The sequence below is a fragment of the Ostrea edulis genome, chromosome 9 (assembly GCF_947568905.1).
Source record: "Ostrea edulis chromosome 9, xbOstEdul1.1, whole genome shotgun sequence".
NCBI classification, from domain to species: Eukaryota; Metazoa; Mollusca; class Bivalvia; order Ostreida; family Ostreidae; genus Ostrea; species Ostrea edulis.
In genome coordinates, this window is record NC_079172.1 from 50,973,453 (window position 1) to 51,100,055 (window position 126,603).

Genomic DNA, 126,603 nt, shown 5'->3' on the forward strand with positions numbered 1-126,603 from the left:
TCAATTGTCACATCCATAACTTGACTTCCATTTAATTCATTTAATAAAGCATTCTATATGAACAAGAATGATTAGTATATATTCACTATATACTTGAATTTATCGATAACTATGTTTGCCACAATCTTGAATAAGATTAATTTGATCCAGCGGAAAATTGTCAATGGACGTGATGAGCGTAAGTTTTGACAGAGTTAAATAGTAATTCCAAATGCCACTGCATTGTCAAAAGTGTGATGTCCAAACGTAGAACTGTGTACGAGTCGCTTTTCTGGTGAAATTATCAAGATAATTTATTAAAAGTGCGTGACATCATCCACTTACCCTGTAGATAACAATACCATAACAAGAAATAATGGAAATATGGTTGTATTTAAAAAAAAATATTTCCCGTTGTGGACGTTATTATGCCCTACAATATTGACCGAACTTGACCTACCTCCATTGAACGCCAGAGGGCCTGAGTCCAATGAAAACAGCACCCCTTGATGTTAGCATCGGGAAAGGTGCTGTGGATGGCTTCCCAGGCTCCTAAAATGATGTTCCAGATATCAGATGATATGAACACAAAAGTAAATTTGAAATATAAATGATAAATTTTGTGCAAATTGTACTCCATTCTCTGGCAAGATAATATATCGTCTTACAATTTTAAGTTCTTTAATTATGTCAGTATAGAAAAAAAAAACTACAAGTGTACATTGTATATGTATATGGTATATGTAATTTGTAATGCTTGAAAATTTTACTCACCCTGCTCGAAATCAACCATAAACATCTCTACGGATGGTGGAGTGGGCAAAGCAGACAATATGCCTTGAAAGACCTGAAAAGAAAATTGTGAAATTGCAGCATTTTATATATTACATGTGTATGAATATGTATGCATATACGATGTATAGAATTACATGGCTAAAAAAGGGATATACATTGAAAAATGACGACACTAGTACTTTGTATAACATTACTTTGAAAGAAAGAAGGGAAGTGATACCTTAACATAGTCTCCCTCTTGTCTGGATGACATGAGCACAAATACCAGAGGGAATTGCTGCTCCTGACCATCTCTGCGCACAAATCCATGGATAGACAGCAATTGTCCTCTGGGTTTGAGGAAGTCGGGTACAACCTGTATAAAATGGAAGTTTTAGTTTCATTTCATAATGGGTTTTTTATTTCATGATATTTATATGTTTGTATTTTTTTCAAAATTAGATTTGTTCCCGTTATTTTTTATATTTCACGTTAATTAAAGTTTTCAGTAATTATTTAAATTGAATAAAATTTTATGTAACCTTAAATGTCCCATCCATATACCAGCAACGGGTCTGAGCAAGTAGCTGCAGCTGGTATTTCGTGGCAAAGATGATGTGTCTACATCCGTCCTCGTTGATGTCCTTAACTAAGAACTCTTCCGAGTTGATATACCCAAGATTCAACTAAAATTAAATATTTTAACTGAAATCGCAAATACTATATACAATAAATTTAATTTAAAGAAACTTAATTTTTTTATATGAAATAATGTATATAATAAATATATAGGAAAATATGCAGTTCCAAAATAATATATTCAAATCACTAGCGCTTCCTGGATATATATTACCTCGAAGTTGAGGTATCCGGGTTCCTTTGGACGAATCTTGCTACGATGAAGATTCGATGATCTCTTCAGAAGGTCCATTTTGGGAGCAAGGAACATCTCCTCGTCAGGTACCACCCTCATTACAACATCCTCCACGATGGCCCTCGCAGGTATAAAAACATCAGCTGCAGCAAGAGCCTTTGCCTGTTGATGAAAATATAATATATCGTATTTATAACAAATATGTCTTTTAATACTAAAAATTTACAAGTAATTATCAATGATGAATAAAGTTTACCTCAGCTGACACCTTCACTCGGAACGGTAGCTTTAAGTCTGCTGGGTGCAGGTGGCCGGCTGGTCCCATTTGAAAATCACCCTTCGCCTGTAGCACGGTGGCAGGACAACGAAGTTTCTTGGAGCGAACGCTGCAGGTCCACATCGTCGAAGACTTGTTCTCCCTCTAAAATACGAAGACAGTATTAGTCATAATAATTAATGGCAACATAACATAATATAAAGGCAACATAACATAACATTAGTCATAATAGTTGTAAAAATTAATGATGTGAATCGTATACCTTAACCCCATATGTAAATCCATCACTCCCCACAAGAAGTCGGCCTCCCCTCTTGCTCCCTTTCTCCATCACTTCGTAAACAACATCATCAGTAGGGATGTCATTCCGGGGATCTGGCTCTTGCAGAGACCTGGGGGAGGGTTGAAAAAGATTTGAAATGTATTAGCATAATAATAAATAAATTAGTTCTTATTGTAACGGGGACTGTTACATATGTTCCCCAAACCTCCCCCAATTAAAAAGTGATGTCATTGTAAACCTATAGCAAAAATCATTTTATTTTAGCCTTTAATTACATGTAGTACGTTCAATATGGTCATTTCAGTCATGATTCCGGACTTTTGTTGATGTCATTCAACAGGCATTTGTATCATATACCGGTACCCACCGTATGAATTTCATGACTATCGTTCTGCACATCTACAAACGCTATACTTTGTTTGGGGAACATAATAATACTTTTTCAATACTTTATATATGTAAGTTATTACAATTACATATAGATATCGTAGATAATGAATATAAATTTACCTATATATTGAACGTCTTGATGGAGGGTACAATATTCAATCATACCTTTCAACTGGGGCATCAGTGTCATCGGCCATAACTCGCCTTGTGATGTCGAAAGATGCATCAAGGGCTGGACCAACTGTGATGTCGAAAGATGCATCAAGGGCTGGATCGACTGGGTCAAGCTGTGAAATTTTTTTTAAATTGTTATTTAATTGGGGTTTTTTTTTTTTATGTAAGTATAATTCTTCTTTAGAACATATTCTATAATAATAATAATAGTATTCCAAATTATATATTATCAAATTTTCCAGTAATATTGTCTAATTAAAACACACTCCATACCTCATCATCTATAAGGGTGTCTTGATCATATACATCTACTTCAACTGGCTCAGGCGCTGGCTCTTCGGTTTCCGCCATAGGAGTATCCTGGAGCTACAGTTTACATGCAAGGTGAAGATAACGAACAGTGATCAATCTCATAACTCCTACAAGCAATACAAAATAGATAGTTGGGCAAACACGGACCCCTAGACACACCAGAGGTGGGATCAGGTGCATAGGAGGAGTAAGCATCCCCTGTTGACCGGTTACACCCGCCGTGAGCCCCATATCCCGACCAGGCAAACGGAGTTATCCGCAGTCAAAATCAGTGTGCCAAGAACGGCTTAACAATCGGTATGAAACACGTCAGACAGCATTTGACCCAATGCGAGGTTGTATTGACGAACTAGATCGTTATAACGACCATAGAATTTGCGAAATGCTGACTTCAATCGAGACTGTTGAAATCCCTGTACCATCAACATGTTTGTCAGTAGCTTACCTCGATTTAAAAACTGACTATACCCAGAACAAGCTCTTGCATATCGAATCAGTTGAGATATATAAACACCATATGCAGGTGATAATGGAATATTGCTACATAAATGTGGGAAGTTGACGATGGAGAAGCTGAAATCATCCCGTTTGTCATACAGTTGAGTTGTTAGTTTGCCGTTAATGTCTACTTTCAATAAAATATCTAAGTATGAAGCAGAAGTGGACGACTCTGTGGTGTCCTTTATTTCGAGCTCATAGGGATATATCAAATCGACATATGAATGAAAGCTATCATTGTTAATATACAAAACGTCATCGATATATCTAAAAGTCGAATTGAAGGTCACAGCGAGAGATTTTTTCTTCTCACGTAGAAGTTTTTGAATAAATTCTGCTTCATATGAATATAAAAACAGGTCAGCTAACAAAGGAGCACAATTCGTGCCCATGGGAATTCCAAGAGACTGTTGGAAGACCTGATCACCAAAGACCACGAAGATATTGTCAATGAGGAACTCTAGCATATTTTTTATTTCAACTTCAGAGTACTTGTGCGTGGAATCAGAGTGGTGTTTAACAAAGTAAGTTTTTGAATGACTGATCACTAGATATGAATATTTCCGTTTTTGTTGAAGAAGCAACTGTCTATGATGTCAAAAAATCTAGTCTTTAATTTATCGTGAGGAATGGTCGTGTATAGTGTTGAAAAGTCATAGGTTTTAATGCTATTGATTTGGGGAAAATTCTGTGATTTCAAGTTTACTAAAAGTTCTTTAGAATTTTTTAGAATCCTCATTTGATTAACACCACTTCTGGCATATGTAGTCGCACAGTAAGTTTGAAGTTTCTCCTTCACAGCTGTTAACATTTTCGTGAGGAGCAAAGATAGGGGCTTGGTAGAGCACTTACTGGATCCAGCAATGTGTCTTTCTTTGTAAGGGTTTTTATGTAGTTTAGGAATCCAGTATAGGTACGGTAACTCATATTCATTCGACCCATTGACTGGAATATTAAATGTGTCTAAAACTGAAGCATGGTTTTGAAGAATTTCGTCTTTTGAAAGGGCAGTTGGAGTATAAGTATGATTACCAAAAGTGGAATTAATGCCAAGTTCGTTTAAAATACAGTTGTAATAATGAGCCTTACAAACAAAGACAATGTTGTTACTAGCTTTGTCAGCTGGAACCAAAACATATTCCTCCTGTAACCTATCTAATTCTTTTATCACTTCTGGTTTACTAAACACAGAAGGATAGATGGTACGTACTTTTGTTTTCATGTGTCTAATGCGGGATTTTAATATCCCTCTTATGCTTTTAACCCATTCTGACAATGTATCAAGTTCTTCTTTTTCATATTTAGCCCATCGTCTGGCATAATCTTCGACAGAACTCATAATAGAGATGAAGTTCTGTCGCCAATTAAAAGACCGAGGTTCTCTGTATTTAGGACCTTTAAGAATAAGTGATTTGAGGTCCTCATTTTCAACTATATCAACATCACCAGTAATGACATGTCCAGCTGGACTGTAGTTGAAAGAAGATGAAGAACAAGAACATGTTGGTGGATTACGTATAAGATGGTCTATATCTAAGCACTGCAAAGTTTGTTTATAATTAAAAAGTTTGGATGCAATAGTAGAAGTATAACTGTAGGAAATACAAGGTGTAGACTTGAACTTGAAATAAGTTGGAATACACGACTGAACCCTTTTATGACGAAGAATGTTGCTTATGTTGACGGCATCTATTCCTTTGTTTGTAAATTTGAGCTTAAGGAACTGACGGCATGATTTGGTAGGAATATCATCCATGGTCCGTGCTGGTTTATAGAGCCTGTGGTAGGCAACATCCATAATCATAGAGTTAAGTCTATATTCAGGTGTTGAAAAATCCAAGTATAGACTAGCCATAGCTTCTTCAAATAACGTATGTAAAACCCTCAATGGAATAGAGTAAAGTTTTGTACGAATATGATGTGGACCCAATTGTCTGTTGACGTGAGGCAAAAGTGAATCAAACGCGACATCATTTATACTTGGTCTTTTATATGAACGATGTCCGTGACTGTGTTTTCGTCTTTGGGTATTGGGAAAGAGTCCCATCACATTAACGTTATTCCCTTGTGGACTAGTCAAATTTCCCACATCATATACATTATCATTGCATCCATATGGAAATGCAGTGCCTAGGGTCCTGATCCAGTGATCTTCTCGTTGTCTTCGAAAAGGGGTGCTTAATGTAGGATTGTTTGTGTGATGGTAATTTTTTTCTAAAATCCTTACCCTCATGGACAAGATGGAGTGGTCATATAAAGAATGTAATAAGTTTTAAAAACTAAAAATAAGAAATGCATAGACATAAAAAGCCTTACATTGATATATATATATATATTTATATATATATATATATATATATATATTTATATATATATATTCTGTGTTGTAAATACGTTTGTAGATTAGTGTAGTTGTAGTGCTAGATGTATTTACATGTAGTTTTTGTTATTATTCTCTGTTGATATTGGCCACATTATGTAATTATTTTCGTTTGTCCTGAAGAAGGGACGGGTCGTCCCGAAAATTTGACAATATATATATATATATATATATATATATATAAAATGAAACACGAAGACGTTTAGTAAAGCTTTAGCGCTTTCTGAAGATTTGAAATGAAAGCGCTAAAGCTTTACTAAACGTCTTCGTGTTTCATTTTTATTTTTTACCTATACTTTTACTGATCATTGCGAAAAGTAACTATTATATATATATATTACGTTATATTCTACTAAATGACATATATATTACATCAATTCTTGTAGATTCCAGAATAGGGAGAGCTATGGATTGTTCCATGGAACTCTCTTCGACTACGGAGGTTGGCTGGGTGCAGTCCCTACAGTACCATTGCACGATCCCCTCTCCTCGCATAGTGGCCATGTACAATGACCGTGAGATACTGGTCTCGCACAGTCGATGCTGCCAGCGGTTGCATGCATCGCAGCAAAGGGCATGCTGTTTGGGTCGCACCTAAATGAAATTGCATATAATTACAACTAGGGCTAAGTACTACCAGCTGTGTAGGAAATGGTTAAAAATTTTGTACTTCTTATTGTGGGAAACATCTCGTTCGCACGACTTATTTTCTAAGGAAATTATGTCGTTCGCACTAGATATTAAGTACTGAAGTCAACTTCTGAATATCATAGACTTTGGTCAGTCAAGTATATAGAAGGTGCAAAGGAAAAAAAAGAAAATAAATAAATAACTACATGGGACAGGGTGCGTCCAGAGGTCCGTGTTTGCCCAACTATCTATTTTGTATTGCTTGTAGGAGTTATGAGATTGATCACTGTCCGTTATCTTCGCCTTTCATGTACACATTTCAATATCTATCAAAAATACGTTCCTTGATTTCTTTACAGTAATAGACTGATTGGTATTTAAAACTTACTGGGGGTTTTTCTTTTGGTTTTTTTTTTTTAAAATACGGAAATTATGTCGTTCGCACGACTTATTATCTCGTGCGAACGACATAATTTCCTTACATAATAATATTTCCCAAAATAAGAAGTAAAAAAATATATGCATGTCCTAAATATACCACCGTATAAATATACCATCATAGATAAACAAACGTTTGGGAAAAAATAAAACGCCTTAGATAAAAAGACGGACGACGACGGACGCAGATCAATTACAATATGAATGCTGGACAACTCGCCCCCTCTTAGGACAACTCGCCCTCTCTCAGGACAAGTCGCCCCCTTCTCTTGAGACAACTCGCCCCCAATATGATATATACATATATTATCACATTTTATTTTTATTTTATGTGTGTGTGTTATTTACACTTTTAACCCTATAAATTAAAGATACGTCTTTTTATTTCATACTTTAACACGAATGGTAAATTCTAATAGAATTATACACAGATTTGATTATTGCATTTCAGAAAAAGTTATATTTTTCATAAATCAATTGGCAAGGAAAATTATATTTACTGATCTTCAGGTAATTGATTAAATGTCTCCAAATGCTGAAAAAATTTTGGGTTTTTTTTTGGGGGGGGGGGTGAGTGGGTTTTTTTGTTTGTTTGGTTTTTTTTCCTGGTTTTTTTTTTTTTTTAATAGATATAGTATACATAAGTGTAAAGGTGAAGCATGAATATTCTGATATATGTAATTATATTTTAATGCGTTTCTCACCTAATTCCCGTTGAAAAATAATAAAATTCCCATTTTAGAAATTTTATAACGCCTTTGCTTTACGGATTCTTTTTACCCGGGGTGATTCTTTTTACGCGGCGATTTCAAAGTGTAAAGAACTCTGATGATGAGTACCTCATAACGTTTGAAGTAAATTTATAACAGCTTGGGTGAAATCAAACAATTAGATTTAACAACAGACGCAGATTATTGATAATTATACTACGTCAGCTGTAGACCAAGCCAATACTCTCCCTATACGAAACGCTAACTTGTTTCCTCTGAAATTATATATTTTACATGTACATAAAAGTGATGATGAATTTACTGAACCCAAACACTTGATTTTCACTAAAATCTTTCGTCTTGCATACAAAGACACGAAGTTCAGTGTTTATGTGAACACGTCTTATTGTCTGTGATGTATATACTATCTATAAGAAATTCATTAATTTTTGCTAAAACACTTCTTGGACTTAGACCAAAAATAATAATTGTAAACATGTATGATATGAAGGGGGCGAGTTGTCCCGAAGAGGGGGCGAGTTGTCCCGATGAGGGGGCGAGTTGTCTTGGGGGCGAGTTGTCCTGATACCGCAATATAGGTCATAATGAAGTTCGATAGCATGAATGAGACAAAAAATAATAGGTTTTGTTGTGTATTTTTCAAGTTTGGTAAAGAAATGCATGATCTTCTAAAGTAGTGTCGCCAATCTATAGGATTCAACATCTAAGATAATATAACCTTTAACTTTGTGCCTGAATATTAGAATGGTATCTTTACAACTTTAAAATGTAATCAAGATAGTGTCTTTGTATATTAATATATATATATATATATATATATATATATATATACTTTTTGTTGACATTAACATTAATTTCATTTTGCCCCGTGTGATCTTTATGAAAGTATGTTAAATGACTGTATGAACTTCTAATCCTGATTAAGCTGGTTATTGTAGACGTCTTTATGATTTCTTACACGAAATTTTAATGTTACAATATGAAGTGGTTAAAAAGCAATGAAACATTTAATTATGTCATTTCTGCTATCGCTTCCAACATTATCTTTATAGAATCCCTTTTCAGAGAGCTTACATTCATAAAATAATATAACAATTTAACATATCTTAAAATTATAACAATTTAACATATCTCAAAATTCACTTTCTTAAAATGATCAACTACTTTCAGTACATTGCTGCTTTACGTTTATGCTATAAATTGAATTCTTCAATCTGAGATTTATATAAATATACCTAAGATTAATAAAATCACATAATAGACACACTAATTTTATCTACATAATGCTAATTCTGTTTTATATGATAATTTTTACTTACTGATTTTCCACAATGAATGCAACTTGCCATGGCAAAAATTCTTGGTATAATGATAGAAATGGACATAGTTTGGACGTCGGTAAATTAATATACTGTATACTAGTATTCATTAATTTTAATTCAATTGCTCATCATTTAAAGAGAGTATGCTCTGACCAATCGTCCCGACCACTGTACTTTGCATGTAATGCTGCTTTACTCTCATTACACGGAAGGAGAACTGGTGGCGTGTCGTCGCGTGCTCGCGGGGCAGCAGGCAATGGCAACCCAAACTGGTCAGCGTATCTCTTGATGAACAAGACTGCTGCTTCAATTGCACAAAATGGATGGCCATGGTTTGACTTCTTACCGGTCAATCCGTAAACTCGCGGAGTAACGCATTTTCTTTCAACTGTTTCTTTAAGCTTTTAAATTCCGAACGTCCTATTTCGGAAATAGAGCGCCAGGCACTCTCGCATATTTTCATTCCTTGAAAGGTGTAACGGAACCGTTGACGTTCTCGCTTGTTCCCTTTAGTGGTGACCTCTCCTGCTATGGTTACCTGGGTTACCTGATCTTCTAACTTGGACAATATATAAATGTCTCTCTCACTTTTGGTAAACTCACGGAGCCTTAAAAGATAGCTGGTATGCATGTTCTTTGTATGACGAAATGTCAACAAAACAGTTCGTACTGCAGCCACACTCACTTGCAAATAGATTGTTAACGTACACCCGTTCATGATCCACATATCGTAACTTGGTTGTGATTGTACGGATGGCTCGACATAAAATTCTGTCACTCTGTGTCTGATGTTCTCATCATCTACCCCATATCAAGATCTTGGTCGCTACCTGTGTCGTCATCTGGCGTCCACTTTGCTAGTGGGGGTGTTGGAGATCTGGGAATGTATTCTTGAAAAAATCATCAGCCTCTTCTTCAAAGTGATCTCCCCCACAACCAATGTCCATGATGAAAACTGAAACATTAATACAAAATCATTATTTACAGTCATCGACTTAGCTCTGAAACATCCCCCTCCCCAAATAAATATCAATGATAATGCGCCTTAAAATTTAACTAATGACGTATATACATTAGAGCATAAAATAATACGGTTTAAACCCTTTCTTGAAAATGAATGATTTAAATGATACGTGTAAATGATATGATATGCACATCTTATATGCAATAAAAATGTAATTAAATATAGTGGCGGATCCAGGATTTGTTAAAGAGGGATATGCTGGGGACTTCAGGATTTTGAGGAGTTTTAGGTTACTTTTATGGGTAATCTATCTATATTTCATACATACTACAATCAATAAATAGCAACAAATAATTTACTTGTTTATCTTTATGCACTTCTTTGTATGTTTAATGGCATATCTTATGCTTTTGTTGTTATCTTACTATTTTTTTTTATTTGTGGTCACAAAATGGGGGGGTGGGGGGGGGGGGCGCCTACCTACACATAAAAATCCACCACTGCAATAATATTTAAATGAATATCTTATCAGATGGTTTTTTAAATTTTCTATTTATTTCTTAAATGGTTTATCATATTTTAAAGAGACACTACAGCTCATTTTCCACATTTTAATAAAGTGTTTTTTAAAACATGTATTGATAAAATGATAAAATTCATATCGATACTGACAATTTTGAACAATTGGGATGCATCAATTTACTCTCAACTGCGCTTTGAAGATCGTTCGGAATTCAAAGGTTTCTTCATTCTGACTCGGACTTTTGAATGCTTATTTACATCACGTGGTTTTGAATGACAGCAAAGGTGTTGTGTAGGAAATTATTTAAACTCCCCTTCAAGGAGGTCCACACTCACCTTTCAAGTATAAGAGTATTCCCTGCTCCTTAAAATAAGTAATTATTTCAACAGAAACCCTTCCATGTTCCCATTGACCGATGTTTTTACAACTAACACGTGTCGTGTTCAGATAAAAATAGCACTTACTTTTAAAAGTAGTGTCTTCGCAGCTAATCTCAATGGCAGATTTAGGGGGGGCAGGATCCCCCCTCCCTTTTTACGCCACAGATTTTGAATGAAAATCCAAATTTTGCACCAGAATGGCCGATTACTGTGACTAATCTTTGACTTTCACACCCCCTTCGGAAATCCTAGATCCGCCACTGAGTTACATGGGTTTCTCCGAACTCTTTGTTTTCCAACGTTCAAACCGATACCATGGTAAATTTTATTTCACGTATGAGTTTTATCTCATTCTATTTTTACCTCTTTTCTCACAGAATCTGTCAAAATTCTAGGCATAATCATGTTATTTGATTCGCAGATCTTTAATATACAGTTTATTCCGTCTCCCCCACCATCACCCTACAAGGTTGTTTTAATTTATACTTATTTCACCTGTGCCATATGCAAATGTTTGAAAATTTGCATATTCCTATAGTAATTTAACGGAATAAACCAAATTTAAAGAGCAATTAACTCTTACACTTTATCGCGAATCAAATAACATGATAATGCCAAATTCTAGATCTATCAACTACACTTTCTCTCACTGGACGACATGCTGCACTGTTTACTGTCTATGCGCATGCGTCTGAAGACTGAAAGGAGGAGACTCGATATTTTTTGTATAGGCCATCAAAAAGTATAATTTTTACGTTAAAACGATAATTTTTAACTTTAGATAAGTGTTATTTTCGCAAAGTTCATACTTTCAACAATGCAACAAAAATTGAGAAAGCGCTAGGAAAATTGTCATTTCATGATTTCTGCGCAAAATGAGCTGTAGTGTCTCTTTAAGTGGAAAGAGGAACATACTATTAATACAATGTATCCGTAGCATATTTCCGCTTTGCAGTACTTATTTAAATGTGATGTGAAATACTTATGACTCGGTGATACATAGTAAATACTGAAAATAAGAATTTAGTTCAATATACAATTATGAAACATTTTATTTCTTTGAGATTTGTTATATATCTGTTAGAGAAGTAGGCCTAATATTTATCAATCAGTATAAATATGTCATAGGCGCCTGGGTCAAGGATATTGCACTATAACCTATATGTAAACAATGGAGGAAATTCGAACCACGAATAAATATTTCTCTCTGATCTATGGTGTCTCTTTATACATTTTTTCATGTTCCAGGAAGCTTAAATACACGTGTCATATTCACAGAACACTAATTTACCCACGTTTTAAAAAATGTCTTATCCCACTTATTCATAATATATAACAAGGCTTGCAACTCAATCTACCCCTTTCCGTATGGGGTTTACATAGCCATAGCATCTTTCGGAACTCGAGATTAATTCGGATATATCTTATTCCGTTTCGAGTTTTGTACTGTTTACGCACTTCCGTGATTAAAGATTTGAATGAGATGACTCTGGACAGAATTTTTTTTATCAAAAATATACAACGGATAGACAGCTGTTATTAGAGGATTTTAATTATTAAAGAAGAATTACTGGGAGTGAATGGGGCCCAGAAACTGGCTGGTAAGCAGTGTAAATAACTTTTAATCGACAAATATCTGTCATGGGGTACGGAAAGGGGTAGATTGAGTTGCAAGCCTTGTTATTTATTATGAATCAGTGGGATAAGACATTTTTTAAAACGTGGATAAATTAGTGTTCTGTGATAATGACACGTGTAATTAAGCTTCCTGCAACATGAAAAAATGTATAAAGAGACACCATAGATCAGAGAGAAATATTTATTCGTGATTCGAATTTCCTCCATTGTTTACATATAGGTTATAGTGCAATATCCTTGACCCAGGCGCCTATGATTTATTGGGGCGTTGGGACCGGTGCAAAATGCAATAGGACACACATTTATTTTGACTTGCATACTGATAGAACTTTTTTAGCTCTTCTGAGCCGAAGGCTCAAAGAGCTAATCGGATGGCCATGTGTCTGACGTGCGGTGTGCGTCAACTTTTTGGAAAAGGGGCTATATCTCAAAAAACCCTTGGCCAATTTTTGTCAAATTTGTCACAGGATATCTTTGGCCCAAGGGCTTTCATTTGTACTCAAACTAGAGTTGTGACCCTTTAACAAGGGGAAATATTTAGGAAAATGCAAACAAAAGTAGTGGTTGCTAAAAAATCTTCTCAATAACCACTGGGCAAATTATCACCAAACTTATGCATAAGGATGAGAATAGGTTGTAGATAAACAATTGTTCAAGGCATCATCCTGGGGCAAAGGGTGTGGCCTCAAGGTCACTTCAAAGTTGACCTTAAATTTTGTTTTGTTAAAACTATGATATTTTGCTTAGTATAAGGACTAGGGTCATCAAATTTTGTCAGTTGATGCATCTTAGGACCTAATACCATGTTGTCTCAAAAGTAGGTCATGGTGACCTACTTTTTGAATTTCGCAAGTAATTATTATTAAATGGATTTTGATGCATATCTTAGACACTTTTGAGTCTATGATCATCAAAAGTTGTCAGTTGATGGATCATGGGACCTTAAAGTGCGTCATGTGAAAAGTATGTCACCATGACCTACTTTCTGAATTTTATGCCCAATCATTTATGAATACATTTTAGGTTGTTATTTCAGATACCGAGAGGTTTAGAATCATCAAACCTTGTAAGTTGATACGTCTAGAGTCCTCGAAACATATTTATTTTAAAAAATCAGGTCATTGTGGCCTACTTTTGGAATTTGACGTTTATAACTGAATATTTCAGATACTATATGACTTCAATTATCAAACTTTGTCAGTTGATGCATCTTGTGTCTTTGAAGTGTGTCGACCAAAAAGTAGGTCACTGTGGCCTTCTTTTGGAATTTGACGGCTATATTTGAATACTATTTGACTTGTCAGTTGATGCATCTTGAGTCTTCAGTGTGTCGACCAAAAGTAGGTCACCGTGACCTACTTTTGGACAGTTACATTCAAATTTTCAGGTACTCTTTGACTTAACATCATCAAACTTTGTTAATTGATGAATCTTGCCAAGTGAGAATTTTTGCCTGTTCTACAATGTATCAGAAGAGCGATTCTAGGCCCATGGGCCTCTTGTTATTTTCAACACTGATAGGACTGCTATATATTTTTGCCAATGTATCAAAATGCAAAAAGTATTTCAAACTTTTAATTCAACTATCTTACAAATAATAATACTGAATTGTATACATGCTTTATTTCTTGTCCAAGTTGAATTTACTAGAGATGATTTGCAACAAGAGGCCCAAGGGCCTAGAATCGCTCTTCTGATAAATTGTACAACCCCACCATTTCTATTCTTAGCCTCTTAAAATTCTAAATCTTTAGTTAAATCCTAAGAATTCAAAAAAAGTAGGTCAATGTGACCTACTTTTTGGTTTACACATTTTGAGAACCCAAGAAATATCAACTGACAAAGTTTGATGATTTTAAGCCAATTAGTATCTGAATATTGAAATATAGCTGTCAAATTCCAATCGTAGGTCATGGTGACCTACTTTTTGGTCAGCGAACTCCGAACATGCAAGACCCATCAACTGACAAAGTTTGATGACTGTAGGTCAAATAGTATCTGAAATATATAAATATAGCCGTCCAATTCCAAAAGTAGGTCAAGGTGACCTACTTTTTCGTCAACACCCTTCAAACATGCAAGACCCAACAACTGACAAAGTTTGATGACTGTAGGTCAAATAGTATCTGAAATATATAAATATAGCCGTCCAATTCCAAAAGTAGGTCAAGGTGACCTACTTTTTGGTCGACACCCTTTGAACATGCAAGACGCATCAACTGACAAAGTTTGATGACTGTAGGTCAAATAGTATCTGAAATATATAAATATAGCCGTCCAATTCCAAAAGTAGGTCAAGTTGACCTACTTTTTGGTCGAAACCTTTCGAACATGTAAGACCCAACAACTGACAAAGTTTGATGACTGTAGGTCAAATAGTATCTGAAATATATAAATATAACTGTCAAATGCCAAAAGTAGGTCACAGTGACCTACTTTTTGGTCGATACACTCCGAAGACTCAAGATGCATCAACTGACAAAGTTTGATGATTGTAGGTCAAATAGTGTCTGAAATATAGTAATTTAGCTGTCAAATACCAAAAGTAGGTCACGGTGACCTACTTTTTGGTCGACACAAACCGAAGACTGAAGACGCATCAACTGACAAAGTTTGATGATCCTAGGTTTTACAGTGCCCAAAATATGCATCTAAAATTGAAAATGTGAAATTTGAATATCTGCAAAATTCAAAAAGTAGGTCACTGTGACCTACTTTTTTTTATAAATATGTTTCAAGGCCTCAAGATGCATCAACTTACAAGATTTGATGATTCTAAACCTCTCGGTATTTGAAATAACAACTTAAAATATATCTATAAATGATAAGCCATAAAATTCAGAAAGTAGGTCACGGTGACCTATTTTTCAGTTGACGCATTTCAAGGTCCCATGATCCACCACCTGACAAGTTTTAATGATCATAGGCTTCAAAGTGTCCAGGATATGCATCAAAATTAATTTTAAAATAAATACCTGCAAAATTCAAAAAGTAGGTCACCGTGACCTACTTTTGAGACAACTTGACACAAGGTCCTAAGATGCATCAACTGTCAAAATTTGATGATCCTAGTCCTTATAATGACTAAAATATCAAAGATTTAAGGAAATATAAATTTAGGTAAACTTTGAAGTGACCTTGAGACCACGTCCTTTGCCCCAGGGTAATGCCTTGAACAATTTTTAATCTACAACATATCCTCATCCTTATGTGTAAGTTTGGTGATAATCTGCCCAGTGGTTCTTGAGGAGAAGATTTTTTAGCAACCACTACTTTTGTTTGTATTTTCCTGATTATCTCCCCTTGTTAAAGGGTCACATTCCTCTATTTAGTATGTATGAAAGCCCTTGGGCCAATGATACCCTGTAACAAATTTGAAAAAAATTGGCCAGGGGGTTCTTGAGTTATAGCCCTTTTTCTAAAAAGTTTACGCACACCGCACAAATGGCCATAGCATTAGCTCTTTGAGCCTTCGGCTCAGAAGAGCTAATAAAATACTGAAACTTTGAAAAAATTTGATATTAAAACATGTAATTAAAGATCACAAAATATCCAGCTTTGAATAAAATTGCAAAAATTACATGTAAGTTTTGCATGGAGTATGGATTTCATTCATAGAAAATAAAAATGGTTTATCATGTTCGTCATAACTTGAAGGATACAGACCAGAATTTAACTAAAGTCTAAACACATCTTAACTTTAATCAGTTGGGTGTAATCGGTCGATAGGGGATGCTTACTCCTCCTGGGCACCTAATTCCACCTCTGGTATATCCAGGGGTCCGTGTTTGCCCAACTATCAATTTTGTATTGCTTATAGGAGTTATCAGATTGATCACTGTTTGTTATCTTAACCTTTCATAGAGAATACTGAGATGTGAAAAATACTTGTAAGTACATGAGACAACAATTCAGTAAAACAGTAATTAAAAAGTATGCAAAATGTAGCACTTTAAACAACAATTCAACAAACAAAAAATGAGATGAAAATAATGATGAGATTTGTAACTTCACTAGATAAATTACCGAACAAACATGACAAAGTAAACAAGTTACTCATGAACTTGAATCCCTCAGCTGAAATATTAATGGAGAGACAAATTTTAAGTGATAATTATGAAGAACTCCCGGGATTTTTAAAGTGAAGTAAAAATGTTGTTTAATCATACATATATATTTATTTATTAAATAGGACACACTTTTTTATTACACATCTGATATAGGACAGCAACTTTTTTTTGTATTCTTAGAGATAGGACATAGGTTTGTTTTTTTAAATGGAAATGTGGAATGCACCAGTCCTAACCCCCAATAAATATTGACCGGTCCCTTACACAATGAAAATAGAAGAGGGTGCAACGCTATACCTTAATCCTCGCTAGTAAAAGGGGTAGAAAAAAAGAGGTGAACTGGGGGAGAGATCGTGTGAACTTTTATCTATATGGTCCATTTGAATACTTAATTCAATGAAGTGAACTTCTGTCAGTGTAAAGAATTGTGTATGGAAAATTCCAACATATTCCGTTAAATGTTAAAAGTTATACTAGCTCTCATTTTTGCTGTCGAAATTTGGGTGGGGGTGCAAAATTGTGATTTCCTATTTCAATGGCAGAAAAAAATAAAGTTTATAAACTTGTTTTTTGTCAACACAGTGTGTTCTAGTTTGGTGGGTCTGAATGACAAAATCTTGTTGATGTGAAAAGTGTCATTTATTAATGTAAATGACAGATAATATGAAATGGTAAAACTTGTTTTATTAATATTTGTGTTAGAAAACCTATGCTCTGAATGAAACAAAATTACATTATTGTCTTCTTGATTTTATATACATGTAAAACTTATACGGTACCAATTTTGATGCACCAGATACGCATTTCGACAAATACATGTAATGCTATATATTCAATAGAACCGAAATCTTTATTTTGATAAAACCATGACTCTGGTTAAAGGTGTATACAAACTATCATAATAGCACATTTTGATAGCAAAATAAAATTTTCAGATTGAGTGGTATTATAACTTTAACACGATTCGTAATAATATCACATATACGGCTGGACGACCGCCGTGGTGGTTTAGGGGTATAGAGCGTTTGTTCCGCATACGGAAGGTCGGGGTTCGAATCCCCGCCGCGTTAAGCCGGAAGGACTTCAAATTTAGGCCTTTGCTCCGCGCATACGGCCATTGAGCAGTGAGGGTTCTTTAACGTGCCACACCTACTGTGGCACGGGTCATCTCCAAGGACCCGTGGCATTCACACCTGATGCCGAGCGGTTGGCGATGGGATTGTCACTACCTATTTTAACGACTTTGGTTTGTCGCGGTCTGGATTCGGCGTTAATCAAGGAACTCTAGCATATATTTTTATTTCAACTTCAGAGTACTTGATCGTAGAATCAGAGGGGTGTTTGACAAAATAGTTTTTTAGATGTCTGATCTTGTTATGATGTTGTTTATTTGAGAAAAGAATTGCAATTTCAAATTTACTAAAAGTTCTTTAGAATTTTTTAGAATCCACATTTGATTTACAGCACTTCTGGCATATGTGGTCGTACAGTACGTTTGAATTTACTCCTTCACAGCGGTTAATATTTTCGTGAGGGGCAAAGATAGGGCTTGGTAGAACATTTACTGATTCCGGCAATGTGTCTTTGTAAGGGTTTTTATGAAGTTTAGGAATCCAGTATAGGTATAATAACTTATATTGGGATATTAAATGTGTCTAAAACTGAAGCATGGTTTTGAAGAATTTCGATATTCAGATGATTAACACTCGAGATTCGGATGACGAGGATCTTGTAAGTTATAGAGGTGATAATGATCCAGTCTTAAACTATGCAACGTCTGACGATATTGAAGTCCATGATGAGGACAATCAATTGGCCAATTGCTGTTTTCCCACAGATTTTGGGGGAATTATTATGAGCACTATTTGTTGAGTTTGGGATAACATAATGCTAGGGAATTAAAATAACGATATATTTTAATTTGTACATTGTAGGTGATTGCTGATGGTTCAAGTTTTCCAAGTTGAAGAATTTACAGTCGATAGTCAAGGAAAATATTGAAAAGTTTTGATATGGAAAACAAAAATAACCCATATTCACCTTCGCCACGTGACCCAGATGCCCGTTTACTGCAAGAAAAATCCAAACAGTCGATTTTCAATAAGGAGAAGCAAAATAAGTCTGAAAAAGAGAAGACGGCAAAGGTTAGACTCAACGACTTAAGAGCCCCTAATCACCAGCAGGTAATGAAACTCAACAGCAACGATATATACAATTCGAGTTTCAACCAACAACATCCCGAGACGGTAAGAAGGCGTAAGATTCGTTGCACGGCTATGGCTGTATCGACCATCCCAAATGTAGAGCCAAGATCTTGTTTGAACAGGGAAGGGATGAAATCATCAAAAGCTATATTCATGCCGCCTATCGTCCCCAAGAAGAATAGTGAACAAATATACGAGAACCAGGGTGACAAATCAGTGCAGGAAAAGGTGATTCGTCCAAGAAAACCGGCACTGGACAAACTCCCACTAATTAATGAGCACACCCTACCAAAGAGATATAGTATACAAATTCACCAACAAGCTAAGGCGAAATCAAAAGGTAGTGGTATAGGGGTTCCAACTCTAGATCGTGGCAACCAAAGATCCGATAGTACGAATCTGAATGGAATCACCAAGCATCAGTGCATAAGAGTTAAAAATACATTTTCAGCTCTTTGGCCAAGTTTTCAGGTAGACAATGGGTATGTAACAAATCCCAACATACTTGAAGATCGGGCCCAGAAACCGACTTTCGACAAAAAGGTTGATAACTTAAAGCCAGTGAGAAGATTTTTCAATGATGAAATAATGAAATAGCTTTTTTTTTCTATGCAATATTACCCAAAATGTTACACATTGTAATATAAAATTTTAAGATATGGGAGTTTAACTTAATTTTTTTTTCGTTTGTGCAAATTTGTAGATAAATTCCATTTATGTTCATAATGATTTACTAAATACACATCACATCTGTATTTTTGTTAATCTGACCTTAGGATAATTACCCATATCCCACTCGTATATTTGTAATTCATAATTACCAATTGCATAGCCCATTTGTGTATTAGTAAATAATGGTTATCCAATGCATAGCCCATTTGTATATTTGTGAAGCATGGCAATATACACAGCGAGTTGCTGTGATTTACATTATAAATCGTATGGTAGCGTACCAATCACACATTGTATAACGAATCATCATGCCAAACAAACTTCCATTGTCCATTACTTTGTATTTCTTGGGTAACCAAATGCACATATTGATTAAGGCTTACCAATTGCATAGCCAAATTGCATAACTGTAAATCAAGAATTTTCAAACGTGTAATTGTTATAATTAATGATATATTTTAAACAAAAAATACAAGTTACATTGACTTTCACCTTAACTGATTTATATGTAGCAGGTCATCAAAGGACCACGTTATATTGTTTTGTTTTGCTGTTTTCCGCCACACTCAACAATTTTTCAGTTATCTTGTGGTACCCAGTTTTATTGGTGGAAGAGAGAACCCAAATACAATGTACCTGGGAAGAGACCACCGACCTTCCGAAAGTAAACGGGGAAACTTTCTTGTTTACCGGCGCGAGCGGGATTCGAACCCGCGCCGACCAGATGTGAGAGGCTGTGTGATTTTGAGCGCGATGCTCTAAACACTCGGCCACGTTATATTGAAAGTAAGTGGTTTATTCTAAAGAAAACTACAGATACTGCGTGTGTAGTCATTTTGGCGGTGAAGCAAGAGTTGCGCTAAGATGTGAAATCCTTTATTATTGGGAGTTGATTTTATCCACTCTTCTATGCAGTCGCTCGACACAAAGTGGTGTGAACTTTAGCACTTCTTTACAAACAGATGCAATGTTCAACGCTAGCAGCAAATATAGTTTGTAAACTGTTTACGTATTACATGTTTAGAGTATAACTCCACCCTCCTGTGATGTCATCAGATTTTGCAAAGTCAATGATTTATTTAGATTTATGCATGATAGGAACATACATTTTGTTGGAGTCTTTTCCGATAGGTATTGTAAAAAATCTTGTTAAAAATAAACTATTTCAAAAGTCTTTAATAAGTTATAGATGAATAATCAATTATTTGTTTTAAAATATTGAATCCAAGGGCAATAACTCTGTTTCTATTGATTTCTTTATCAAGTCTATTATGCGATAGATTTCCTTTATTTATTTTTTTACATACATTTTGTATATTTTTGTGAAGATACAATTTCATGAAATTGTTATGAATTCTATTATATCGTTATAACCAGTTTGTATGAAATTTTGATAACGCTGTTTAATGAAAATTGCAATTTTCTGACAGTGATATATGATTATGTACGTCTTGCATTTTAGAAAGTGTGATGACCTACAATGTATGTATTTTATTTGATAATTTGTTAGTTTGAACTCTGATGAATGGAAATAAAGACACTTTTAAAACTTGTATCAGATAATACTGCTAGTATGGAGTTACCTTAAATGCATAATTTCTATAAAATGAACTTTTCTACCGCGTCGGTCAATTGAGCATGTTAATTGAAAAAGGACCAAAATATCACTAGAAATACAATCTAGTGTCAACAACGATCACCATTCACCGATCATAATAATTATACAGTACAGGTCAAAAATTAACATGGACCCCGCGGACTGCGTGGGCCTAGAAAAAAAGTTGGTGTCTTTGAAATTGCTTTTATTTTAATCATTTTAGTATGGAAACAACCAGTCATGCAGGTTAAACCTTTTCAATTGTAAAGTTAATCAAATATCGATGAAAAAATCCACAAATATTTTGTTGTTTTCAAGACAATTTGTTATATCTTTGAAAATCAAACCACACGACATAGAATTTCAGGGTTTCTAAATACGCACTTTAATGCACATTTTCCCGTGGGCCGCGACCAAGTTCTTCAACAGCATGCGTCAGATGATTAGCAGATGGAGTACGTAAAAATCGGTACATGTAGTGAATAAAATATTTAAAATAATTCTAGAGTCAACACCTTTTGAAAAACGAATGCTTTGTAGAGCATAGCCAATAGTGCTTTCATGGTTCTTTCATATTTCAATGAAAAACTTGACTACCAAATATTTAAAATATCAATTTAGTTTTTCTTTGCTAAATAAATAGATTTAATGAATTTATTGCTTTTTGGATTTATAATGGATAAATAATTTTCCATCTAATTAGATTTTTACATTACTCATTGTGCAGCATTAAGTACACTCGCATTTTATATGCACTTCTCTGTGATTCACGTAATCATCATTATCTATACACAAGTTGAACCCATTATTTTTTTTAGTTAAAATTGCTAAATATTGTTAAAAAAGATGGGATTTAAAAAATGAGTTTCATGATATTCTGTTCATCATGTTGGAACATTATACTGAAAGTTTAGTTTTACTATAAAGTCATTAATTTATTATCTTGAAATACAAATTGAACTCTTCCTACGAATTAAATACATGTAGATGAAAATATATTTCACTATTTATCCTGAGACAAAGTCTTTCATGCAAATACCATCAACAATTATCTTCATGAAAAAAGGTAAGAGAATATCGTTAAATCATTAACATGGACGAAGACCAATTAAAGGCGTTGAACCTGGCCAAAGAGACCATGATTTCATTACAACTGACCAGGCCGGTTGTGGAAAGACTTACATATCCACAAATATGATTAAAACTTCCAGAGCATTTCGCGGTTTGGTAGGTAAGTTTTTCATTGAAATATGAAAGAACCATGAAAGCACTATTGGCTATGCTCTACAAAGCATTCGTTTTTCAAAAGGTGTTGACTCAAGAATTATAAACAAAATATTTCATCAAGCCCCTTCCAAATCGATCATAAAAATGAAATACAATGTAGTAGTATTTCTTTGGGTAATTGATAAAAAGAATCAAACCTTTATGTTATAAGATTAAACAAATATCATGCCATCAATTAGCACTTGTGCATGCATTGCACACATACATGTTTCTTGTGTATAGTGCACATAATAATGATAATAATTAAAAACATCTACCCTCTTCCAATCCCCAAATCATATTAGATCATAATCAAACATTGTTCTGTTTTTATCTAACCTTCAAGTATAATTTTGTCAACACCATTATGCTCCAAATCATAATTAAGAGTCTACAATGATAAGCTATTTGGATATGTTTCCAATTATTTTTCCAGACATTTTAAATTTTATTTTTTCTTTTATATCCAAATCTAAATGATCATTTTAACTTCTATTTTCTGACACTCAGGACAACAAAGACCCCCCCCCCCCTATTTTCCATGCTATAAGCCTAACCTTATCTGGCCGTTAGTACACAATGAACTAGCGTCTTTTTACTATTACCGGTATTCTCTTAACTTTTTGAGCAGAAAATGGAATTCGGAAACCTCGTCTCGATTTTTTCGTTCTGAAAATAGTGGACCGCGACAGAAATATATAACACCACATGCACTTCCGTTCGTTGTTTGTGGCAATTGATTGAGTGAATATTGTTTAACGTCCCTCTCGAGAATATTTCACTCGTATGGAGACGTCATCAATACCGGTGAAGGGCTGCAAAGTTTAGGCCTATGCTCGGCGCTTGTGGCCATTGAGCAGGGATGAATCTTTATCGTGCCACAACTGCTTTGACACGGGACTTCGGTTTTTACGGTCTCATCCGTAGATGGTGAGGTTAAAACGATGCAATTGAATGGCGTGAAGAAATTATTGCGCACCAGCGACACATTTAATCCAAGAATCATCAGTAGATTCAGAATGACCGTTCTATTCAGTTGGTAGTTGCTTTTTCGATAGGATTTCTCAGCAAAGTGTAGATTTTTTTCAAAATGTCGCCGGCTGATTTGCACACCTTATTCAGATCTTATGATCGGTGATATGACATTTCAAACCGTACGGTTTCTATGGGATATTTGTGTATTCCATTTAATCCGAAATATCATTTTAAAAAATGGGACCTGGAGTCATGTACACAATCACCAATGCGTTTAATTGATCAAGATATAAGGCTCACGGCGGGTGTGACTGGTCGACAGGGGTTGCTTACTTCTCCTAGGCGCAGGATCCAACCTCTGATATGTTACAGTACAGGACTCCGTGTTTGCCAAACTCTTAATCTTGTATTCCTTTTAAGAGTTATGAAATTTATCACTGTTCGTTATCTTCACCTTTTCTCATATGCATAATTAAGATCACATACCTACAACATGTATTTTTGTAGATTGAGTAAATTATAGCTATTTTACTGTCATTTGTTAATGTTTACGAAGTTATCTACGTCGATATTTTCCTAGATGATTTGCATAGAGCTCTAGGAATCGAATTTCAAATTTTAGGTAATATCATACACATTTTTAAAGATAAAGGATAAGTAAATGTCTAAGTATTAAGTACAAGATCTTGCACTTTAAGCAATGAGGAATTGTTTAGTTGTGTAAGTAATGTCAATTAACAAAAATGCAAGAATTCAACACGCACAGGCTTACAGCCAATACAATATAAAGCTCCTCCCCTTGTACCGTGGAGACTGCAATTGTGAATTAAATACATGTATTAGGATACACTATTACCGCATAGTGTAGTGTGTCCTATTTCTCCACATGCCATTGATGGAATATATCTAACAGCTGTGACTCCTCCCGCCTTTTCCCCATATATGGAAGAAAGAAGAAATCTTTTTAAAAAGTTAAAATTCATTATACACTTACAACGACTCGGAATGGTAGAAATGACCTTATTCAGTTCTCAAGCGGGCTACCAAAACGGAAATCAAATTTGTGCGAGAACAAAGGTTTTCCTTAAAATTCTTTCAGGTTTAGAATTCTTATGTTATTGCTTTGACTAATGATGCGAAAAAGCATACATCTAAAGTGTTGTATCTGTCTATACAGCACTTTCAAATACCCTGATTATGAACCAAAACTTCTCTTTGTTACATGAGCGCAATTTTTTTTTTCTTCTTAAAAACCAAACAACTGATGCTATAGATAATGCTACAAATGCGAAAATATGATTTTTATTTAGCTTATTTTTATTTATCTATTTTATAATTATTTTCTACCCAAAGTTGTCGTTCGTACGAACGAACCCGACTGAGTCAATCTCTCATACAGAGTTGTCGATCCTTACAGTGCTCACAATTGTGAGCACTGTAAGGATCGACAACTCTGTATGAGAGATTGCGACTGAGTATGTTACTATGACGTAACAATATTATGACGTCACAGCTGACACCGTGGTATTTCGGGATTGATATACTGGTAGTCTCCATTGCTATAGGCCTAGTGACTGCATATTTTATTTGCTTATCGAGAGCCATTAACCCAACTGTTGGTGAGTATCGTAGTCACAGTCTTTTATAAATACTTGCTTCCTATGTACAGTGTAGAATCTGATGATGTTCCTTTAGTATTTTTGAGTTCAATCATAACTTTGAACATGAAAGATTGCTACAAAATGGTAAAGAGGAGTCATACTGTATTTCGATTTGTTTAGCAATTTTGATTGGGCCAAATAAAATATATCTCTGTTTCCTGTTACATGTCAGAAAAAAATTGGGTAGGTACATGTATGTAGGCTTTTTTTTTTTTTAATCAAGGAGCGTGTTGTACGAATTGTAGACGCACAGTCCGCTAAAATAATTAATACTGGTTTTGTTTTCTTTTAATAAACAATCATTACAGTTTGTAATGCATTTATAAACATTAAAGGTCACTTTAGATCAACAACATCTAAAAGTCTTACATAGAGACAGGACGGTCTTGTACAGTTTTTTAAGTTCTGTTTTTGGGTCTGCCCCAGTGCAGCCACAATGAGCACAGACATCAACTGGTCCTAAGGCAGCGGTGTAGTAGGGTAGTTCAATAGGACCCTGACAGGTAATGTTCATCCGTGTAGTTAGCATGTTATACATGTGATGCTCATCTGGCAGCATAATTGTCCCACATGTATAGTCGAATTCCGTGATGGCAACAGCCAAACTGCATCTCTGTTGTTAGCTGAAAAAGTCAACAAACAAGTTTCGTTTTACATTAAAGTACTTAAAAAGTAACATTAGACCATAATGAAGAAAAAAACCTAAATTCACATCTAATTTTTCTGAAAATTTGAAACAGGTATGCATTTCATTAAGGGGAGTTAAAATTAGGGTGGGTGGGGATGAGAATCTAAGAATTATTTTATTAAGACCTTTGTAAACTTTACTATTGAAATCAAATGAGACACATTTTACTACAGGCTAGTATCAATCATTTACAAACTAGAACAGGCCTCATGCTTTGAAATTTTAACTGTCTCAAATGCAGAAATTTTTGTTTTGGCTATTTTCGCAAATTAATTTATTTAGACTCTTATTCTTAAGTTACAATTACCTTTTTCCTGCTGTAGACCACACGAGGGTTTCTACATTCTACGCAGTTAATTACTGCTCGTGCAATCTGAGCTGACATTGGTATCTTGTCTTGCAGTGACTTGTCAGGTTCACCAGCATCAACTGTCATTACAGGAACTGATGCAACACTTTCATTTTGAAGTCCCGGTTAATATCGGCAATTGTCAGGTTTGGGTTAACATCGAAAATATTATGGTCATCTGCCGATGTTTTGACAAGTAGACTGCAATTTTGGGGCAACACCCCATGTTCAGATTGAAATACTTCAAGTGTCGTTCTATCCTCAACCGTCTTAAGCACGGACTTTTCATCTTTATGCTGACACTTCTTAAACCTAAGAGCAAACAGGCTGCTCACCGACAACATGTGGGCAGCCATGATGAGCTCCCTTGAAATGTACCGGAAGTTGAGTACAAGCAAGTTCGGAACCGTGATTGCCGATTTCCCGGTCGGTCGGGGACATTTTTTTTTTAACAACATTTTCGCCCAGTCGGGGGGGGGGGGGGGGGGGTCAAGGCATCAGTCGGTCGGGTAACAGCAAACAGAGGTATGATTTTATTTGGCCTTAGCATTCTTGCGCACCCCCCCCCCTCCCTATTTACAAAACACGGACAAGTCACGGATGCACGGAAATAGAAGAAATAGTACAAATCACGGATTCATTTTGCACGGATGATAAAAATTTCCGTTCATTTTATTTTTATAAAATCTATTATTTGTAACTTCGAACATACTTTGAATATTTTTTGTTCATACCCCAGAGGAGATGGTCGTAGAATCTACCAGTCACGGAAATTTCCCGTGCATTGTGACGTCAGTGTAATTGTTTCCTCACAAAAATCTGTCAGTTATTTGTATACAATATTGACTTAATTACATAATAAACATGAAAAAATTTACAGACGGAAGACTATATTTCTTTCATAACACAAGTATTTTATCGTTATTTTATATAAATTCTTCAATTTACAGAATTTCCGTAAACTTTGGTATCTGTGAATCCGTGACTGAAAAAAAAACTCTCTGTGATTTGTGATGTACGGAAATAAATAAATGATATGAATTATGGATTCATTTTGCACGAATGATAAACATTTCCATGAATTTACAAATCAAATGTGTATATACATGTATGTGTAATGACTTGGTATACCCGGAACAATAACAAACAAAACAAGAGGCCCATGGGCCACATCGCTCACCTAAGTCACCTTGGTCCATATCAGAAGATTTTCCATATCTATTTGCATGTAAAACCGTAGTCCCTATTATGGCCCCAAACCTACCCCTGGAGGCCATGGTTTTTGCAAACTTGAATCTACACATGTCAGAAAGCTTTCATGTAAATGTGAACTTCTTTGGCCCAATGGTTCTTGAGAAGAAGATTTTTAAAGATTTTCCCTATATATTTGTATGTAAAACTTTGATCCCCAATTGTGGCCCCATCCTACCCCAGGGGGCCATGATTTTAACAAACCTGAATCTGCACTATATCAGAAAGCTTTCATATAAATCTCAGCTTTTCTGGCTTAGTGGTTCTGGGAAGAAGACTTTTCCTATATATTTGTATGTAAAACTTTGACCCCCTATTGTGGCCCCATCCGACCCCCGGGGGCCATGATCTTAACAATTTATAATCTGCACTATATCAGGAAGCTTTCATATAAATCTCAGCTTTTCTGGCTCAGTGGTTCTTGAGAAGAAGATTTTTCCTATAAATTTGTATGTAAAACTTTGATGCCCCCCTTGAGGCCCCATCCAATCCCCGGGGTCCATGATTTTAACAAACTTGAATCTGCACTATATCAACAACAACAAAAAATCCGGAAAAAAAACAAAAAAACTTTGACCCCCTATTGTGGCCCCATCCGATCCCCGGGGGCCATGATTTTAACAATTTAGAATCTGTACTATACCAGGAAGCTTTCATATAAATCTCAGCTTTTCTGGCTCAGTGGTTCTTGGGAAGAAGATTTTTCCTATATATTTGTATGTAAAACTTTGATCCCCTATTGTGGCCCCATCCGATCCCCGGGGGCCATGATTTTAACAATTTAGAATCTGCATTATATAAGGAAGCTTTCATATAAATCTCAGCTTTTCTGGCTCAGTGGTTCTTGAGAAGAAGATTTTTAAAGATTTTCCCTATATATTTGTATGTAAAACTTTGATCCCCTATTGTGGCCCCATCCGACCCCCGGGGGCCATGATTTTAACAATTTAGAATCTGCATTATATAAGGAAGCTTTCATATAAATCTCAGCTTTTCTGGCTCAGTGGTTCTTGAGAAGAAGATTTTTAAAGATTTTCCCTATATATTTGTATGTAAAACTTTGATCCCCTATTGTGGCCCCATCCGACCCCCGGGGGCCATGATTTTAACAATTTAGAATCTGCACTATATCAGGAAACTTTCATATAAATCTCAGCTTTTCTGGCTCAGTGGTTCTTGAGAAGAAGATTTTTAAAGATTTTCCCTATATATTTGTATCTAAAACTTTGATCCCCTATTGTGGCCCCATCCGACCCCCGGGGGCCATGATTTTAACAATTTAGAATCTGCACTACCTAATAAAGCTTATCTATATATTTCATCTTTTCTGGCCCAGTGGTTCTTGAGAAGAAGATTTTTTAATGACCCTACCCTATTTTTACCTTTTCTTGATTATCTCCCCTTGGAAGGTGGCCTGGCCCTTTATTTTAACAATTTAGAATTCCCTTTACCTAAGGATGTTTTGTGCCAACTTTGGTTGAAATTGGCCCAGTGGTTGTTGAGAAGAAGTTGAAAATGTGAAAATTTTACAGACGGACGGATGCCGGAATACGGGTGATCAGAAAAGCTCACTTGAGCTTTCAGCTCAGGTGAGCTAAAAATGAATGTAAAGAATTGCAAGAAATTTAACAGTTGAATAACATCATATATCATTTACGAACTCTTACAATCCATACATTTAATTGTTTTTGACTCCCTAATTTGTTTACTACTAAGTGTTGAATTTTGACACGTGGATGTTCAACCACTGGCGACACTTTTTACAATTCAACATGAATCCATATTCAGGCATTCTACAAGTACAAAACACTTGCACGGACCTCAACGCACAGAATGTTTTTTTAGCCACGGACAGATCATGTTTTTTAAGCCACGGATTCACGAATACCAAAGTTACGAAAATTCTGTAAATAGCCTTTTATATGAAATAACGATTAAAATAAAATATCATTCTTGTATTATGAAAGAAATATAGTCTTCCATCTGTTAATTTCGTATGTTTATAATATGATGAAACAGTTACATGTACAGTGACGTCACAGAGTACGGAATATTTCCGTGACTGATAGATTCTACCTACATATCCCCTACCAAAAAAAATCAAAGTATGTTCGATGTCACAAATCAGTAGTATATTCTATATTTTAAAAATGCACGGACATTTTTATCCTCCGTGCGAAATGAATCCGTGATTTGTACTTTTAAAAAATCTATTTCCGTACGCGTGCACCCGTGACTGTCCGTGTTTTGTCAATCCCCCAATGTAATTTTCATGAATTTACACAATGAATATGCGATAGTTTGTCATTGCCATTAAACATTAGACATACAACGTAGCAAGGAATATATACAGCTGATGGGTTTCAAACTTTCAAAGATTGTATACCCCATGATTCTGTATGTGATCAATTGATATCAACATTTCACATTCAAAAGTGGACCCCCTAACCCAGCCGAATGTGTGAAATTATCATGAATCGTGTAAAAGTGGACCCCCTAACCCAGCCGAATGTGTGGTATTATCATGAATCGTGTTAAGATTGTAAAAGAACACAAGGAATTCGTTAAAATTCCAGCCGGAAAATGCTGCAAAGTTTCTATACATAATTTCAATAAGTGTTGAGGTTCATGCTGTATTAAGGGGTTTTGTAATAAAAGGGCAACACTATACTGCTTGAATCATTCATGGCGAATCAAATCGATAATGTAATATTTTATTCACGCATATTACGGTGGTTTCTTTCCGTTAAAAACTGCCACAGATTTGGGCAAAAATTGTCAGAGCCAGAATAATGAAACATGTATTATAATGTAATGATTATCACAAGCTGTCAATGAAATAAAAATATTTCAAATTATTCTTCTCAACACGAGAGTTTCAGCTTTTCATGCGGCAGACTTCAGACTCAAAAAGAAATTTTCATGACGAATTTTGAACTTGTCTGTAATCTACCTAACATTGGGTTTGTGCAATCACACAGCTACAGACGTACATATGTTGCTAAATCTACCACTTGTCCTCTTCCAGTGTAAGATTTCAGAACTGAACCTTCCTCATTATATCTTCAAAACTTGTATTTAGAATAACTCTGTGTAATCATTGTACGGTGCCTTTATACTATTTATTATAACACTCGGAACTCCTAATTTGCAAATTATAACTACTAAATACATGTATGCTTTCTGTTTATTTTCCGGTCGCTGTACCTCAGTGGTAGAGCGTTTGCTTCGTAGCCGAAAATTCGTGATTTAGAGGCCGGCTCTTGCTATGGCCGCGTCAAATCCAAGACGTAAACATAAGTAGTGATTGTTCCTTCACCAAACGCTCGGTATTTAGAGGTGAAAATCACGGGTTTTTCGGATATGACCTTACGGAGGTCGCGAAAGGAGTTAGCACGTTAAAGAGCCCACATTGATACGGCCATGCACGCTATGCATACATGTAGGTCTAAAGAGCTAGGTACGTTTGTTATCATAACTAGGCCCTGTAAAATACTTCAAAAATGAAGAACAATTATCAATACAAATCATTGATATATGAAGTTGATGATCCCTAGTATTTATATATACAAACATATCGGCGGATCTAGGTCTCTTGTAATGTTGAGTATTATTCAAACCTATCCGGAATTCGGAAAATGGACGATTTTCTTAACTTTTTCTACCTTTAAGGAGAAAATTCCATGTGGCCAAATTCACCGGCCACAAAAAGCAGTAAACTAGAGATATACTATCTTCAAAAGAAGTAATTGTGCATGTTTCGTTCTGGCCGTTGGCTGTGGCCAATTTCTTTATATGATGGTAAATCTTCTACGTGCTGACGGAGATGTAAATCAATTAATTCAGAGATTCAGAGACATCCCACGGAGAAAATCTCTGAATTCATTGATTTACATCTCCGTCAGCACGTAGAAGATTTGCCATCATACTTGAAGGACACCACTGATTACCTTAATAAAACACCCTCATCGGGCCTGCCAGACCATACCCTCCTTGTGACCATGGATGTTACTTCACTTTACACTAACATTCCACATGACGAAGGTATCGAGGCGTGTAGAGAGGTTTGGAACAATAGGGTAATTAAATGTCCTTCAACTGAATCATTCATTCAGCTTCTTGAACATGTCCTCAAGTTCAATAACTTCATGTTTAATGGTGAACACTACCTGCAAATAAGTGGCACAGCTATGGGAACAAAAATGGCACCATCGTATGCCAACATCTGTATGGGGAGACTGGAACGTAGACTTCTACATTATTCACCAGTTAAACCCCTCAGTTGGCTACGTTTTATTGATGACATTGAGATGAAGTGGGTTAACGATTGTGAAAGCCTGGACGATTTTATCGATATGGCAAACTCTTTCCATAATTCCATAAAATTTACTGTGGAAATTTCCACCTCAAATAACACTTTTCTGGATACCACAGCCACATTTAGAAACGGGGAAATTGAGTTTAATCTCCACACAAAACCCACTGACTCTCATTTATACCTTGTGCCATCTAGTTGTCATCCACCCCACACTTTCAAAGGTGTACCTAAGGGTTTGGCTACGCGAATCCGCCACATCTGCTCCACTCCTACTATTTTCCAAGAACAAGGAACAATCCTCAAAACTCATCTCACTAACAGAGGATATGATCCTTGCAAGGTACAATCCGCGATTGATGAGATGTCACTACAGGACCGACAGTCCCTCCTCCAGTATAAAGAAAAACCTCAGAATGACAGGGTTCCATTGGTCACTACGTATCATCCCTCCCTCAAGAACACCAACGGTATTCTGAAGAAACACCTGCCCATTCTTCATGCCAACAAACGAATGGCTGGTGTTTTTAAGGAACCACCGATGGCATCCTTCAGACGTCCCAGAAACCTGAAGGACATGATAGTAAGAACCAAACTGGATAACCCTTTACCCAATGGAGGTTTCAAAATATGCTCAGACCTCATATGTCAATTATGCAAATATAGCTCAGACACTGAGGGTTTTAGCAGTCCTGTCACGGGTCGCAGTTATAAAATATTGGGAAACTTTTCCTGCAAAACCAATAACTGCATCTATCTCATCAGTTGCGATGTCTGCCAGAAGCAGTACATAGGAGAAACAACAGACCTTCGCAGACGGGTCAACAACCACCGGTCCTTCATCAGAACCAAAAAAGATTTGCCAGTAGCGACACATTTCAATGGCAATAACCACCGATGGGAGGATATGACAGTAGTGGTTATTGATCATGACCCTAGTTGGTCAGATACCGCAAGAAAGCAGAAGGAAAAATTCTGGATGCACAGGTTGAAGTCATTTGAACCGCATGGTATCAACAAACCTACTGACTTCATCTAGACCTACTCGTCTGATCATGTCCCTAACAGTGGTACTATGACCATTTTTGAACACATTTTTTTTTCTTTTCAATTCTGTTTACAATCCCTTTTAATTACTTTGAACTTCATAACCGATTGCTTACATGTAAAACCCATTTATCAGTTTCCGTGATTCTATGTTTTTTGCACATCTACCCTAGACATGATCAGCACGGGAATGTCTGATGTTGATTCAATTTCCTGGGCTGCTTATTCTTTGTTTTTGTTTGGAGTTGGTCCATTTTGTTAACTTATTCAAACTTGTTGTTTACATTATCTTTCTCTCAAACTTTGTTCATTTCTTACTTCGTTTACATAGCTTATTTTCATTTATTTATTTATTTATTTTTGGAATTTGTTACTTATTATTATCTTTTATAAATTATGCATGGTTAAAATAGAATCTCTCTGGGTACGAGTTAGCTTTACTATTTGTCAACGTAATTGGGTTAACTCGTTCCACTTGAGATTAATTAAGTTTATTGTTTTTCTTTTCGGACATTTTGGATCAGCTCTTTGGACGAATAAGGCATGTCCTAATTCGCTCCACTTTTAACACTGATTGGCAAGCCTAAAGACCAAAAACATGTAGTCTGCGTTGTAAATACGTTTATATAGATATAGATATATATATAAGCACTGAAAAGGCCACGACACTGTTGGTTATTTAAAACTCGAATTTTCGACGCAACCCGCGTCTTTATCAAGAGACATATATTACATAAACAAATAACACGCAAAAACGACAAGTATCGATAAACTTCATTGGTGACAAGACTGATACACTGTTGTACTGAGTGATAAAAATTGTGGTGGTTTCGTTGTATAGCGTGTTTACTGACTATGGTTTAGAGAGTTTGTACCATGGTCGGGTCGGGGTGAAAATAGAATTATTCTTGAAAATTACAGAAATCAGATAAATTTAGAGGGAAAACTTACAAAACAATGTGATTATGGAATAAAATGGTGGGAAGATAATGATATGGACTGATTAAGTTCAAAACAATATTAGGTAGGCCGTACTATTGATGATTCGGATATGGTGAACAGCGAAAATAATGATTGCCAGAAGAACACGATCAAACAACAAACGAGGTCAATCAAAAGACACAGATCTAGCATTAAAATCAAAATCAACAATCAAATAGGTGAATGGGAGAGAAGTCTAAGGAAAAAGATACGGTATTATTTTTCAAGGTAATACACCTTTCAAGGTCAGACAAATTAAAGCCGCATTCTAGAAACCCCGACATCGCAACACAAAGAGCCATGCGAATCCGAACCTATGTGGATTTAGAATAATGTTTTACCATAGTTTAGAGGTCTTAAGGTAACTTCATACTCGCAGTTTTATCTGATACAAGTTTAAAATGTGTATTTATTTCCATTCATTAGAGTTAAAACTAACAAATTATCAAATAAAATACATAGGTCATCACACTTTTTAAGATGTGAGACGTGCATAATCAGAATTATATATCACCGTCAGAAAATTGCAATTTTCATTAAACAACGTCATCAAAAATCTCATAAAAACTGGTTATGACGATATAGTAGCATTCATAACAATTTCATGAAACTATCTTCACAAAAATATACAAAATGTATGTAAAAAATAAAGGAAATCACCGCATAATAGACTTGATAAAGAAATCAATAGAAACAGAGTTATTGCCCTTGGATTCAATATTTTGAAACGTATTATTAATTATTCATCTATAACTTAAACTTTTGAAATATTTCATTTTTAACAAGATTTTTTTCAATAACTATAGGAAAAGACTCCAACAAAATTTATGTTCCTATCATGCATAAATCTAAATAAATCATTGATTTTGCAAAATCTGATGACATCACAGGAGGGTGGAATTACTTTAAGATGATATATTAATAAAATACTCGTCTTCAAGGTCAATTCATTTTATTTAAAAAGCTGCAATGTCGAGACTAGAATATGAAAGGGAGAGAGAGAGAGAAAGAGCTATATAAATGCATAATTGTAATGATTTCTTATGATGTTCTAACATAATTGGGAAGTATTGAAGGTCAAACAATAATCGCGATTTTGGAAATCCTCGTTATGGCTAAATAAAGGAACTCAAGGTTAAATAAAGGAACTCAAGGTCAGAGCCTTGAAACCGGGGAAACGAATTGTATTTATATTAATCAAACAAAATAAGATATCTTTGAAGACGAGTATTTTATGATTGCTCCTTTGCTAAACGTTCGGCATTTAGAAGTGAGAATTACGGGTCTTTCGGGGATGACCTTATAAATGTAGTCCCGTGTCGCGGCGGGCTTTGACACTTTATTAAAGAACCTTTACCGCCAAGGTTACTTCTCCATACAAGTTTAAAATTCTCGGCTGTGACGTTTAAACAATGTACAATTAACATCACTGCTACGGCCGTAATCGCTAAGCTTAAAACATTTCTGTTACGCAATCCTGTCTTTTTAGGCTTTTATATAGAAGAAAGTCCACTTGTAGTGAAAAGGTTACCCGTAGGTGTCCAATAAGTTGACAATTACTGTCCATTATTTTTAAGAATGGACAGATACTGTCCGTTCTTAAAAATAATGAACAGTAATTGTCAACTTATTGGACAGTTCCAGGTAAACCCAATAACTTAGTAGACGTCTACAGGTAGGCTGAAAATAAGAGAAAGACAATACGTTTGTCAAAGAGATACAAATTTAATTTTAAATTCCCTACAAGTAAGAATCAACACAGATATCGGAAAAATCACTGAAACACTTAGAAACGATATTTCCCTTTAGTAGAATTCTCTGCTTCAACTCGTAAGATTCATAAATTTTTAATTCCATTGACCATTACTATATCGCATCAAAACTTAAATTTGAAAGACATATTTCCATACTGTATTTGAATTTCGCTGGATTTAGAGGCATATTCCGAAACTTCTTCACAACGCTTTTTTATGTTTTCTTTATTAGCATATCCTAATTCTGAATTATTATTTTCGCTTTCATGAATAATTTCATTTCACGAGATAGGCGTATTGGGTTCTTTTGGCTGGCGTTAATTATTTCCTCATCCAAATATTCGAAAACACAATGTTTTTCAGATCAAAATTTGGCTCCATAACTTCTCATCCTCCATATCCAAAATATAACACATATTTGCAGTACTTTCACTAAAATCCTTAAATTTTGATTGTGCAATGAAAATGCTCTCCCCATCAGAGGAAGACATGTTGATATGGCTCAGTACTATAGAAAGAGTGAATATAAAACCTGCAGTAGAAGACTACTTACCTGACACTGTCCAATAAGTGAACAAAAGTAACACGACTTCTACGCAAGACTGGTTATATTGTCAGACTATTCAAAATGTACATTCTAAGAACAAAAGATAGCCTCGGTCAGTTCTTTATCTCACAGAATGGACAGTTTTTGGCTTATATCCTTTACATACATATACATTTAGGTCTAAATTTATGGTACTTCATCTACAATTGGTGACGTTTTAATATGAATGAAAATTTCTCGAAGAGACGTTAAACAAACAAACCCAATTACTGCTTTTCCACAGATTTAGGGGAAAATATCATGAGCAGGTTAGTGATTTTGGGATAAAATGTAATGTAGGGATTTAAAATAACGATATATTTTAATTTGTACATTGTAGGTGATTCCTGATGGTTCAAGTTTTCCAAGTTGAAAAATTTACAGTCAATAGTCAAGGAAAATATTGAAAAGTTTTGATATGGAAAACAAAAATAACCCATATTCACCTTCGCCACGTGACCCAGACGTCCGTTTACTGCAAGAAAAATCCAAACAGTCGATTTTCAAGAAGGAGAAGCAAAATAAGTCTGAAAAGGTAGAGGAGGCAAAGGTTAGACTCAACGACTTAAGATTCCCTAATAACCAGCAGACAATGAAACTCAACAGCAACGATATGTGCAATTCGAGTTTCATTATAATCAACCAACAACATCCCGAGACGGTAAGCAGGCGTAAGATTCGTTGCACGGCTACGGCTGTATCAGCCATTCCAAATGTAGAGCCAAGAGCTTGTTTGAACAGAGAAGAGATGAAATCATCAAAAGCTATATTCCTGCCGCGTATCGATAGTGAACAAATATACGAGAACCAGGGTGACAAATCAGTGCAGGAAAAGGTGATTCGTCCAAGAAAACCGGCACTGGACAAACTCCCACTGATCAATGAGCACACCCTACCAAAGATATATAGTATACAAATTCACCAACAAGCTAAGGCGAAATCAAAAGGCAGTGGTATAGGGGTTCCAACTCTAGATCGTGGCAACCAAAAATCCGATAGTACGAATCTGAATGGAATCACCAAGCATCAGTGCATAAGAGTTAAAAAGAGATCGTCAGCACTTTGGTCACGATTTCAGGTAGACAATGGGTATGTAACAAATCCCAACATACTTGAAGATCGGGCTCAGAAACCGCCTTTCGATACAAAGGTAAACAACAAAGAGCTAAAGAAAAGATTTTTCCGACAATGAAATGCATGTACTAAAATAGCTCGGTTTCTGTGCAATGTTTCTCACAGCGTTACACATCGTAATATAAATTTTAAAACATGGACGTTGAAGTTAATTATTTATTGTCATTTCTTGTTGTTGTTTTTTTTCATTTCTTTGTGCAAATTTGTAGATAAATTCCACTTATGTTCATGATGATTTATTGAATATAGAGCGTATCTATATTTTTGTTAATCTGAACTTACGATAATTACTCAGCCCATCTTTGTATTTGTATCTCATGACTTAGCAAATGCATAGTTCATTTGTATATTCTTTAATGATAGTCTACCGAATACATAGCCCATTTGTGTATTAGTAAATAATGGCTTACCAAATGTATAACCCATTAGTATATTTGTGAAGCATGGCAATATATACAGGGAGTTGCTGTGATTTACATTATAAATCGTATGGTAGCGTACCAATAACAATTGTATAGCCAATCATCATGACATAGCAAACTTCAATTGTCTGGTACTTTGTGTTTCTTAGGTAACCAATTGCACATATTGTATAAAGCTTACCAATTGTGTAGCCAATTTGTATTATTGTGAACCAAGAATTTTTTAATGTGTAATTCTTTAATAAAAATGCAAGTTACAGTAACTTTCACCTTAGTTGTTCTATAAGTAGTAAGTCATAAAACGACAACGTTGTGTTGAAAATAAGTGATTTATTCTAAAAACCTACAGACAGTGGTGTGTGTGTATATATATATATATATATATATCGTATATATATATATAAGTGTGTGTGTGGAATACTCTCTGACTTCTGACGTGTTTCTTACCAATATTAGGCCGCTCTTTACATACCGATTACTACTCCGTTCACGTGGTGAAGGTGTGGGGCTCACTTATCTGATTCTATGCACAAGCCTCTGAAGTTCATATTAAAAAGATGGTGGTGTTCCTCATTGACAAAAAAGACGTAGTCTTTGGTCAGCAGCTCTTCCAACAGTCGGTTGGAATTTCCATGGACACGATTTGTGCTCCTTTATTAGCTGACCTGTTTTTGTATACTCTTACGAGGTATAATTTATTCAAAAGGTTTTGGATAAGAAGTAAAAAAAAAAAAAAAAAAAATCAATATATGCACCCAGGGGTGCATGAGCCGAGTTGCATGGGATACATTTTAAAGTCAGGAATTATATGCCATATTTATAATTGTGAAAAACTAATTTCAGTTTTAAACTTTTCGAGTTACTGTCCAGAAACCATATTTGTCTAAAGTTTTCAATCTATTTTCGGTCACTGTGACCTTGACCTTTGACCTTTTCTCTCCAAAATCAATAGGGGTCTTCCTTACCTAGTACATAACAATATGTTTAAGTATCATTTGATTCGGATTTAAACTTTCTGAGTTATCAACCGGAAACCAAATATTTCTTAAATTTTCATTCTATATTCGGTCACTGTGACCTTGACCTTTGACCTTTTTCTCCAAAATCAATAGCAGTCTTCCTGACCTGGTACCCAACAATATATCAAAGTTTCATTTCATTCGGATTTAAATTTTCTGAGATATCATCCGGGAACCAAATTTTTCTGAAATTTTCATTCTATATTCGGTCAGTGACCTTGACCTTTTTCTCTCCAAAACCAATAGGGGTCTTCCTTACCTGGTATCCAACAATATATCAAAGTTTCATTTGATTCAAATTTTTAAGTTATCAACCGGAAACTAAATATTTCTTAAATTTTCATTCTATATTCGGTCACTGTGACCTTGACCTTTGACATATTTTCTCCAAAATCAATAGGGGTCTTTCCTTACCTAGTACATAACAATATGTTTAAGTATCATTTGATTCGGATTTAAACTTTCTGAGTTATCAACCGGAAACCAAATTTTTCTGAAATTTTCATTCTATATTCGGTCACTGTGACCTTGACCTTTGACATATTTTCTCCAAAATCAATAGGGGTCTTTCCTTACCTAGTACATAACAATATCTTTAAGTATCATTTGATTCGGATTTAAACTTTCTGAGTTATCAACCGGAAACCAAATATTTCTTAAATTTTCATTCTATATTCGGTCACTGTGACCTTGACCTTTGACCTTTTTCTCCAAAATCAATAGCGGTCTTCCTGACCTGGTACCCAACAATATATCAAAGTTTCATTTGATTCGGATTTAAATTTTCTGAGATATCATCCGGAAACCAAATTTTTCTGAAATTTTCATTCTATATTCGGTCACTGTGACTTTGACCTTTAACCATTTTTCTTCAAAATCAATAGGGGTCTCCCTTACCTGGTACCCATCAATATATCAAAGTTTCATTTGATTCCGATATAAACTTTCTGAGTTATCATCCGGAAACCAAATTTTTCAGAAATTTTCATTCTATTTTCGGTCACTGTGACCTTGACCTTTGACCTTTTTTCTTCAAAATTAATAGGGATCTTCCGTACCTGGTACCCATCAATATCTTAAAGTTTCATTTGATTAGATTGTAAACTTTTTGAGTTATCATCCGGAAACCAGTTGTTAACGCCAACCGTCCGCCCGCATCACCAAACCAACAGCCGAGTTCGACTTCGTTGCAACTCGGCTAAAAATCTCTCGTTGTGATCTTTAACTCCACATTGAGATATATCAATCTATCAACATATATATTTATTTTCATTTATGCATTTGTCCCCCCCCCCCTCTCTCTCTCTCTCTCTCGCTCGCTCTGTCTCTCCTCGTCTTCACGTTTCTTTAGGTTTGCTCTCCTGTGAATATTTCGTTAACGGCACACAAACAACTCCACTTTAAGACAAATGGGGATGATTTTAGCCTCTCCAATTGCAATATATTGCAATATTCCATTATTGCTTATGACGTTTCTGTCCCTCAACTGATTCGATACGCAACAGCTTGTTCTAAGTATGACCAGTTTTTTTTAAATCAAGGCAGACTACTAGAAACCAAGTTGATGTTACAGGAGTTTCAAGAGTCTCGTTCAATGTCAGCATTTCGCAAATTCTATGGTCATTATAACGATCGTGTTTGCCAATACAACCTATCACTGGGTCAAATGCTGTCTGACATATTTCATACCGATTGTTAGGCAGTTCTTGGCACGCTGACTTGACTACGCATTACTCCGTTTACCTGATCAAGATATAGGGCTCACGGCGGGTGTGACCGCTTGACAGGGAATGCGTAATCATCCTAGGTACCTGATCCCACCTTTGGTATATCTTTAATCCAGGGGTCCGTGTTTGCCAAACTCTGTATTTTGTATTGCTTATAGGAGTTCTGATTTATCACTGTCCGATATTTCATCTTTTCATGATGATAAGGTCAGTCTGGATAACGCTTAGTTTTACAAGAGTTATTTGACCACTTTTGGTCAAATTTGATAGCGAGGCGAGGACTGTAAAGTCCGGTGGTGAATGTGCTGGCCACATGCAGTCCGTCCTAAACGAGGTAAGTTTTTGTCCGAATGTTTTTCGCAGCCATTCAAGAACGTGTCCAGATGTATGTGGGATTGCTCCAACCTGTTGAAACCAAATATTGGAAGAATCAATACGCAGTGCTGGGATGAAATTAGAAGCCTCAAAGGGTGCACATTCTAGTCACTGTTTACAGTTCTCGGTGATGAATCGCACTTTCACTGATCTTCACCAATAAACAAACAAAACTGCCTTGTTTGGGAAAATAAGACATTACAGTTCTGCAGTGAGAAGCAATTGTGTGATGATAAGGTCAGTCTGGACATCGTTTAGTTCTGCTGGTATTGACGACATCCACTACTTATTACATCATTTAAATAGGATGGTCTCGCTTGTTTTACATGAGGGGGCATATGCTCCTTTGTAAGATTTTCCGTCATTGCTACTGGAGTTGAGAGATGACCGAGGTTAGTAAGCCATTTAATATGTTGTCCACGTTTTGGTGTGTATGTCCTTTTTCTGTTCTGTAGACGCTATGACAACTATGTATGCCCTCTTCTCCTTCAATAATTTGATTTTTTTTTTCTGGTGACCTTCACACGAACCACAGCATGCCCTTTGAAAATCAGGATACTTTTGTCTACCTCTGCAGATCGAATGCATCCGAGGAGTATTTGTAGATAAAACATTTAGAAGAGCTCTCAAAGAAAACATTTCTATCTTGAATGAAAGAATTTAAAAGCCTTTGTTATAATACTTTAAAAACGTTTATGGGATTGTTAACACATTGTTGAAACTAAGAGGGCATAAATATCTTTCACCATAGATACCTCTGAATTAGGATATGGATAGATATACATTTATTCATATGAATTTTTCCCTATGCAGTTTTTGAATACTCAAAATTTTTACCCAATACTTAAGTATTTACGTAATGTTTTAGGTTTAATTAAAACCATAATATTTGAATTAGAATTAATAACTTTGAATATTTCGAAAACATGGAAACCCCATACCTCTCCTACGAAATTTAGAACAATCATGGATGTCAAAGACTAGCTAATTTGTCTTTATATTCAGAAAGGTATCTTTACATGTTTTAGTATGCACATCGAACAAAAGTATTGCAACACCCAAGTTACTCCTTCATATCTATTTTAGAAAACGGAGCAATAATGTTGATTTCCGTAACCACAAAATTGCGAGTTTTGTACACAGTACTTTAGCTCTTTATTTTTAAACCTGTACAGTTTGACAAATTAGGTTTACATTTCCTACACATCAAATTATGGGTCCTCCGCAAAGCTCAAACATATGCAATCCGATGTCAGATCATTCGAATGAGGGAAGCAGGTATGTCATTGAGACAAAATGGCCATCAAGTGGGTCATCATCGTTCAACCATCTGTGGAATTGTCAGAGAGTACCAGTTAACAGATGATGTCAAAGATTGTGCGAGATTTGGAAGACCCCGTAAAACATCTATTTGGAAGGACAGTGCACACAAAAGGATGGTTAGACGAAACATTTTTGTCAATAGCTCAGTTTTAAAATGGGAATGGTTGCCACATTGTTTGCTTTCAACGAGAACTGTGGATTCGTCTGAAGTCATTTTGCTATCGGGCAGGAAGACCCAATGAAACAGGGTTGGTTAGTACTGATTGTCACAAGCAAAACACCAAACTCCTGGCTTAGGTTCATCCATTTATTTATCGATGCAATCTGATGTTGATATATACACGTAAAATGTATCTTTTCGACCCTCTCTATGGGACAGAGCCCAGTGCATATACTAGTTAACTGGTTTAATATCAACTGGATGTTTCAGAAATTAATTGTTCAGTCCGTATAAGGTCTAAAATATCTTTAATATGTCTTGTCAGCAAACTAGAACTTTTTGTCAACTTGCTACTTCAAAATCTCAAAATCTATGCTTACACCCAACCACAAAGCAGCATGTATGCAATGGTGTCGAGCTCGCCATTGTTGGAACCTAGCCTATTGGGGGAAAGTCTATTGGTCGGACGAGAGTAGCGTTTTGCTACCTGTCACAGATATACGAATAGTTTTATGGTGGCAACGTAGAACTGCATATGCTGAACGAAATATTGTATAGATGATTCCGTTTGATGGTGTTTCGGATATAGTGTGGGTGTATTTCTTACGATTGTAAGCTGGATCTTATCACAGTTAGGGGACAACCACTGTAATTTAATACACAAAATTACCGAAGGGACATTTTTGCTGCAAGTGTGACAATTCCCCTCTTTTATCAGTGTTCGTGGTTAACAAGGCCAGTGTTCGTGGTTGACAAGGCCAGTGTTCGTGGTTGACAAGGCCAATGTTCGTGGTTGACAAGGCCAGTGTTCGTGGGTGTGACTTGTTTAAAACTCTTGTCAAGCAATGCAAAATAATTATAATAATTTGTGCCCGAACTTGTAAATGCTAAATCGTGAACACAGGGGAAGAGGTTTTCATTACCTGAAACTGTCTTATTTTTTGTACTTGGGTTAAATTCATAATGACAAGCTCTTATATTCGTCTCTCATTTAGATTTTTTTTTAACAAAAGCTCATATGAACCGTTTGGCATTCACAGTGCATAATCCTGACATTTTGTACTTCAAAATAAAATTTCTGATATAGTAAGAAAGTCTCCTTCCACTCTTACGCACATGTTCAAATTTCATTTTCGCCTTGCTATCAAGATTGGTCCTTTCACTCTGGTGTTCCGAATGACAATGAAAAGACTGAACGATGAACGAACGGTGAGCGCACGCAGAACGTAAAACTGTGAACGGAGAGCGCACGGTGAGCGAACGGAAAAATGGTAAAGTAGAACGTTTCAGGGACTGTATTTACTGTAAATTTCCCCCAAAATATCACATATTCTTATCTTTGAAAAACAATGACAATGATTGCATTTACTGATGGGTTAATGGTTTTAGAGATCAAGCGATCCTATTAAGAAAATAACGTCAAACATGAAATATATTTGATGAAGCATGTAGATGTCATTGAGACAAACGGTCATCAAGTGGGAAAAAAGGCTGGTGTCGCAATATTTTTTTCCATGTGTATACACCAAACATTTTGCTTCTTTGTTGAGCTAACATTTTAATTTTTTTGTGATCTCTTATCTATCATTGAAACTAGGAGTCATACCGAAATAGTTCAGTTGATTCCATATTATAAAAACGTTTGTCATTGCGAGGTAACTTCATATCTTTTTGAAATGCAACACCCCCTACATTAACCACAGTAATCCATCGCAGTAAGTATGTAATGTATCTGGTATACACTGAAGGTCATCAGGATACATAAAGGAAACAATGCTAAATCTCTTAATCGAGTCGGTTCCTATAAGCTTGAAAGATGATTGATTGATTGATTGTATCTTGTTTAACGTCCCTCTCGAGAATTTTTCACCCATATGGAGACGTCACCTAGACCGGTGAAGGGCTTCAAATTTAGGTCTGTACTAATTAGGGCTAGACGGATCGTTGATATCGGTCAGGGTAGCTCAGTGGTTAGAGCAACTGACTAGTAATGTAGGGGGTTCGATTCCCGGTCCAGCCACATAATTTCTCCTCTCTCCTATATTCTATGGTGCCGTGACCAGACTAATTAAGGAGGGAGGAATGAAGTATTTAGGGCTATACGGAACGTGGATATCGGCCTGGATAGCTGGAAAAAAGATATTGCGACACCAGCTTTTTTCCCACTTGGTTAGAGCAACTGATTAGTAATGCAGGGGTCCCGCGTTCGATTCCCGGTCCAGCCAAAGACACCCCCCCCACCTCTCATATATACTACAGGTCTATGCTCGGCGCTTACGGCAGTGAGGGTTATTTAGCGTGCCACATCTACTGTGACATGGAACATCCGATTTTAAGGTTATCTCCGAGAACCCGTGACATTCACACCTGATGCCGAGCGTTTGGCGATGGAACTGTCAACTGGCACTACCTGTTTTGACGACCCAGGTCTGTCGCGGCCAGTATTCGAATCCCGACCTTCCGCATGCGGGGCCTCTAGACCACCACAGAACCGAATTTTGAAAGAGATTCACCTTTAATATAATTGATGTAGAGAGGAAATGGAAAAGGAAACATTACTTCGCCTTGCAAATTCGTAAAGAATCGGACTTAAACCTAACACATGACTTCATTGTAGAGTTGTCGAATAACACTAATAAGTTCTCCGACGACAACATACATTCGGCTATTTTGTTAAACAACTTGTTTCTATCAAGACTATCAAATGCCTTTTTGTAATTTTAATCTACAAAGTAAGAAATTACATGTAGTTCACGCACAGCAGCCGCAGTTAAACCCAAATGCGCGACTACTCCATTAATCTAAAACCGTAGTTAGAGTTATCTCCCGTGGTTATGTGTACCGTTCACATTGGTACAAACTTGAAACCTATTTAAAATAAACTAAAACCAATCTTACTAAAGTGCATACCTATATTATAAGTTTATGATATAGGTCTGTATTTTAGTCAGATTGAATTTAAACTATCTGTGTAGTAAATATCTGCATTTCAAGTTGATTTTTTTTTTTTTAATTAAATGTGAAAAGCTTGCTGATGAAAGAAAATATTTTTGCGATGTTATAGAAAAAACAATATTTTTTTTTTTTTTTTTTTTTTTTTTAACAACACTTTATGATTCAACAAACATTCATTTCCATATTGTGTTCTTAAGAGCCATCTGTTCTAAATATAACTGGGAAGTTTATTTTGAACAATATATGCAACGACACTGCATTTTAAAACTATGTGTCATGTAATCACTTCTCTTCCTTTACTGATCATTTAATATGTATATACAGTATCTGTACGTATATCCATGCTGCCCCGTGAGGGCCCTAGCTGATTGGAAGAATAAAATATGCTCAATGTTCATTCCCCTTATTGTGAAGCGGAATAATAATTTCAGAGGACCAAACTCTAGGAAATATACCTGATTCTAAAAATTAAATAAAAATTTTATAAGAAGTGTCTGTAAAATGTCTTTGGATTTCATAAGATGTTCATTCAATAGATTATCAGGACCTGTAGCTTTTCTACTTTTTGAACTTAAAGCACGTGAGACCTCGTCCTCAGAGATATGTCTATCAAGTTCAGGTTGAAAACTTTCGCATTTACATCCGTACCAAAATTATCAACGAATGAATCAGATTACCTAATTTTACCCAAAACTCACTGGCTGAGCCAGACCTCTCAATTACACAGCAAGTTGCATATACCTCTCTCAATGGCTGCCCTTTTATTACGGACAGTACCGGGGTACATATCATTAAGTGCGACTAATAAATTCCCATAATAAATAGCAACGAAATTATTACATTATAAACTCCATTACTTTTGCATGCACAGTTATATAAATTTATTGAATGACATTCCCCACTCAGTAGCATCTACCCCGAATTATTCATAGAAGGGGGCAGTGGTAGATAAAATATTAACCCATATATACTGTACTGTAAAATTAACTTTTGTCCTCCTCCTCCGCGATTTAGAATTTCTAGGTGTAGGAAAAGGATATACCATTCTCTAGATACATGGATACATTTATGATTGGGTTGTTTATCGCAATCTAATTAAAATTAAATGTTAGATCCGCTCGCGTACTCGCATACATATGCGAGTACGCGAGCGGATCTAACATCTAATTTTAATTAGATTGTGTATCGCAAATAAAAATTAAATTCTATTAATGTGAAAAATTCAACTCGGCTAAAAGTTAAACATGGTTTGTTTTGAGAAACCTAATGAACGGTATATTAAATATTATCAGTGGTTTATTTTGAGATTTGAGTGAAACCAGTGACGGGATTAAGCATGGGTGGTTGGCGCAGTAAAGCCTAAAGGTGTAGGGTAAAGGGGGGGGGGGGGGGGGGGTCTTGGGGTCTTGAAAATCAAGTTCCCAGTGGACCCTGAAACTACCGAGTCCTTACAAAATAAGACGTATAGATTATATTTTAGTGTTTTTGACATAATTCTATAAAAAAAAATGTAATTAAAAGCAAAAGAGAACACCTTACTATCCACCCCCAAAATACGGGAGGGAGTGGGGTGATCCGCCATTGAATACTCTCCTCATTAAATCCTTTGATAATTTTGTTGGCATATGAAGCGTCTCCAAATCAGAATATACAACTTATAAATGCAATACTATTGAACCTTAATTGTACTATTTTCTAAGCTTTAAATTGCTAATATGTTATATTTGTTTATCATGGGTTTTCAGTATATCCCATTGGGATCCTCACTTCTTTATCGAAGAAAGCACCTAGCGCCGAAAATAGAAATAATGACGTCACAATCAATGTTAAAAAAGAAAAACCAAGATGGCCTACGCAGCTGAAGGGTGTTTGTGCAGGGATTAAGAATTGTTGATATTCTGGATGTTCTTTACCTTTGATTGAAAGTCTGTGACATATCAGAAAGAAAACAAACATAGGAATTTATCCTCTTTAAACGATTTTCAGATTTATAACTCAGGTGTTATATGTTTGGTGTTTTAATCCAAAGATGAAAAACAACACTCGTTAGTCGATGCAGCAAAAAGCTAGAGGCTGTGTCTGATGATATTTTGTGCGGAATGCCTCCGCTGGAGAGATAAGCTTTGTAGCTTGTGATTTGTGTACGTAATGTTAGCATCCTTACTGGAGATTTATCAGTCATAATGAAATATACATACAGTTAAAAACAAATCGAGTTTCAATGTCTGGAAGACACGTGCATGGATAAAATTTTCTGCTCCCTTTGCATTAGGCCTACTACATGGAACGTCTTGTTATGGTGATGATTCGAGTGTGATTACGTTGGGGAATGAAATTGAGCCAGAAGAATGTGGCATGGTGCTAAACAACCATTGTGGATTAATCGCCTGGCTGGAGTCCTATTACTGTGTCTTCTGTCATCAGCTTTCCTCATTGAGGCCTGCCCCCCTGGATGCACTTGTACAACAAGAAAACCCAGGGATGGGGCCAAAGGAAGTAAAATTGTTTCCCCAGACTCCAGAGGTCGGTCCAAAAGTGACAGCCCTCAGGTTGCAGGCAGGGGGAGGAAAGTAGTGTGTGCAGGAAGTTTGTCCGTCATCACGTCTGTGGCCATGATCAGCAGTTTACCCCTAGACACAGTCATTCTGTAAGTTCGATATGAAATGGTTGGTCCTTTTAAATTTTTTATGAATGATTTAAGAGAGCAAACAAACCACCCTGAAGAAATTCTGTGCTAAAATGCAAGATTTTAAATGTCAGATATTGTATATTTACCCTCGTCAATATTTGGCTTTTATAAAAGTGAACATTTATACTTTCCCTTCTGCTGTTCAATCGAACCCAAGAAGGGACTTTGAGATATTCCCTATGATTAATGGTTTTGTGCACCACCCAAGAAGATAAAAAACAAGACACCATGTAGAGACATTTATTGTTTCTTGGCTTTAAATAAAGCCCACAAAGAATGGAATCTTGCTATCAGATGTGTGACAATTATAAGGTTGTTTATAGCCAGGCGAAGTATACACTACATATACATGCACATTTTAAGTAATGATGCAGGGAAAAAAACAGGCTTAGAAACTCGATAAAATTATGAGCCAGTCAGACCTGGCTACAGTCATAAGTTGCCAGCCTTGTTCAAAATCTGCCACTCCTGATTTCCAGTTTTTTGATGTTTATTATTTTACACGAAATTTACTAAAGAATTAAGTTAAAGCTTTTTGTGACATTTGTTGTTAGACTTCAGCTGTTCAAATTGGCCCAACTACTGGGCTAATGTATGAAATTTCGTCCCAGCCCGCATGAGAAATAGACCTTGGGTGATCAGACAGGCTGTAATTTTCAACCCTTGAAAATGTGTCAAAATTCTTTTCAGTAAAATTGGTTGTATTCAAATATCAATTGGTATGAAAATCTTCAGATGTTATTAACAATGAAATTTGTACACTTATTATGAGTTACTTTATATGGTAATTTGTTTCTAATATAGTGATATCAAGTATTGATTGAAAAGGGCCGAACCTTGCCCCCCCCCCCCCCCCCCCCCCCCCAGTTAAAAAAATCCTCTTTATTGCTTTTCTGACCTAAAGGTAGTGCATATGATCTTGATGATATTGCAGTATATGCGTGTCTATCCTTACAGACAGAATTTGATGAATCTTGGAACACTTACAACACTCCAGCGCTTGATGGTACTAGCCATTCCAGGATGTGAAAAAAAAAAAATTAATGGAGTAGAGGTGTTATGAATCTATTAACATAATCTTGTAAAAATTTACATCAAGATCACATTTCTTCCATTTGGCCACACACAAGAAAAACTACAGTTCATAGTGCCTATGTACATGTATATGCTCATTTTTGTACGTCATGTTAAACTAAGCCCAGGATGCCTTTAAACTCTTGTATTCATTTTGAAAATAAATTGCAGCTAGCAAATAGCAAAAATTTAATTTTGTTGAAAGATTGATGTTGCTAATATTGATTGTAGCAACACCGGAATGAGGATTTAAGTTTATGGTACACAATGCATTGATTTTTTTTCACCTGAAAACAGGTGGGACAATAGTATTTCAGCTCTGGAAGGTCATTGTGGATCGCATAATCAAATTCCCCAGATGATTTGCTAAAACTGGTGAATGAAGTTTTGTTTGCTAGTGAACTCTATTACATCCAGTTGCTTGTGTTTATAATGAGTTATTGATGTGCCCTATGATTATAGTACCAATATTGGAAACAGATGGTACTGGTAAATTAAAGTTAATGAATATACATATATATGCATAAACATATATCTATTAAAGTAATCAAAAAGCTATCTTTAACTTGTTTTATAATATTTATAAATTTCCAATATTTTTGCCTTTGATATCTCTACAAATTGCAGTGATAGTCATTTTTTTCATGGATGCGTTGCAGTGTAAACAATTTGTGTAATAATCTTGATAAATATAGTATACATCTATTTTAACAACTAGGAATTTTGACAGAAATGAAAGTAGAATGTATATATAAACACGAAAACACGACTGAAGAAGACCGGTAACACGGTCGAAATATTTCTACAAAGTGTTTAGAGTTTTTTCTGTGTGTATATATATATATATATATATATATATATATATATATATATATAAATGAATTTCATCTTTGAAAATACATGAGGGTATATATATATGTCAAAACTGCAGCACATTTCTTGAAGAGTATGCCAGCATGTCGCATCACAGAAAATGTTTTTTTTTTTTAATTTCTTAAAATAACTGATCACTTTTATATATTAAGCCACTTAGCTCATACTGCTGCACATTTCATCATTGAATATCTGAATAAAGGCTTTTAGGGAATTTTTATCTAATAGTTTTGATTACTTATCGTTCAAACACAGGAATTCAAGATGCTTTCATACTTTGCCTTTCAACTCCGCCCCATTTTTGTCAAGAGATCTGGGACTGAAGCAGATTGTCATGCCAAGGTGTACAGAGATTTATTCAAGCTCGTTTTATGGGTTATTAAATGGTATTGCTACTTAAGTACCTTTCCTTTTTGAGAAAAAAAAATTGGATAGAAATCCCCTTCAAATGTAAGGAATCTTCTTGTAGAACTGATGCTCATTTCTAACCCTTAGATTCGATGTTCATCTCTAGCCCTTTGGAATCAATGCTCATATGTAACCATTAATAGAATCGATGCTCATGTTTAATCCCTTTGAATGCATGCTTATATGTATCTCTAACCCCTTAGAATCTATGCTCATTTTTGTATCATGACGGAGCTATACTTTCATTTATGAAAGCATGGATAATTCCTGTTGTACTTAGTTCTAGCACTGTTGAATTTTTTTTTAGTATATAAGTCAAACTTGTCCATGGAGTCCTTATGCATGAATGTGGGATGTTATTCACATTCGATATTATACAATTAAGCATATTTATTAAAAACCAGTCAATCCATGATTTTATTGCTTCAATTTAACCAGAGTACAATATTGAATTTTTAGGTGACATTTTGGGAATTCAGTATTGGAAAAGGGAACAAATTTTGGGAAGAAGCACCCGTTTTTCACTAATTTTCAGTATTGGAAAAGGGGACAAATTTCGGGAAGAAGCACTCATTTTTCAGTATTGGAAATGGGGACAAATTTTGGTCCTCAGACCTCTACAGGCCATAAAAAATGCCTGACTATGCTATATATTGTAATTCCCCTGCAAACAATAGGTATGGGGGGGGGGGGGGGGGGGGGGGCTTATGTTAGTACACTCTCTCTAGTTGTCCAGGCTCCAGCAGCATATTTAATATCTGTAGACACATTTTGCCTAGGGATTTTTCTCAGAGAGTGTTCATATTATGCCTTATTTTGTTGAAATGTTTTATACTAAAATGATATGTAAACTTGTGCACCTGCTATTTTCTGAGGATAATCCTCAATTGTGAGAAATAATGATAACCATTTATAGTTCTCATTTCATGATAATTTCTGTACATTCTGTCAGTATCCTTCCCTACAACAACTTTTGGGAGTGTATTGGTTTCACAATATTTACATTTCCAATGCTTTCATCTGTGATATCAATGATAGCCATTTCCTGATAATGTAAACAATTCGCGTATGAATCTTTATAAGTATACGTGTACGACTGTTTGAACAACTGGGAATATTCCAATTTTGAAAATACTTGAGGGTATGAACAGCAACGCTTCACGCCAGCATACTTTTAATGATGCACTACTGCTCTTCATGATTTATGCAGGTATATGGTTAAGCATCAGCAGTTCATGCCCTCATGTATTTTCAAAAAAGAAATTTATTTCATAATTGTCTGTCTATTTTTTTTATCCATCCATCTGTTATTGGGACAATTAACTGGTTTCAAGTAGTTCAGTGTATAGATTCAAATTGGTGACCAAAGAGCTCAACTGCATTACTGAGATTTGCATTTTTAAGGTTTAATACCATGAATATTGAAGCAAATGAATGTCAAAGGAATTTAGAGGAGGTTGTTTTAAGGTGAAACATGAATAATGTTGAAATTCGTGTTTTTGTGGTCTTCAACTTTACAATGTATTTGAAATGGATGAGCCCTGCTTATTAGGACAGGCCTATAGTATGATTAATCACATGGAATCATTTCATGAGCAACCAATCTAGATTTTTCTGAATTAATGTATATATACGTAAAAAATAATCATCATTGAATATCAAAAAAAAAAAAATTCACCTCCAGGTAAAACTTCCGACCCATTGCATTTAGTATATATATTTTACACAAGAGCATTATACATGTGTGTATGACTGCAGACATCAACAATCATGTAAATGTTTCACAGTTATATTCCACTTATATTGAGTTCATTTATATTGAGCTATCTGTTATATTGAAGTAAAAATAGATCCCCATTAACATTGGTTAAATTGAACTTCGGATGTAATCATCAATATCTGTAGTAAACTGTACGTGTATTTACTAACTTCACACAATGTTTATGATGAAATAGATCCCCATTAACATTGGTTAAATTGAACTTTGGATGTAATCATCAATATCTGTAGTAAACTGTACGTGTATTTACTAACTTCACACAATGTTTATGATGAAATAGATCCCCATTAACATTGGTTAAATTGAACTTCGGATGTAATCATCAATATCTGTAGTAAACTGTACGTGTATTTACTAACTTCACACAATGTTTATGATGAAATATTACGTAGTTTTCATATGTTGATTATATATACAAATTTAATAGTTCACTAACCAAAATGGTATTCAGATATTAAAGTACCGTACGTGCCTGCACTAAGGGCTGCAATGGGTACCCGAAATAACCGAAAACCGCGGGTCATGTTGTTCGGGTCAGGTTCAGTTCCATTTTTCCATATTTCGGTTCGGGTTTAGTTTTAATAATAGAATCATTATTAGAAATCTGTTTAAACGAAATGTCGAAATCCTCAAAGGTGGCAGTATTTTGATCAATTGTTAAATGATGGCATTGTGGACAAAACTGTAAATAATGACAGTATATTTAAGATATGTCGGACGCATTGAAAATACGCTACAGGATCAACATCGTCAATGACAAAACATTGAAATCATGGATGGAAACGAGTAGAAGTGACAATGCTAGCTGTTTCTACAGTGTAGTACCATGGATGTCAAGTCTAAACCTCAGTCCACGTACCCGAGTAATTATTGTGACAAAATACAATAAAGGTTTTCGATTTTAACTGTACATTAGATTTATAAAATAGTTATATAGACCCGAACCGAAATACCCGAACCCGAAGTAAAAAATTTAAAACTGACCCGACCCAAAAATTTTCGGAACCGTGACAGCCCTAGTCTGCACAGAGCTCAAAAATTCCAATTAGCTTAGGGTTGTTGTCCTTGATTGTGTCGGGGATATTCTCAGAGTAGTACAGGTGCAGCTGCACTACTGACATATTGTGGACATTTTTAATATATATTTATGTTGAATGCACAGAGCAGAATTTGCATGCCCCATGTATTGCAGATGATAATCACAATGATTTAGAATTTGACATCCACTAATTGATCTGTCTTTGTACCTTTGTAGGGACTTGAGCAGAAATGACATCACCATTCTGGAGGAGGGCGGCTTCAACAGAGTGTCATCTCTTCAAAAATTGTAAGTACCCCCAGTAAGAAAATGTAGTCAAACCTGCATCATCGCAAGCCACGGTTACTGAGTCCTGTAGTACCTACCCTACCATGTGATGTAGTGTAAACGGAGACAATAGGCATGGCTTGTGACGGTGTCAAACCTGGTACTGTGAGGAATATATATGATCTGATGTTAGTCCCTTTTTTGTGGCCTTGGAATGCATGCCAGGCAGACACTCGGGAATGACTTTGTCCGATGTCTGTCCGCCTAGATCTGTTTGGTACAATACTTGCACACCTGCATGACCTATGGAACTCTCTGTTATAGGATCACTGTTTTATATGAACATGGATTGTGTTTGGTAATTCAATCATTGTAATAGATCGTTATGTAATTAAAGTCAACATTACTGAGGGAGTAGAAAATTCTTCCTCAACTTTCTTGCAGTGCATGATTACACAACAAACAAACAAACAACTGGAGATGCATCACATTTTGTGATTTGACAGTATCATTTGATATAGATCTAGATTGTAGAAAAATTCTATGTGATATACGATTCTGTGGTATACATGTGCTATTACTCACATGATATGGCACTTGGTCCTGTTATATAGTCAGCAGGTGATGGGGACAGCTAGGCACTTTGACAGTGTGTGAAATTAACAGTATAGACTGATAGACAAAATCTAGAAAATTTGTTTGTTCTACCCTGTGATGAATATTTTAAGATCAAGAGTCAAGATAATTACATGTTTTTTGACATTCTGTAGTTCAATTATTATTTTATGAATTAAGTTTTGGAAATTATCTTCAAGAAATAAACAGGTAGTTTTTAAATGATTAATTATTCATTATCAAAATTGAGTGATAATTAGAAAGAAATGAAATACAAAAACAGAGTACCATTAAAATTAAGGGTATTTGTCACTTTGTTAATTGTTAGACCTATTATAATAAATCAGGGTTCAAAATTAACTTTTTCAAGCGCCTAAGTCTGTACATACTATAGTGATTATATTGATGTTCACTTACTACGGTAAGTTCACAAAGCATTTCACAAGTCCATCCAGTACATCATATAAAACGATCCCATACAGTAGAAAAAGACAACCATGCTTTATCTTGCTTAGAGTTACTGACATAACCCCTTTATATAAGCATCCATGTGTTTGGAAGGTCAGCATGTCATTGTCACGCAAACTCTTAACCATGTAGGTAATCAACCATAAGTTAAAAATCTAAGAGACTCCTCACAAATTTGCTAAAATCTTAACCAATTCAAGATTTATATAGTCCGGATCTTCACTAGTCTGTACTGACTAGTGCCATAGAGAGTAGGTCCGGCATGATTTTTACTTGTCTCAGACTTGCAGACAAGAGGTAATTTCGAAGCCTGTAAATCAGTCAGTTCTGTAGAATTTGAAATTGTCTGTAGTATAGAATCACACACTGCGGAGACGGTAGGCTAGAAGATCAGGGCCCTGGGTCCTGTGTGTCAGCAATTAAGAGGAACAGTTTTACTTACACACAGCTTCAGCATGCAAAAGATGGTACCTTAGTGTCATATTTTGTTTGCCATACATGGTCAAATGACAAACTGTTCACAATTAAGGCATTGGAACCAATTTATCTGCTTTTATATAAATGCATGCCCATGCAGGACCCACTTGCAAAAAACTTTATCTGACAATTAAGATGCCATTAACTCTAACATTTATATATAGTGTTACTAGTAACTAGATGAACTCAATTATCTTTTGTGCAACTGGGCTCAGAGTTGTTTATTTTTTTATTATTACATTGATCAGTAAACATGAAAGCAGTGCACCCTGTGCAGTAGTTCCATTCAGATGCAAAATGACACTTAGAATAGAATGATCGTTTTCAACAGGTATGCATCAAATTTCAAAAACTTTTAATTAAGTCTAAATTCATAAACTGTATTAAGAATTGCTTTCTGAAAGACTCATGTTGACTCCTTTTTGTTTGCATGATTCCAATTTTAAATGATTCCATTTTCATGCGATTCCTGCTTAGGATCACAAATTACAATCAATCAAATATTTCCGTCTCTCTTGTACTAATTTTTTAGTTGATCAGTTATATGTAGAAAACATTTACTAGATGAACTACGGTATATGAATAAACATTTAGATTAACTACGGTATATACATGTATGGTAACTGGGCTTCCTTTGGCTACCAAAATTGACAGCTGTGCTTGTGGTCTGAAATTAAGTGTATTTTTATGCCTCCCACCATGAGATGGTTAGGACATATAATGATGTCACCCCTTTGAATCCATCATGCTATCTGTCATGGTTAGTTTTTCCCGGACCTTTTTTTTGCTTTGATGACCATAGGTTTGTTGTACATGTGTATCTCGATCTTTATATTGATGACTTGCAGACTTAAGGTTCAACTTTCATACATGTCCATTGACCTTTTTGATATCTCTTATATTGATTGGGGGAGGGCTAAAATAGGCTATGTCTGCCCTGAATCCCTTTCACTTTTGTGATTAAAATTATTATAAATTGAATATCTCTTATATTGATGACTTACAGATCAAGTTTCATGTCATTTGACCAATTTTTACCAAAGTTATTGCAACCAGTTGAGATTACTTCCAAAGCAATTTCATTGGCTAACAAAAGAGTTACTCTGACATGACCCTCAAATGGGATGTTGTTAGATTCTTGTGTAGTGACCTATGTGAGCGGTATTGTGTCATTCCTGGAGAAGCTTACCAGGACAGGTTTTGATGATACAAAGGGCAAGGTAGGATAATAAGGGCCCCATGTGGCCCCCATTCTTAACTTAATTTAACTTAGATTTAACTTAAACCATGAAACTTAGTAAAAACTTATTTAAAGATAATGAAATTTTACAGTGTTTGAAATTAACCATAGATCGAATCTATGTCAAATGACACTGGTTTATGCCAATTGTAATTGAAATAGACCAAATTGTCTATGCTAATTTTCTAGATGTAAAACAATAAAGTTATCCCAAAGGACCCTTTAAAACAATAAAGTTATCCCAAAGGACCCATCCCGTGGGGATCTGGGTTAGAATAGGTCCTCAGTACCCCTTGCTTGTCGTAAGAGGCGACTAAATGGGGCGGTCCTTCGGATGAGACCGCAAAAACCGAGGTCCTGTGTCACAGCAGGTGTGGCACGATAAAGATCCCTCCCTGCTCAATGCCCATAAGCGCCGAGCATAGGCCTAAATTTTGCAGCCCTTCACCAGCAGTGGTGATGTCTCCATATGAGTGCAATATTCTCAAGAGGGACATAAAACAATAATCAATAATCAACCAAAGGACCCTGCATGGTCAGTCGACATCTGATATAAAATGTTTTGAGGAAAGGAGGATATTGTTAATATGGAAATGAGAAAATATGCTTTCTAAACTTGTACATTAGAAGTAAATGAAAATGTTTTAAATTTGTGGGTTTTTTCTTTTCAATTTTGCGATCTATGCCAATTTGATGAGGTCAGAGCACTCAATGTAAAACTTATACGGTACCAATTTTGATGCACCAGATGAACATTTCGACAAATAATGTCTCTTCAGTGATGCTCAACCGAAATGTTTGAAATCCGAAATAACTATGAAGTTTTAGATCTAAATATAGCCAAAAACAGCGTGCCAAACAAGTGGAGCCAAATTCGTCCAAGGATAAGAGCTATGCATGAGGGAGATAATCCTTAATTTTGAAATGAATTTCTAAATTTTATAACAGCAATCAGTCTATGCGAAAGTTTTTTGGACCACACAGGACATTCGGTCCTGTGTAATCAATGAACACACCGGACCGAACCAAATTTTGTCAGACCGAAAAACCTAATGTAAAAAAGTGAAACAAGTGAAAATGCAAAACCAAGGAAATCTTATTTATTATACTATACCTGGGATCCCTCCCGCATAATACTTTAGACGCCCCTTGCGGTTTAATCACATTCATTTACGTATTTGGATTTGTGTGATATTTTTTACTTATAACAAACATTTAAATGACTCCCCGTCAAAATAATAAAGCTTAAAACCGGATACTGAGACATCGGGCATTCCGGTCCGGTGTAAAAAATGTCACATCGGACCCGAGGCACTGCACATCGGTCAGGTCCGACGGTCCGATGTCTTTCGCATAGACTGAGCAATTAAATATACATCCGTATTTTCAAGCTAGTAACGAAGTACTTAGCTACTGGGCTGTAGAGACCCTCGGGGACTAACAGTCCACCAGCAGAGGCCTCGACTCAGGGGTCATAATGTAAAACTTATACGGTACCAATTTTGATCTTATTTTGGCATAGACCCGTGGTCTATACCAAGTTTTAAACCAATTTTGAACACTGTTTACCTACAGTTTTCCTTTGGCAAACATGGAGCACATAGTTTGCCTGTGTAATATTCTTAATATACAGTTGATACAGGTATACAAAATATGTTAAGATTTTGAGGTAGGCAAGTGTGTGCTTCATATTTTTTTAAGCTGCAGGATGCTTCAAATTTGTCAATTTGTACTAGCTAACTTTATGACCCACCTGTGAACTTGGAATATATATATGTATATATGTTAAAACTGATATTCATTTTGATACAGACATCATTAGATTTATCAGTTCATGATCTACAGTTTTGTTCCAGGATGACTTCTCAAAATACTGGGGCCATGTAAGTGTCTAGAGCTCCTTTCAAATAGGTCTTGGGAACACTTAGAAAATAGTGTGATAAGACCAAAGCATGTTTTTGATCAAGATTCTATTACCATATGCTTACTCAGGTTGCAGTAGCTTAGTGGTAGAGCATTCGCTAAATGTGACCTGGCCATGGAGGTCATATGACTTCTAGCCTCACTTGTGTCATGGCCACATCAAACCTAAGACGGGAACATTGGTAGTGTAGCACTCGGCATTACAGGTCTTTTGGATATGACCTTAAAACAAAGGTCCTGTGTTGCAGCAGCCAGGCATTCAGGTATGTTAAAGAACCGTGCTATGGTTCCGAGCTCTATAGCATATATGTCTAAATTTGTGGTACATAATTCACATACATTATTCTCGATGAGACGTAAAATACAAATAAACAATCAACATATGTGCATTATGAGTTGGGGATTTTCAAGTATAGGAACTATATTCACTGCGATAGGGAAGGACAATTTGTGTCCTATAGAAATATGGAAGTTCCTTGAAAGTTTACTGTATAGTGCTGTGTCTTAGGGATGCCATGTAGTTCCCTTTGGACATTATATGCAGTGATGACCCTATTAACAAATCCAGCAAGTAATACTTATTGTGCATCTCAAATCTTTTGACGAAGTCTTTGGATCAGACATGGTCCTTGCTTGTCAAAATTAAGCACTGGTTCTAGGGAGCCTGATGTCTTTTTCTCTGAATTCTCAGACAGCCAGGACGTGCCAACTTGCAGTGTTTTGACTGTTAGAAACTTCATTTACAGTATCTATATAGAGTTATAACTGAGTGATCAGGAAGTGTCCTACTGCTTAGAATTTCTAATCTGTATCCATACTCGTTTGTAAGAATTCATCTTAAAACCTGAGGACAGTAACAAAGTGTCATGATCGAATCTTGGATTTGATGAAAATAGTATCAGCTCAAGGTGATTATACTTATTTTTATTATGGATCCTATGATGATCTGTCAGGCTTTCAAAGCTTTGCTCCCTTTTGTGGATCCTATAATGATCTGTCAGGCTTTCTAAACTTTGCTCCCTTTTGTGGATCCTATGATGATCTGTCAGGCTTTCAAACCTTTGCTCCCTTAAATGCTAACAATTTAAAATGCTGACAAATGTAATGTAAAGTTCAATACTTAAATAAAATAAACACTTGATTATCCAGATTTAGATGTTTAATAAATGCTGAAGGAAAATGTCTCAATTAAATTTTTTGTCACTTTATTTTGAATTTTAAAAAATGCCTCTCCCTCATCAAATGTGGCCTGAGAACGATCGAAGTAAATAAGGGCATGCCATATTTTTTTTTTTTCATTGAAAGGGCTTCTTGTAAATCAAATTAAATATTTAAAATTACTTGCTTATAATGAGGAATATACCGTATTGATAAGATATGTAACAATATAAAAATGTTGACGGATAGTTTGCCCAATGGAGGTCTAAACCATTATAATAAAGCAATGATGCATGTTGGGGCATCAAAATGATTGCATAATTCATTCAAATCTAATTACTTTTGAGGGATACAGTGTTGTTTCTGGGGTACCAATGAAAATCTGTATATCGTTGGGGCCTATTTTTGTTGTACAACTGTTTCACACCAGTCAAGGACATAAAAGAACATAATATTCTGTGGTAATCAACAGGAGACTTCAGCTTGGGGACTTCAAAGAACGTATTTAGTTTCTTCTCCTGAAGAAGCCTTACTAATCTGAGATAATCTGAGATTTCAATTTGTTTTTTCAGAAGAGGGTAGCAGATTTACTGGGGGAGATATATTATCATTGTTTTGGGGCCTTGTATCTCCATAAGACTTCTTGCCTTGTCCACTGGGATTACAGAATAAAGAATTAAAATGCTTTGGATATTTGCTTCATCCAGTTAAATCATAATGATAATAATATACAGGGGAAAATTAGATTGCCACATGCAGGCAAGAAAATTCCTGCAAGTGAAATGTCATCTCTTGGATTATAATGCATTAGTAAATGAGGACAGAAGATCAGAGGAGTTTCTTTTTCAAATACAGATATTTGTCTGTTGTAGATGAGTCTGTTTCACCACCTGGTGTTGTTGCCTTTAATCATTTGTTCTGGAAGCAGTTCTCTCTGTTTTGGTTGCCATGGCAATGCTTTCTTGCTACTCTGCACAAGTTGTATTTGAAGTGATTTGCCTTTTCCATGCTTTCCAAAGTCTTGTTTCTAACCTTGTGTGGTGGTTTGCTGGCAGCTGTGTCTGTGAGGAAAATGACTGTAGTTCCTATTAAAAGGGGCTGAGGATTGGCTATATGAAGAGATAGTTTATTATCAACAAAATTTTCTTTTGATCATACTGATCCTTTAGAATACCTTAATCTATTACTGTAGATATCCAGATCTATACAGGACGGGCAATTGTAGACATTATGTTAGAATGTTTCATATGCCTACGATAAATATAACAATTTACAGATCAGAAATACAGAGGAGCATGTAATATAGGACTGATCTTAAGCAAATTCATTGAACAAAATTCATTTAACAAGCGTACACCAGGTATATGCTACATGGTACATGGTTTAAGTTAGGGGATTCATTAACCAGTGCAAACCTCTTGAAAACCTTCACAGACACTCTGGACTGTGTTCACTTAATGCTGATCCATCAATAAAATTTACCAGGGAAATTTCAAGATCTGAGTAAATAAGGAAGCTCTCTTTCTCGTTTTACGTTTTTTTACTTACAGGCTTTATGGTAATTGTGTGACTGCAGTGTGGTATATTTCTGTGATAGAAACACAAGTGTTATAAATCATTGCAGAGAAGTTCATTTTAGTGTGTAAATTATATACACAGAAGATGCATGTACATGAGCTCCTGAATGAGTTGGTATTAGTACGCAGTGTACATGAGCTTCTGAATTTGTTGGTATTAGTAAGCAGTGTACATGTCTCCTGAGTGAGGTGGTTATGTGGGTAGTTAAGCTGGTATTAGTAAGCAGTGTACATGAGCTTCTGAATGAGTTGGTATTAGTAAGCAATGTACATGATCTCCTGAATGAGTTGGTATTAGTAAGCAGTGTACATGAGCTCCTGAATGAGTTGGTATTAGTAAGCAGTGTACATGAGCTCCTGAATGAGTTGGTTATGTGGGTAGTTGGTTGGTATTAGTAAACAGTCCTCATCAGTTTAATTTTGGAGTTTGCAAGAATGACAAGATTTCAAAATTTATAATAAAATCTATTCAAGGATTGAAACAAGAATTTTATTGTGCTATATGAGAAATGAATTAATCACTAAATGCTGTATATATATACCAAGGCAATTCAAAGAATATATATTGAGTTAATATGCTTCAAAGGCAGAAGTTTTAAGAGAGATCCAGAACATTTGACTGATATATTGAATTAGATATATTAAGTTAGTACTAATTCATTCTCTTATTCAGTTTACTATATATCAAGGTTTGACAAACATGAAATGTTTCGTTGTGAAATACCAGATATTGCTCTACATATAACTTCCTATTTGATCAGAAAACCAGATTATGTTTGAAATTTTTGGCTTTTACTGAATGGAGGCATTAATTAATTGCCTTAACTGAATTACGTCCATTGTATCTTTGTTGAAGGAAACGCTTAGAATTGAAGAAAGGAAATTCAGTCATGCAAACTTATCAACCCCCGCTGATCTGGGAACAACTTCATAGCTGTCGTGGTGCTTGGAACTAATATAATGCAGAGCTTTTACTTTTAGTTTTTCAAATTGTGTAGGTCATAATGTGTTCCTTTGAATTGTGTCCTAAATTTAATGCTCTTAAAATTCACTTTCAAACTGCCTATGCAGACATATATTTATCAATAATATCATATCAGTATGATTGAAATAAGATGCAGAAAGCTTATAAATAGTTTTTTGTTTATTCAGGATTTTAAGCTGTGATATAAAACAGCCATATATATCGTCTTTGAAGTTAGATCAGTGTTCAATTTTGAAATGTGTAGGTCATCGTGGTGGGTCGTAATAAGCCTATTCTTTTATTAAACACCATCATGACCGTCTTTTGCATGGCAGAGGGGGTTGTGATCCCCAACACAGTTAGGGCACCTTTTTACATTCCATCCAATGGACCATTACACCATTAACTTGACTTTCAAAATCAAACTATTCATTTTCAAAGAAACTTTTACATTAAATGAGCATGAAATAGAGGTATGAAACCAAACTGAAAAGGAAAACCAGAGTACCCGGAAGATATATTACCATGCAGGCTTCATTATTCATCTGACATTGAAACTGTTTAATACTTAATGATTTCATCAAATCTAGCTGTATAGAACTGTTGCTTGATCTCCAGGAAAAAAATTGTGATAGACCATGCAGAGAGCATAGATCTACCTGTTTATAAGACATTTGATTAATGGTGCAACTTTATCTGCACATGATTCAGGAGTTATAGCTAGATGTATTTTTATATATGCTTGTCGTTAGACGGGACATATTTTATGTTACCAGGCGTTGTCTGTCCAAGTGTCCGTCCGAGGTAATGTTTTCCAGACTTTTTTCTGTAATGGATTCATGTACAACACTGAAATTTGGTCACAATTTCCCCCTCAAGAAGCACAAGAGTGAGTTTGTATTTCAGCTTGATTGGTCACTATGACCAACTTCAGGGCTTAATTAAAGTAGGTCAAACAGGTTTCCTGACTTCTTCCCGATAGGGATACAGATATTGCCCTGAAATTTAGTCACAAGCTTTCTCTCAGAGGGATTAAAGTTCAGTTTGCATTTCATCTGGATTGGTGTACTAGCTGTGACCTATAGCTACTGTAGGGGTAGCTGTAAAGTGTGAAACGAAATCTACCAAAATGAACTGAACTCTTTTAATCATAGTAATTAAAAATGGTATCTCATGCCCCTGTGAAAGTTACCACATATAAATAAAATTTGCCTCCCCTTTGATGTAGGCTTTCGGGTTGACTGATGATACAATTAAGTTTCAAAAGTTGGAAAAGGGGGGGGGGGGGGGGTTGAGTAAGAAAACAAAGTACATATTTGAAGTTGATTAAATCATAAATACCATGTGCAATTAGTTTCGGATCCAGAAATTTCAGAACGGAGAGTTAGTCTCACAGGTCGGAGGTCTGGGGAAACATACTAAATGGTGTGGTCGCTGGCGTTGGATCTGCCTTGGGCATAAATACAATGTTTCAGTATTTTTTGCTCTAAAGACAAATCTATGTATACATGTGGATATTGTGTATTTATATGTAGTATATCAAACGGTGGATTCTGAGTATGTCTTCCCGTTCTCTTTGTAATTTCTGCTTCCCTTGTTCATTAAATATACAAAATGCTGACCTCCTGATATTATTGCATAAAATATTTTCCGTTTTCCGTTCCGTACTCAATTCCCTGTTTTAGCAACACCCCAAATATATAGAGTTACTTGTATAATCTTTAGTCTTATTGCATATCAATGATAATTTTTGATAATACATGCATCTTGCCGAATTGCATTCATATAATATGGTATACTATTTAATTTTTTTCCATTATTGAAAATACTCACACCTCAGCAGTTAGAGGTAAAATAAGAGGTTAAACGTCTTCCTGCTTTCAACTTTCTCAGACACCAGTTTCTTCAAACAATGTTTGATGCTAATTGATGGACCACTTAAAAATGTATCAGTCAACCTGAAAGACCACATCAACAGGGAAGAGAATTTCATTCATATGTGGTAACTTTCACAGGGACCCGAGATACCATTTTTTATTGTCATGATTACACAATTCGGTTTTTGTTTCGGTAGATTTCGTTTTGTTTTGTCAGATTTCGTTTTTGTTTTGGCAGATTTCGTTTCGATTTCATTTCGCATGTTTACAGGTACCCCCTACTTTAGAGCTAGTTTCCTGGACTTTTTTTCATTACAGGTACATACATGTATATATATTGCACTGAAATTTTGTCATTACTGTCCAATGGGCATATGATGTACTAAAGTGTTACATTACTGTTTCATGATATCAAAGATTCTCTAACATGTTTCCCCACTAAACTTGTATCAAGGAATATACTTCAAATATATATGAAATACTCATTCCAAATGAAAACTATTAAAATTCGCCTTTCAACTTTATAAAACATGAATTGTGTGCTGAAAATTTTTTGTAGTAAATGGAAGGTTTTTATAATTAATGAGTCTGTAAGCTCTCTCTGGTCTCAATTTTAAAATTTCTCTGAAGAGCTACAGTTCTGTAGCAAACTCAATACTTTCCCTACTACAAATGTAAGCATTTAGTATCAGTTTATGAATTACCTGTACTTCTTTGTTAATTAAGGTGTATTTCATATCAATTTCTGCAAGTTTTAATGGTCACCGGGCTCAAACAGCCACCCACCTGAACATGCAGTTGACATGTTACAATAATTTTGCATGACTTTGAATCTTTCATCTGACAAAGAATTTAATAGTGTTGATTGATCTTTATGTCTAACAGCAGGTGTGTTGAAGAGTCTTTTTTTTTTTCTTTTTTTTTTCATTTAATGGTTTTTATTAACTAGAACATCATTTTATCAGTTTTTATCAAATTCCGTTCAAAAACAAGATAACATACATGTATTTTATTGCTGCAACATTCTTCATAAATAATGAAAATGCATACAGGTGTCTTGTATCGATCATCTCCAAGCAGTCATGATTGTCCATGAATATAACTATCAAAAATGTTTATTTACATACAGTGCTGGTGAAATTAACTGCAAACACCACTGGTTTGTTTTGACCTCTGGCTCAGTATACTCTGAGCTGATGATGAATCACTTTGTGTAGGTGGTAGTTTCCAGCTTCTGTCTCTTATCCATGTCCAGCAAGATGGCTTCTCTGCTTCTTGGCCCACTTTCTGTACTGCTGCTCCTCTGTGTTACCAGCCTTCACACTGTGCATGGTGGTCTCAGCAGCCAACCACAGCAAGAAACCTCTTGTCTGTCATCCTCTGTGTCTTTGCTCTATAGCTCTGCCATTAGTTCTTCATCCCAGGGAACTGTCAGCTCCAACAGTACAAGCTTCCTCCTCCCTGGTGACCAGAGAAGGTTGAGACAATGTCAGGATACTGCAGTTTCTTGCCTAGATCTACTTCTAGCTGCCAATATCTTAGCTTGCATGAATTTCCCCTTCTTCACAAACTGGATATGTTGGTAGGCTTGTTTCTCAAGTTTCTTACCTCTTTTTCTTCTATCTTTCCCATTACCTCTGCTAATTTCTGGAGGACCCATGAATTGAGTTGCCATGTACAGTAAAGCATGGTTATAGCGTACATCCAGTGGCAGCGAAAAACAGTTTGTTTTAACCAAACTTTGTTACATCCAATAGAATCATCATTAATTTCCTTTCATAATGGAATGAATATCACTTCGCAATTAAAGAATGAATTTGTGACAGTTGTAAGCATGTTCATTATAAGCATGCTTAACTGTATATCTTCCCTATATAAGAGTCATACTTTATCCTATTATCCTGGTAGTATATATGATGTAAGAGCTAGCTAGCTCCTAGGGGAAATCTGGTGTTTCTTATGTACCATCAGCATGCAACATTTCTATGAGGTTTAGAGGTGTGATACAGTAAAACATGTTTATGGCAAATTACTAGGGTCCCTTGGATTTACTTCATTATAATTTTCTCAATCTGTATAATGAATTACTTCTACAATTTATAATCATGAATGTAATTTGAAAAAGGGCAATCTAGATTACAAAGCATAGAATAACCCAGCAATTATTCATTTTTGTTTATTGATCATGGTATCCTTAAAAAACAATATAAAACACTCGCAAGTACTTGCATTCTTTTATTATTGGTGCAAAATTTCACTTTTGAGGGCATAATCGACAGAAATTATAGAAACTTTTACACCTTACAACTTGTATGTAATGTTGATGTGTGCCATTTTGCAATCGGCTGACTCAGTGTAAATATGATCCTGATCAAAGTGAACTTAGATATGAAAATAATTTTTGGCAAGCATATTTAGCAGTACAGTAAATGTTAACATAAGAGTATACATCTGATTAAAATAAACTTTGGTTTTGGTATGACTAGCTTTATTAAATGAAAACGTCACTTGACCCAGGCTATATAGGTTGCTTGTCTGCCACTTCAACTCACTCACAGTACAGATGGATAGGGATGTCCTTATTTTAATGGATAGTTACCAATTATAATCTTCTTTGTATAGACATATTTAATTATCAGTGGTTTCTAATAGAGGAATTCATATTTTAATACTAGTTATATATATTATAAAAACAAAAATAGAAAAACAATCCTGTCCACGTGTAAATCATCGAAGTACAGAATGCTGGAAGTGGAATATTTCAAACATGAAAGAACAAAAAATAATTCCATATATTAGGCCAATTCAACTTAATCAGTAGATTATCATCCAGGGTCAGCAAAAAGTATGGGGCGGGTGGGAGCTAGATTTTATTTTTTAATTTTTATTTTCTGAGAAAAATATTTAAAGACAAACAAGTTTTTTTTTCAACAGATCAGCATCATTTAATGGCAGATGGATATCAATCTATGCTATTTTCATACACTAATTCCAGGTTAAGCTTTAATTTAAGGATATAACAGAAATATACCTATAACTTCTTCAAGATTTACATCTGTAAGAACGCAAGAAATTAAGAAAACCATATAGATCTATTTTCTTCACGTGGTTTTTCACGTTCCTATACCGGAAATGTAAAACAAGAAGTGTAAATGCCGGAGTCGGACATGAAAATATTCCAGAAATCGCAAGTTTCGCAAAATAAAAAAAATTTGGGGTGGGCCAATTTTTGAGGGGCGGGCGGGGATGATAATCTATCAATTAAGTTGAATTGGCCTTATAGTGCCTTAAACCAAGTTAGAATAATGATGACCATTTCACAATGCTCATGAAAATGAAAGCTGAATTGAAGTTATTGTCTACAAAATTCATAGATACACAATGAATTGAAAAAAAAATATGAAATTCGCTTTATCCATGTTCTTACTATACAAGTTTTACTGTACTTATATGACCAGTATGGCCTTGCATATAGACCTCTTGTTACTATAGTTTTAGACTAAAATTAAGAGTCATCAAATTTGCCCATGCAGTGTTGATTGCATCCATTCAGGGTGATACCGGTGAAAGCTTAGGGGCTAAAGTAAAATGAGAGAGAAAGTTTCCTGGTATAATATGCTTCACATCACAGAAAAACCCCCACAAAAATTGTGTACTAATCATGGTGATTAGAAAATGTATGAGTAATCCAGAATTTACTAGACATGCAGGTGATATGCAGGTTCACCAATATTTGAAAAATGCTTGTCAAATTATGAAGTTTTGATAGGTTGTTTACCTGATTTAATTTATTTTAGAATGAACAACATGATTTTAAATTCATATTATATTAATTTGGAGCCAAAAATTTACCATGCAGGCTTTCCAAAGATTTTTATCACATGACAATTAAAGTTTTAATTCGCTCTCATCAAAATTTACTTCTCACTATATTGGATAACTGTAAGGTACTTTTCAAAATAGATAATATGTTGTACAATGAATCAGTATTTGAACCTTTAGCATTTGTTCAGTGATTTAAATGTATAAGAGTGTACAAAATGTTCTTCATAGATAAATGATAACAGCTAAATAACAAGCATGAAAAGTTCACTCAAGTTAATGTTGCATAAAGAAATGAAATGCCCGATAACTGCAAAAGTAAAAACTGAGATTTTATCTATGAAATTACATGCAGCATTTGTATTTCATAAAAATTGGTAAAATATAAACATGATTTCAACAAGATACAAGTGTGGTTTGCGTGAGTCAAGATTGTTAAATTCAGAAAATGACAAACAGTAATCGTATAGAGTCAGTACTTCATTGTGGTGTCTTAAAGGGTCAAATCACCAGAGGCTTATCAGAAATCATTGATAAAATCGCATGACAAAGTAGAAATATTTGTTGAAAAAGAGTGCACCTAGCACTGATTGTATAGGTAAAAAGATTGACCGAGAATTGAGCTTGTGTTATAGTTTAATGATCAATCTGAGTGACGTGGCCCACACACAGATCTCTCTCCAGCCCCCACTGCAATTTTGTCTTGTGAGAGCTTATCAAGCCTCGCTAAGTACTCTTTAACCAATTGGATATGCATCATGTAATTTGATCCTTGCTTTGTAATTTTGGATATGTCAGTTCTAATGTATTTAAGCTGTTGAAGTTTAAAAATTTTCGATGTCATCATTTCCTTCATTTTGATTTATGTTCAAGATAAAGATTTTCTAATATTGTTTGAGTTGTGAATTTTAATAAATCAGATATTTAATTAGGCATCAAATATATACCAGGATGTGCTTGAATTGCGTTGTGGTAAAAAAATCTTTCCTGCCTTGCTGACCATGAAACTAGCTTATTCCACATCTATATAATATTGTTTATACAATGAAGTCTGAATTAATTAGTCACCTACATCCCAGCCTGTGATGTATAGCTTAGTACTGCTGATTTAGAGTGTTCCAAAGAAAAGCTACATGTGATGTATGTCCTCGTTGATTTAGAGCATTTCAAAGAGTCTGACTGTCAAACTGTCACCTGCATGTACACATCTACCATTACATAATCTGCAGGCAACCTGCACAATAGATAATGTAAGAGACACATGTTCTCGATGGGAATACTATATATATGTGTATCTATTATTGTGTATTGAAAAGGCTGAGGTAGTAGTACTAAGTACTATTTACAGATCAGGCTGAGGTGTGTTAGTACAACACTGGAATGTTATGAAGCGATCCTCACGGAATGCTGAACAGTTTGCTTAGCGCAGTGAATGATTTGCTCAGAACAATGAATGGTTTGCTCAGAACATAGAACGGTTTGCTCAGAACATAGAACGGTTTGCTCAGAACAATAAACAGTTTGTACAGATCGAATGATGAATGGTTTGTACAGAACAATGAATGGTTTGCATCAAGCTTGTAGTGTAGTACATAGTAAGCACACTTCAGGGTCTATTAAGTATATGATTCATAATTTAGCACTTTTTATAACCCCCAAACTTCACAACCAAAGGTGCTAAAATATGAACCCCGTTAAAAGAAGTACACATTCATTCTCACAGCAGTAGCTGCAGTGTGTGCCAAAAGAACTGATGTCTGAACACATACAACAGCACTAATCTAAATTACTTTCATATTACATGGATTGGAGTGAATGAATAAAACCAATCTTTGAAATGTTCTTGAATTCCCCTTTAGATCCTGCACAATTTGTCAAAACCCTGACTACTAGCTATTTTGACATCATATACCCAAAATCTAACATTATTACATGAAAAGTCCCTGAGCAGGGCAATATTAGTGATTTTTTAAATTTTACATACCAATATATATACATATACATTTAGGATTAGAACAAATATACTGTAGCTTTCAATTTTAGACATACAAGGATACAGTTTGTGAATGAATATGGACTTAAGTTTCGATCCTCATGCAGTCAATTTTCTTTATTCCGTTAAACCCTGGAACCAGACTGAGGTTCACACTTACTTGTCTCACACATGTATGAACCAGATGACTCTGACAGATGAGTGATTTGGCCTATGGGCCTCTTTTTTCTCTTTTTTCCAAATTTAGTGTTCATTCCATCAATAGGAAATTTGTTTCATTAAGAAGAAGCATATTGTCATAAAAAATTTTAACTTTGAATTTATGTTTTCAGGGACCTCAGCTACAACAAAATTACCATCATAATGAAAGGTGCTTTCCTTGGCTTAAAAGAATTAGTGAAAATGTAAGTATATGTACACAAAATTGGTGAGAGAAAGACAGAGAGAGAGAGAGAGAGTTTTTACTAAAGTTATACTAAACAAAAAGACTAGTGTTTGCCCAGTGGAAGAAAATTGCACTGTACGGAGCAGAAATCCCTGAATGTTTTGTGTGATATGTTTTAAGGAATAGATTTTGTTCAATCCTGCCTGCAACACTTCTCTGATGTAAACTATAAAATCTAGGTTGCACTAGTGGAAATGTAGATAAAATATTGTTAGGTCAAGCTAATTCAACTCCCCATAAGGGGCGAGTAGGTTAATTGAGGTAACTGCTCCTTTCTTCAGTTCATTCATTAAGGAGGAATGATACATGGTAATATATGGCAGACTTCCTTTCTGAAACTTGAATGAAAATATACATGCATATGAGTTCTGAGAAGAAAGTTGCACAGTTCTTGTCCCCCATCTTTAATGATTTTGAACATTTTTGTGTTTCATGCATGTGTAATGATACATGTATGAGAGGGACATTTATATGATATGTATGCATGCGTCTGTTTTGGATATTAATGATATAGATAACAGCTGACTATTTTAATCTCTGTAATGTGAAGATATTTTAGACTTTGAAATTTGCATGTACACATGAGCCAGATTCTGTTGTGTTTGTTCAGAAAGAGGCCAGTATCAGGTCTCATCTGGTTTGTTGCATGGAATTTTTATCCAGTAAAAGTCTGGAGGCATTTATCTATCACAACAACAAAAATAAAGATCAGTTTGGATTCTGGCAGAATTTGAACTGAGGTATGATTTCTCACTGGTCTGTTTCACAAGTTGGTCAAGTTTTTGTGTACCATGCATACTTAGGAGTGGTCTAATTAGAGAAGAAAAAATGATCATGATAATGAAAAGATGAGTTGCTGGCTTTCTTCTCTGCCACACATTCATTACATGAGTGACATTTATGAGGACCTTTTCATCCAAGTGAGAGAGGCCCAGGAAGGGGGAGAAATGAATGTACATTAACATACATACAAATAAATAAAGCTTTAAATCAGCCTGGAGGACAACTCCCTCCACTATGATTACTGGTGGGCTGCTATTTAAGGGTCATGCTGGTGATGGTATGGACAGATAATATTTATAAGTCAGGTTATTATGAATGAATCACTGATCATCATCAGTCAGGCAGATTTCCATTTTAAAAACAATTTTCCTAAGGAACATCAGCAATTTATGACTGTGTAATAAGATAATTGATGAATATGAAAATTAATTATCAAATTATCAGTTATTATGGATGAGGAATCCTAAATGCAGTTTTTGATTAGATATTAATATGATTAACATTCACAATTAGTGGTAGTCTTGTTTACGTTCAAATCTGTATGAAGCAATGACACATGGACACATGCATGTATACTTTTTCGTCAATTAAACAATACATGTTAAGTTTCCTTAGACACAAGTTGAAAGTATATCAACATGTACACATGTATGCTAAAATTTTGGGCCACTCGTCACAGTGCTGACTAATGGATAGGCAGGTCAGTGGCATGAAAAAATGGATTTAATAACAAAATAACACACTCTTATGAGCTTTTGACCAACATTTAATAATACTTGGTGAAATTGTCGGGCATATAAGAGTTACCTCCACAGAAAATTAGTGTAAAAGTATTTTCATCATATAGTCCTGCTAAACTTTCTTTGAAATTAAATTTCTGTCTGAAATTCTCACCGACTGTAGGGATTATGGATATTGTTTGAATACCTGTTCAAATTTTGTAGTTTAGACAATGATACAGTCTATATAATACAAGAAAACTTTTAACATAAAACCAGGTTTTTCCTCTTGTTACATTTTTCTAATTTTCAAAATTGTCATGACAAAATGAAGTTCTCGAGTTGATCTCAATGTTGAAATAGGCGACATTGCAATTTTTTTTTCACAAGCTCTCATTTCTATACATAACTGCCTTTTGTATTTTTGTAAACCTCAGTTATCATTCATAGCAAGAATTATCTTTTCCTTAGAACAGGTATAGCATATGCCATTATAGTTTTCAGTTTGTTGTAAATATTGGTATTGGACTGATTAGATCAACACTCAGTGAGATGGGTAGAACCGTATAGTGTTTAATTAAAGGATGCCACAACACCACAGGCACTAAAGCAAGGTTTAGAACTTTAGAAAGCACTAGAGGAAGGTTCAGAACTTTAGAAAGCATTATAGGATAAGGTTCAGAACTTTAGAAAGCATTATAGGAAGGTTCAGACCTGTAGAAAGCACAATAGGAAGGTTCAGACCTGTAGAAAGCACTATAGGAAAGTTTAGACCTTTAGAAAGCACTATAGGAAAGTTCAGACCTTTAGAAAGCATTATAGGAAAGTTCAGACCTTTAGAAAGCACTAGAGGAAGGTTCAGAACTTTAGAAAGTACTAGAGGAAGGTTCAGAACTTTAGAAAGTACTATAGGAAGGTTCAGACCTTTAGAAAGCACTAGAGGAAGGTTCAGAACTTTAGAAAGTACTATAGGAAGGTTCAGAACTTTAGAAAGCACTAGAGGAAGGTTCAGAATTTTAGAAAGGCACTGCTCAGAAGTGCCTTGCTTCAAGCTAAAAGTAGATTTCTTTGATTTTCATACATGATATCTTCAAGTAAATGAAGTACCAGTGATATTTGTGCAGCCCCTAGCTCCCATGCTAAAATGACTAATTGAATCCATATCTTTTCTATATAAAAGCCACATGTAGAAACACTCAAAATAAAAGTGCAAATCCAGTCTCAGATTACAATTACACCAGTCCCCCTACCTCCAGGAGAGTGGGAGTGATTTAGTTTTATTTAAATCAAAATTTGTCACATGATATTGTGCTTTTAAAATATCTTGGATAAAACTTTAAAAAGCATCAAGATCCTGCACCTTCTTTAGTTTTTATTTAATTGAGCTCTTCTACATTTTTATGAATCGATAGTAAATGAAATTAGTATTCAATTCAAACTATAGAAATTGTCGCTCAATAAGGGCTTATGCATTAAAATCTATGATTAAGTCAATAAGAATAGGAAGACAAGATCGATTTAATGAATTATCAGGCACTAATAACAATTATGTAATTCATACGACTCAGAATCAATGCGTTCGACTTCGTATTTTGCCGTTTGACGTATGGTCAAATGCATTGGATGATTCATAATCTATTTAATTCCTTGTTTCAGCCAGTTACTATAGTGAACAACTGTACACTTAAACAACGATTGAGGTAGATGTTTTGATACATCTCTAAAGTTACGTTATGCATATGAGGCACCTGTCAGTCAACATCAGAATGGGCATTTGACTTCCGATCAGTTTAACTTACTATCTTATAACAATTTTATTGAAAATAGACTTTTGATAAATTCTGCTCCTTGATGATCCTTCGTGCAAACATGGTGTATGGAATGTTTTGTAGAGGAGCAGAATTTATCTAGTTTAATAAGGTTGTGTCTTGTAATCATTTTACATTTTGTTATTGCTTGGCATTGCATGATGGGAAGCTCACTTTATCTTTGAATTGATTGATTCCAGATCTCATAATGTCTCAGTAGGACAGGTACAGCTGGCTTTTTTGATGACCATAGGTGTCCAGCTGTTTTGATGATAATATCCACTGTTTTTCATCAGTCCATGGTATTTGGAATGTAAATAACACAAAGTTATTATTTGTAATTTCATAAACTACTACTGTACTCTGTTGATATGATTTTCTGTTTAAAATGTTTGTCTTGGTATATATTGTTGGTAATATGCCATTCCCTGATGATCACAGGTGTGATCACTGCCTTTTATAAGGCAAAAATCTGTGTTACAGATGGAGCCCAGAAATAGTTGTGACTGGAATATCACCTTTAGGGACTGTTTCAGGGGAATACCATTCACACAAACTACAGATGGCACTTGTTTAATGCATGGTTACACAGTTGATTGTGTTCAAACTCCTTGCCAATGCTTTCTTTAGTCCTCTAGACTTAAAAATTAACAGATTGTAAATAATATTTTATAACATTATTCTTATAATTTGTAGAATCTTCATATCTTGTGAAGGATGATACAGTTTTGTGCATGCATGCAGTCACTATTTTATGTATTTATTTCTGGAAGTAACATACATATATATATATATTACCTGCTATAAGGTGTAAATAGTACAGTAAAACACAGTTACAGCAAACACACTTATAATGAATTCACACTCACAGCAAAGACATTTTCATTCCCTGTAGTTTTAAACATACATTATCATGAATTTATTGACCAAAATGAATTACGTTTATAACGCATCAAAATTAATTGTCCTTAGCGCTTTGTTATAAGCGTGTTTTACTGTAACGATAACTCTAGTTTATGCGTGTTTTACTGTAACGATAACTCTAGTTTATGCATGTTTTACTGTAACGATAACTCTAGTTTATGCGTGTTTTACTGTAACGATAACTCTAGTTTATGCGTTGACTGAATATGGTGACCATCAGAAAACCACTTTTAAGTAAAAAATTTTTTTTCACATTTTGGGGTTTAGAATTTCCTCATCTTTGAGGTGATAAAAGACTTTATTGCATAAGAGAAAAATCTAGCCAACTATTTATACGGTAGGTCAAATTACTTTAATTTTGCATTCATTAAAAAAATGAACAATGTTTGTTTTGTTTTTTTAGTGAAATTGACATTATGAGCTGCAATTTCTCTGCTGGAAAAAAAATGTCAGCAGTCAGCACTGCAGTTCATCATGCATGTTTATTGAAAAATGTTTTATCAAGAAATTAATCTACAAATCACTTATAGCTCTCTTCTATGAAGTCTGGAAGAGAATAATATGCTATACCATATGCATCCTATCTGGTTAAAGTTTTAGACTCAGTTCAAACTGTTATAGGCCCGACTTAAACCAAACTTGCATGGAAATTATATGTATGATAATGTCTATAGAAACTGCTGAACTCTTCTGTCTTCTGACAGATGTTGAGTCTTGTTCACAGGCCATAGGGGTTAAATACTAGCTGACCATGTAAGCTTGTTTTTCTGTCATGGGTTTGCCATCTTCAATTTAGAAAATCATTTATTACTATTTAAATTTCATTAGGTTGAACTTGTCAGATATGTAAATGTTTGCTTAACAGAATATCACGGTTTCTGATAATCCAAAGAGCACCTGTCTTACAAATATTTCATTCTCCAAGAAATGGTTATCAGTATATGATGAAAATTTTTGAGACATCATTGTATTATACAATGTAGATTGCATTGTTTGAAGCATTGAGGCAGCAAATAAGTGTTGAATTCTTAAATAATTGAAGTACTAACTCTTTACATGCATGCATATCTTTGAAATTTTAAAAGTTAAATTGATCTAGACCCAACAGTACCCAGGAAGCAAACTAGCATGAAAGTGCAGGCATCTTCTGTTCTAACTAGCTGTTTCATATTTGGATGCAGAGCAGGTTGATATAGGACCTACCTGTATCAGTAAATCTTGCATGGATATGTATCATCTTGGAATGTAAGCTATACATGTTTGCTTTGAATGCTGAGAATGACTTATTACTTCCAGATGAACGACCATGTTCAATTTTTTGGGAGAAGCTGCCTATAATGCAAATGTCTTAATTACTTCATTTTTTCATAGTAAACAAAAACTGGAACCAAATGTACATAGATGAAGTAATGAATATACCAAGGCTGCAGGTTCAGGTACAAGGGAGGACCTACACTTTCAGTAAAAGTGACCTGATTACAATACTTGATGCGATTATGACTATATACATGCATGAAAACACCTGCAGTATACTGATATCGAATTTCAGATCTCACATTTTATTGAGGCCGAGTGTTGAGTAAATTTTGTGTATCTCTGATACGTCTAAGAAATAAATTTCATTTTTGAAAAAGTATGTAAAGGCATGAGCTGCAATGCTTTACGCCAGTATGCAACATGAAGTCTCGGCTATATATGCACATCATGAAATGAAAAGTATACTGGGTTGAAGTGTTGCTTTTCATTGTATTTTCAAAAATGAAATTCAATTTTTATATTTTTCATTTTACTTTCATTTCTGTCAGAATATTTCCATGCCATTAAAATAGTTGTATTATTATTCATCAAGATTCAATACGCACATTGTTAACATTCATGAGGAAATGGCTGTCATTTTAAGTGCATGGTAATAATAAAAGATATGGAAGGTAAAAAAAAAACCCATTGGAAATGTAATTGCTATATATCTGACATACATTGTAAAGTTATACATCATAATTAACATACATCATATACATGTACATTCTTATTTCAAAAATATGTTTTAATGTCATAAGATAATTAATCCTATACTGGTAGTAATTACATGTATGCTAATTATACCTGTCATCATATATTCAATCTAATTAATAGATCCTTTGATCTGCTAATGTAGGTCACTACCCAAGCCATTCAGGGTCATTTTAGAGCAACATTTTTGTCAGTCAATATGAAATCTTTGCCACAGAAATCTTAGCTACATGGTTGTTTCGAAATATAGAGCTTTTTATCAAATATAACACTCTTTTGTGTTGTGAAAGACTAGAATTTTAGGAAGACATTATGCTTTATGGAAAGTTTTGTGTGCTGATAATTTTACGAGAACAGAGATGAGAGGAATAGAATTTGTTCTGACAGTTGCTGATACATGTAATTATGAGGAATGGTATTTTCCCATCAAACTTCGATTTACATACACACAGTTTTGATGAGCATGAAAAATAACCTGATGCATGATATAAATATCTTTTAAAACATGCCACTATTAGACAAACAATACTTATTTTAAAAGGATGAAATTGAATGAGAAAATTTCCAAAGTATTAATTGCTTCTTTTTTTTTAACCAAACCTTTTTATTAAAATTAAAATTAAAATTGATTGAAATATGAAGATAATCAAATTGCTGCTTATCATATTGCAGTTACCATCAAGAATTTTTTTTTTTAGTTTGTTGTGTAAATTTGTTTTAATTTGTGAGCCATTTTACAACAATTAAGGCAATTTAGTTTTTTGATTAAAATGTTATCTTAGATAATATTAATGTTACCACTTTTCATAATTCCAATCAAGCTTGGTTCAAATTATCATAATATTTTTTAATTTTGACCATTTTGTTTCAAATTGTTTTTGAAATATATTTATCTAATATATATTTTTGCTGTATAGAGTTTAAAAATATTAACAAACATTTCTAATTTTCATAAATACTTTTTACTTGAAGAATAAAAATGTCTATTTTAATCTTAGTCTTTCTAGTCATAATATATGTTTCATTAGATATATCATACATTAAATCACAGTGAAATTTCTTATTTGCAAACCAAACACCTTTTTTTATTCAGGAAAAAAACCCATAAAAATTTCATATCAAATAATTGAGTCGAGAGCTTGTATCACTCTTTCGGTGGTAAAATCGTACTCCATATAAGATGCTCTAATGAGCCATTAAATAGACTTTTGGTGGAGAGCAATCCGCCTTAAAGGGTCCGATGATATTTACATGAGAGGTACAACATCAAACACAATCACTGGGTGACTTGAACTTAGATCTGAAGAAAGGGGTGTTCCTTTAGTCCTATGAATTGTACACACTCCCCAGGTTCTAGATTAGAATCTGAAGAAGAAACAAATGTTCACAATATATGATAAATTGTTCATGCCATGGTATTATCATTTCAGAAACCTCTCACACTACATGTTCATGGTGATATTTATTTCTTCAGAGATGTTGATGGTGATATTTATTTTTTCAGAGACCTCTCACACAACAAGATAGGAAGCATTACCAGTTCCATGTTTGAAGGTCTAACCAAGTTAGAAAAACTGTAAGTCCATATGTCTCCGGTTAAATTAATAGATACTTTAAAACAACATTACTTGCTTGGATGCAGCCAAAGTCGTACATTTTGCCAAATTAAAAATTGTGGCTATTGTAGTGATGTATTGTACCTTATCTATGTTCCCGCACATTGTATAATATCGCACATTCTAAAATTATTTCACTGAAAGAATAGCAAGAGGAATTCTCATTTTTCATACAGAGAACAGCTACCGACGTTGTATGCCTTTTCCAAAAAATGTAATTTTCTTTTCAAAAAAGAATTACCTTGCATTTCACACCTCTTACAACACTTTTGAATGATGATACCTTTGTCAAATTCAGGTAGAAGATTGTAGTTTCCTTGCGAGGTTTCTCTGAATTTAAACAACACTTGCGGTGAAGTAATGAAAAGTTTTATGATGTTATGATGGATAGGGCAGAAATTTGGTTGTTATATAAGGGAGTACTGCAAGGTTCCATCATATTACCTAGATTACAAGACCTATTCCTTCTGCCTGGGGGTTTTTAGCAGCTAGCTAGGCCACCATAAAGCAGTGGCCACACACGGGCTGTTTATGTCACTTACCCTTGAGATGAATGCTAGGCATGCAGAAGCATGTGTTGATCAAAAGTGAGCAAATCCCATAGCTAAACTTAATTAAAGCCAATGTTTGATATATATATGTTGATTTTTTTTTAACATTCATTAAGTCTCTGCAAACAGATGGAAATAAAATACAGGTTATTTGAGCATCGACACAATGAATTATCCACTGTGAATTCTTATAATTTGAAGCAGTCGGCTGCAAAACACCAAGGGAAATCTTTGATCCTCCCATAAAATATGGAAGCTCATTGGAGTAGATTAAGAAAGTCCTAATGAGATAATGAAAGACTTTGTAAAGGTGAAATAGAGAACAGATGCGTTTCCCCTCCACCCCACTCAGTTATACAGAGCCATACACAGTTTCATTGTAGTGGAGGGTCACTGAGGAAGACAGACATGCAGGGTTGTTAAAAGAAGGCTTATTTTTTGGCAAATGATTTTCCAGATGCCTGATTGTAGAGGAGTTTGTTCGTGGTTGTGGGAAGTCTGTTTTTTCGCAAAGGAAGATCCACTGACCTGATAAATTGAAAGCATTATTGAGAAATCATTTTAGAGGCAACAGCATTTTATTCTTCTCCTTAATTCTTTTTATTGGTGTTAATTGATGGGTTATTGAAATAAACCATAGAAAACATTCATTGAGCAATTGTACAGAACAATTACATCAAAGAATCCATGCATTTCACCAATGTACAGAGTCATTAACCAATCCATCTGTTCATACAAATCATATTTTGATGTTGGGGAATCAACAAATGATATGGGGGATTCGGGGAATGGAAAGTGTAAGTTTGTGCACTTAGTCTTTGTAAGTCAGAACTTAATGTGAGATGAATATTTTGTTTGTAATGTATTAATCCTTTGTTTTGTAGGAATTTCTCCAATAATCGAATTAACACTATCCCAGATGGAACTTTCAACAATCTGCATGCACTCAAGAAAATGTAAGTGAAGAGGAGAAAGGCTTTGTTATCTGTTTTGGTAGGGGAGAGAGCTCTTTTACTGCTCAAGTTAACATTCTTCTCAGCAGGTTGATTCACTTGAGGGGAAAAAGAAGTCTGTGTGCTGGTTCTCAAAGAGAGAGAAATTATGAGAGAGAGTGTGTGAGTGAAAGAGAGCAGGGAGTTCACTATAAAAGGATACCCACTTTGCCTCCGCCCGGGGTTAATGTCTCCACCTTCAGAATCAAATCTAGTACAAGAAATGTCCAACCCAAACAAACAAACAGGAGTCATGTCTGATGTTTTAATTTATCAAGATGAAAAAGGCTGTGTAGAACCATGTAGAGAGATTCAAGACAAAGATAAAAAATCAAGCAATATTTGAGCAATTAACCAACTTTCTGAACAGCTATTAAAGTTATCATAACAGAACCAAATCATCAATCAATTTAAAAGGAGAATAATGACTCAGCCTGTGGTTAATTGTACAACTTGCCCTACTAAGGACCTCAGGCCAGGGCATGTCACTAGATGTTCAGAGTTTGATCATTCACTTCAGTTCAGAGTCGTCTGGTCTGTTCATCAAAAACTTAATTATCCACCCTCTTTTATTGATAATGTGAACTTGCTCTTATTAGAATTTGAAACCTTATGTCAAAGTTGGGTCTTTCTTCATCGTTGGATACCCACGGCTGATCTCGTCTTCTACTCATCACCCGGTGACGAGTAGAAGACGAGATCAGCCGTGGGTATCCGACGATGGTCTTTCTAATGTTCTTAAAAATGGATTTTGAGAGGGGGTATTGCATCTTGAATCAAATAACTGAAAGTACTGATACAAATTGATTATGTTGATCAGCTAGCTGCTGTATAATGTCGATGGAGGGCTGTATAACAACATACTGGATTAGTTATAAGTTTTGTGTTAACTCTGAAACAACCCTTATTGTGTTAGATTTTTTTCTGCTCGTCTGCTCCTACAAGTAAGAGCCTCGGTTAATGCCACTATACACACTCCTTATATGGAAGTTTACATCCTAACACCATTTTCAACAAGCTTTTTCGAACAAATTTTTGGCCATAAGGATTTCTAAGTAAAATCTACCTGAATCTATCAATCACTCTTTCATTACTGTTACAGTCAGCTGTTATTATAGTCAGTTAAATCCTAATATTCTTTGAAAATGGTGATACTGCATGTATTTAATTCAATTAGAATCGGTACACACAAGATTCCCTATCATTTGTTTAAAAAAAAAGTTTAAACAATTTTCCAGAAAACAAAAACACTGTTCATTATGAAAACATTTCTTTTGTAAATCAGAGATTGTTTTTCAAAGCTGTCATGCATATAAGAAATTCAACCATATCTTTATTACTGCTGCTTTCCTGAAAGTTCCCTGGCCTCTATCAGGTTCTATTTTTGTAACTCTTTTTACATTCCATTCTGTATTCATTGTTAAGTAAAGTAAAACATCTTCATCTTGTTAATTGTCCTTTGTTACATTTGATTTGAAATATTAATAATCGAGTATAAAAGTTGAAAGCAGTTTTCTGTACATAACCTTAATCTTAATTATGTGATAATACATTTTAATAAAAAAAAGTACATGGCAATCTCAACTAATCAATTTCTCAATATTTTAAACTTTCTGTGTGCTATGATATTTCTCAATCTTGAATTAAATTCCATGTTACTTTTACACAAAATGTATACTCTATTGGTGATACGTAAAAAGAAAATGTTCAGCATACGTTTAAGAAATAAAATTTTTTTTTTTAAATTTGCTTCATGCTGACATACTTCCTGAATAAATCAGTATTATCTATCATTTGATAATATTGGATATATCAGTGAGGGAACTTCACTTTCAAAATGTTCAGTATTGTTTATGTGTATGTATGAACATGTGTATGTATGAACATTTTTAACTGAAGATTTTCATTTGAAAGATGCATTGAGTGCAGAAGATATTCTGCGACAGTATAATTCTGTACAGTAACAGTAGATAATTGTACTGTGCAACATATAGAGATAACTTTTGTGAGTTTGAGAAACACTACAAGGAAAGCAGAAGTTTATTTACAATCATATATCAAATTTACGGTGAAATCTAAATCTCAACAGGCAAATTAGACATTTTTGTCAGTCTTTTGTTGAAGATGTCGATAAATTCTGCTTCTTTTGGTGGCAGTGATTTCCAGTCAGAGTATCTGAGGTGTGACTGCCACCTGCAGTGGATCGTGAAGTGGTCTCGGGACAAAAATGTCAGGATCCAACAATCAACCACCTGTGGTGTGCCTAAAGACCTCAAAGGAGTATCCCTCAGGAGCCTCAAGAAAAAGGACTTGCACTGTGGTTAGTAATGCTGTCCACTGTGGGTTATATCTGTATAATAAGTGCTTTCTTATTTCTTAATTAATACATGAAAACCTAATTGGCAGATACATTTACAAGCATTGTGCATGTTGTGTGTATAATATTTTTATGGGATGATAAGCAAATAAATGGAATTTTCTGTATTTCCATATTGGTGCCATTAATGAACACAAACAATATTGAGATGAAAACTAGAAATTGTATATCGCAAATTTCTACAGGTGTAATTTTCTTTGTTTAATTGTTAAAGACATACTACCTACTAATTCAAATTTAGCTGTAGAACCGTAGCTCTCTGAGAAAATATTGGGACAGCTAGATCAGAGAGCTACAGATCCAGCCCTTATAAAAACCTTCGATTGATGGCGCACACAAAAATGCATATAGTTGAGACCTCATATTATTGTATATTGGTATTGCCAACTCATAAGTTTGTGACCCGAAAACTCACAGCTTTATAAAATCATAAAAACATATGACAACTTGAAGGTCAAAGATTTGAGAAGGAATATCAAAGGGGGGGGGGGGGGTGTTAAATATCAAAGTTCAGAATTATTGGCCTAGAAACAAAATTCTTTATGTGTGAAATATCAGGTTAATCAATTCAGATGTTGATAAGAATCCATATTCAATCTGAAAGATATATAAATATATATATGTAGGACTCCAAAGTGCGATGGTCACGCCAAAGTGAGATGGTCTGCACCAAACCCCGATGGTCATGCTAAAGTTCGATGGTCCACACTCATGTGCCAAAGTGCGATAGTGTGACATGCCAAAGTGCGATGGTGTGAGACGAATGTGCCAAAATGCAATGTTGTGACACTCCAGAGTCCGATGGTACACATTAATGCACCAAAGTGCGATGGAGTGACTCTCCAATGTCCGTTGGTTTGCAAAACTGAATGGGCACAGTGTTTTGGTATAGACTGTACCAACCGCGTGTTGTTTCACCATAAAATCAATGCAAAATCCATGCAAGATAATTATAATAACTTATTTCATTACCACTTAGTTGTGTAATTAAGATAGCATAGAATGTTTTGCATTATAGCATACCCACCTCCCAGGAATTTATTACGTGTAAGTCACGTAATAAATGATCATGAACTAATACACGTTTGGGCAAAGTAGATATTTCGACAACAGATTTACTTTGCTGCTCTCACAATCCTCAGCAGTGTAAACCATACCTTGCTATCGCCCATGTCAATCTTAATCACCCGTGTCTTCCTCCAATATCCCGAAGATGCCAGCAGAAATAACATTCGTTTGGGCAAAATGATGTTCGGTTTAAAAAAAGATTTTACAAATGACGTCATAATAACTTGACGTCGCCAATGTTACTCTACCCTTGCACCATCAGACTTTGGAGTGTCTGACCATCGCACTTTGGCGTGGTGCGCCAACAAATGACGGACCATAACACTTTGGCATGCCAGACCATCACACTTTGGCGTAGCGTGCCTATAGGAGAGGGACCATCGCACTTTAACGTGACCATTGCACTTTGGCGTCTTTAACGTTAACAAACCACCACAAAATATTGTCTTTCCCAAATCCCCTCTAAATTTGAATTGAGATTCCCCCCCCCCCCCCCCCCCCCCCAAAATCAACTGGTCAAATATGATATGATATATCTAGGCCATTGATTTTAAGTACTTGTATTGACTTGTGCAGCTGTGTTCAAAGGCCAAGGAGCTAATTGTCTTAATATTAGGTGTTGATATATCATCAAATGGATGCATTCTTAATTTTTTAAAATGTAATGACTGAATCCTTGATCAAAGGGAAGAAGATTGCTCATTTATCTTCATATGTAATGTATGCTTGAATTGGAGAATTTCAGTCTTGATAGATTCTTATTAACAAACAATAATTTGTGTCATTTCTGGATTGCAGATTGCAAAGCCCAAGATTATTAAACCTCTTAATTGAAGGCATTTTTATTGGGGGGAGAGGGGGTGTTATTGCAACTCAAAAATGGGTTGTTAGTATTTTACAGCTATGCAAGGTAAAATCTCCACCAAAATGTATCTTGCACGCTGTATCCTTAGAGCAGCAGTTCTTGACAATAGATGCATCATGCAGTGGTTATGTTAACACATTACTGTGTGTAAAATATGTATAGAAATTTAAAAAATACCCCCTGAAGAAAAATCTCTGTATCACAATGACCCCTGAAAAAATCCTACACCTGCTATAAAAATCCTGGAATGACCTACCCAATTCTAAACTAAACCCGAAAGTCCAAATTAACAGAACGGTCATTTTAGCATTTTTACTTCAGTTCCGCTTATTAAAATGGGTAATAAAAAGCTCAGCAGAGCTCAAGTCTTTGAAGATAAAAACCCAATGATTCTGGGCATTTGTTCTAAAACAAGCAACAGTTATAAATTACACTAAAGGTTTATATACAAGAGTGCTGGTTCACTATCAGTGGTTGATTTATGATAATTATGGCTGTGTTATGAAATGTAAATTTTGACCCTCTAAATTTTTCTTCAGCACTCTTAAATTAATATCTAATGGCCGTAATGACCCCTGGTTTTCCAAGTTACCGGAAACACTGAGTATGGGAGGGAACTGTGTTGTAGCCGGAGGGTCGGTCATTATGAACTTCAGCACACATGTTTGACATGAATCGTCATAAATCATGGCTTTTAAAGTAGTTTCTGATGACCTCGTTTTAGATTTATTAGGAACTTTTGAGCTGTAGATACTATAGACACCTAATATTTCATGAAAGAACCTGTAGATAAAAGATTTATGTAAGGGAGGTCAAGGTCATATGTTGAAATAAATAAAAAAAAATTCATTTTGACCTTTGATTTTGAACTGTATATGCACTAGGTAAGAGCTTTGTTTGGTTCAGTAAAGTTAAACTCGAAACAATGTATGGTTAGGAGTTGGTTAGGCGTTCTATGTATTTCTTGTGTATTTTGTGCACCTTATTTGTGAAATAAAATATGCATACATTGGAAAGGGTATGTTGAGGATGATTGGTATTTTGTCTTGGAAAAATAAGGACAATAGTTAGTAAAAGAAATAATAAAAGTGTATTTAGAGAATCTCAATATGTGACTTTCAGTTTTCAGTGACAGTCATTTTGTACGAATCCATCTGTATGCATTGTGTTCCATACATATGGCTCATAACATGCATTTCAAACAATCTATACCTTTCTTTTTCAGATCGACCTTTAGAATTACCAGAGTTTGAGATCCTTCCTAACAAGAGCCAGGTGGTGTTTGAGGGGGACAAAATACCTTTGATCTGTCGTGCCTCAATCATCAATAAGGAGACCCGCATGGCGTGGCTGCGTCGAGGGGAAGTTGTGTCAACAAATCGCAGTTTGGGGATCTTTGTCATTACAGAGAAAACACCAGATAAGTCTACCATGATCCACACTCTGATGTTGAAGGATTTGACGGAGGGAGACTCGGGCGTGTGGCAGTGTATGGTGACCACCCCCCAGGGAAATGTCTCAACTAACATCAACATCCTGGTCATATCCAACAGCGCAGCAACATGTCCCTCCAAAACTTCCAAGACAAAGAAGGGCGTGTACAAATGGCCACGCACGGTGGTGGGGGTCATCAGTGAACAGCCCTGTAAGAGGGGGAAGGGCCGGGCCACCCACCGCTGTGGTGAGAACAGCATGTGGGAGGAGTTGAAGGTGGACCGCTGTGAATACCTTGAAGACTTGACCAGGAAACTAGAGGCATACGCTCAAATGAAAAATGTGAGTGACAAAATCTAAATTTTTTATTACCCACTCACATAAACATTTCTTGGAGATCATCTTAGAGTAATGGATACTAGGTAGGAATAGTCAACGAATATCATATTTCCCAATTTAGCATTCTTATATCACAAACATGATTTGATATATTTTAGAAGCCCATGAACCACTCTGAGTTCAGAGAAGTATCTACTGATATGATTAGCATCATGTCCATGCCAGAGAATTTGGATGATTTGACCCATTTTATCCTGTCGGCGCAAATTGTGGAAAATCTAGCCAAAAATGTGCATGAAAAGAGTCAGGTGAGCATGTTAGTTTTGCAGTTAGATTTGTTGATGGTAGAGCTTTACAAATGACTGTTCAGAATTAAGCCATGTTCTACCCTTTTCCCTCTCATACATGTACCTCCTGAAACAATATTTTTAGGGGGGGGGGGGTATGGAATCGGGTTATCTGTCTGTATACAGTTTGGTTTCCAGGCCTTAAGAGATTTCCCATTTCTTCTAGAATCACTATACTTAATACACAGACATCAGATGAAGATGATCCCAGTTGATTTTAATGTCAAAAGGTGTAAATTCAAGCAAACTAGGTACTACAGAAGCTGGTAGGGGCCAGGGTAGAGAACTTATATCATTTTAACTGGTGACCTCCACTTATCATCTGGCAGCCACCGATATATGAATTTGTGACCCCTTTTATCTATAGGAGACTTAGAGTCATAGGGAGTCGTGGTATATTACAATCCAAAGGCACAAGTGGTTTAAAGGATATTCTTTGGAAATTCATCTATGCATAGACACTGTACTAGTAAAAATTGTTAAGTCAGGTAATGCCAGATAAATGGCAATTGCCAGTTAATTTGAGTGGTGGCCATTAGATATTAAGTGGTGGCTGCCAGTTGAATAAGTGGTGGCTGCTATATAATAAATGGCAGTCACCAATTAAATGGGAATCACAATGTAAAGTTTCATTTTCTAATCTTAATGAATACTAAACCTTGACCTTCTGGTATAATCACCCAACTTCCTGCACAAAATTGCCATGGGATGCGAAAGATGTGATGTCAAAAGGTTAAAGGTTAAGCAAACTGGACCTGGAGATAGAAAATGGTCTCTAAGTCACCAGTGGAGTTCACAATATATAACTCAATGTAACATAACACATCTTCCACTTCTCTACCACCATGATCTCTATCCCATTTCAACTACAAGGTGGGTTAGAGGAGAGGGGGGGGGGTGATATACCAGTCCATATAGAGCCAAGTTTTTCATGTGGTTATATATATTTTTTTAATTGTAGGTTTCCAGTGTGTTACATTTAGTCAGTATCCTGATGAAGGAAGACAGCACGAGATTAGAAGAGGCACAACTCCAAGACCAGACCTGTTCTAGGCAAGAAATCAAAAGCTTTCAAAGAGGGATAAATCTAGCACACTTAACACAATTTGTTATTTTTATACTTAGGAAAGACAACTCTACTCTCCTTTATTATTTTTTTTTTTTGTATATCACTTGATTTGTGATTGCAGGTTAATTAATGTGGTTGAAAAACTCCCCGGACACATTGCTGCATCCATGTCAGAGTTCACAGAAAATATTGTCATAGAAACTCTCCAACAGCCAATTGAGGAGTTCTCTGGTGTGACCTGCATGGCTTATTCCCAGATCTTCAGTTGTCAGGACAGATACATCAACCAGACCATTGCAAAAGAGGTTTGTTTATGAATGCTGTCAAGAAGTTTATGTCCCAGACTGACTAGTCAAAGAAAATGAGTGTTGATAGAATGGAATGCTTGGTTTTGTGTTAAGAAGATAGATAGTCGTATTGGAGTTCTAAATTTTAGAGGATATTTTTAAAGTGGCATTGCGTAAGTAGGATATGCATTTCCATCTGTACTGACATTTTAAGGTAGTGAGAGGATATCTAGTGTAGTATGTCGGGGATCATTTGATTACTGTATAATTTTCACTGCAGTTTAATTTTTGCTATTTTCATTGTTTGCCAGAAGTGTGAAATGAAAACTTTGTTAAATTTGACCAAGCCATATGAATTACAGTAAATTTCTGGGTATAGTGTGTACTGTTTTATAATATGCACTCCAATCCCCCCCCCCCCCCCCTCCAAAAAAAACACCCCCAAAAACTTAGTCCTAACCAACTTCTTAAATGGAAGGTCAAAATTCCCAAGGATAAATAAAATTTACTGAAAATTTATTCTATACTCAATGAAAGTTGTGTACTTATTGCACATATATATGCTTTTTTTTTCATTTCTCTTTTTAAAGATAAATAGTTTTGTTTAAAAACTCTTTACTCAAATAAATAATATTTGTGTTCTGAACTACCAATAACTTCATTTGTGTTTCAGAATGATAGGAGACGTTAATAAGCCCACTATGCCTGTGTTATATAATCACTGCATATGTTATATGATTAGTTGTTGATTTAATGCCCCATAATCAGAGATTCAGGGCATATGATATAGTTTTGGTCCTTCTGTTTGACCGCAAAGATTTTAATCTTGAATGGACGTTGATATGGCTTTCGTATTTCACATGTGTGTTCCTTGTGACAAGACCTTTCTTTTGGTTCCAAATTTTTTACCTCATGGCCTTGACCTTAAGAGTTTGACCTACTTTTGAGAAACTTTAACCTTGGCCATAATTTTTTTATTGATTAGTTTCATGTGTGTATTCCTCATGACAAGACCTTTCTTTTTTGTACCAAAAGTTTTGACCTCATGACCTTGGACTTTGCCCATATGAGGGTATCAATGTTTTACGTGTTGTTTATAACTTTGCAACATTAACTAATTAATTTATCAAAATAATTGTCTTTATAAACTTTAAACCCAAGCAATAATTGTGTCATGATCATTATTTTGCATATTTTGATACTAAGAATCCAGCCATTGTGTCTCCTCTTTATCCGATAATTGATCATAATCCAATGGTATAAAACACAACAGATATTTTAAAGTGTTAATAAGCACTAGGGGTAGATATCTGCGACAGGTACATTGTACATACTGGTATAACCAAGTTAATTATCTTCAAAAAAATTAGCTTGCTTATCAAATTGTTGTTGAGGAATAGATAACAAAACCATTTATTTTTAATTACATTCATTTTTCATGGGCATTTCCATGTTTCAACAGAATTTTTTTTTTTACCAACAGTTATAAATTTACTTTAGAACTGACATGTTGGTTCAGTAGGTTTTAACAGGCTGCATGACCGCAACTTTTTACAAGAATGGCAATAAGCATAGAGAAAATACTGAGTTGGTAATAAAAATTATTTTATTTCAAGCAGTTATGAAATAAGTGTTGATTTGCATGTGATTGCATTGTAGTTAGCACACAACTGATGTGGTTGAGCCTCTGATATTTACATAAAAGTACCATGAGAACTACCACAGTAAACAGCTAGGAACAATCAATGGTAACCTGAACTTACACTTGAAAAGGGGAGGATGCTTAAGTCAGATTGTGCTTGCAACAACACCCCCCCCCCCCCCCCCTAATCCGACTTATTGGATTAATTGTTGAGGGGGGAGGAACTGTGCACTATACATAGTACTTTATGATATATACTGTATACGGGGAAATATTCGCCCCCATTTTATTTTTGCCCCTTTAGCCCTTGTTGTCAGTGGGCAAATTTGAGAGTGGGCAAAACTGTTTTATCTCATATCTCTCTTTAACACAACTGTGTCTGGGCAAATTTAAAATGGAGCAAAACCATCAGCAAGTGTAGAAAGGCGAACATAACACAGGGCAAAAATATCCCTGTATACAGTGTATAATGGACATAAAAATCATGAATCTAAAACTACATGAAATGGGATTTCGATAAGACATCTTGAAAATATCCTGAAGCAAATTCAAACATGTACACAGTATGTCGTGGATGTTTAGAACTTTAAGTAGTTTTAGACTTTGTTTTACTTCCAATTTGATATACAGTCTGTCAAAAACAAGGCCATAATAAACTGATGATAAACTTTGTTTCTGTAGACTTCCCTTTCTTATCACAAGAATTTTGATGTAAATTTACAAAAGCAAATGAAATATTTAATGTTTTTTTTAATTTAATTTTGGTATACATTTTAAAAGTGCATGTATAAAGCCTTACTTAGCAGTTCATTGTATGAGGTCTTGAGCTTTTTGATGATTCTCCCAAGAAAAGATTTTCCCTGCAGAAATTTGTTTTATTTAAACTTTATGATTCAGAAATGCAGTGATCAATGAAACATTTTCTCTGTGGTTGTTCCAACTTGTATCTCCATGTGTGATAACCACAATAAGATAAGCCTGCGATGTATATTGGATTTTTTTTTAATTATTAGCTATTTATAAATAAAAAAAGAAGCACCCAATAACTGATTTTAGAGGAATCAGAAAACAACCTAGATTTGCCTGTCAGTCTCCCAAGAATCCTAGCAAACCTAGATAACACTGGAGGCACTGTTACAAAAAAAATCTGATTGCAGCATGTTTTGGAGTATTTGTACCGAGTTACCTCGGCTTTGAGTGTTTTGATGCTCTGTTAAGACAGCTGACCTGATTTTGCTCCACGAATCTGTCCTCAGGTCTATCTTGTTCATTGCTTTTATATCAGCTGTTAATCATGGTCTAACATTTCTTTTGGAGTTGTCTATTGTTTTGCTCCCACTTTGTATGGCATCCATTTTCACAAGAGATCTTTTAACTGAATTGTCTGCCCTCCTCGCAGATATCTAACAGTGATTTGGCTTCGTCCTCACAATTACAACCCCATAATGTGCCCTTATGGTTTCACCATGTCTGTCTTTGTTCATCAATAAAATATTTTGCAATTGTCCTCCAGTATGTGGTGGACTACAGTGAAATTTAACACAGTTGCTTACCAGCATGTCTTTTTAATGATTATCCATATCTAATATTTCATTATCGTCGCATAACTAAAGGGTCAACTAGTGTGTTCATTCAGAAAAGGGAATAGTTTATAAAGAGTACCATTCATTTAGCCAGCAGTTACAATAATGAGATGACACTGAGGGTGCTTATAGACTTCTGATTCAAAAGGTCATAAGTTAAAGTCAAACAAAGTAATGAATTATGACAGTGTTATAGACAATTGATATAAGTATCGGTCCATACCTGCTATGCTGGGAAGAAGTCTGGTATTGATTTTCACTTTGAAGGGTCATAGGTCAAGGTTACAGTTAGTAATCAGATATATAGTGATGTGGAAACAATATAGATTAAGGAGAATTATTCTAGTGTGCAGTGTATGCGCAAAAGTTTTGAGTTTTAAAGGTTCATACGCAAAGGTAATATTTAGGTAGAATTGAATAGTGTAACTACTAAGTATTGTACTTGCTATAGAAATGGTTTAGAAAATAATTGGTGTTGATTTCTAAGTCAGTCTGAAAGTCCGTGTCATATCTAATCTGTGATTGAGAGCATGCAATGCTGTTAACACAAAAGGACTATTTGAAGTTTTAACTAAGGTTTCATAGGTAGAGGAGGAGATGCATATTGATACAACTTACTGCAGTTATATCGATATCAATCAGTTATTTTGTTAACATTTTCATGTTTTCTTTGCATTAAAATGTTGATTAATTTGAAATCACTAACAGTCCCCCGAGCTAATACTGCATTGTTTTCATACTGGTTATTTTTGTCATTGAATGCGTAATCACACAGGTAGATAAGTGTCTAGTTCTATACCCAAGATGTTTCTATCTGTGATGTCATTCCTGTGTTTGTTCAGTCCAAGAATTTACCTATGGCTGTAATATCAGACTGTCTCCTTACTGATATCCTTCAAAATATCACTGTCTCAGGTAAATCAACAAATGAAATCTAAAGGACAATGTCTTAAGTACATCAATATATGCCTCACAGTTCTGTATGGGGGGGAAACAGACAGTTTTTGGCCCAAGCAGACTTCAAATTGTCTTATTTCTTCATATAGAACTTTATTCAGCATATAATCAATACTTATCACTGTCTGATCTTGGCTTCTGAATGGCAATGGAAAAGCTTGCCCCGGCCAATATCAAAGTAGCACAGTATTTTGAATTCCGATACCGATTTATTAGCTTGACTCAGTATAATAAATAAATATAAATATAAATATATATATATATATATATATATATATATATATATGCACACATGTAAATTGAACTTCATTCAATTTTACATCATTTTATGTAAATGATGTTTGAAAATAATAGAGTTGTGACTAACTAATTCGGTTCAGGTCTGCAAATAAGGCTGGGTTATTTGATTAAGATCAAAATTAGAATATTTTTCCAAAATTCACCCCAAAAATATCAACTTTGTTTATTTTGAACATCAGATATATATTGAAAACAATTAGCTTGTCCTCTGAATTTCATTTTATCTGGAGTAAACTGCATAAGGTCAAAGGTTCATGTCATTGTTGTCAGTTGCCTGCACATTAAAAGCATTGTACTATTGTTGGTGAATGGTGTCACATTGCCAGGGGATTCTGTACTTTATGGAGCTTTTTTTATTTAGAAGTACCGTCATAAATTTCCACATTTTGTCAACATGTAACAACTCAAGCATGCTTCACATGTAATCACTTGAAGCTTGATTTACAGAAAAGTATATGCTTGAATTTGCAATAATTTAATTTTACTTGTTACATGCAATATTTGATTGTTCATTTGACTTTTATCAGTATTCTTTATATTGTTTAAATTATTTCGCTGTTTAGTCCCGCTATATATGACGTCTTAGGAATGATGTCACAATATGTTTGGTTCTGTTTCCATTTTGTTGCTACGGCAATATTGGTCTGTGTCATATAAAATTCATATTTTCTTTTGAATTATCAAATAGTATCAAGTGCGATTTGCTAATTAAATTTTAAGGAATGAAATTGTCCTTCAAGTTATGATAGCTCCCAATCTTAAAATTTAATTTTTTTAATAAAAATGTGCTATTATGATAGTTTTGTTTGTAACTATAGCTAGGCATTCATAAATTCAAAATTAAGTTTAAGATTTTATCAAAATAAAGATTTCAGTTCAATTTTTGTATGGGAAGACAACAATGTAATTTTACTTCATTCAGAGCCTCTGGATAGGTTTTCTAACACAAATATTATTTACAAAAGTTTATAGACCTAACTTTTTCTGCCATTGAAATAGTAAATCACAATTTTGCAACAAAAATTTTTGACACCAAAAATGAGAGCTAGTATTACTATAAATAAACCAAGCAAGTCCTGTACATCCTTTGTTTAACAACCCCCCCCAACCCCCCCCCCCCCCCCCCCCCCCCCCCCCCCCCCCGCAAACAAGTTTAGGGGGGTATACTGGAATCTCCTTGTCTGTCGGAGATGCAATTTGTCCAGAGCATATCATTAACTCTGATAAACAGATTGGATTAAAACTTTGTGTATATCTGATATGAATAATGAAGTTGTGCATCTGCTATTCTGATTGAGATTTATTAACATTCAAGGAAGGTATATATTTTCTTTTTCAGTTTTATGGACTTTTATAGATTTTGTAAAATATTCTCTCGCAGATACTTCTGCACTGGTTAAGGAGAGGGTACAACAGCATCATTGTGTCCATCTGTCTGTCTGTAGACATCATTTCGTCAGGTCATGTTCCGAGAGACTAACTTATCGATTTTTCTGAAAATTTGTACACTTTTTATTCACCAAATAAAGATGTGCATTTTACATTAATTTTTATAATGATTGCACATTTATTCTTCATTTTTACAGGTGTTTCTTCAACTTTAACTTTATGAATTTAATCATTTGGTTTTAGATTTTATAATGACATATTTTCTAAGAGTTCATGGAATTATATTTTTGGAAAAATTTGTACACATGTTATTACATCATAATTATTGATAAATATTGAGGTCAAAGGAATTGAGAGTATTCTGCAAGTTGTATTCAGATGAAACATGAATAATGTTGTCAATCATGTCTTTCTGGTCTAAAGCTATGCAATATTTCAAATATATATCCCAATATGGATGAGCCCTGTGGGGGGTATTTAAACTCCATTAGGACAGTTCTAGTTTTCATTTAAAGTGTTGGATTTTTTGTTGGATTTTTTTTTGTACTGTGAACTGGAAGAAATATCTATGAAGTATGCCAACTGGGTGATTTTATCATAATTAGAATATTTTGGTTTTGTTGGTTTTATTATTCAGGAAAAAATTTGGTGTTTAGTTCTACTTCCTTTTAAATATGGCATCCATTGATTGTTATTTATCATAAAATCTAGAAGAAAAAAAGGTTTATGAAGTGTTTTAAAACTGGGCTTTTTAAAGTGTTTGAAAAAAGTCATGTTTTTGAAAGAGTTAAGAGCAGCTTGAAGTCCCTATCTTCACACCCTCCTCCCATGTTTACTCATGCTTAGATCAGTCCTGCATTATGTTGTTTGATATCTGCCAAAGCATGCTCCAAAACAACTTGGTTCATGATAATTAAGTCCCAAGCTAGTTTGTGTAATTATGTAGTCACAAATTTATGATTGCATGAAGTCAAAATAGAGATATTGTAGCAATATTTCATGACTGTGCAAAATAATGGGTTGGCTACAGTTGCAGTAAATTTTGAGAATGCTAAACTAAGTACCTGTGTAAAGCTAGTGAATGCATGCTAGGGCTATTTTATCAATATTTCTACATTAAGTCAGTGTCAAGCTTTTCCAAGATTTACACGAGGTTTTAAACTTTAAATCTGAAAACAAATAATAACAAATTGACAAGCATTTGTTCGGATCAGTAAAATTAAAGAACTGAACTGTTTATGAAATGTAAGCCATCTTTATCTTCACTTAAAGCAGTAGTGTAATTCTTGCTGGTAGCCATAAATAGTTATGCCAACACTGGAAGAGTATTTTTGATAGATGTTTGTATAACACTTTAAAGTTTCAACATTAGAATATGTTCCTTCTCTGTGTATGAGAAGAGAAAGTTGGGCATTGGCATGATAAAGAAATCTCACTGCCACAGCTGTTAGCACCATCCATCTTGTGATATCCCTATATACATGTATGTGAGAATCTCTCATTCATCTTGTGATATCCCTATATCTGAGATTCTCTCATCCATCTTGTGATATCTTTATATCTGTGAGATTCTCTCATTCATCTTGTGATATCTTTATATCTGTGAGATTTTCTCATCCATCTTGTGATATCTTTATATCTGTGAAATTCTCTCATCCATTTTGTGATATCCCTATATCTGTGAGATTCTCTCATCCATCTTGTGATATCTTTATATCTGTGAAATTCTCTCATCCATCTTGTGATATCCCTATATCTGTGAGATTCTCTCATCCATCTTGTGATATCCCTATATCTGTGAGATTCATCCATCTTGTGATATCCCTATATCTGTGAGATTCTCTCATCCATCTTGTGATATCCCTATATACATGTATGTGAGATTCTCTCATCCATCTTGTGATATCCCTATATACATGTATGTGAGATTCTCTCATTCATCTTGTGATATCCCTATATCTGTGAGATTCATCCATCTTGTGATATCCTTATAACTGTGAGATTCTCTCATCTATCTTGTGATATCCCTATATCTGTGAGATTCATCCATCTTGTGATATCCCTATATATGTGAGATTATCTCATCCATCTTGTGATATCCTTATATCTGAGATTCTCTCATCCATCTTGTGAACTGTATCCCTTTTATCTGGAGAGTAAGAAGATCTCGGGTTCAATTCACATTAAAATTACAATGTTTTTGCATTAATTCTGTGAGCAACACAGCACATGTTTTTGTTGTGATTTTAAGAAATCAATCACGAGTTGAATGTTGATCTGTATCTGTTCTGTTTGTAAAACCACATGCAGGTATTCATTTCTTTTTATGTGTAAATTGATGAAACTTTTAAAGCAAATAATGGAAAGGGGATATGAGAATATTTAGATAAACTCTATTGCCTATCCTTGTTCAAATTTTACACAAAGGACCAAGATAAGGTGTAATTAAGTTGCATAGTGGCATTATCCACAAGAAAAGACTGATGAATACTACTCTTGACAAAAGTTACAGATTTAGTTTTTGACCCACAAGCATTATGAGGTTAAGAAATTCAACAATTTTCAATCAAGTTGACTGACATCTTGGCTAAAGACAGACTTCATATAATGAACCCCCTCAGAAGTTGTCACAGTCAGTGAACTCAATACTGAAGTGAAAATTTACCTTGATTTTGAGGAGACAAAGAAAAAAATAAGAATGATTATTTGGATAATTGTTGTTTAATGATGGGGCAGAGATGAAGGAATTAGGAAAAATTATTTTGTTTGCCCTCTCCTCTTCGAATGTGATTGACCAAGCGTGAACGACCCTTTGAGTTTGACGTTTTACCTGTCGGGGGTACCACAATTTAGATTTATCAAAGATAATGGACAGGAAAAGTAGTTGGCAGTGATGGTGCGTTTTTGTTCCTTGTGAATAGATTTATGAACAGCTTGACAGCAACGAAACGGGAGGAAAAGCATGCTGTAGCTGACTTGATCAAGAGCAGGCTTTGAAAACTTGAGAGGGGAAGAGTGAATTCATGTAATTGAATAGCTTGCAGTGTTTGTTGCTTAAGACTGACATGTGATCGTTTAATGGATTTAAAGAAAGTGTGTAAGTGTCAGTGTGGACATGGTCACTTATTGTTTGGTCTCTTGACACACTGGCCTAAGAACACACAGGTGATGCTGCAGTAGATACAGAAGGTAAACAATTCTAAATTTAATGTTTCAGACATGTATATATTTTACTGGGTTTTTTTTATTGGGAGGTGCTCTATTGTTTTCTCCAATCATTATAGATTCCTGTTTAGTCACTTTGTAGCATTTATGATACTCAGAGGATTGTAATAAGAATAAATTTTCTTTGATTTCTATAACAGTGAAATCCTCTCAAGTACTGAATAGCAATGATTAAACACCTGCACATAAGGGACTCTGACACCTTGTTCTGTATTTTCTTATTTTAAATTTAAATCTGGAACTCTCTTGCTTTTTGTTTCTATATAATCATTATCAATGTTGGTTTTACTTGATTCGATCACATCCTGTCCATTGGGAATTTCTAAAATTTTCACTTAACAATTTAAGCAGTCTTCTAGTAGCATGGAATAAATTGATATGAGAAGATGGCAATATTTGAGTTTAACAATTTGGTGGCAGTGAATTGGAATTTACTTCAAATTGCGGTGTAACAATTTTGAAATTAAAAGTGCATTATTCAGGAAAATTGTGGATTAATGAATTGAGTATTGGATAGACATCATGGTCAAAGTAGAGGATGATGGGAGATCAGAGGATGATGGGAGATCAGAGGATGATGAGAGATCAGAGGATGATGGGAGATCAGAGGATGCTGGGAGATCAGGAAATTCAGTTGTAGTGAACAGACCAAGTGGACATCATCAGAGCTGTTCAAAATCTAATAGAATTCACAAAAAGATGAAGGACAGGTTGAAGAAAATGCCTGTGCAAGAAAAGATTTTCAAACGACCAAGAAATCCAGTGATCAGAAGGAAAACAACAGAAAAGGAGGCTACATTGGAAATGGAATTAGAGTGGAAAAAAGCTTTGGAGAGAGAAAAAATGAGATTGAAAAACTTGGCAACAGAAAATCCAACAGCATTAAAGACTGAGTGCCATTCAAAATTCAGTTACAATCATTTAGCTAAAAATCTGATGACAGTTTTACATTTCTTTTTGAATTCAAGGTCATTAGTGAACAAACAAAATGATCTGAGAGTTAAAGCATTAATTCTTACAGGAGAAACAATTTAAGACATATAAATCGTTATAGCTTCAACTTCCTTTGAGAATGTGGAGAAAGCTTCAACTCAAAGGTGTGAAAGAAGATTGCATGGAGGACAAAGACCCTATTGAAATTTTGCGAAATGAATTCTTCCTGAAAGCATTAATTGCAATGGGTAAGACAAAACAAAGGATCATCATTTGTTGTTGAGACTGCCGAGGACCAAGGGAATTTGGACTATCTCAGGCAGTTACTGGGAATGGGAAAGGAACCAGGCTTGAGAGTATAAGTCATGGTCATGGAAATATTCATGAGGATGTCAATTGTTACAAATGTAATGTGTGACTTTAGTTAGAGAGGACTTGGTGAATTTTTGTCGTGTGTTTTAGATGGGCTTAAAACTAAATACACTTCATACTGCAATAGGCCAATTGTTTGAAGTGAAAATTGCAGATGTAAAACTTGACACTCCTTACTATCACAGGTTGGACTAGTTCCCTTCCTTGTGGTGGATGTGCTGCTAGGAAAAAATGTAATTAGACAGGGAAAGTGCTAACGATATTAACCAAGTCATTGGCTTGCAAACAACTGGCGGCAGGATCAACAAAAATGGAAGAGTCCAATGTAAATCCAAAAACGATACTCTTTAAATGTATCTGCATGTGAGCAATTAATCTTTTGTAACTGGGACTGTGAATTGTGAAGACCTGATAGAAGTTAATGCTGAAAAATTAAGTAATTAGCTTCAAAAGGAAGGTCCAAATCTGAAGTCACATTGTGTAAAAGCAGGTAATGTTGAGACAGCTTCCAGCATGCCCCTCGCATTTGATGGGGAAAACAGAATCTTAATAGAGAAAGTGGAAATGCCAAGATGGAAGGCAACAGGGAGACCAAATTGTACTTCAGCTGACCTAGTAGCCCCACAAAACTGTTATCAAACTTGCACATTACCAACCCTTGGCAGGACACCCTGGCTCAGGGGGGAAAACATATTTAAGCTCCTTTTACTGGCTGGGAAGTGAATGAATATTGTTCCTCATATGATGTATATCAAAACATGGCAAAACAAACTTGTGTTAAAGCACCAATGGCCAACACACCCATTATAACATCCATGCTATAAGATATCTATGGATATAACAGTAAAACACATTGAGCTTCTATATGGATGACCATTATGTGGACCAACCTAAATTATTGGAATTGTTCGTGAAAGGTGAGGAGGAAATTAAAGGATATAACACTACAGGTGAAGGATAACCTCTTACAAAGGAAAAATTTTGTAAATCGGTACAGCAAATCCGCTACAGAGCGGAGATCTGCCAGACCCTGGAGATGAAGCTACAGAGAGGAGATCTGCTAGACCCTGGAGATGAAGCTACAGAGAGGAGATCTGCTAGACCCTGGACCGCTACAGAGAGGAGATCTGCTAGACTCTGGAGATGAAGCTACAGAGAGGAGATCTGCTAGACTCTGGAGATGAAGCTACAGAGAGGAGATCTGCTAGACCCTGGAGATGAAGCTACAGAGAGGAGATCTGCTAGACCCTGGACCGCTACAGAGAGGAGATCTGCTAGACTCTGGAGATGAAGCTACAGAGAGGAGATCTGCTAGACTCTGGAGGTGAAGCTACAGAGAGGAGATCTGCTAGATCCTGGACCGCTACAGAGAGGAGATCTGCTAGACTCTGGAGATGAAGCTACAGAGAGGAGATCTGCTAGACCCTGGAGATGAAGCTACAGAGAGGAGATTTGCTAGATCCTGGAGGTGAAGCTACAGAGAGGAGATCTGCTAGATCCTGGACCGCTACAGAGAGGAGATCTGCTAGACTCTGGAGATGAAGCTACAGAGAGGAGATCTGCTAGACCCTGGAGATGAAGCTACAGAGAGGAGATCTGCTAGACTCTGGAGATGAAGCTACAGAGAGGAGATCTGCTAGACTCTGGAGGTGAAGCTACAGAGAGGAGATCTGCTAGACTCTGGAGATGAAGCTACAGAGAGGAGATCTGCTAGGCCCTGGAGATGAAGCTACAGAGAGGAGATCTGCTAGACCCTGGACCGCTACAGAGAGGAGATCTGCTAGACTCTGGAGATGAAGTTACAGAGAGGAGATCTGCTAGACCCTGGAGATGAAGTTACAGAGAGGAGATCTGCTAGACCCTGGAGATGAAGTTCTTGTGTTACTCTGACTAACACATCTAGAATGTTGGCCCAATTCCTGGAAAGTACCTGTGTGATGGAACACGTAAATGATGTGAATGACAAAGTTAACATGGGTAGGTACATCATCTACCACATTGATCTACTCAGAGAGTACATGCGTTTGATATTACTTGTTGCGGACAGAAAAGTGGACATCAAGGGAATTGATGAAGTGTTACAATATGGATCTAATGAAACTACAGTTGAACTTTAGTATCTCGTGACAACAATATCTCGAAAACCATGGATATGTTGAGGTGATTCAGAAGTCCCAACTACTTATTTTTTATTTAAGTATTTTACCATCGATATCTCGAATATCTCGAAGTTTTTTCTCTGCCCCATCGAGTTCAAGATAACGTGGTTTGACTGTTCTTAGGACAAAATTTTAAATCAGCAACAGCATCAGGAATTATGAAAGCTTTGTGCACAGTATAGAACTGTATATAGATCAACTTGGCCTCTGTCTGCATGCCTACCAAACTTCAAACTCGTACAACAGAAACGCCATTATATCAACTACCATAAGAATATGCCTGAAGCAATTCAGGAATCTGAGAAAAAATGCATTAACATACTTCCTGTATATTTTCATAGTGTGAAAATATCTTAAGACTTGGTTTTACAATATTTCACGATTGAAAATGTAATAAACTGGCAAATAGTCCAGAACTCCAATGTGTTTACATGAGATCGAGAGAGTGAAACTGCCAAACAGTTATAAAATGTTCAACATTGGATTTCCCTTTCACTGAAACCTTTTTCTTGTTAGAAAACTAAGGTATTACTTCAGATGCTTTATGTGAGGCAAATGCCTCGATTGTTGTGAAGAGTTCATTGTACACCTCATTAACTTAAAAATCTTTCAGGAAACCTTTGTTTTCTCAGCGTACCAGATCAAGCAGTTTATCATTTAAGCCTGTGCTGTTTATATTTAGCTTTTCTTTTAAAACCCAAGGTTTTGATTATAAACCATTTTTACTTAGGAACAATAAAGTTGTATTCCATTATAATAATAACACTTACAAGTGGGTATGGTCTATTTGAAGACTTGATGATTCACATCTTGGTATAAAGAATCTGAAGCAATGTAATTGATGATAAAGGTTATGTATATAAACTCACAAGAGTGGAACTATAAACTGTTTCCAACATTTCATGAATGTGATATTATATCTTGTTATTGTATGGAAAACTTGCTGTATCAGAATCTTCCAAGATCATCACAAACTTTGTTAATTAAGGATTACGATTTTAAATGATCAACCAAAACCCTGCAGATGTGTCATTTTCCCCTTGCAACCATGAAAAATTCCCTTCCAGCCTCTTCACCCCACCACCCCCACCACCAAATAATCAATTTTATAGTAGTTTGCTATCAATGTGTGATCTGCTGCATAACTCAGTCCCCACTCCCACATCAGGTAGGTTTTCAGATTTTTATTTAAATTCACATAAAAAATTGCCCCCCACCCACCCCCACTTTTTATTATATCCCATCCTTTGAAATCCCTACTGGCCTGGTCAGGCTGTTGCTTTCAGAAGAATTAAGGGTCATGTATTGTTCACCAGTTGGATCATTGCCATATTTTTAGAGGGAACATTAATTTTGAAATATGAATGGCCCATAAAATGCCAGGAATATGTCAGAAGGTGTCAGCTTTTTGGATAAACCATTCCTGGTCCTGGGGGACTGGAGTTACATAACCCAATCATTCACCTGTTATTGTAAAATATTCCAGTTGCTGAGTGCATCATTGTAATGAAAATGTGTGCAAAATAAGACAAGTCTTTTTTTTTATGATGGCTTTAATCATACAGGAGAGATATGAAAGTAACAGTTACTGTGCCTATATAATGCTAAATTTTTGTAAGAAAGAAAATTCACTCATGTGGAACTCCCAATTTATAATCTCCACACAAAAACATGCCCATCTATATCGTGTGTAAACACAAGATATTTTGTGTTTTTATGAAAAATGATCCTTTTGTACAATAAGAAAGAAAGGTGAATTGACCCCTGACTCCAGAAGGTCAGGGGACTCGACATACCTGTAACTCAGTATTAGTAATTAAGTTTTCTTCTGGCAAGGAGAACAGGATCTGGTTCATCTGAGAGGTTGCATGTTACACTTTAGGCAGATTGCTTGCCATGTGTCACATGGAGAATGTGCAACAGATTTGTTGATGTGGTTTTCTGATCATGTGGGAGCTGATCATTATTGCAGATTGTTGAGAATTTTGACGGTATCTCATCAGAATTTGGCAGGTGAGTATCTGTAATCCCTAGTATGAATACATGTAGCTCGGAGGACTGTGGTACTAGGGGGTCGTCTGCAAAAACTAGACTTACGTTCATAAGCTGGACTATTTTTACAGAACTATATATACAGTTATGACGTTTTCAAAACACCTATTCTTATTCAATTGTCATAACCGTTTACTTTCAGTTTGTAGTTCAATGTTGTTGGAGGGTTTTATTTGAGGAGGGGGGGGGGGATATATATCATTTTGTTTGAAAGTCTTGTAGAAACTATGACTGCCATCTTTATGTTGTTTTGTGCACCTGAATGCAGATTATTATCATGCATTGTTAAAGGTTGTGTCAAAACCTCAAATTATCGCTTACCAGTCAAAGTGAGGTGGTGAATAGGTATCTCACACATTGAAAGATATCATGGTACTCTATGTAAATAAAGACAATTAGCCAATGAATTTCACTCTATTTCAGAATTGTAGAGAATTATCGTAAATACTTAAACTATTTTAGATGATTATATACATGCAGATACAATCGTAACAATTTTCTCAAATAAACTTAACTCTGAATTGATGGCAAAACAGGATTAAGTCACTGAAAATTTATGAATAAGTCTGTCCTCCATGCAAATAGAATTGTTTTTTAACATATTATGTTTATCTGTACTTTTTGTAACGTTCACCTCTGACCTGTACAATTTTTATTACATATTTTGATATATTTTTTTCCTATAGAGAATACCTGTGCTTTAATTTATACTGAGCCATCAAAGCCCATACTGTAAATGCCTGTGTGTGGACTACTTTAACTTGATCAACTGATAATAGTTGTTAAATCTGCATGTTTATAAATAATAATGGACATAAACACATCGCCTTTTACTGAAAATGTAAACAAATGTAAGCTTCTAAAAATGGGAATTGCATAGAATTTTAAAATTATGTAATAAAAATGTTATTGACTGAATTATGGGAAATATGTCCACCAGAGGTAATTGTTTTGCGGAAACGTACCTCGATCACAAGCCCATCTGCTGTACTTTGCAACAACCTTTGACAGGCATGTATATATATTTCCCGGTATAACCTGTAAGTAATTTATTAGCGAGGGTCATTCAAAAAATTCATAGACAATGTCGATCTCTGTCATATGATTTTATTAAATTCCAGATCTACGTTACCGATGTGTGAAGTTTCTTTCTATTTGATTATACTGGACTTTAGAATCAGCACATTTTGTATCCACAGATCAGCACTGTCAACAACATTGTAATGTCGAAAGCATAACATCACAACATACTCACAGTTTCTCAAAATCTTCCCCTCTACATTTCACATACGCAGCCTGTGACACCTCCACTCATTAAAAATGTGTCTTCAATGTGTTTTCAATTTTTGTACCCCATAACTCCGCTTTCACAGTAAGGAAAGCCTTGAAATCCAAGGACATTGTACGGTCAGGACTGTTGGGTGGGTGACTAACAATCCAAACCTAACAGAAGCTCCATAGGCAGGAGCATAATGTATTGATGGTGAAGGAAGTCTTCTATCTGCTTTTCAGGCTGTTACTTCTGAATGGTATTCACAAGATTATGCCAGCTCACCTGCTGAAACAGAGAAAGACATTTTGAAAGTCATTTTATTAATTCACTCAATCATGCTTTAATTTTTTTTTTTATAAATGTATTTTAAAATAATCATAAACTAGAAAAAAGAAAAAGAAAAGAAATTATAACTTTTAGTAATTTTACTTTTTTAAAGTTAGAAATAAATGAAATAAGAGAATGTTAAACTGTTGCATTATAAATATTCTGTTGGCCGTTTGCCCCTTGGGTACTGCATGCACAAGTATTATAAGTGTACCACGAATATCCCTGAAAAAAATAAACATATTTTTCCTTGCAGATTTTTAAACTAATTAAGCTTGGGGGGGGGGGGGGGGGGGGGGTCCTCTTACATGATGAAGACTATGGCTTAGTCTCAGGATCGTAATGATAAAGCCTTGTTTTGTCAGTTGTCACTATATCATCAGAAGAAAGTCTTTGTCATTGGAATACTAGCACTGCCTTCATTAATTAGGAGAGCCCTAGAAAGTTGCACGTTTCTTGTTTTATCTTCTTTAATGAATAATCTTGATATCCTGAGTATCCTGAGTGCACCAAAACTATTCTCATATGAAAGTGTTTAAATAGAATTGGTATCACACCTTGATGCAAGTTTCGCGATCATAGTGATTCCCCGTCATTTTCCATGATGTTACTTGTCCATTCAACTGATGATCCATTGTCTCCCGTGTCGTTCACTGTCCACTACCGTCTCCGCCCCCCCAAAAAACAGCCAATATCTGCCATTCATACAGAAATATGCACGACTCACTTTATACATATTTCCAGTATTCTTCCAGAGTTTCAGTTTGCATCATGTGACATCCTGTAATAGATTTACATATAACGAAGCACTATCATAGATCACAATTTGGTGTATAAATTGATGGAACAGTGCCGTACAATACGATTAGAATTTGAATTTTATTAGGTTTTACTGCCATTTGATGGAGATAAATATGACTATAACAGACATTATATTATATATTAAATATTGCATGTACTTGAGAGTAACATTGAAAATTTTCACCCCAAGAAAACCATTGACAATCGAGGTGTAGCAATACATGCAATATTTGTTTTATTATACTGAATGTTATATAAACAACAAAGCAGAAAGACTTACGTCTGTTGACATTTGATCAATCACTGTCATGTGATATTTCGTATATCGATACGGGTATTCGTGTTTATTACAAACGTTCAAATGACGTCGTCTTACAATCTACAGCGAAGCATACGTGCATAAATTTGACGCATGTGATAATTTTTTATAATATCATCCGTTGTCAAGTACTGTTACCCGTTACTAGATACTAGATATCACCCTGGAGCGCGTGCTTTCTGTTCTCAGAGAGTAACAATATGTTTTTTAAAATGCTTCTCGACCAATCAGATTCGAGTATTTTACATGAAAGTATAATGAAATGTATTGTTTGTACAAAACTAAATTTTAACATGCATTATATGACCCCATTTTTGCTGTTTATTTGATATAAATCTTCGATATATCAGGATATATATATTTGAATTTTTTGAATTCATATAATAACTGGACTTATTTTGAAGTATGTATACCATATATTTGGTTATAATATGACATGAAGTGAAAAAGTTATGATGGCAAGTCTGTAAGTTTTTTAATGACCCTCATGTATGGTTTAAACGAATAAACTGAACTTTGAAACATGATTATACTGCAATAGTGGAAAAATGCATGCATCCTAGTTGATAATTATATTGAGTTGTTTCTTGTACCTGGAGGGTGGAGAAGCCCTGTAGATATAAGATGTCCAGATTAAGGTTAAGATTGATAAAGTTGGCAGTCGCAAACTAGCAAAAAGCCAAAATATCAAAGCAGGTGAGAAATGATACTTTTAGTATGAACATGTCTTATTATATGCATAATCCCTCTCAAGATGGGTTCTTTCTCTTTCATGTTTTAGTTGTTAACAATGGCTGCATGATGGTGTAATAATTAGGGTCTTATCACTTTGCTGGTGTTTTATGTGGGTTAGATGATTAGGTGAATGTAGGTAATCTACTGGTTTTCATTTACACATTACTTAGATCTTCTCTGCTGGAGATAAATTTTATATCACATGGCTTAACCTCAACCAGTGCAACATCTATATACTATATAAAAAGTTTGGTCAAGTAGAGACATAAAAAAAAATTTGTGTATCTTAAAAACATCTGACCTGAATGTCTTCTCTATCCACTATACAAATTAAAAATTTTCTTTCTACTCTGTGTAATTAATCATTGATAATGATTAGCTTTGACTTTTTCCAGTTACATTAAACTAGCTGGTAGGGTAAGGAGTTTATAAAACACCAAGCTGATTTTTTTCCTGAAATTTCTTCAACTCTGTAGCTACTATTAACCAACTTCTTATCTGTGTGCAGAAATGTCTTCGAGATTTACAAGCAACTTTGAATCGCAGATATTTATCATCACAGGCTCATTCATTGTTCATGTTGTCAGTTGATGCCAAAGCCAAAGTAGTATAAACATAACAAAAGCTGACCAATGTAATGTTGTCGTTCAAAATATTGTAATAATGTTCCAAGGTATGCTGACATTAGTAACCCAGAGTGACCTGCCCCTGCTTCTAGAATACTGATCTTGATTTTTTATTGTGACTTCTTTTAGAATGGACACAAAGGAATTCGAGATAAAATGAAAAAGTGGTAGGAGCTACTCTTGGTGACATTTTTCATAATTTTGGGGTGGATCTAAGATTTTAAAGTGTTGTGGTGGCCGCGGATCAAGGAAATTATACTCACCTCCCAAAAACAGATTTTGCTTGGAAAACTCTTTTTAAAAAACAAAATAAATAAAGGTTAGTGTGTTCCATGATCGGGGCTGCATTGTAGAAAAGTTCTGTCATAAAATGTGCAAGCAATCCCTTGAATATTTTCTGATTGGGCCTCAACAGTAGTAGAACCATTATATCACTGGGGGAGGCCTGCATTATAGAGACTTCTTATCTTAGTTGAAACTGAAAGTTAAAATCAAAACTTTACTTTGTATTACATCTAAAAATCCACGGTTTTAATAAACTTCCTGCTAGACATAACATAAGCTCACAAAGCTCCAGTAGGTATGTATACTTAGAAACTGTGTTTATAATATGTTTGAATTCAGGATATTTCAAATTGGAATAATACTTGAACTGTTACCCCTCAGGGAACAGAACAAGCACCTGCCAAGAACATGTTCGATATGTATCAACCAAATCTGATTTCATTCTATATAGATTTATCAATTATTATCTCAAAGTTCTTTGCACTTGCACAGATAGCAATGAGTGTATAGATGTATATAAGAGTAATAAAATGTGAGGAGTCGTGTGTTCATGCTAGGCTGTGTTAAAAAGATTTAGTATGTTTATGTAATTTATGGAAAGTTATAAAGCATTGCCAACATTATGCACATATTCATTGGAAATATTGCAAACTGACAGATATCATGCAATAAAAGTTTAAAAAGTCAGCTTTCTAAGTGCACATGGCTTACAAAAATCAAATATTGAAATTCTCTTCGGGACCAGGTCCTTGCCAAAGCAGTGTTCAGTTTAGAGGAAGTTTATGAGTTATTTGATAACTTGTTTGTCATTAGCGGCTATCAGCAGTGCTGTGAAATGTTATGTAATTTCAGATGGATTTATTTCAAATTTAAACTCAGCTACCTGGAAGCTTTGATCTTGATCCTAAAGACGAGAACACCAAATAGGTTTTATGTAATGGATATACAATTTCAAGTCAAATTAAATTTGTTCTGTCTTTGCTTACTGCATTTTATTTTTGGCATTAAAGAATTGAATAGATCAAAGTCCTTTGATTAACTCTGATATAATTTCTCTAGTCATGTTTGTTAAATGTGTAAAAAAAAATATATATGGCAGACATATCAAAACTTACCTGTAAATAGTTTAAAATTTTATGATGATGAACAGACAACTTCTGTAACTTATATTCATGTAAATGGTTTAACAAGAAATGTTAATGTCAAATTATTAAATTCTGTTTTGAAACGGGAGTTTTGCATTCATTATCTCTTGGATATTGCAGAATAAAGAAGTGAAATATGAAGGCCAGACCAAAATGATGAACCTAAATTTAAAATAAGAAAAAAACCACAATTCTACGTGGAGTCCAGCTCATTATAAATGCATTAAAATGAAATAAATGTGATGGACCTCTGTCATTTGATGCATAATTCATAAACTGGAGTTAAAATATGTGTTTTGATTTTTGATATGAGGCTTTTTGTTATGGCTCGTGTTACGAGGATTTGATCACTTTCTTTTACAGAACTTGCTAGGGACAGTTCGACTGCCTGCAAATCTCTTCAACACATCGGAAGACGTTCAGAATTCATCCGACACTGCCAGCCTACAGTTCATCTTGTATAGAAATGCTAAGCTCTTCCCCTCCTTAACTGGAGTCCATGATGACCCTCAGCTTGGAACCAGAACGTTCTCTGTGGTGTCTGCCATTGTGTCTTTTGGTTTGTGTAAGTATTTAGCAGTGAGGATAAAAACTGTCGTGTGGGGGATATTGAGGGACTGGATGAAGAGTTTGTGCACGTATCAGTGAGGGTGGATTATAACTGAGAGGTGTGTATTTGGAGAGACTGGTTGATGAGGGAGAGATGGGTATTTGGAAGGCAGTGGTTGATGAGGAAGAGATGGGTATTTGGAGGGCAGTGGTTGATGAGGAAGAGATGGGTATTTGGAGGGCAGTGGTTGATGAGGGAGACATGGTTATTTGGAGAGACTGGTTGATGAGGGAGAGATGGGTATTTGGAGAGACTGGTTGATGAGGGAGAGATGGGTATTTGGAAGGCAGTGGTTGATGAGGAAGAGATGGGTATTTGGAGGGCAGTGGTTGATGACTGAGAGATGGTTATTTAGAGGGACTGGTTGCAGCAGTTGGAAATTTAAAGTGTATAAGGGGGGGGGGGGGGGAGCATAGTAATTTCCATTTAAATCTCTATCTCTGTCCTTCCTATTTGTCCATGTACTTTTTAGTCAGCTCTTCTACAGGTGTTTTCTTTTCATGTCTCATTTCTAAATTTAAAAAATTCTATCCTCGGCCATGGTATATTCATAATGTACAGATTATTTTGTAGGCCACAGCAATGTATGTCTGTTTTTGATTTATGTGGACATATTAATTTATTAGTGTGCATTCCTTCACCATCACAGGGGCAGGTGATATATGACAACACAAGAGTGTGACAAGTTCTAGAGCACCTTTACATTGTTACTCGGCATTTATGCAAGTTCTAGAGCACCTTTACATTGTTACTCGGCATTTATGCTACGGGTTTTGAATTTTATAATTAATTTCTCTTTGATTGTGTGGCCAGGAACTGTGGAATTTTGTTTTGAATTTCTTTTTACGTCATTAACCAATTCACTGTAATGTAAGAAAAGAACCCATATATTAATTCTGACATTAATCTATGTAGAGAGTGTGTCTCTCACTTAAATCAGAAAAGGAATGTTGTTTTAACTTAATGCACTCATATAAAAACATGACTCCTTTTTTTCTTTTCAGCTCCTGAAGTTGTAAATCTGACAAGTCCAATAACCTTGACCTTTAAAGTGAAGGCGAAGTCAAAGAATCTTCTGGCTGCAAACTGGGACCCAGAAGCCAATGGTAATGCATTAGTCACTGCTCTCTCTCTCTCTCTCTCTCTCTCTCTCTCTCTCTTGCTCTCTCTCTCTCTCTCTCCAAATCAAAGCTATATATATATACAATTTGTATATTGCTATGTTACACTCTAGTGAAGGCACAAGCATTTATTGTGTTAAAAACTTGTTAACATTATTATTTTGGATGTGACCTTAAAATAGGACATCCTGTGTCACAGTAGGTGTTAGCAGGATAAGGAACCCTGAACAGCTGCGCTGCATGAGCACCATGCATAGGACAAAATCTGTGGCTCTTATAGCTACTGACGTCTTTAGATGAGTGAAAAAATCTCGAATGGGACATAAAACAACACACAGAAAACTTCATATTTCATCTTCAAATGCAGCAACAGACCAGTAGTATTGTGGTGATTTGTTCTGCTTCCAGCAAGAAATAGATATGTATTGTTTTGTGTATATAATGATTTACAATTTTGTTACTCCTTGTTAATGGACTGTCACGAAAAGTCATTGCATCTCACTGTGTATCTTTAAAATCATCGCATCTCACTGTGTGTCTTTAAAATCATCGCATCTCACTGTGTGTCTTTAAAATCATCGCATCTCACTGTGTGTCTTTAAAATCATCACATCTCAGATGAAGTGACCCGAATAGTAAGAAGCCGTAAACACTTGTCTCATCCACAGTTGATCTGCGAATATCATCTATTATCATAATTACTGTAGAGTATATTTAACAATTCATAATATATTTGATAATTTCTTGTCTCTTTATTTAAACCAACACCACACATCACTGTTTTTCAGTGTGCTGTATATTGATCTAATCTCGAGCCTGATATCTTTAAAATGCTTGCAAATCAAGGAAACGGGGAAGAAATATTCAGTATGCCTTACAATCTACAAAATAAAATCACTGGTAACAATCGAAAGATAATTAAAATTGAAATGATTGATACTAAGAACTGTCACTTTAAAAAGTCAATAACATAATTGCATGAACAAAAACTACTTCGGAAAAACCTATTTTCAATTGATTATACACTGATCGAAAAATTGAAAATGTGTAATTATGAAATTGGTTCATGAATGTTAATAATATCAAAGTAATGTAATTGGTTTGGACAAAGTTTTCATAGTCTACAGATAAATGATGATTAATTTTAGATTGAAGTTAACAGGTTTTTAATCGGCATTGAGATACGTAGCTGATAAAAATACTCACTGCTAGACCCTTATATGTGCTAGGTTTCACCCCTTGCCTGATGTATGCATGAGTTCTATTACTGCTTTAAAAATTGTATTAAGACCTTTTAACTCGATCAAATCAATTTTTTGGTCTCTAAACTTACTAGATTCAAAGAATTTTCATACAAAATACCAAGCTTGTACATTTTTCAAGGATAAACCATACATTTTCATGCCATTTTGCAATTTTTTACCATGTGCAATTCCTTCTGATACCTATCAGTAATATCTTGTGAAAAGTTTATTTGAAAACTCAAGCGACACCTCTACATTGATTTGTAGTATTAGCTATTATAAGGGTATTGGGTCTGCACTGGGTTCAGCATTATCTCACTACTGATCTGCATGGTAAATACCTCAGCCTTTAAAAATGCATGGGTGAAAGTATTTTTGAAAATATTTGGCAAGTATATCTAAAGGATATATAAATAAATACTGGGTTTCTTAAAATGTGTGTTAACTTCCTGAGGCAATAAACTACCTAGATTGTTTACTGAAAAGCTTCACCCAGCCTGTAGAAATATTGCTTTAAATTCGAAGTAATCCATCAGCTATATAGGAACTGATCATGAAGTATTTCTGCAGGAGATTGTTGTATGTGTTAAAAGAAAGTTACACTCTGGTGAAAACCAGTGAAATAAAGGAAGCATTGGTGAAATTAAACTTTAGAAGACTCATTTATAAATCAGGGGGATGAAAAAGTCCACATCTGGCCATTTTTTTCAGAGAGGTAGGGGGTCCAACCTATACTATGGATCTTAAGATTGTTTTATTTTACAACTGAAACTGCATAGATATAGGTAAAACTATAATCATACTGAAATTGTTTATTTTGAATATACCATGGAATTATTATATTTTGTGGAGGCCATACAATGTTCATGAATTGTGGAGATTACTACTGTTTTGTTGGGATGAAATTTCATTGATATTGACACTTGTGAATTTCAGTATGGTTTGAAATTCATGGGATAAGGGTACACACAGGAAAATTGAGCCTTCACAAAATCTGTTTGCATCCAATATTGTCAGTTAATTCTAAATCACCATGTCTTGTTTACTATTTTGCAAGTAGATCCATTTGGCATATAGAAATATGCCATTTACCATTGTGACCTTCATATGACCTTGTGTAGTGATCTCAAGGTCAAATTACTTGTAAAATTTGGCATTAGTGCTGTAGGGTATACACATTTTTTTTATGCTGCATCAAAAAGTAGCTCTGTAGAATTTGCAAAGGAGAACAGAAACAAGCCTTGTGTGCTGCTTTGCTGACTGACTTAGTTTTCATTTGACAGGGGGACTGGGAGACTGGAGAACTGATGGCTGTTACATTACTGAGATCGTCAAAAACTACACCACAGTACACTGTCAGCGTCCCTCTATATTTGCAGTGATTGAGGTAAATCTATTTCAGTTGTTATTTTTCATTTCACTGATTAAAAACATGTTTACCTTCCCAGAAGCCAAATTCTTGGAATGCAATGGATGCAGAACCGTGGCTCTCCAAAAAAAAGAAATTTATTCCTGTCTTGTCAACATAATTTCTTATAGAGAGCTACAGTTCTGCAGAGTTCTAAGAATGCAGATGAAGCTTCAGAATTGTTTAACTTTGAATCATTTGTTATGTTTTGTAACTAGTTAGCCGTGTTTTATAACTAGTTAGCCATGTTTTGTAACTGGTTAGCCATGTTTTGTAACTGGTTAGCCATGTTTTATAACTGGTTAGCCATGTTTTATAACTGGTTAGTCACGTTTTTTAATTGGTTAGTCATGTTTTATAACTGGTTAGTCATGTTTTTTAACTGGTTAGCCGTGTTTTATAACTGGTTAGCCGTGTTTTATAACTGGTTAGTCATGTTTATAACTGGTTAGCCATGTTTTATAACTGGTTAGTCACGTTTTTTTTAACTGGTTAGTCATGTTTTATAACTGGTTAGCCATGTTTTATAACTGGTTAGCCATATTTTATAACTGGTTAGTCACGTTTTTTAACTGGTTAGTCATGTTTTGTAACTGGTTAGTCATGTTTTATAACTGGTTAGCCATGTTTTATAACTTAGTGTACTGATAAACTACAAGTTGAATACAAGTCATAACCAAAGTACTTTAATAGACTGAATGACAATAGAGTTCTTTGAGCGATGACATTTTTCAGTGTTGTTTGGAGTAATATTTTTGGATTATAGGAGTTTGTATCTGTTGTAGAGCTCCACAGCTCCTGAGGTCTTACCCCTGAAGATGTTCCAGCTGATGCACGTTGCAGTATATGTCGGAAGCTGTGTGTGCCTTCTTTGTTTGATGGCTGTTATCATCACTTACGTGTCGTGCTTTAGGTAAAACTTCACCTTATAATGTGAATACACAACTAAAATCACTCAGTAAATGAAAATGCTTAGAGAAAGCTTACCATAAGTCAAGTTAGATAGGTAGTCAATGGGGGTTAGGCTGTAAGGTGGAGTCCAAATGCGTATACATCTGTACAGTGAAATTAACATCAACTTATTTGTTGGTAGCCTGCCTCGATTTAAAAATTTGTTATATGCAGAACATGCTCTTGCCTATCAAATCAGTTGAGAGATAAACACCATTATGCAATATGATGATTTATTATAAAATTGAGATGCATGTATTGTATTGTATATATGTATCGAAATACATGTACATATGTACGCATGGCAAGCTCAAAACATGGGGTAATAATGCAAAACAAGGTGAAATAATGCAAAGGAAAGGCACATAAATAAGGTCTGTTTATCGGTCCACCCATATTATTTTTGGACAATGAAGAAACTGAATCTGGAAAGCTAAGAACAATTTATTTTCATTTGAACTTGTTTGGTTGAGCTGTCCATTGAAGTGTTGTAACACCTTATGGAGGTGACCAGTGAGGCCCATGGGCTCGATTTTACAGATGTGATCTTTTCTTTGACATGTCTAATATCAGAAAAATGTTTGATGTAGATTTATTAATGTGCCTAAGAAGATGAAGCACTCGGTGATCAACATCAGTGTTTGTATCCTGCTGCTCATCATTGGATTCACCATGGGAGTCAAACGCACAGATCATTTCCTGGCATGTCAGATTGTCGGAATTTCCTTACATTACTTGACACTGTGTGCCATTTTCTGGATAACGATTACTTCATAGTGAGTATGGAGGATTTGCCAATGTGACACTTCATGTTAGTCTGTGTGATATATGATACTTCTTAGATTATTATAATCACATGAACATAAACAATTATTGACATTTTTGAGGTCAGTACAATGCTTTAGATACCTTAGAAATACAATATTCACTGAGCCTGGAGAACAAAGTGTACAGTATATTTAAGGTTTGGTAGTTAAAGCATTGAAATGGCCTCAAAAATGTTAATAATTGATTTATCATACGAATGAAAAAATTTAAACCAGCTACTAGAGTTTGATAAACCAAACTTGGTCGGCAATCTTTGTTTACACCTAGACCTTGTTGAAAGTGATTATAGAGACACAAGTTTTTGTTTATTATACATGTATGTAAAATAATTTAACATCAAAACCAGATACTAGTCAAAGCGTTTTCCAAACAATACCTAGTCAGCTATCTTTGGTTACAGTTCAAGTGCATGACCTATTCAAAAGTGAGGAGAGATACAACTTTTTATTGGACAACCATAGATAATAAGATTTTATTTAGAAATGTGAATATACAACAGATTAAAGCCATATTTTGTTTCAAGAAAATAAAAATAATCATGATCAAATTAAAAGCTTTTTACAGTATAGGCTCATTTTAGAAATTACAGATTTGTTTTAATATTGCAGAAACTTTTCATTGCAATTGCTCACTGAAAACATTCTTCCAATTTTGAACACATGGTTAAAAATGTTAATGTTGTGAATATTAACTTGAACATGTATAGATACTTAGAAAACAACATTTTTACAATTTTCTACAAATCAAACTCCATATGGAGTAAATAGTGAATTTTCTCAGTATACCTTGGATCTGTAAATGGTTAAGTTAATGGAGGAAATTGACAACATTTACGTTTAATGATTATTTTAATTGTTTCTGACCGTACATTCAAGGTCACAAGGTCAAGTTTTCTGACCTTGCATTAGGAAGTAAATTTTTGTAACGCCCAGTATCTGTTTCGTTTTAATTCTTTTTTCGGAATGTTCATGCTTTATATTTATGTCAAATTAGATTTGCTTAGCATTCAGACAACAGTTTATTGCAAATTAATTTGCTTTGCTTTGATTTAATTTCACATAAAATTTCTCCTTACGAACACAATTTTATGTGAATTGGATTTAATTCATTTTAAACTACATGTACTTTTAAGTGAGGCATTCGGAATGGGATTTTCCCCAAACATAAACCAGAAATATACATGTATCGTCATCTTTTGTGTGAGAACATGTAAGAAAGAGACTTCAGACCAATGTACAATAATTAGTTATGCATCAACAATTTTTAGAATAATTTGATAATTGATTTTGAAATATTTTATTTTTAGTAATATGCTGAAGAAATTTTCCAAGGCAAATAAACCCCCTGCCCCTCCCCCAGAAATGCCAGGCATGCCCTTACCCCCTAAGCCAATGATTCGCTTTTACCTGCTGGGATGGGGAGTTCCAACCATCATTTGTGGAATCACAGCTGCTGTTAGCTTGGATCATTATGCTGAACCAGAATAGTAAGTGTTATAATCGTTTGTTAGCTTAGATCATTATGCTGAACCGGAATAGTAAGTGTTATAATCGTTTGTTAACTTAGATCATTATGCTGAACCAGAATAGTAAGTGTTATAATCGTTTGTTAACTTAGATCATTATGCTGAACCAGAATAGTAAGCAGGGTTTGACACTAAGGCACGTCCGACCGACCGAGTCTACTAGATGATAGTTCCGGTCGAGTATATTGTCGATTTACTAGTCTGACTGGTTGTGTTGACAAAATAAACAAGAAACTTTACTATAAACAATAAGATATTCTATTCTTGACTAAAAAAAATCACTGTGAAGAGTTAACAAGCAACATTGAATCGCATGATGACATAATCTCTATTTTTAGTTCTAATAAATAATCGCTGTCGGAAGTGATGTTTTACGAAATTTACTCGTTGTTAATGTGTGTAAGTTATGTTGCGGATAAATAGATATAAACTGAACTTATTTTCATTTGAAAAAAAAACCCAGTTTATCTTAATTGAAGATGAGAAAGCATTTATAAAATTAATAAATTACATCGTAAACAGCCATTTTTCGGTGTTGACACGTGTGCGGAAATGTCTCTATTTTCAAATACGACTTTTCGTCATCAAGGAAAGATGTCCCGAGAGATTCAGAAAAAAAAAGGAATAGGTTGGGAAGAAACAAAGCAGGGCTTATGAAATAGAAATTATAAAAAAAGCGGTTGAGGGCATTTTATTCTAATAAATTGACTAAATAATTTCTGTGCCGGGTAGAATTTAAAGAAACAGAAAATGCGTTTGAAAATAAAAACATCAAATTGAATGATAAGACTAAAGATTTTTTGGAGACAATTAAAATTGTTTTAGTTGAAACTTAACGTTTGTCATTTTAATTAAGCATCTAAATATGGAGAAACAATCAATGGGTTTTTTTTCTGGAAAGTTGGTCAGGACTAGTGGATGTAAGGTCAGGTCTAGTAAAAATCATTTGAAGTAGCCCGACTGGTCTAGTGCTCAAAAAAGTAAATGTCAAACCCTGAGTAAGTGTTATAATCGTTTGTTAGCTTAGATCATTATGCTGAACCGGAATAGTAAGCGTTATAATCGTTTGTTAGCTTAGATCATTATGCTGAACCAGAATAGTAAGTGTTATTATCGTTTGTTAACTTAGATCATTATGCTGAACCGGAATAGTAAGTGTTATAATCGTTTGTTAGCTTAGATCATTATGCTGAACCAGAATAGTAAGTGTTATAATCGTTTGTTAGCTTAGATCATTATGCTGAACCGGAATAGTAAGTGTTATAATCGTTTGTTAGCTTAGATCATTATGCTGAACCGGAATAGTAAGTGTTATAATCAAATTGGCTGTTAGCTTAGATCATTATGCTGAACCGGAATAGTAAGTGTCATAATAGTCATTATATATATATATATATATATATGAGCCTTTGAAATTCACGAAGAATGGATCTGTTAAGATTTGAGCTTCTAATCTCATAAATCTTGTTCTTATTTAAAACTCATGTTATCACATATCAGTAAACAGATAACAAGAGCAGCTAAATTTCAGATGCAAACCTGTATATATTTTGTTTATTTTTGTAGTTGTTTCCTGGCCTGGGATCCCAGTCTAGGAGCTTTCTATGGTCCTGTGGCTTTACTCGTCATCTTCAATCTGGTGTTCTTTCTGAGGATATCGTACGTAATTCAGGGGAGTACTAACAATCTCAATGAATCCAACCACACAGAAGATATTAATGAAATTGAGCTTACTCATAATGCGGACGACAACACAGAAATTCAGGCTCTAACTCGGACAAATAACCAGAGTAACATCGAGCCGTCATTTGGGGAGGACTCTGAAACTCGATCCTTAGTGTCCAGCGTAGCTGACCAGGAGAAGAGGCCTCAGTCACAGTTATATGCGATAATTTCAATTTTATTTTTACTGATCATATTTTGGGTCTGTGGTGCAGTTGCTGTTGCAGAACCTTTCAAATCCATTATTCCTATGCAGAAACTGATCTTCAGTTATCTCTATGGAATTACTTGTGCCATATTTGGAATATTTATGTTGTGTTATTTTTGTTTGTCAAGAAAGGATTCGTGTTCCAGTTGGAGACGCTTCTTTTTTTGTGAAAAACATCCTTTATATGACATGAACTACCAGGCAGCCAATCACGGTGGACTTAGTAATGGTCATGTGATCCAGGCTAATGGTAACTTAGATCCGCCAGTGAAATCGTACAATATAACACATGAAATGCCTAATGAAAGTGCAAAGCAATCCAATATCAATCTAGTCCCTGACAATTCTAGTTCTTTAATTGAAGATTCTGTTAATAATGGTGCTCATGATGGTAATACTAAAGTATTCTACAACCCAAAACAGAACGGAGTTGCCAAAAAGTTTTGGGATAAACAAAGACACAATTCCCGGTACATCAGCAGGGATACCATGAAAGACCTGAACGGAAGTGTGACATCATTCTCTGGATCCGAGGCAAACAATCGCATGCAGACAAGTGGCAATCAGAGTGATGGAAAATCTCATCTGAGCATTGAAATTCAAATTCAACCGAAAGGACTCTCCAACCACTCCCACAACACAAGATCACCACTCCCCCCACAGTTCAGCAACCCTGTGGTAGTGCCTCACAATGGAGTCCCTGGTCAGCGCACCCCAGTATTTTGTATGATGCCCCTGGATAGAAATCATATCCCCCCGGTAGGTGGATCAGGATCCGTCAATGCTACAAGCCCTTGCTGTAGCACCGTGTCTTTTTGTGACTCACAGGTTGTCTCTCAACATACAAGGTCACCTAGTTCATGTTCTCTTGGGTCAAGGTCACATCCAAGTGCCTTCACTCCCGTGCAACAGAGAAATAACACTTTACCTAAACCTCACAAGATTTGTAATGGCAATACTCCTCAGCCACCTCCAACTTATAATGACTGTGTCATCAAAAATGGATCATTTTCTCGAATAAGAGACTTTGATGGACAGAGCCAGGTCAGTGATGTTCGGTGTCAGAGTCCAAGGGATCACAGTTTACACAGTGAATCTCATTTAATGTTTCCCCCACCTGGGCCTCTTAGTGCTCAAGAAGGCTGTACATATAAACAGTATGGATCAGTAGATGATCACATAACAAGTGAATCACAGCGTTCTTACAGGGCACGTTCACATTCAGGGGGATGTAGTTCTGATGCTAGTTCAAAAAATTGCAGAAAAAGAGAAAACAATTTTGTTCAGGAGGTGCAGCAAAGGATTCCTAATTCCGAGCCCTATATGTACATTCAGTGTCGATCTCCCAACCACCTGCCCCAACAATCACAAAACAGCAATTACCTGAGTCCAAATGTGGATGTTGGAAGCCACTCTGTACAAACTAAACTCTCTCCCCCTGATAGTGACAGTGGTATTAATTACAAAAAAAATCGACTTAATGACTCTGATCACAATTCAGAACCAAGCACCTCACATCATCTAAGGAAACCAAAGGGCCACAGCCACCATCGGAACATGCGTCACTCAAAGGGAAATCCAAAACAGAAATTTGAGTGGGAGAAAAATTATTCCAAAAACAAGCCTGTTCCTTATGCGTATGTGAATCATAACTATGCAGATAGGGTAAGACAGAAATTGAACTCTCAGAGCTCAATGGAGGCCAAAAATTACTGGGGATCTCCCAGTATGGAGGAGGATTCAACTTCTTCTTCCGGGGATGAAGCATGCTTCGATCACAATGTGTGGGTGCTACAAAACCAAAGGAAGCTGAAACGAAAGAAGGAAACCAGTGTATAACTGTGTATATCTCCAAGTAAATTATTGTGATTGTTTATTTTCACTTACTGTATCAGTGCAATTCCAGTGTTGTGTAATTTTTGTACCTTGATGTAGTTTTCATGTAAGTGGCATTTAGATAAAATTATCTCCATTTACTTGTGAAACACAATGGCCAAAATTAATAACTGAAGTTTTCTTCATCATAATACATGTACATGAACACTTTTCCGTGAGTTACGTCCCTTTGTGTGGTCAGCGAAAGGTCAATCGGTGAAAAGAAAAGTTTTCCTTCTTTATCCTTCCAAATGTAAGAGGTTACTTCTGTTAATTATAGCTAATTATTAAGTTTTTATACAAGTTTATTGGTTGCCCTACTCTGGTGCATTATTGTAGTTGACTGCAATTGATGGGAAAATAACAAATGTCAAAGCTACAGATCAGAAAATTTCAAAGGCCAATGTAGGGAATTTTTTTTTCACCATAGATTGCAGACAAGGGACAGAACTAGCACGAAGTGTTGGTACATGTATTAACCGAGTCTGGTTTAGCATTGGTGCTGTGTCACTCTGTCATGTTGCCAGAGTCATGTCTTTGCTGCCCTTTATCAGAGTAATCTGATCAACTCATGTTATCACCTTTAAATTAAACATATGATATGATATGGAATGAAGGTCATTTCACTGTGATCAAATTTTTATGGCAATGAGATATTAAGATTGTTTAGGGCTTCCTTACTGGGGTGACGGCATACTACCAATGCTCTAAAGGCATTGCATTATCTTTGGTCAAGGTCATGTCACTAAGGTCAAAGACAGTGAGCACAAAGTTTAAATTGTATCCAGGCTTTTACTCTGCTTCCCTTGCTTTTAGTAATTGTTGTATGTTGTTGACCATGACCCAATGGTGTGTCATGATGTTAAACCAAGGTCAAGAACATAAGGCAATAAAGCCTCTAAATTTAAAGAAGCTTTTTCTTCAAAACTTTCTTATGCGTATGACTTGGACCTAAAATTGCTTGTTATAAAGGCCAGTTGTGAATGAATGGTTGATGGACGGCATTTGTGTTACCCTCGGTAATTTAAGTTTGAAGTTGACATTTTAGTCAATCTATTTGTTTTAGATTTTAAAAAAAAGAATATGCAGCATGAATGAATATTCATATTATAGGCCAAATGTATAACGGGTATTTTCTGTGGATAGAAATTTTTGCAAAATGGTTCCTTAAAAGGTAGCAAATCATATTCTGCATATCTCTCTCCCTCTCTCTCTCTCTCTCTCTCTCTCTCTCTCTATCTATACATACATATATATATATTCTCTCTTTATATATATATATATATATACATGTGTATATGTATATGTGTATATATATATATATATATATATATATATATATATCCAATATCCAATAATAAAAGTCCAGAAACACAAAACTCCAATAACATTTCACTGTTAGCGCTAACAGTGAAATGTTATTCGAGTTTTGTGTTTCTGGACTTTTATTATTGGATGTATTTACTGTATCAAATACCGAATTCTTTATTTACAAACTATATATATATATACAACTGTAGAAAATACCCGTAATACTGTAAATTTTATAAAAGATTATCAATTAAAAAAAGAAGAGTGGAATGATTATCGTGAATATGATCTTGACACCCTCTGTTTGTTATATTTCTGTATAGGATATACAGGTGACCTTCACACACTGGTGACTGACTTACTATGCCAGGATGATTTTTCACTTCCACTGAGGTTGATACTTAGATATTCATAGTTTCAAACTAATTGAAAAAGTAAGGATTCTAAATGAGAGCATAATGTTGCCACTTGCTGTGATATGAAATAAAAGGTCATATGTCAAAATGAAAGAGCATTTACATTTGAAATTGTTCATTTTTTATGACTCCAAGGTTTGATTTGTAACAGGTATTGTTTGTATAACCTGAAGGTTCATTCAGTGTAATGTTGTCGAGTCACTGGGTAAAAAGATAATGAAGTCCTAACTTCAAACTTTTGTATGTTGTGTCCATGTAATGAAAGATGTGCCATGATGTGGAGACAAATGTCTCCAAGGTTAAGAATTTAATGGTATCTTTGAATTCAGTTTGCAAATCTCCTTCACTTTTCAATATGTGGTTCCGAAATGGGATAACGGTAGATTCAAGTTTTTGCCAATAAGAGATCTTTGATAGATGTATTATTAAATTTTGTCAAATATTTTTTTGTCTTTTTCCTTCATTTTTCTAATATGGTCTTCATTACATTTTGAGGAACTGCTTTGTCTTTTCTGTTTTAGGAAAGTTATATGAACCAGGATTCTGCAAAACATTTGCCTTTCCTACTAGTCCTCTTATTGTGGATAGGTGGGTGAAGAATATTGTAATTTGTGGAATTTAATGACAGATCCAAGCATGAAATTATTAAACCTCTAAATTTGCCTGAATGTAGAAAATATTTTGAAATTTTTCTGTACTTTTGCAAACATTTTCCTCAGAAACTTACCTAGTTTAAACGATCTCAAGGGGATTGAGATGAATTTCATATTGTGAACTCAATTACTTAACAGTTTTAGAGGATTTTCTACTCAGGGATTATTGGGAATTGGATGACATTTCCATCTTGTAGTTACAATGTAATATCAATGACATACACATTAAAGAATGTGTAGATTGTTAAAATTGCATGAAAAGGTGGGAACTAATATTTAAATTAATTGATATTTTACATAGGTCTAGTAATGTTTTAAGTGAAGAAATATGTTAGTTTTTAACCAGAATAGCATTTCTATGACATTTGTTAGTGTGCGTTTTTTTTTTTTTTCTATCGAGAATGGTTTGTGAACACAGATTTTTACAGATAATTATGCATCATTTTTTCATTGACTTTTATATCTGGCATTAAGTGTATTGACCTTATTTGGGTCATTTGTTTTTGGTACAGTATACATTTCTCTTGTCTTATTTATTTATCATATTTTGTATACATGTACATCTAATATGTTATGACCTTAGAAAATTCGTCATTTTGTATTGGTTCCCTTTAAATGTGATTTGTGTAAATATTTTAAACAAATTAAAACTCCTAACTGTAATGTGTGGTCTTTTCCAGGCATTGTTCTTTTTGGGGGGGGGGGGGGGGGGGGGCAGAGGAAAGTTGGTATTTGGTTTCTCAGAAACTCTTGACAAGCAAAACAAATATCAGTGGGAGAAAGACCCATAACTACCCAAATCTTCAAAATCCTAATGGGGGTTTGGGTGATGAAACATTCCAATGGCCTTGGTTTGACATCAGCTTGACTGACATTTGTTATCGGTAACTTTTTACATTGTAGCAGGTCTGGCGTTCGTATAGTCTGTACTTCGCATTGTGTTTTGTTTTATTTTATTTTATTAGTTGCGACTTCGAAACGACCCAACTACACTATGATTAGAAACATGAAAATAAATTCAATAGAAATGAAAATACGATAAATAACACTTTACGAATCTATTACCAGTATGAATGTGATAAATACACACTCCTAAAGCCTAGAACTTAGCCTATAAGCTATTAAGAAATTCTCCCAACCCAAAGGTAATATAATAATTTAGTAAGTAAAAATGAGCAAAGTAGACAAACAAAACGTAACTCCAAAATAGGAATAATGGAAGAAGTGTAGCTAGCAAGGCCAGCTGTCTCGCTTCCCCGAATAGTAAGCTGCATGGCTTTATATAGCAAATTAAACAATAGAAACTGTCATTAAAGTTATTGGCTAAAAGATAAAGTGGGCGTTGTCAAATACATGTACAACGGGTGAATAATTTGCATCAGGATAGAAATTCAGTAATAAAAGTAAAACCCCACCACATTTTCAACAATGCACTGGTTCATTTTGGACCCAACTTTACACAAAGGTGAAGAGGATTCAAGTTGAGAGACTTGAAAACTACGAGTCGTGGGGCCACAAGAACTGAAAAACCTCGAGAGTTGTGGGACCACAACAGAGACCCAAAAACCATGAGTCGTGGGGCCACAAGAGAGACTCAAAAACCACGAGAGTTGTGGGACCACAGCAGACCCATAAACCACGAGTCGTGGGGCCTCAAGAGAGACCCAAAAACCATGAGTCGTGGGGCCACAAGAGACTCGAAAACCATGAGTCGTGGGGCCACAAGAGAGACTCAAAAACCACAAGTCGTGGGACCACAAGAGAGACTAAAAAACCATGAGTCCTGGGGGGCATAAGAGAGACTCGTATACAACAAGGCGTGAAGACATAAGAACATATTGTTCAATCTTCATTACGTTACAGGGTTTTTTTCCAGTTTAGTTTTTTTAATTAAACTATCGGATGCACATATAGAAGAGGATCGAGGGTCTAATCCCCCCTTCTCCCCCCTTTTTTGAGCTTGTTAGAGAATAGATATATTTGCCTATTTTCATGTACTTTTTTCCCATTTTTTAAAATTTAATCTCAATTAAAGTATCAGGCGCGCATATAGAAGAGGGTCGGGGGTCTAATTACCTCCCCTTTTTGAGCTTGGAGAATAGATATTATATTTGCCTATATTTTCATGTACTTTTTTTCCATTTTTTATTTAGATACAACTATCAGGCGCGCATATACCGGTAGAGGGAGAATCGAGGGTCTGATTATTCTCCATTATTGGAGCATGTTAGAAAATATGCCTTATATTTGCCTATTTTCATGTACTTCCATTTGTAAAATACTAAGTATTAATGCCGATTATAGGTTGAACCCTCTGAAAAAAAAAATTGCATAGGGTGGAACTCGCTCAACTATAAAAAAAAAAAAAAAAAATCTGGATCTTTGTACCTGCGCCCACCCTCACGGCAGCACCGTAACCATGGCTCGTGCGCAAAGTACATGCACATGCATAAAAAAAGTTGGCACCGCGATTTTTAAAAAAAATTGTCAACGATTTCATTGTAGAAATGATTCACACTGTCAATATCTAGAGTGCACTAGTACTACACAAGCCAAGGGGGTACAAAAATTTTAATCTACACTATGGCAGGAAACTTTCATGTAAATTTTCTGGCCCAGCGGTTGTTGAGATTTTTAAATTACCGCACCCTATTTTAGCCTTTTCTTGATTGTCTCTCCTTTGGAATCCTCTTTATCCAAGGATGATTTATGTCAAATTTGATTGAAATTGGTCCTGCGATTCTTGAGACGATTTGAACACATTTGTTTTATCTTTCGCCAAGCATTCTTTGTGGCAAGTTTGACTGTACAAATAGAAGAAGTCGAAAATGCTACAAGTTTACGGACGGACAGATAGACAGACGGAATCAGGACCAAAGTTTATCAGAGAAAGCTCTGGAGCTAAAATCCAAATGAGAAAAAACAACAACCCAGAAAGAGAATTTCGCGCCTGTACCTAATCTAGAAGTACCTCCTAATGAATTAATTTCTGCTTTTTGTAATACGCGGAAACAAATCTTGTGGACAAAAATGGGGTATAGATATTATAAGATAGAGGTCGTTTAGGATGTAAAGAAATAGAAGTACAATCAAGTAGTATTAGCATGTATTTCAACACAATATACCGAACTTGCACCAAATATTGCATCTCAAATCCGGTTTTAAGAATGAATTCCGTATTAAAATTAGGGTTCGATATGGTTATTTGCCAATGAATATCTTTAAGTTCAAACTAATAATTTCCCACTGCTAATTTCAAATTATGAATATAAAGATAACCACCAATACCAACCCAACAATGTTTCACAACACGTGTGAAAGTTTCTATGAATTTGTTACATTTGTTTTGCACTCGCGTTTTCCGACTCGAGGGGGTATTACATCTGTCAAACGACCCCTTCTGTGAGGAAATTTCTGTTTTGTGAGGAAATAACTCCTTCCTAAGGGGAAAAAGAGGTCTTATTGGGCGATGTATGCGTAAGGATTAATGTTACCCACCAAAATAGAAATTCTTCGACGGCAACAATTTCCATCAGTATGAGTTTTCTTTCTTCGCCGCAAAATTAATCATCAGAGAAAGAGAGCATTCATCTTAACAATGATCTCCGAGCACTCAGATCATATACTTCATAGATACATGTACAGTGTAACTCCCGCGCAAGCGCAGGCAATGATCTCCGAGCACTCAGATCATATATACCACAAAGACACATGTACATGTAACTCCCGCGCAAGCACAGGCACTGATCGTTCAGTAATGAACGGTCACATTTTCACTGAGTACCAAACTTAGCTGCAGTGGGTGACAGATACATACACATATATAGGCATACACTGTACCAGTACTTTCTGATCATACGATTTGTATTTCCTCTTGTCCAATTTCAATATTACTGGATAATTTCTACATTTAAAGTAGGTCGGTAAGTATTCGCGGATCGAAGACTGGTTGTGTTTAATGAAAATAAACTAGACAGCCATAAGTATTGCACAGAAGACAATAATTATTGACAAGCTAACACTAGCAATTATGGACCCTAGAACTCTTTCGAAATGTTCAAACACTTTGACAATATACAAGTAGAGTAGGCGCCGGGTATATTTTTCGGTGTATTTGATAAGAAATCTTCATTCCTGGTTTCAGCTATATTATTTCTTCATAAAATTTTAAACTTGCCAGACCCATCCCAAAATTTTCTATTACAAAAATTCTTAAAAGGCGGTGAAAAGATCATGTTATGGGGCAGACTCGCGACTCCCAATAACAAGGAAAATTCTCATGAAACTCATCAATGCCATACAGCATACATGCTCCAACTTTCTTCACCGTTATTTATTGAAAGCATTGTTTCTTACTGATTTTTTTGTTTGGTTTTGTTGTTGTTTTTGTTGTTGTTGTTGATTTTTCAGACTCGCTGTCATGATCGTGTGCAGGATTGGACAAAACAAGATGGCAGACGGCAGTTCTGAACAAAACTCTTCATTTCACTGACTTGTTATACGCGATGAATTTATGAATTTAAAACACTGCCTGGCCAGGAAGGCATCATTAAGTTGATTGGATGTTGGAATTCTTACTCATGTACACGTACAACTGTAAATTCATTGATCGAAGTTGACAATGTTGTCTCGATAGAACTCGAAGCGGGCGAAGATGTTTCTAATCATGTTTTCATGCATTTTAAGAAATATAATTTCGGTAAAATAGACTCTGCACATATCTTTTGATGAAAACTTGATCCAGTGTATGCGATTTGCCCCTTAAATTGCCTTGGTTAAATAAACATTTGCTTATGTGCAGGATTGGACCTCAATTTTGATTCTAGATTGGACCCCTTTTTTAGGTGTTTTTTTTTTCAAAATCCTTTATATTTTCGAATCTCGACTTCACTTTATCATATTTAAATGTGAGTAATGTAGCTTAGATTCTTAGACATTTCCAACATGGCCATGCTGTATTTTGAAGTTTTTTTTTATGCTGTTATCAAATTACATCGTCGTTTAAGTTCCCAACGACGACAATGGCTACCATAAAAATATCCATTGGCTATCTCCTTCTAATTAAAACAAGAGGCCCATGGGCCACATCGCTCACCTGAGTCACCTTGGCCTATATCTGAAGACTTTCCATATATATTTGCATGTAAAACCTTAGTCCCTATTATGGCCCAAACTACCCTTTGCAAACTTGAATCTACACTATGTCAGAAAGTTTTCATGTAAATGTCAACTTCTTAGGCCCAATGGTTCTTGAGAAGAAGATTTTTAAAGTTTTTTCCTATATTTGTATGTAAAACTTTGACCCCCCCCCCCACTTGTGGCCCCATCCTACCCCCTGGGGCCATGATTTGAACAAACTTGAATCTGCACTATGTCAGAAAGTTTTCTTGTAAATATCAGCTTTTCTGACTCAGTGGTTATTGAGAAAAAGATTTTAACTATATATTTGCATGTAAAACTTTGATCCCCCTTGTGGCCCCATCCTATCCCCGGGGGCCATGATTTGAACAAACTTGAATTTGCATTATGTTAGAAAGCTTTCATGTAAAAATCAGCTTTTCTGGCTCAGTGGTTCTTGAGAAGAAGATTTTTAAAGATTTTTCCTATATATTTGTATGTAAAACTTTGATCC

General features: G+C 35.2%; 2 protein-coding genes across 3 annotated transcripts; both read left to right on the top strand.

Annotated features, from left to right (window-relative positions):
* The first annotated feature begins 31,301 nt into the window (after positions 1–31,301).
* LOC130050560 (uncharacterized) lies at positions 31,302–36,356 on the top strand. The gene is made up of 2 exons (XM_056150782.1): positions 31,302–32,198; positions 36,324–36,356. The coding sequence occupies exons 1-2, from the start codon at positions 31,302–31,304 to the stop codon at positions 36,354–36,356; spliced, it is 930 nt and encodes a 309-aa protein (XP_056006757.1).
* A 10,555-nt stretch (positions 36,357–46,911) lies between these two features.
* Positions 46,912–121,634, top strand: LOC125658262 (adhesion G protein-coupled receptor A3-like). Of its 2 annotated transcripts, XM_056149509.1 has the most exons (18): positions 46,922–47,239; positions 47,371–47,745; positions 53,178–53,249; positions 69,675–69,746; positions 77,536–77,607; positions 79,083–79,154; positions 81,347–81,510; positions 84,726–85,276; positions 85,432–85,581; positions 86,582–86,673; positions 86,811–86,994; positions 107,463–107,664; positions 108,714–108,815; positions 111,358–111,461; positions 112,268–112,395; positions 113,024–113,209; positions 114,568–114,747; positions 116,353–121,634. In XM_056149509.1, exons 2-18 carry the CDS (start codon positions 47,447–47,449, stop codon positions 118,553–118,555), a joined length of 4,833 nt encoding a protein of 1,610 aa, XP_056005484.1. In that variant the 5' UTR covers positions 46,922–47,239; positions 47,371–47,446; the 3' UTR covers positions 118,556–121,634. The 2 variants fall into 2 exon arrangements, with proteins under 2 accessions (XP_048745427.2, XP_056005484.1); XM_048889470.2 differs by having other exon boundaries at positions 46,912–47,745.
* Positions 121,635–126,603: the final 4,969 nt, after the last annotated feature.

Coding starts and splice junctions, on each gene's coding strand:
- LOC130050560 (XM_056150782.1), top strand. CDS start 31,302: ATGGATGTTACTTCACTTTACACTAACATTCCACATGACGAAGGTATC. Junction 32,199..36,323: donor GAAACCTGAAGGACATGATA/GTAAGAACCAAA, acceptor TGTACATTGTAG/GTGATTCCTGATGGTTCAAG.
- LOC125658262 (XM_048889470.2), top strand. CDS start 47,447: ATGTGGCATGGTGCTAAACAACCATTGTGGATTAATCGCCTGGCTGGA. Junction 69,747..77,535: donor TTAAAAGAATTAGTGAAAAT/GTAAGTATATGT, acceptor TTATTTTTTCAG/AGACCTCTCACACAACAAGA. Junction 85,277..85,431: donor CATACGCTCAAATGAAAAAT/GTGAGTGACAAA, acceptor GATATATTTTAG/AAGCCCATGAACCACTCTGA.